This window comes from Polypterus senegalus, chromosome 4, assembly GCF_016835505.1.
Source record: "Polypterus senegalus isolate Bchr_013 chromosome 4, ASM1683550v1, whole genome shotgun sequence".
NCBI classification, from domain to species: domain Eukaryota; kingdom Metazoa; phylum Chordata; class Cladistia; order Polypteriformes; family Polypteridae; genus Polypterus; species Polypterus senegalus.
In genome coordinates this window covers 1,477,949-1,616,861 of record NC_053157.1, presented here as the reverse complement: position 1 = coordinate 1,616,861, position 138,913 = coordinate 1,477,949, and the positions used below count along the sequence as shown (strand labels likewise).

At 43.9% G+C, this 138,913-nt stretch overlaps 4 protein-coding genes and 2 long non-coding RNA genes across 17 annotated transcripts in view; 2 read left to right on the top strand and 4 right to left on the bottom strand.

Annotated features, from left to right (window-relative positions):
* LOC120527074 (calcium-binding protein P-like) overlaps nt 1-1,932 on the bottom strand; it is a 13,836-nt gene extending 11,904 nt beyond the window's left edge. Inside the window, exon 1 of the mRNA XM_039750120.1 lies at nt 1,833-1,932. The gene's annotated coding sequence lies outside the window, so the exon portion shown is untranslated. The remainder of the gene's footprint in view (nt 1-1,832) is intronic.
* Nucleotides 1,933-21,326: 19,394 nt separating this feature from the next.
* Nucleotides 21,327-42,227, bottom strand: LOC120527071 (extensin-like). 3 transcript variants are annotated; one of them, XM_039750110.1, is made up of 10 exons: nt 42,083-42,227; nt 41,962-42,003; nt 40,500-40,553; nt 37,892-38,002; nt 35,309-35,395; nt 30,299-30,349; nt 26,898-26,960; nt 24,144-24,173; nt 22,267-22,305; nt 21,327-22,182 (listed from the first exon to the last, which is right to left on the bottom strand). In XM_039750110.1, the coding sequence occupies exons 1-10, from the start codon at nt 42,170-42,172 to the stop codon at nt 21,667-21,669; spliced, it is 1,083 nt and encodes a 360-aa protein (XP_039606044.1). In that variant the 5' UTR covers nt 42,173-42,227; the 3' UTR covers nt 21,327-21,666. The 3 variants fall into 3 exon arrangements, with proteins under 3 accessions (XP_039606044.1, XP_039606043.1, XP_039606045.1); XM_039750109.1 differs by having other exon boundaries at nt 24,144-24,177; nt 26,899-26,960; XM_039750111.1 differs by lacking the exon at nt 37,892-38,002 and having other exon boundaries at nt 24,144-24,177; nt 26,899-26,960.
* On the top strand, nt 36,439-54,341 carry LOC120527073. Its single transcript, XR_005633271.1, has 3 exons — nt 36,439-36,501; nt 48,317-48,392; nt 54,124-54,341. It is a non-coding gene; the product is annotated as an uncharacterized LOC120527073 (long non-coding RNA).
* Nucleotides 54,342-56,188: 1,847 nt separating this feature from the next.
* LOC120527072 (integumentary mucin C.1-like) lies at nt 56,189-84,081 on the bottom strand. 10 transcript variants are annotated; one of them, XM_039750114.1, is made up of 7 exons: nt 83,810-84,006; nt 83,268-83,319; nt 81,349-81,429; nt 81,182-81,252; nt 79,038-79,082; nt 73,459-73,685; nt 56,353-58,435 (listed from the first exon to the last, which is right to left on the bottom strand). In XM_039750114.1, the coding sequence occupies exons 4-7, from the start codon at nt 81,230-81,232 to the stop codon at nt 58,060-58,062; spliced, it is 699 nt and encodes a 232-aa protein (XP_039606048.1). In that variant the 5' UTR covers nt 81,233-81,252; nt 81,349-81,429; nt 83,268-83,319; nt 83,810-84,006; the 3' UTR covers nt 56,353-58,059. The 10 variants fall into 10 exon arrangements, 6 of the variants coding, with proteins under 6 accessions (XP_039606049.1, XP_039606050.1, XP_039606051.1 ...); XM_039750113.1 differs by lacking the exon at nt 83,268-83,319 and having other exon boundaries at nt 83,810-84,005; XM_039750115.1 differs by lacking the exons at nt 73,459-73,685; nt 79,038-79,082; nt 83,268-83,319 and adding an exon at nt 66,491-66,535 and having other exon boundaries at nt 56,189-58,662; nt 83,810-84,054.
* A 10,884-nt stretch (nt 84,082-94,965) lies between these two features.
* Nucleotides 94,966-100,083, top strand: LOC120528538. Its single transcript, XR_005633535.1, has 3 exons — nt 94,966-95,048; nt 98,190-98,256; nt 99,380-100,083. It is a non-coding gene; the product is annotated as an uncharacterized LOC120528538 (long non-coding RNA).
* A 24,466-nt stretch (nt 100,084-124,549) lies between these two features.
* On the bottom strand, nt 124,550-131,687 carry LOC120527070 (salivary glue protein Sgs-3-like). The gene is made up of 4 exons (XM_039750108.1): nt 131,637-131,687; nt 129,951-130,009; nt 128,933-128,977; nt 124,550-124,896 (listed from the first exon to the last, which is right to left on the bottom strand). The coding sequence occupies exons 2-4, from the start codon at nt 130,002-130,004 to the stop codon at nt 124,672-124,674; spliced, it is 324 nt and encodes a 107-aa protein (XP_039606042.1). The 5' UTR covers nt 130,005-130,009; nt 131,637-131,687; the 3' UTR covers nt 124,550-124,671.
* Between the last annotated feature and the right edge of the window lie 7,226 nt (nt 131,688-138,913).

Here is a 138,913-nt window from a genome sequence, read left to right as displayed (position 1 = left end):
TATCTATTATATAACGCCTTTCATGTCTATCTATCTATCTATCTATCTATGTATCTATGTATTATATAGCGCCTTTCATGTCTATCTATCTATCTATCTATCTATCTATCTCACACCGATGAGCACACGTTAGTCAGAAGTTGACTTTTCTCTCTTCAAGTGACACTAATGACCCTCTAAATCTTTCAATCTCCACTCCACCTTCTGTCACTCATGCATCAAGCCCCGCCCAGCTAGCTGTACTTTTGAACACATCTAGCCCCGCCCAGCTATCTGCCACTCAAACCTCTAGCCCCACCCCTCATGTCCCTCGTCCTCCTCCTCCCCCTCCTCTTTATAATTTCTCAGTAATTTTTGTTGTGTGAATTTATGAAAATATTTTCTGACTTTTTTTTTTAGGTAAGGAAAACAGAAGTTCAGAGGTGAGGCATTAATACTCGCTCATCATGGCACCAAAGACTGGCATTGTGTTGCATATTGATTAGCACATGTACATGTAAGTATGTGACAATATGCCCAATAAGACCAATGACTTGACCTTAAAGCTTTGCACTTCAGCTCAGTTGGCCCATTCTTGGAAGGTATGTATGTGACAGATTGGCATGCCAGGCATGGGTTGGTTTCTGTCGTGAAGGCAATGATGCCAGTGTGCCCCCCGCATTAAAGTTAGCAGTTACAGAAAATGAAAGAAGGGTTTGTCGTGGGGTGTGTCACTACCCCGTGTCAAATTACACAAGAGAAAATCGCAGCCCGAGTCACGTTTAACAGCCGAGTGCCATCTTTCTGCACAGTTGTTGTCACCCCTCTTTCTGGAAGCCAATAGGGTGCTGCGTGGCACTCTACGAAGGGTAATCTCTGCCCTTTTCTCGTTTTTCTTTTTCTGTTCTGTTTTCGTGCACTAAAGACGAGACATCAGAGAGACGCCCTTTGCTTCTGAGCACGCGTGTCTCTTACCTCGTCACCACATTCTATGCATTGTACTGCCCGGTGAGTGCTGATTGGTTCTCAATGCCCACATGTAAAGAGGCCACGCCTCCTTCTAATGAGATCATCATACCAGTTTGATTTTACTCGTGCCAGGCACACTCACTGAGAATGTCACATTAGACGATTGTCTTCACGAGAGCATGTCACCAACTGCCACCGACTGGCTAAGATGACATAAATGAACTGCAAGGCCACTGTTGTTAGCTGCTTGTTAGCTCTGACGTACTTTATTTAAAAAGTGCAATGGCGGGCAATGAGAAGAAAGAACAGACCACCTGGTACCAGTGTGGGTCAAGTGGGACAGCTAAACACACAATAAAAATGAAAAGTGACAAAGCATGATAATTAGAAAGCCACCCAGTCCAGTTCAAAGTCACGGGGGACATCTCTGGAAGGACAGCAGCCAAACCCTTAATGGACAAATCGGCCAAAGAAAAAGGAAGGCCGCGGGAGGAGTTCGGATCTTCCGCTAGAATCTGACGTTATTACAAAATAACGAATAAGAACAAACAAATTCCACATTTTACGAGTTCACTGTCACGCTCATCCATCCATTATCAAGCCAGTTGAGGTGTACGGGGTCTTTGAGTTATCCCACCAGCAATGGGCTGAAGATGCCTGTCTGATTGTCCACGTGGATGGAAAACTCAAATACCTGAAGAGAAAGGCAACAGACATCCGAAAGCGAGTCCGAGTCGGGATGGCCAAGCTGTGAAACAGCAGTGCTAACCGCTGAGCCACCCAGCTGCCCCGAGCAACTTTACAATATGCACTGGAAATCCACCAGAGGGCACATCCACAGCCACACCCGATGCCAGTCATGCCAAGCCGAGACGTATGGTTACCTTGGGCGCAAGCTCCGCTGGTGGAGAGATGGAGGGTTGGATTCCGGCGAGCGTCTTCTCTGTCCGTTTGGTCACCTTGAGAGCCCAGGAGACATTTAAAGGCCCCCGTCTGGGCGGAGGAGCCAATCAGGAGCGGGCGAGGCGATGATCTCCTAGACGCTCAGCTTTCACAACACGCAAGAATGAGGAGCCCCAGACAGGCCGTCATTACGTGTAATTGCACCTTGTCGTCTTCCCGTGGCAGGCTGCACGTGCCGCACAACAAACAACAACACGACTTTGCATTCTGAGGCTTTCAGGGGATTTTGTTCCGCCTCGGCGTTGTACAGCTGCTCTCGTTTGCCTTGGGGTTACCAGCAAGATGGGCATGAGGGGGCTGTGGTCCCACACCGAGGAGACTTCATGGCAAATGTTTGGGGTGCCAAAGAAGAAAAGTGAGTGGACGTGACATTCCAGAGGGTGCCCCCTCAAGGCCAATCTGCTGCCCTGCGAAGGAAGGGCAAGCAAAAGGGCGGCCGTTGTGTGTTTCATGAGCTAAGCCATCAAGTCCATGGCTTCCAGATTTGCATCTTCTGTGAAGGAGAGCCTTCTGCTTTTGTCTTAAATGCAATTCTCCTTCGTGTCCACTAGGTGTCCTCACAAACGCTTTCATTGAAGGAATTCTTTCCTTGGAGAATTTTGAAGACCCCCAATTAGGTCCGTCCATCCAGCCTTCCATTTTATGATCCCATTTACATGGCTATAATGAGTCAGTGCCCAGTCTTTGACAGCAAGGCCAGTCCAGCAGAGGGCGCCCTCACTGGCCTGCCAGCCCAGATTCCATCAATCATTATGAGAGCTGCTAAGATGACATCAGGGTTAAGAGGACTGGGTCAGGCACGCGGCAGGGACCAGCAAACCTGGACAGGATGCCAGTCCACTAAAGGACAAGCCCATTGTATCCACTTCACAGCTCTGAGGGTTGCTGCCCTATCACACGGAACTTAAGGGAGGAGCCAACAACCATTAATGAGGCGCCAGTCCACTAGAGGGCACTGTTACAGGACCATTATAACCTCACTCAGCCATCCATTATGAAAGCTGCTTAATCCTGAGGCCTAACCCGTTCACGTATGGCACAAGACAGGAACCGATAAGCCTAGATGGGGACACCAGTCCACTATAGGGTGTGCCCACAACCTCACCCAATATTAACTCACTCATACATGATGAAATCTACGTCATATTTGTGGATTTCTCACCAATCCCATTATTGGACAGGAATCAGAAGTCCTGGATGGAATGCCAGTCCACCAGAGGGCACTGTCACTGAGCCATCAGGTTACGAAGCCAATGTCATGCTGGTCATTGTTATGGGCTGAAAGCAAGATCCAATGATGCTGAATGGGATGCCAGGCCACCAGAGGGCACTGTTACAGCATCCATCCATTATTTAAAAAACTGTGGTACAAGTATTGGGTTGGGGGCGTACAACATATTTTATTGGACAACCCTTTCATGGCCTGCCAGTCCACTAGAGGGCACACTGACAGACCCACCATCTCTTATGAAATCTACTTAATGCACTTCATAGTCTGGGGGGGTGGCTGAGGCCCATCCCATTCAGATAAAGCACAAGCCAGGGACCGATGCACCTGGATGGGGACATCAGTTCACCAGGGGACAAACCCATCCATATTTAGTTACACATCTATGATAAGACCCACAAGACCTGCGTGGTCTTTGTGGGCTTTAGGGCTTGTCCCATGTGTGACGGGATGCCAGTCTATAAGAGGGCACATTCACCTTCATCTATCCCTTATGAAACTGGATGATCCACTTCAGGGTCATGGAGGCTTCAGCCTATCCCATTGCCACTTGTGCCAGGGCTACATTCCACTCAGTTTCCTGTGCTCACATAGAGAGGCTGGCCATGAACCCTCCCAGACCCTGGCATCAGAAAGCACCAGCTTCATCAGTTGAGCTCTAAGTGAACACTCAACGCCCATTTGCTTTCTCTGCCTGTTTATCTCTGTACAGCCTTCCTGCCACTCACTACAACAAGCACCAGGTGGTACCAACAACACTGAATGAGGTGCCAGCCCACCAGAAGAAATGCCCACCGATTGACCCATCCAAACCCCCAACTGTCGACCTGCAGGCATCGGCACAAAGCTGAGGACCCAGTAAAGGAACACCACGTGGGTCTCCTCGATTGTTTGCTGTTTCCTGTGGCACAATAAGACAAGGAGCTTCCGAATGGCACGCTGGACTCCCCCACCCCACTCCCCCTTAGTCTCATCCCGCAGTGCTTATCATTACAGCTTTTTCTGTTTGCTTTTCATTACGTAACACGCTAAGCAAATGTCTAGATTCATGCCAGACAGAGTAAGCCGTAACCCCAAATGAGCACAGACATTAAACAATTAGGACTCAAAAGACGATTAAGTAATTTCCTTCAAATGATAGCGTCAGCCTGCCAGAGGGTAACAATTACACGTCTTGGCCAAAGTGAGTGTCACCTGAAAAAATGTGCATATTGGCAGTTTTGGGCAAAAATTTAAGACGTTAGCACCGAGCCCACAAATGCCAGGCTTCGCCAGCCTCCATTCAACATGTACCTGAAAGGGGCGCCAGCACATCACAGGGTGCTGACCTGAAGGGGGCGCCAGCACATCAGGGGGTGCTGACCTAAAGGAGGCACCAGGACATCATAGGGTGCTGACCTGATGGGGGTGCCACCACATCACAGGGTGCTGACCTGGAGGGGGTGCCAGCACATCAGAGAGTACTGACCTGGAGGGGGCACCAGCACATCACGAGGTGCTTACCTGAAGGGGGCACCAGCATTGGGAGTCCATTTGAAGGAGCTGCCATGAGTGGAGTGCCAATGTTTACTTTTGCATTAAAATAGCTCCATGGGCACATTTAGAGTGACAAGACCTTTCTGGACTTGAAGAAGGCACTCGATTGGCATGGAGTGGCATGCGTTATGCTGGGATGGCATCCCTGAAGCCAACATTCACTGAATCCGTCTTTTTGAGTGTCGTCCGTTCGAAGTTAGAACCTCAGCATCTTTTGCCATCTGGGTAGAAGCACATAAAGGGTTGTCACTTTTGCCACTCTTGATATCTCCTTATGTCTAATGGGATAGGCACTGAAACCCACAAATGTGATGTGGGCTTTATGGGTCTAAATAATTAAATATGGTGGGCTTGGCGTCCCCATCCAGGCTTATTGGTTCCTGTCTGTTCCTGTTCAATCTGTGCCCCCTGGACACTCCTTTACGCTGATGTCATCTTCCATGGGAGCCAACGTTTAAGGGAACTGTAATGACAAACTCGGTAATGGAGGGCATGGCGAGGTGACTAGGAGTTATGACGAGTGTAAGGACCCCAAATGGATGGCAGTGAAGAGCTGAAGGAAGTTGCACAACACAAACATCTCAGCTCACTGATTTGTAGTGACAGTGACGCATTCCCTGATGCTCATGTGCAACTTAATGCCACATGGGTTAAGTGGCACCTTTGTGACCCAATGGGGAAGATTTACAAGTCCATTGCTCATCCGGTTGATTTTTATGGATCAGAAGGTTGGCCAGTGACAACAAAGCACAAGCAAACCCTGCATGTCATGGAGATGTGAATGTTCTGGTGGTCACTGGGTCACAATCTGTGGGTCCTGAACGACAACATCGGGAAATGGGTGGAGGCTGCAGGAGGACATGGAAGGCAAAGGGAAACAACAGGGACAGCACTACATCTTAAACCCCCCAAGGATGAAGACCACTGGGACTGCCAAAGGAATGGTGGCTTGACCGACATAAGGAACATATGTGATACATCAGTGCCAAGTGGAGGGGCATGTGAAGAACAGCAGACCCTGCAAAAAGTGTGGGACAATACCTAGGAAAGATTTAAGAGGATTTAAAGAGACCTGAGCCAACCAGACATGACATACTGTATTTAAAAGTAGCTGACCTGGAAAAGGCAAAACATATTTTGGGTGCATTGAAAGAGCCGACCTGAAGGGGGCGCCACTATTTTGAGTCGATTTTAAGGAGCTGACCTGAGTAGAGTGATATACTGTACCTTCTTTAGTGCATTAAATGGAGCTGACCTGAAGGGGGCGCCACCATTGTGGGCACATTTCAAAGCAGCTGACTGGCAAAAGGCAAAAACATCCTGAGTGCAGGAAAAGGAGCAGAAATGAAGGGGGCGCTGTTGATATCTTGGACTGCAAGTGCACAATTATAGGGGGTCTGACATGAGGGGAGTGTCACTATCGTGGGCGCATTAGATGGGAAGATGCTAACGTTGGGCACATTTAAAGGGACCTGACCTGAACCGACTTGGCTCCAGCATCTTCTGTACTGCACATTGAAAAGCAGCTGAACGGAAAACAAAATCATGTTCTGGATACATTCAAAGAAACTGACCTGCAGGGGGCGCTGATACCTTTAGATGCATTGAAGTGGCACTGACCTGAAGGGAATGCCAAAACTAAAAGGATGCTGACTTGAAGGGGGCACCGATATGTTGTGTACAGTTAAAAGGGGATCCAGCCTGAAGGGGGCGCCAGTGTCCAGGGTGCATTGAATAGAGTTCATCTGAGGATGACACTGATACGTTGGGCACATTTAAAGAGACCTCAACTGACTGGAGTTGGCTTCAATATCTTGAGTACATTGAAAAACACAACAATATTGGGGTGCATTCCAAGGAAGTGAACTGCAGGGGGCGCTGACATTTTAAGATACATTTAAGGAGCACTGAACTGAACAGCATGCTGGCTCTATTAGGAGGATGCTAATCTGAAGGGGGCATTTTGGTTGAATTGACCTGATGAGGGTTCCACTATCATATCTGTTGGTGTTATACCTGAGATGGGTGCCAATATCTTAAATACAGTTAAAGGAGTTGACCAGAGTGGGGCATCACACTATTTCTGAGGAAAACTGACCTGCGTGCCAATATCTTTAAAAAATTAAGTGGACTGGGGGCTGGGGTTGTTTGGGCAGTATTTTGGGTGCATTTAATGGACACTGACCTGAAGGGGGCGCTAATATTTTGTGTTGATTTAAAGGGGTTGACCTGAATGGAGTGCAAATATGCTTGGCACATTAAATGGAGCTGACCTGAAGGGGGCGCCAACATTGTGGGCACATGTAAAAGCAGCTGACTGGCAAAAGGCAACAATATCCTAAGTTCCATGAGAAGGAGCTGGAATGAAGGGGGCGCTGATATCTCAGGTGTATTTTAAAGACTGGACCTCAAGTGTACATTTAAAGGGGATCTGACGTGAGGGGAGTGTCACTGTTGTGGGTGCATTAAATGGGGAGATGTTAATGTTGGGCACATTTAAAAGGACCTGACCTGACCTGACTTGGCCCCCCAGCATCTTCTGTACTGCACATTGAAAAGCAGCTGAACGGAAAACAAAATCATGTTCTGGATACATTTAAGAAACTGACCTGCAGAGGGCGCTGATGTGTTTAATGCATTTAAGTGGCACTGACCTGAAGATAATGGCAAAATCCTGGGTACACTAAAAGGATGCTGACTTGAAGGGGGCACCAAATTAATAAAGTATCTATCTATCTATCTATCTATCCATCTATTATTTAACCCCTTTCTATCTATCTATCTATCTATCTATCTATCTATCTATCTATCTATTATTTAACCCCTTTCTATCTATCTATCTATCTATCTATCTATCTATCTATCTATCTATCTATCTATCTATCATATAGTGCCTTTATCTATCTATCTATTATTTAACCCCTTTCTATCTATCTATCTATCTATCTATCTATCTATCTATCTATCTATCTATCTATCTATCTATTATTTAACCCCTTTCTATCTATCTATCTATCTATCTATCTATCTTGTCTTGCTGTTTCTCTGTGTGTCGATTGCTTTGGTCTGGAGTGGAAGTGGCCTTTGTGCTAGCAGGAGAGTGAGTTGAGTTTAGCTTTTTCTTTTTTTCATTTTTTTCTTTTATTTCTTTTTTCTAGTCATTTCTCTTAATTCTTAGCTGTGTTATTTATATATAGTCATTATTTCAAGTTTATTTAGTGTTTTTTTTTAAAAGAAGTGGCTAGGATGGCTGTGTCCCGAGGGATACAGCCAGGCCTTTTGCCACATGGCTTTGAAAAACTTAGCAGAAGAAATGGCATCAAATTGATTGTTGATCCAGTAGTTTCAGTAGAGAAGTGTGTTACTGAAATTGGAAAAATAATTGGATGTAAAAACATTATCTCTGCTTCAAGAATGAATAAGGCTGTCGTGATATTTTTAAATGAAGAGGCCTTAGTTCACCAACTGGTTCAGGAAGGCCTAGTCATTAATGGAACCCTCATTTCTGTTTTGCCGCTTTCAACTCCTGCAAAGAGGATTATAATCTCTAATATTCCTCCTTTCTTGAAGAATGAACTGCTACGTAATGAATTGCGCAGGTATGGCGAGATTATTTCTGACATTACTATGATTCCTTTGGGGTGTAAACAGCCAGAATTAAAACATGTGGTCTCATTTAGGAGACAGGTTTTTATGCTCCTCAACAGAGGTTACAGTGAGTTAGATGTTGCTCTGAAGTTCAAAGTAGATGGATGTGACTATATTGTGTTTATATCTTCTGATTCAATGAAATGTTTTAAATGTGGCCGTGCAGGGCACAAAGCAGTTGACTGTAAAAGAGCTGATGGTAGTCATGCTATGGGAGGGAACATAAATGCAGTGAGCGAGTCAGATTTAGAGGATGAGTCTGAGGACTCCGATGCTGAAGATCAGCAGATTGTTGTCTGTGAGGTATCCACTGGTACTCTTAGCTCAACTGTAGGAAGTTCTGATAATCAGATACCCAGTTGTAGCTCCACAGTTGAAAGGAGTGAAATAAAGAAAGCTGAGATAAAAATGCCTGAAGTGGATGGATCGGCCGAGGCCGAGTTGAAGTCCTCTACTGTGAATATAAATCAGGATGAAGAAAAGGGCCAAGCTAAGGCCGAGGTTATGCAGCCTGTCATTGAAACGACACCAACTGAGGTGGATGACATTGAAAGTCTGAATGCTGCCGCTGCTACCTGTGAGCCATCTAAGGTGGATGAGCAGGCCGAGGCCAGTCCTGAGTCCACAGTCCACAGTGAAACTGCTTGCCCTCTCTTAAATGTCAAAGCTGTGGCAGAAACTGAACCAGGCACTAATTCAGGCAGTGCAGTTAGGGAAGAAAAAGCTGGAATTGTTGAGGAAATGAATGTTGAAGAAGAATGGACGACACTCCCCAGAAAGAGGAAAGAAACCTCAGATGGTGGAGTAGGAGCCAAGAGAAGTAACAAAATGAACCTGACAGAGGGGGCTGACGTGTCTTTGAAGAATCGTCTTCTAAGTACCAGAGAGGTGACAATTAGCCCAGAGTGTGAGGGGAGTCAGCAGGGTGGTGAGGACAGTGACTCTTGTATGTCAAGTGACAATTTAACTGGCACTCTTGGAAAAACGGAGTACAGCACTGAAAGCATTCTGAGCTTTCTGGATTTTCTTGAAGGCAAAAGGAAGGTGAATGTCGTAGAACATTTTCCTGACCTGGAACTTTTTTTGGTTTCAGCCAAGCGAGTTATGCGCAATGCTGTTCCTTTGGGAATGGAAAGAAAAGATTTAATCGTTAAAGAATGTTATCAGCAAAGTTAGAAAGTCTCTCACCTCCAGCACATAATGGCTCCACACCAGCTCCTCTCTTTTTCATTAGTTAAAGTTCTTCTTGTCATTGCTGCTCCGTTTCTTTTCTTTCTAATGCCTGTTTTCTCTTTGGGCTCTTTGAACGTTAACGGCTGCAGAGACTCCTTAAAGAGAGCCGTACTTTTTCAATATTTGGAACAGAAAAAACTAGATGTTACTTTTCTTCAAGAAACTCATACTGACCCAATGAATGAGTCGGAGTGGCAGAGGGACTGGAGTGGGACATCGATTCTGAGCCACGGCTCCAGTGCCAGCGCAGGGGTGGCAGTGCTCTTCAGTAAGGCGTTTCTCCCGGAGTCCATTGACTGTTTTGAGCAAATTAAAGGTCGTCTCATGAAGGTCGTTGCACGTATTCAGGGTATAAACATTATTTTCTTAAATGTCTACGCTCCAAATGAAGGCAAAGAGAGAATTTCTTTTTTTCTTTTGTTAAAAGACGTGCTAGCTGAGTGCAGTTCAGAGGACGTTGTGTTCTTAGCTGGCGATTTTAATTGCACTGAAAATGCAGAGATGGACAGGAATGGCGCTGAGCCTCACCCGGGGTCAGTCAAGGTGTTGCAGTCGGTCCTTCATCAGCAAGAACTTGTGGATGTGTGGAGAGAGTCGAACCCGACAGCGAGACAGTACACATGGCTCAAGGCCTCCAGTGGCATGTTATCCATGGCAAGGCTGGACAGGATTTATACGTTACGGCACAATCTGAACCTCATTTTGGGCTCTTGTCTTCTGCCCACAGGGTTTTCAGACCATAGTTTAGCTCTCACTCGTTTCTCTTTGGGGTCTGAGCGTAATTTTAAATCTTTCTGGCACTTTAATACTAAACTTCTTAAAGACTCTCTATTTCTTCAACACTTTTGTCTCTTTTGGGACAAATGGAGACTCAGCAAAAATGAATTCTCATCTCTGAAGCAATGGTGGGACGTCTCCAAGGTCCAAATTAAACTCTTTTGCCAGTTTTATTCTGAACATTCTTCTAGAAAGGTCACCATGGCCATTAAAGAACTGGAAGAGGACATTGGGATAATTCAAACCAAACTGGAAACCGGTTTTAATGCCAATTTGCTTGAGTCTCTAAAAGACAAAAAAGATTCTCTGAGGTCCCTGCTGGATGAACAGGTGAAGGGCGCCATTGTCAGGGGGAGATTCCAGAATATTTCCCAAATAGACGCCCCTACGCAGTTTTTCTTTTCATTGGAGAAGAAGGTTGCTCAGGCAAAAATCATTCACTGTCTGAAAACTGCAGATGGGACTGAAATGACGGAGACCGAGGAGATCCGGAATTTGCCTTCAAATTTTACAAAGACTTATTCTCTGCAGAAACAGTGGACTTGTCTTCAAACACAGAAATTTTCTTTAATGACCTACCACAGTTGACTCCATCCACCAAGGAAGAACTCGACCTGCCACTATCGCTGGAGGAGCTCACTAGTGCTCTTGGGAGTATAAATCAGAACAAAGCCCCTGGGATCGATGGACTTCCGTCGAATTCTACAAGTCCTTTTGGGATATCATGGGTAAGGACTTCCTGACTGTGTTTGTGGAGAGCATCAGGGATAAAGAACTTCCGTGAGTTGTCGGAGAGCAGTTTGACTCTTTTACCAAAAAGGGGATCTCTGCAACATTAAAACTGGCGACCGGTCAGCCTGCTGTGCTCAGACTATAAAATCTTTTCTAAAGCGCTGGCTCTTCGTCTGAGGACTGTCATGAACTGCTTGGTGGCCTTGATCAGTCATACTGTGTCCCTGAACGATGCATTTTTGATAACATTTTCTTTGTGCGGGATTTGGTATCTGCTTCTGACATTTTTGGGTTTAAGGCAGGTCTCGTCTCACTAGATCAAGAGAAGGCCTTTGACCGGGTAGACCACCAGTATTTATTTACAGTTCTAGAAAGGTTTGGTTTTGGTGAGACCTTTCTAGGATATATTAAATTAATGTACACGAATGTGTTTAGTGTTTTAAAAATTAATGGAGGGTTGGGAGCCCCATTTTCTGTTACAAGGGGCATTCATCAGGGGTGTGCACTCTCCGGTATGCTATACTCGCTGTCCATAGAGCCCCTGCTCCACAGACTTCGCCAATGTCTTCACGGCCTGTCATTGCCTGTGTGTCCCACTGCATCTTTTAAGGTGGTGGCATATGCTGACGATGTCACAGTTGTCATCACTGAACCTGACGATGTTGTCCTGCTGCAGGACTGTTTACAGGTGTTTCAAACGGTGTCATCTGCCAGGGTCAACTGGTCCAAATGTAATGCCTTTCTGATGGGCAACTGGGACTGTCCTCCCCCAAACCTCCCAAGTGGTCTAACATGGAACTCTAAGGTATTTAAACATCTGGGAATTTACATTGGGAAGTCTGGAGCCACAGCTGATAACTGGGAGGCTTAATTGATCAAATTCAGGGGAGACTGAACAAATGGAAATGGGTGGTCGCCAAGCTCTCTTTTCGGGGTAGGGTGCTTATTATTAATAATTTAATTGCTTCAATGCTTTGGCATAAATTTAGGTGTGCAGATCCTCCAGTTTGGCTGTTAAAAGAAATTCAGGGGATATTACTGGATTTTTTTTGGGACAAACTTCATTGGGTGAAACGCAGTGTGATACATCTGCCTGTGGATGAAGGTGGTCAGGGCTTGGTGGACATTCTGAGTAGAATTGAAGCTTTTAGGCTGACAGATTTACAGCGTCTCTTGTATGCCCCTCAGCCTTTACTGTGGAGGAGTTTAGCATTCGCTTTTTTTCACAGGGTCGGAAATCTCAATTTTGATTTGCAACTCCTTTTCATTGATATCAAGCGATTGGCGCTATCTGTGCTGCCCACCTTTTACCGCAACATGTTATTGATTTGGCACACCAAAACAAACAGAGTGGGAATTAATGTGGAGTCAGTCTTCTGGTTACTTGAAGAACCGGTAATATGGAATCCAGTCTTGGAGTTTGACTCTGTTAGTTTAAACTCACTGCTAATGAACAAAGGCTTTACCAAAGTAGCCAACTTTATTGATCCAGTCAGCAACCAGTGGAAGTCTGGGGCAGCTGTGGCACGTGAGCTCGGGATTAGGTCTGTCCGTCTTGGGGGGTCGATAATCAACAAACTTAAAGGCTCTTTAGTGCAATTGGGTGCAGGTCCTCTGTGTGAGGATTATATCTCAGGAGATCTCATAAAAGAGGCAGAACCTCCTGAATGTGAAATTACAATTAAACCAAATGTAAAAGATTTTATCAGTTCTAATAACTCAATTTTAACAATTAATCACATAAATGGAATTTCTTTCCAAAATTTGTCAAAAAAAGAATTGTATGACTGGTGTCTTAAAGTGTCCCATTTTATTAATTTGAAAGACATGACTGATACCCTGTGGAGGAACACTCTGTGTCTGCATGACACGACATCTCCAGCATGGAGGACTTTATATAAACCGCCAATTGAGAAAAGAGTTGGTGACCTGCAGTGGAGGATTCTACATGTGGCAGTAGCCACCAATTCATTTTTAAAAACCATTGGTGCCAGCACAACAGATCAGTGTCCATTCTGCCTTCAAAAAGAAACAGTTTATCATTTATTTCTGTATTGTACCAGATTACAACCACTGCTGCATTTTCTTGATTTATTGTTGATGGATTTGGGAATTATATTTAATAACCTCATTTATATTTTTGGAATGCCGGTGTCAAGAGTTTGTAAAAGACAATGTTTACTTGGCAATTTTTTGTTAGGCCAGGCCAAGATGGCAACGTTAAAAACGAGAAGAAACCGAGATAAAGATTTGAAAACCACTGATGCTCTGTTAATGTTTAAGGTCTTCCTTCAAAGGAGATTGAGAATTGAATTTGAATATTTTAAATTAATTAATCAATTAGATGTATTTAGAGAGATCTGGGCTGTAAATGATGTTTTATGCTCCTTGGAAGATGAATGTCTAGTCTTAAAGTATGAGTAGGAAAACTGTGTTATTAAATGTTGATTAATTTTGACTGTTAATTTGACTGCAATTATGTTATAATTGTTAATAAAGGTCTGTTTAAAATTAATTAAATATCTATCTATCTATCTATCTATCTATCTATCTATCTATCATATAGTGCCTTTATCTATCTATCTATCTATCTATCTATCTATCTATCTATCTATCTATCTATCTATCTATTATTTAACCCCTTTCTATCTATCTATCTATCTATCTATCTATCTATCTATTATTCAACCCCTTTCTATCTATCTATCTATCTATTATTCAACCCCTTTCTATCTATCTATCTATCTATCTATCTATCTATCTATCTATCTATCTATCTATCTATTATTTAACCCCTTTCTATCTATCTATCTATTTATCTATCTATCTATCTATCTATCTATTATTTAACCCCTTTCTATCTATCTATCTATCTATCTATCTATCTATCTATCTATCTATCTATCTATCTATCTATCTATCTATTATTTAACCCCTTTCTATCTATCTATCTATCTATCTATCTATCTATCTATCTATCTATCTATCTATCTATCTATCTATCTATCTATGTTGTGTACAGTTAAAAGAGATCCAGCCTGAAGGGGGCGCCAGTGTCCAGGGTGCATTGAATGGAGTTCATCTGAGGATGACACTGATATGTTGGGCACATTTAAAGAGACCTCAACTGACTGGAGTTGGTTTCAATATCTTGAGTACGTGCCCTGCGGTGGGCTGGCTCCCTGCCCGGGGTTTGTTTCCTGCCTTGCACCCTGTGTTGGCTGGGATTGGCTCCAGCAGACTCCCATGACCCTGTAGTTAGGATATAGCGGGATGGACAATGGATGGATGGATGGATGGATGGATTTTTGGTACATTTAAAAACACAATATTGGTGTGCATTGAAAAGAAGTGAACTGCAGTGGGCGCTGATATTTTAAGATACATTTAAGGAGCCCTGAACTGAACAGCATGCTGGTATCCTGGCTCTATTAGGAGGATGCTAATCTGAAGGGGGGCATTTAGTTGAATTGACCTGATGAGGGTTCCATTAACTTAGCTGTATGTGTGTGTGTGTGTGTTTGGGGGTGACCTGAGATGGGTACCAATATCTTACATACATTTAAAGGAGTTGACCAGAGTGGGGCATCACACCAGTTCTGGGGAGCACTCAGTTGGGTGCCAATATCTTTAAAAAATAAAGTGGGCCTGAGTGCTAATAAAGTGGGGTAATATTTCGATTCGATTAAAGAAGCTGAAATGAAGGGGGTGCCAATATCCCGGTGCATTTAAAGGGTGCTGACCTGAAGTGGGTGAAAATATACTGAATATATTTAAGGGGAGCTGACCTGGGCAGAGGTGTCAATACCTTGGGTACATTTCAAGGGCATTAAACTGAATGGGAAATTTAAATTCTGTATAGGGCTGGGTGAATTTAAAGGGGGTTAACCTGAAGGGGGCGCCAATATTTTCGGCTGATTTAAAAGAGCTGTCATGAATGGAGTCCTAACATCTTTCATGTATTAAATGAAGAGGACCTGAAGGGGGCGCCAATAGTTTGGACGCGTTTAAAAGGAGCCAACCTGAAGGGGTGGCGCCGATACCTTGAATTAATTAAAAGGAGGGCGCTTAAATGACGGGGGCAGACCTTAAGGGGGTGGAGGGTGCCAATATCTGGTATACATTTAAAAGGATCTGACCTCAAGGAGAGCCAATATCTTGGGCTCTGAGGTGATAAACTAAAGGAGATGCCGCCATATTTGGGGTCTTACTGTAAAAGAAGCTGACCTAGAGGGCATGCAGACATCCTGGGTAAATTTAAAAGCGGCCAAGCAGAAGGAGAGCTCTTTACTCTGGGGCCATTTAAATCGTATTTAATCTTATTGTTTATATAGTGCCTTTCACATCTATCTACAGACCTTCGCTTCTACGTGAAAATCACAATCTGATTATCTGATTATTAACTAACAAGTGATGCTTGCGGTTGGTCGGCTAACATCCGCCACGTCCTCTCAGTTGCGAAAAAACAGATCACAGATATGCGAGAGAGAACCTGCCAAATAATACAAGAAGTACACGTCACGTGTTTCGCCCTATTGGGGGCTCATCAGGTGCACGCACTTTTGCTTCCGATTGCGGTGATCGAAAAGCCGCTTGCGTTGCGCCGCGGCGCCAACCGCCAACTTAAGAGGCTTCTCTTCGGACGCTGACGTCAGAGGTGCGCTCTCCGCAATCGGAAGCAAAAGTGCGTACACCTGATGAGCCCCAAATAGGGCGAAACACGTGACGTGTACTCTTCGCATTATTTATCAGGTATTCAATCTCATTCATATATCGTAGCGTCCCGGCCAGGTTGAAGTCCGCACGGGAAAGTGACTGTTGGATCAATGGAGGGATGGATGGATGGAGGGAGGAGAACGGCGTGGATAAGTAACAGCGGGGGTATGATTGACAGCAAAAGGGGAGGAGTAGGGGGCGGAACCCTGGACGGAGGCGTTTTTCTTCTTCATTTTTTTCCTTTTTCGAGAGGGTTCGAGAAGGAAGGCGAGGAGAGGATTGTGAAGGTGTTGATGAGTGCGAAATCAGCGATTTTTTGTGCTGTTGTTCTGTTGGGTTAATTAACGGCGTCTGTTGCGGCCACAACAATGAGAGATTCATAGGCAATTGTAAATAGTTCCAAATTCAAAGTAGTTCGTTTTTTTTGTTTTTGCTGTTACAATCCTCCATTATTTTTTTTTTTTTTGTGTTCCAGAAAACTGCTCCGTCTTCCTTCGTCTTTCTCAGTTTCTTTCTTTTCGAGTCTGACGTTGAGGTCGCCGCAACGTATACAGTATATATGCATTTTATTACTGGTGGAATGACAAGTTCAATGCGTTTTACATACATTCCATAATAAATGGCGATCGATAGATATCAAGAGTGAAAGGCACTATATAATAGAGAGAAAGGTACTAAATAATAGAGAGAGTGAGTGAAAGGCACTATATAATATATATCTAGAGTGAAAGGCACTATAATAGATCCTTAATATAATAGAACCTTAAGTTGACACGTGCCTATGTCTCTGTTACATGCCCCTGCTAATGTTTGTGATGTGCCATCTGTTAGAATGACAAATGTAATGCTTTTTATACTTTAAATGTTTGGTTTGCACCATCTGTTGGAATAACAGAGACACAACAACTAGGCAGACAGAAAGATACACAGACACTTGGCCTTTAATTAGATACTTTATTAATCCCAAGGGGAAATTCATATACTCCGGCAGCAGCATACTGATAAAAAACAATATTAAATATCAGAGTGATAACAATGCAGGTATAACAGACAATAACTTTGTATAATGTTAACGTTTACCCCCCGAGTCGCATAGTGTGGGGTCTCCTCAGTCTGTCAGTGGAGCAGGATGGTGACAGCAGTCTGTCGTGAAGCTGCTCCTCTGTCTGGAGATGATCCTGTTCAGTGGATTCTCCATGATTGACAGGAGTCTGTCTGCTCAGCGCCCGTCGCTCTGCCACGGATGTCAAACTGCCCAGCTCTGTGCCTACAATAGAGCCTGCCTTCCTCACCAGTGTGTCCAGACGTGAGGCGTCCCTCTTCTTTATGCTGCCTCCCCAGCACACCACTGCGTAGAAGAGGGCGCTCGCCACAACCGTCTGATAGAACATCTGCAGCATCTTATTACAGATGTTTGTACCGCTCTCAGATCCGGCACGATTATAATACGCGCTGCCCTATTTGACAGGCAGCAAAAAGAAAAAGAAAACAAATAATCCAGGGTGCGAGTGACCAACACTACTTTTCTACTTCACCACCTTCAATTATAGAGACACACCAGTGAAAGCAGGGTCAAGCAAAAATGATTATTGGAAGATAATACTGTAGAAGGCGCTATATAGCGCCCGACCCGGCACAGACCACGCAGAGGCACGTGTACAAAAACACACAGGCTTTATTTTTTCTTCAGCTGTGTGACACGTCTTCCCCGTGCCTCACAGTCCCAAAGCACAAACTCACAGCAAACCACAATTCTCCACCACTCCTCCCAGACAAGCTTCGTCTCCTTCTTCCTCCCAACTCTGGCTCACCGAGTGGTGGTGGCTGGGCCCTTTTATAGCCCACCCAGAAGCATTCCAGGTGATTAACCACCTGGTCCTAATTGCACTTCCGGGTGGGGCTGAAAGGTCGTCCAGCCGGGCTGTGGGAAGCAGGCAGCTACCCCTAGTGGCCACGCCGGGCCCCAACCAAGCTGTGGAGGACTCCATCTCCCATGGAGCCCTGCGGGTGGTTGGGGAGTCACCGTCGGCCAAAGAGGCTGCCACCAAGCGTCCTTTGGGAGGTATTGGACTGCCCATGGCGGCTCCCCCGGAACATAAGTAGCAGGGGTGTCCCTGCCGGGCATGGGACCCGGCTGTCCTTCACAATACATAGGGTCACTGTAACAACAACAACAACAGAAAACCTTATATACATAATATCGCACTGCAGCGCTTCCCCTCCCCACACAAATCATGACACAAACACTTGAAAACATACATTACTAATAAAGACGAACAAATGGAAACACAACAAAAAAACAATGGATTTATAGTCTTTTAAATCTTATCTGTACAGAGCATTGAGCTCAGTCTGTAGTGGGGAATGAGACGCCGACCATATCTCTTGTTCCGGGAAACGTACTGATTAACTGTTCCTTGTGTTGGCCCGTCAAGTCCTCTCCCGTATTCCTTCCTCCCGAAAGAAAAAATAATTTGATTGGAAATGAACCCGGGTTCACCTGACGATATCCAAGAGGTGTTAATCCTTTCCCTCGTGCCTCTTTCTGTTCTGGCCTCCTTCTCTCTCCTAGCTCCTCCTCTTCCCTTTTTTTCCTGCCACCTATTTACATTCAGATAGCTCCTCCCCTTACAGTCTGTTGGCCCTCCAAGCCAGGTGCTCCCCTCCCTCTGTATAAAGGGCCGCCCCTAAACATAAAGGCATACCACAAAAACAAGTATGGGAAAAGGTACAAACTTACAGGTACCGTTACATGTTGAAGGACGCCAGCCTTCTAATGAAGTATAGTCGGCTCTGTCCTCTCTAACACAGAGCGCCAGTATTGGCAGTCCGGTCCAGTTTATCATCCAGCTGCACTCCCAGGTATTTGGAGGTCTGTACCCTCTGCACAGTCCAATTAAGGTGGATTGTTAGTACTATTTGTATTTTTTTCCCTTCTCTTTATTTTTATTATTCTCACTACTTTTCTAACTCTACCATAATCCTCACTTGATGCCTGCCAGCCTTACAGTCTGGTGGTCTCCATCATGACCCTCTGCTTGTCCAGGGCCCTCTCATTGATTTCTTGTGTCTCTCCTTGCAGCTCAACAAGTCATAAAAGCAGCCATCCTGCTCATCTGTGCCCTTGGCACCACGTGGGCCATGCTAATAAGTGCCCTACTGCCTCTGTCCTCGTCCTGTTTCTCCATACCGTTGCTGACCAAATGTCCTTCTTTCCAGCTGCAGGTCTACCAGCAGCAGCCGCAGCATCCGGGCGTTCCTGCCCTGGCGACCATCAGCCAGGAGGTAAGATTTGGGTTTGGGTTTGGAGGGGCGCAGGTCCATCATTCACTAATGATTTCATTTGACAGACTTAAAGCAGAGCTTGACTTGGGAGCACTGGCACCTTTTATTATTATGCCAGTGTATTGTGGGGCTCAAGGGGACCCCCTCCCAATGCTCTTCTATCAAATCCTGCTGCTTCAAGCACTGGTTTGGGGGGTCATTTGTGTGTTGATTTGATTTTCTTCTACTGGTCTACTAGACAAGCAAAATATTTTTTGAAACTGGTGGATGAGACTGTGACAGTGAGGGTGACTTTGACTGTCCCACCGCAGGGTGAGCCCCTCTGTTCATAGTGGCTGATGAGAGTCATTAAGTTGTGTTGCCAGCCTTTGGATTTGGGTTTTGACACTCAGACTCTCGGCTGATGAATGGCAGCTCAATGACAGGAGTGACAATACGGATAAGATGATCAGCAAGGACTGATAATACATAGCAAGTAAGGAAGAGCAGTGACTGCAGTACGTCAGATGTCCACATGAGGTGAGTGAAAGGCACTATATAATAGATAGATAGAACTTTATCTTTCACTCTATCTATCTATTATATAGTGCCTTTCATTTCTATCTATCTATCTATTATATAGTGCCTTTCATTTCTATCTATCTATCTATCTATTATATAGTGCCTTTCATTTCTATCTATCTATCTATCTATAATATAGTGCCTTTCATTTCTATATATCTATCTATCTATCTATTATATAGTGCCTTTCATTTCTATCTATCTATCTATCTATAATATAGTGCCTTTCATTTCTATATATCTATCTATCTATCTATCTATCTATCTATCTATCTATCTATCTATCTATCTCTGTGTCCCAGGGTTCTATGCCATGGTAAGGTAAACACACACCTTGCCCACCTGCCTGTCTTTGGGCTGTGCTAATAAGCTGGCACAGTCAGAATAAACCCACATGAGAACGCAGGGAGAAGACGCCAGCTCTACAGAAGGAGCCCCCATTTCTGATCCTCCAGGTCTCCTTGTTGTCTCCACTGCCCCCCCAACTGTTACTAATATGTCTTGTATTCCGTTCTCCATATCCGTGTTGACTGTATGTATGTTTTTGTCTCTCTTGCTGGTTTTTGATTTTTGTCACAGTCCTCCAGAGACAGACACGCCAGTAAGAATTTCATTATTGTTGAGTCTGACTGACAGTAAACTTGACCTCAAACACTCCAAAGATGTGCAGTCCATTGATGACTCTGCCTTGGCTCAGGACGAGTTAAGTTGGCGAGTCTCTGCCACCCCGTCCGGTGGTGGTCAGTTGTGTTGTGCCCAGTACCTCCAGCATAGGCACTAATTCATTGGGACCTTGGAATCATTAAATGGGTTAGAAAATGAGAAGCGCAGTGCAGTGGTAGCACTGATGACGGGCAACAAGGAGACCAGGGTGGCACAGTGGTTAAGGCTGTGGCCCTCCAGCCCTGAGATTGTGGGTTCAAGTCCTGCCACTGATAGTCACCTCACCTGCCTGAGCTCCAATGAAATGTCAAAGGTGTCAGCCAAATAAGTGGACACCAGGCTCCCTGGAGCAGGTCCTTCACGTGTGGGATTTGCGTCTTCTCTCCATGGTTTACTTGCCAGTCCAAAGACCTGCAGGTCATGTGGGCTGGCAGTGCTAAACTGGTCCCTGATATGCTGTGTGTGTGTTTGTCCAGCCATGGCCTGACGTCCTGCCTTGTGTGCTCTGTTTGCTAGGACAGGCTGCAGCTCCCCTGTATCCCCAATCAGGATCAAGCAGGTTTGGGAGATGACCGGATTACCAATTGGATGGATGATGAAGTGACTGTTCCAGAGGGCCAGCTGTAGTCACTTCACTTTCCTGGCCACTAGAGGGCCACACCTCCACGTCCCTTAGCAGAGCCTTACTTATTCTCAGCTGCGTAATCCCGTTCAGGGTCACAGGAGGTGGCAGCCTATCCTGACAACACTGGGTACAAAGCAGGGACCAGTCCTAGACGGGCCGCCAGTTCATCACGGACCCTCACACTAATCATTGTGTCTTTAAATTGAGTGCTTGAAGAAAACCACACACGGAGATGGGGAGAACATGCAGAGTGCCCCCAGATGGAGACCAGGCATGGCATTTGAACCCAGGACCCTGCATCTGCGCTAAGCACAGTGTCATCCCATTCCCATGGAGTCAAACAAAATGGAAGGAAGGAAAGAAAGGGGCAGAGAAACTTTTTGTTGTGTTGTTGATCGACTGTTTATTAAAAATGAACATGGAGGAGAAACAGAAACTGTCAGATTTGAGTTCAACTCCAGGATATAAACACAAGACTGGCATGGGCACACACGGAGGGGTACATTTCTGCTAGTCCTGATTGTGGGTGGAATTCGTCTCCTGTTACCAATGTGATTAAATATTGAAATAAATCGACATAAGTGAGATAAGTTATACAGTAAGTGTGGCTGCCCGCGTCCTGATTCTGATGCCCATTCCTCCCTCCAGAGAAACCCTCTGCTGCCACCTACTGGTCCCAGTGCTTCATCTCCACCTTCTCCTCCTTCTCCAGGCCCTCACGTGGACTCCTTTAAGTTGGCTTGATGTCCCGTTAACTGAGGTCACCTCGGTGGACTGCACTCTTGTTTCGGGTGCCCGCTGGCACACCTGTTCTGATTGCCCTGCCATCTTGCCATAGGCTTTTCAGCTCTGTAAATGCTGCATTTGTTGGCTCAACAAAAGTCACTTCAGTTGGAGGGGGTGTGGACGCTTTCTTGACCCCCGATGGCTTTGCCCCTTTACCACAAGATGGCACAGCACCCCTGTCATGGGACGCCTTTGCTGCAGGAGTTGCTGCATTTCCCTGCATGCCAGCCAGCCCCGTGCCAGCCTGTGGCATTTCATTTCCTACAGGGATGGGAACGGTGCCAGTGTGTTCAGGCGGGGTGCTTCCTTGATGGGCAGGCATTACCTCTGTGGCCGTGGTGCCATCTGGAGATGTGGGGTTGGCTGGCTGTGGTAGAATTCCTTCAGGGAGTGGCACTTCAAGCTCAGGCTGGACCGGGCTCATGCCCATCCCTGCACTTCCTGGGCTCAGTGGCAGGTAGAAGCCGGTGATGATAGGAGGCTGTGAGGGACAAAAACGAGGAGCAGATTAATAGAAGGAAAGAAAATCAGAGAAGCACAAGGCGGAGCGGGCACAGACACTTACACGCTGCTGCTGTGCCTCCTCTGAACTTGCTGAGCCCACCTAAAAAACAAAAGCAGCTGCTCAGTTTAACAAGAAGAATCAGGAGTCACAATCCCAGACTGGACATGCCACCCATGACACCTTGAGGACTCGTATGGCTAGGAGTTTTTCTCTCTCACTTAGCCTGGGGGCTTTGGCAAGTTGTGGGGGCACCAGTGATACAGAGAGAGCCACACCAGCACCAGGAGCCACCAGTCAACTTCTCGATGGAACTGATGGTAAGGCCAAATCTGAATTTGGTGGGCACCAATATGGTGGTCATGTCAGGGTTTCAATTTATGCAGAATGAGAGAATCGACCATAGACCCACCTGGCCTGAAAGCCAAGGTCATGGACGGGCGGGCATCTCGCCATTCACTTTCTGTCAGCCCTTCACTATATAATTCAGTTGTTCAGATGAAAGCTGGCAGAGGAGGGCAGCCATGGAGAAAGAGAAGAAAGACGGGAAGAGACGACAAGGTAAAAGTGAGCAACTGTTACCTCTTAACAGACCTCTGTGGTCACGCCAAGCCCCCCCAACCTGCATGTCACACGTCACCTGGTGGCTCAGGGGTTAGTGCTGCTCTCTCACTTCTACTGGGACTTGGGCTCAAATTCTGGGTGACTAGTGACTCTAAAACGAGCCGGCATGCGGTGAGCGAGGGGCCTCTGTGACGGAGCACCAAGCTCAGGGGTCCTTAAATTAAATGAAGTGGGGTCACTCTGTACAGTCTGCACCCAAATGTCTCTTTTTATTATTTCTACTTTATTTTCCATGGTGATGGTTTTTCTCTTCTTTCCTGTATCAGCAGCACTTGCATCAGATTTGTGTTTTAGAGACATTGTTGAAGGGTGAAGACAGAAGGTTCAGATGAGCTCTTCTGCACAGCACTGTCCACACTATCACAGCAGGAAGGCACCCGTCATCAACACGTCTGACGTACCGACAAGAGACAACTTCCCGCTATGTGTGTAACAGTACAAACAGGCTTACGATGGAGAATGAATGGGGTCGGCGAGGGGCGCTTCACCACCTGCCCACCTCACAGTCACCTCCACTACAGTATAATGCCTGCAGCGTCGAACACGGTGTGACCAAAGGCGGGTAGTGAATTACCACCCCCATTCAACAGGCAGCCACCTGAGGCACACTATACAATGCTGCCCGCCGCCGCCCCATTCACCCTCAACGGCCTTCATTCAGCCACAACCGGGTCACCGATGGCAGCATCACCAAACACCTATTGAGATCGAAGGGACACTGCAAGGCTGTGTGGTGGGTGGGCAGTGAAACGCCCCAACCAGCCTCCGTCCAGTCAGGACCAGTAGCTGTGGCAGCTTGGTTGGCGACCAGTGAACTGCCCCACCAAGCCTCCATCCTACACACCCCCCACTGCCCCATTTATCAACCGGAGCCGCCCAAGGGGCACTACACTGTGCGGGCAGCAAAACCACTCCCCTCCAACCTATGTCCAACCACCGCTCGCAGCGTCCCCAGGCCGAAGAGTTACTGAGGAGCCTGCATCGCGTCCGTAACTCGGGGACCACCTGTATATGAAATATTGTAATGGTTACTTGTTCTGTTGTCGTAAAGCACTTTGTGCATATCGTTTGAAAAGTGCTTTTTAAATAAAGTAAGAATAATAGAGAAGCAGTCTTGAATGGGGGGCCACTTCATCCCAAGCCCACTCACACCCACACTCTCACAAGAAGATCCAGTTAGTGTGGCTTTAGGGATGTGGGAGGAATAAAATGAAGTGCCTGAAGAAACCACGGAGAGACCCAGGGAAAACACACAGAGCACACACAGGCGGCTACACATCCGTTAAAAATGAGAAATGAAAAAGAGGAGTTCTTACAATTTGTGGCTGGATGAAAATGGCGTACACCTGTAAAAGAGAGCACATTGTTACTTGTCATGTTAACCTGCCTGCCTTACACACACAGGGCCGGAGTGTTAAATAAAGCGGACTGAGGCCAGGCACATTTCCTTACTAGACACGACTTGATATGCGTAATCCGCGAATAATACTTATCGAGACACAGGCTTGACAATACAAAACTCCCACAATGCAGCACATGCTTGGGATGACGGGCAAAATAATAAAAAAATATTATCTGGCGGAATAATGTGGAAAAAAAAATCAAAAGGGTTAAAACAAAATCGGTACGGAAAAACAACATCAATGTATAAGTTCTTCACCACGTCTGTCTGACATCCGTGAGTTTTGCGACACTTAAATGAAATGCTCCCCTCTTCCGGCTCACTTCGCTATATAAATTTGCAGTTTTCAAAGCATCCTGATTCCCCTTTCTAACTAAATCTGCAAGTTTTAAACTCCAGAGACATGTAATAGACGTCGTAGCCGTGACGGACCCCTTAATAACATTCATGAAATTAAAAACACTTCACAACATGAACATCATCAGCATATACACAGATAAGGTACGTGAAGCGAAATCCCAGTATCAGCTTCTGCCCTCTCTTCTTGATATGGACATGTGCTCTTTTGATGTTCAGAGTGACCTCTAGTTTAATATTTTAAAATTATAAAACAAAAGTATTTCCCACAGTACTACAGGCGGCATATAAAACGGGTAACTCTTAGGCAGTTCATGCTTAACGTTCATTTTCAGTTTTTTTTTTCAGTTTTTGACCAAAGTGCCTCCTGAGTCGTCACCTCAAACCACTCGCCGGCCTCAACCGCACAGGACAAACAATCAAAAGACAGACGGGAGTCCTGACAACGCACATGTCAAATGATCAGGTGTGACAGCGTCTACTGGACTTTGACTCGGGTGACACGACTCACTGCCTGCCTTTTCCAAAACCTTCAATCATCTCAGGGTGTCAAATGGTGGGATTGGCCGACTGTATTACTCCCTCAGAACACACAAGGGTGCTAAGCAATAACGATTTCTCTTCTCCTCTCCTCTCTACAGAAAGGAAGATTGACGGGCCTCCAACCTTGACATCGCTTCAGGCATCACTCCACCTGGACCCGCCTCTTCCTCCTACGAACCATCAAAACTAGAAGCGCAGACATCTTGAACAAATTCTATGAACTTGCAACAAAGTGATTTTGTGCCTTTTGTGCCATTTCAATACACGGGGTTTGCCTTCAAGGTGCCCCAGGCCCTTTATAATTGTCTGTTCTCTTGTTACATACGGTTATTGAGAAAGTGAATCCGTATTGGTGATGATCGTCACACTGACCTATGGAGAGTTAAATATGAAGGAGGGCCTTTTCAGCTTCACTATTTTCATGGGCAGGTGGATTAATATTTAGGTGGGTGACCACAGAGTCAGTTTGTGAAATATAGTGTAGAAACAATCCATCTGCAGTGGGCATGGCAACCTTACCAACTCACGTAAACTGGTTTCATGACATTCCCGTTTAAAGAGGTGCCAGAGAGGGTTGAAGGGTTCTTGTCCGTTGCACATGCAAGTGGCAATTTGACGGTGCGCTGTACACGTGACAGGACGGCGATTACCACAACTTCTGTTACTTGTAGATTCGGGATGCAGAAGATAAGAAGAGCATTGAGGATTTTTTTTCCAATTCTGGAGTTGGAGACACCAGAATGTGTGAGTATTGTCCACTAGATGGCAATGCTGATCTTCTGTTAAGCAACATCCAATTTGATGATTTACCTTTAGGCATTAGGACTGCGGGCGGCGCAGTGGGTAGCGCTGGTGCCTCGCAGTTTGGAGACCTGGGTTCGCTTCCCGGGTCCACCCTGCGTGGAGTTTGCATGTTCTCCCCGTGTCTGCATGGGTTTCTTCCCACAGTCCAAAGACATGCAGGTTAGGTGCATTGGTGATCCTAAATTGTGCTGGGTGTGTGTGTGCGCCCTGTCCAGGGTTTGTTTCCTGCCTTGTGCCCTGTGTTGGCTGGGATTGGCTGCAGCAGACCCCCGTGATTGTAGTTAGGATATAGTGGGTTGGATATTGGATGGATGGATGGCATTAGGGCTGCACTGGATCTCTCTGCACCTCATTTTGTTCGAATTTTAAATGATATTAACTTTTATTTGTGTTCATAAGGATTACTTACTACTACTATGAAATCATTTGGTTTTTTTTTTTGCTCCATGCCCCGTCATATGACATAATATTCCACTCCTATTCATTTTTAGTTATGCTAGATGTCAGTCTTTTGGGGGGCTTCTCTCCATGTTTGGTCCTATAGACCCAAAACACACATTTTTAGGTCATTTTAGTGTATGAAAGCGCACCCTTATGATAAAGAGGGAAGTAATACGGTAGGTGTATTCAATCAAAATAATCCGAAGGACTTGACGGTGTGCAACCCACATCACCCAACCCTTGTGGGATACGAGGGGTCCAAGTTACTCCTTTTCACAAATCTTTGACCAAATGGGTATTGATGTAGTTTTATGATATTTCGAGGATGTCGATTACAAATACAATAATATTTTTGCTTTACTGGTGGTCCTAGCCTCCCTCTCTAACACCCACTCTCAGAAGGTTCAAAAGAGCACATTTCTAACATAAGCAGGTGGGGTATCGTTTTCGATTATTTCAAAGTCAGTGATGTTATTTTTGATTTTTGTAATTAAAGGCACCCATTTGTTAATCTGTCACTTACTTGTGGCACATCCGTGTCAGCCATCGGGGTGAGGAGTTGTAGTGCTGGGTGATATGAAGTTTGCTAAAAGAGAAGAATGGAGGCAGAATGAGACAATGGAAAATCAGAAGGACAATCTTGACTTTCTATAGTAAAGCCCACCCCTCCAGGAGCTGTCCAGGGGTATCATCTCAGCGTGTCGCTTTGTACAGCCGCAGCCTAAGGAGGTGTAGCACCCCGCTTATGGCCGCACGCAGGGACTGAAATAATAAACCTGCAGCCCACCACAGCAGACCACTAGAAACTGGACAGTTTAAAGGCACAGCACAGGTGAATTCTAATCAACGAGCCTGAAAACCCTTTCAACCAACCGTGTGCTCAATCGAGCTTTACCTTTTATTAGGTGGGGTCACCAGTCCGTGATGGTGTAGGGCAGAGATGGGCAAAGTTGTTCCTGGAGGGCCGCAGTGGCTGCAGGTTGTTGCTTAATTAGAAGCCAGTCCTTGCCAAACTCTCCTTATTTAATGTTATGGCTTGTGTGACACTGTCGCTCCTCTAACCCGACCAACAGACGTCCAGGACCTCAGGTAAAATTACTAACAGGTATTTGAGGTCCTTTTTCTTTCTTATAAATAGTGCCACTAAGCACCCCAGCCACCACACACAGGCAAGTAATAATAAGAAATCTAATAATTAAATGCCAGTGGGTAGCGCTGCTGCCTTGCAGTAAGGAGGCCTGTGTTCGCTCCCCAGGTCCTCCCTGCATGGAGTTTGCATGTTTTCCCACAGTCCAAGGACATGCAGGTCAGGTGCATTGGTGATCCTAAATTGCCCTTAGTGTGTTCTTGGTATGTGGGTGTGTGTGTGCCCTGCGGTGGACTGACGCCCTGCCTGGGATTTGTTTCTGCCTTGTGCCCTGTGCTGGCTGGGATTTATTCCAGCAGACCTCCGTGACCCTGTAGTTAGGATATAGCGGGTTGGATAATAGCAGACAGACTGACTGACTGATTAAACACAATTCTCTCCTCCACACCTCCCAGCAAGCTCTGTCTTCTGCCTCCCAACTCCGGCTCGCTTGATGGGTTTACAGCAGTCCATGATATAGTCCTTGAGTCGCGAAGTGCTTCTGTCCTTCCATTCCTGTGTCTTGCCAGCACTTCCGGGTCAGATGGAGAACTTGCACCCCCACGGGAATGCGTCCTCAGCCCCGTCCTGTACACCCTGTTCACCCACGACTGTGTCACCTCCCATAAAAATAACATCATCCTAAAGTTCAAAGATGACACCGCAGTGATAGGACACATCACTGGTGGGTCGAGGAAGCCTACAGGAGGGAGGTGGCCAGTCTGGTGTCATGGTGTGAGGACAACAACCTCACCCTCAACACAGACAAGATGAAGGAGATGATAATGGACATGAGGAAAGAGAGGAGACCTCACCGGACACTGTTCATCCGAGAGCTTGAAGTGGAGAGGGTGAGCGGCATTAAATATCTGGGCGCCTACATCAGTGAGGACCTCACTTGGACACTTAACATCACAGAGCTGATCAAGAGGGCCCAGCAGCGGCTATACTTTCTGAGGAGGCTGAGGAAGTTTGGTATGTCAACTAAGATCCTTCTGCAGCTGCACTGTTGAGAGCATCTTGACCAGCTGCATCACTGTGTGGTACGGCTACACTACACTACTGCTATTGACCGCAAACACCTGCTGAGAAGATCACCAGGACTCCACTGCCCTCTCTGCAGAGCATCTACAACTGCAGAGTCCACAGAAGAACTGCCTCGACTCTCCCCCCAATACGAACTGTTCACACTTCTACCCTCAGGTAGGAGGTATAGAAGTATGAAATGCCCGGCCAGGACACCCAAAGTGTGGAAGGACTGGGGGAGAGAGGGTTGTGGGGATAGTTTCTTCCCCGGGCTGATCGAGGGCAGCCCCCTCGGTTTCCAGTTGGGCCACGGGTTATAAGCATGGGGGCTCAACCCTGTTGGAACCACCACGGGGTGCATAGACCTTTTCCAGAGCCTTATTTGGTCACAGAAGAAGCTTGTTAGGCACCTGGAGTCCATTTAGGTGCCCTTTTAAAATCGAGCCACCTCACTCGATAAGTTGGCCAGAGTCAAAGCCTGAGGAGGAGTGGGGGGAGAAGGACTGGCGGCAAGAAGGGACTGAATGGTGATGGTGCATTGCGTTGTGTTTACTGGTATTGTAAACTGTCAATAAACGTGTGGATTGTGGCAAAACTTGTCTCATGCCTGTCTGTGTCTGGGTTAGGGTGGCAGTAGGCCCCCTTGTGGCTCAAACAGGCTAAAGAACTCTTTCTTCCCCAAGGCCATTAGACTCCTAAATAACTGACTGGAGTTTATAACCGTGGTCTTCCTCACACAACTGTATTTGACTTGTCTGTCACACACCTACCTGCACGTTACACTTTATACTTCTATTCTGTTTTTATACTTTATGCCGCCCTTGTTAATTATTATTTATTGCTACTTATTATTTATGTTTATATTTATATGTTGGTTTGTTAACCATTGGTATTTGGTGTGGACAACAAAGAAAGAATTTCATTGTACAGGGAAACATGTTTCCTTACTGTGCAGATGACAATAAACTTGATTGATTGATTGCATTTTCTTTGGGATTTCCATCCCTGTAACTTTGGAGTATTTTCGGGTGATGTAGAAAGTAGAGACTCCCAGGTCTCCCTGCAGCACCTCCTGGTGGCACCCACGGTTCCCAGCAGGGCTGTGAAGCCAAACTCCAGATCCCATGGTGCCCTGTGGGAAATCTGGGGCACCGCTATGCTGCAGGGAAGCCACCATCTAGTGTCCCAAAGTAGGTGCCTCCCCCCATCCTTCCATTCTGTGGGCGTCCCGGCCGTCCATCACCGTTGTTAGTGCTTTAACTCTGCCACGTCAGGTCATCCTCATATCTTTGATTTTTTTTCTTTCCCTTTCTAAGGATATCATAAAAATAATTTGAAGTCGAAAACGAAGGACTAATTATCAGTCCTTCACTTTCCTTCCAAGTATTTAATTAAACCCAATAGTGCCTGATAAAAATACACACAGGTTGTAAGTGGAAACAAGCTAAATGGAGAAATGCTGATTTCTTTGGTCATTTGCATGTTATTGCTAACAAAGGAGCAATTAAAACAATAAATCCAGCTGTTTAAGATGAAAATAAGCAATAAGGGTTCAAAATCTTAACGAACGAGACAACTACAATGTGTCACTTGAGCAATAAGTGCTTCTTGTTAATTAACCAATTGGTTTGGAACAAAAACCTGCAGCCATGGCGGCCCTCCAGGAATTACTGTGCCCACCCCTGGTTTAGGTGATGTAATTGTAAAGATGGTAAAAGCATGAAGTGAAAAGACAAATTAAAAATAAAAATAAAGATGAAGGAAAGGCTTACCTGCTGTTGGGGGGGCAGAGGTGCGGGGATGTAATTGAGAGGCGCTGAAGGCTGTCAAAAGAAGCAGAGAGTGGTGTTAACTCATGAGGAGACGGGTGACACAACCAGAAACTCATCAGCTTATTCCGGGCTGGCACAAGGAGGTCCGCTGCCAAGGAGGCTCACTGATTCCTTTGGGGTATCTGACATTTTTTACATTAACTCACCGGGGACCTTTTGATGTGCCTACCATGTGTTTGGGGGCATTCACAGGCACCTCTGACCCAGAAAACGAGTACACCAGTGGGTCTTTTTGGCTGGAGAGGTTGGCATCTTTTTGGCACAACACCTTAAGATGTGCATTTTCCTTGAATGATAAGCAGATTTAACAAATTTTACTGCAAGCTTTTTAAGCATTCCTTATGACCCTTGACTGTGGTGAAATGTGTATAGGTGTGCGAGGGGTCTTGTGTAAAACAATAAATGTTGTCAAAATGCCCATTCAGTGCCCATTCAACTGGAGTTGGTGGAACAAGTCACAAGGCCATCAAATGGCATTTCAATGTAAATACTGTCACACACGTGCGATTAGGAGGAAACTGAGTGGACCAAGTGACGGTAACTACCTGCCAGGCCAGGGGTTGGCAGGGTGCGCTAAACCTACTTCTGTTGTCTCTGCAGGCCAAATAGGGGAAAACCTATCTGATTCAACACTGATGATGTCACTTCCGGTTCCGGTGCCAAGACTAACGTCACCTCCAGTACTGGTGCCAAAACTGATGTCAGTTCCGGCCATAGATGACATCACTTCCTGTTTTGGCTTTTGAAGCCGCCATCTTTTTGCATATCAGATCAGTTCAATCTGGAACTAAACGGGTACACTTCATATTCAATACCCTTTATGTAGCCAGCCAGGGATAATATATGGGTGGATGCTCCAAACTTTTTTGTGTGTTGTGACTGATTCTTTTGACATCACGTATTTTAACTTGTCACAGCATAAACTCCTGTCATTTAGTGACTTGACTAGAATTGTGTTAACTGCATTACATTTGTGTTTATAAGCAAACCATATGTAAGTGTCTTAAAGGACAGGCATTTCCAAGGATCAATAACTTCTGACCGTCGGTAGGACCACCATGATGGAATACGTGTGTGTGAATGAGAGGGAGGTCAGTGGAGTGATGAGGATGAGGGGAGTAGAGTTGGTGAAGGTGGAGGAGTTTAAATACATGGGACTAATGAGGAGTGTGGAAGAGAGGTGAAAAAAGAGAGTGCAGGCAGGGTGGAGTGTGTGGAGAAGAGTGTCAGGAGTGATTGGTGACAGACGGGTATCAGCAAGAGTGACAAGGAAGGTCTACAGGATGGTAGTGAGACCAGCTGTGTTATATGGGCTGGAGACGGTGGCACAGGAGACAGAGCTGGAGGTGGCAGAGTTAAAGAGGTGAAGATTTGCATTGGGTGTGATGAGGATGGACAGGACTAGAAATGAGGACATGAGAGTGTCAGCTCAGGTGGGACGGTTGGGAGACAGAGAGTCAGAGAGGCGAGATGTGCAGAGGAGAGATGTGTGGTATATTGAGAGAAGGGTCCTAAGGATAGAGCTGCCAGGTAAGAGGAGAAGTGGAAGGCCTAAGCGAAGGTTTATGGACGTGGTGAAGGTGATGGGTGTAACAGACCAAGATGACGAGGACAGGAAAATATGGAAAAAGATGATCTGCTATGGTGACCCCTAACAGAAAGAAGAAGAAGAAGAAGAAGAAGAACTTCTGACTGTACTCTATGCATATTTTCACCTGTTCATATATATCTATTCTGGACATAAAAATATTTCAGATATCTATATTTATTCATATCATGCATCTGTACTACTGATCGGTATTCCCATCTATTTCCTCCTCTTTCTATGTACTACTACCTGGAAATTCAAATACCAGGACAGAGTGGAGGCCCTGAGGCTAAGGATCTGCACTGGTATCCAGAAGGTTGCCGGTTCGAATCCCCCGTTACTGCCAAAGGAGACCCTACTCTGCTGGGTCCTTGAGTGAAGCCCTTAACATGCAGTTGCTCCAGGGGTGCCATGGAATGGCTGACCCTGCACTCTGACTCCTAGGGATATGGAAAAAGTAACAAATTCCTAATACAAGAAATTGTATAAGGCAAAATAAAGAACAAAAAAAACCAGAAAGATATATATTCTCATTTGTGTGCTATCTTTTCATTTTTATTACTATTTAATTTAATATTGTTTCTTTGTATCAGTATACTGCTGCTGGATTATGTGAATTTCCCCTTGGGATTAATAAAGTATCTATCTATCTATCTTATTGCACCTCACTCTACTATTTGCACGGTCTGGTTAGATGCTAAACTGCATTTCGCTGTTCCTGTACAATGACAACAAAATCTAACCTAATCCCGTCCAGTAGGTTACGGATGTTCTATACTAATTGAAATTGGAAAAAATCTAATTCTCACTTAGAGGATCTGTGCAGATATTTTAAAAGGATCTAATTAATATCATTTTAGAATAAGCATTTAAACTGAGGAAGCAGATTGTCTTCCCAGTTTTTACTCTGTTTATTTCCTACTATTAAAGTTTTACTCTATTGGCCTAGCTCCCTTTCTTATGTGTGGGGGTTGATTTGATTTGAACCTAATTTTGTAAATTTGACTTGCTTGTATGGAATGTTATTTGATTTTAATAACTCCAATAAAATGTTTAATAATAATAATAACAATAATAATAATAATAACAATAATAATAAACTAATTCCATCCTACATAAATTTGAGGCGGTGAGCGGAGTACCCTGGCCCGACTTGCATTACTTTCACACAGGTGTAGAGCACATTGTATATTACAGAGCTGGCATATCTGTACTTTAGAGAGTCAATTTTGTCCGTCTTAAGAAATCAAGAATTTGGGTTTTATTTTGAAAGATAACAACTTTTCAATTTTACGACACCTTGAAAAATATGATAAATAGAAATAATTTACTTCTAGTTCACGGGGGTCGAGTGAAGTGAATTCCGGGAGCTTTTATCATTAAATGGCAGGCGTGTTAATACTTTTGTCCATTGCTATGTGCAGCTTCTTGAGCAAAGACTTCAAAAGGAATTGGATTCACAGAAGAAAAAGTTGTTACCATCCAATGGCATAAAAATTATGTTAGCGTCAAATGTCGTGAAATGTTTACTGACATGCATTTAGATTTTATTCCATGACTTCTTTTGGATGTTCCCCAGAAAAGTGGAGGAGTCTGTGCACATTGTCAACTGTGAGAGCTTTTGGGGGCACCTTCAGGGCTCTGGTGAGGTAAGCAGTCACACTCGTATCTGAAGCCAGTTACCAAAAGCAAAGCATGAGACAAATCGTAACGCAAGGCAAAGGCCGAATTCTTCAACAAAAACATTTTCTCTAAGTAGTTTTTTTTTTTGCAATTTCTGTTTTATTTGCACAAGCGAAAGTTTCTTGCAAGTCCTCTCTCAAGTCTTTTGCCGTTTGCTTAATGTTGCTTTATCTTGTACGAGCTATCCCCGGTGGCTCCACCCACAAAGTAGTGTAACAGGACATCAAGGAGAGCCACACCCAGGCTCCCTACTCCTCTCAGCCTGTAGTCTCTCTGATTCTTAGCGCGATGAGAAAAGTCACAAAATCAACCGGAATGTTCAAACAAATTCTAGAAAAAAACCCTATCTAAATCCGTTAAGTAGTTTTTTTTGTGAAAAGCAGACAGACGTTGGATTTTATACATATAGAGATATTATGACATATATTAGGGGTCTCACAGAATGCAAAACCAAGCAACCACACCGCATCATGCCAACCAGACACAAACAATGGCAGTGATTATAATAAGCTGTGAATGCTGCTATAAGAATACAGAAAATGAAAAACAAAAAAATTACAAAATCAAAAAAAAAAAAAATAATTCTAATAAGCTCTTAATCACACTTACAGTAGGTGGAGCAGTTAATCAGGTGGTAACATTCAAGTTTTTTAACATTTCAACCACTTAAAGACCCACAAATTCATTGATACTAAAAAAATATGAAAGACATTACCACTCAAATTCTGTTGCTCACTACTCTTAGGTACCGTTGCACTGACATGAATAGCACCCATGATCCTTTGCAAATGCTGTGTTCCATTTGAGGTGCGAAGTCAGAATTTCTGAGCTCTTAGTTGGAATTTTCAACTGTAAAGCCCCCTTAAGTAGAATTCCCAATTCGAAAATTTCAGGGCTTGTGTGTCAAGTCCGAGTTTGTTCAACTTCAGATCATGACGTCAGTCCAAAATGGCAACGTACATCACAAACTTTAGTGAGAGCTGCAGCGTTAAACTGTTTATTAGCATTTCTTTCTACTCGTGTCTCATTAAATCAGTGGTACACACGATACTATCTGACTTCTATCTGTGGACAGACATGTTGCTACAGTGGTTGGAATCCGTTGCTATCAACTGATATTTATTCCAACGGCGCAAGTACAACAAAGAATTCCCAAGACGCATTCATTTTGGATTTCTTAATATATTACTAGAAGATGGTCAACTTGTGTGTGACATCACTAACAGCTCCGACATCTCACTTCCGAGGTAAACAGAATGCAGCATTAACCAACAGAGATTTAAACAGGAATGCTCTGGACCTTGGCAGCCATGTTTGATGAGGGAAGATGTGCATCTCTTGTCTGCTCCTATGACTTAAAATCCACCATATGGGGTCTCTTGAATTCCATTCCTTGCCTTCCCCCTAACATAACCTTCAAATCTATACTTTCATAAAGTGAATATGAACCGACTAATGGATCATTTTAATTTGTCAGGGAATACTGATCAAATCAAAACTCTCAACAGATTAAACAGCTCTGTGCTCACATAGTTAAGAAGTGGCTCCAATTCCTGATCACACTTCAAGTCATGTCTATAGATTATTGGGATTATGGTCATTTTTTTTTTTATTCTATCATTCAACATATGTCATAAACTCAATGGGATGTCAGTGACTCAATGGATTCTTTGTGTTACCTGAGGCTGCTGATCTGGAGTCATCGGCTGCAGAGGGGACTGGGGTGTCAAAGGCACATTTCCATAAATGGGATCAACGTTGATGAACTGAAAGGAAAAAAAATAGAGAAGATCAAGGTGTCATTGAGGATCAGTTTATCAAAATCTCATCTCCTTCACATTTGTTCTCAAAGCACTTTGCAAAACCTTGCAGAATGCATTCCTTTTATTTCACAGATCATTCCATTTTATAAACAGCCTCCAGTTTTGCAGATGGTGAAGTGCTTTGAGAAAGGTGCTATACTGGATAAAAATGGACCCATAAGCATTTCCACCCTTGCATTATCAGACTCGCTTAAGGAGGGAGGCTGAAGCCTTGCTCTGCAGCACTGAGCATAAAGTTTTAACAGACAATGGACAGGAGGCAAGTCCACTGCAGGTATATAACTCTTTGAGACCACTGACCAAGTCTCCATGGGTGAAGGGACAGTGGGTTATTCTTCCTATCCATCTCATGGCTTGTCCCCGAGTAGCTGCTGAGTGCCAGTTACTTTCTAAATAAAATATTAATATACTGTACTATTGTTGAGTTCACCTGGCCTTCTCAGACTCCATACCCTTTTTGGGTACGTTTGTACGCATGAAACATCTTGGTTCCAAATGTGAAAAATGGACCACTTACTCATGAAGGAAATTTCTTGAATGCTGGACGCTACACAAACTTCTAAAATTTGGAAACCTCTCAGTATTCCCATCTATATGTGAAAACCTCTCATTGAATTTTTTAAACTCATTTGTTTTAAAACCGAAGAACATTTTTGGCGACTTCCATTACAGATTAGTTTACTGTTTGAAATTTACCTTGACATAGGTCGCTCCAGCTTGTTTTCTTTGTAAATCCCCGACTTTTGTGCGACAGCCGCTACGGAGGACAAAACTGAATCAGCCACGGAGAAGAGCGCTGCTTCAGAATTGCTCTGCAGAAGTAGCTAATGCGCCTGCGTAAATGTCACCCGCGCTTAGCGGGTTTGTAGAGGCGACTGTTGCGCGCGCGTAACTTCTAGTCAATAATTATCCACTTGATGGATGCGGCTACGGCGCCTGCGTACATATTGCGCTCGCGCCTTGAAGCAGACTACTGCGCCTGCGTGGCGGCATTCGCGCTCATCAGCCACAACAACGCACTTCTCTGGCACTTTATTCGTAGCTGTAAGGTAAGTGGCGTAATGTTTGTGACCCAGAAAGTATAGAATTGAATGAAAGAGAAAAATAGCTCCCTAACCGCGGCTCGGTGACAGTTTGTGCTTACCGTGAATAGACTTGTGCTCAGGAGTAACGTTATGCTGCAAACAACCTTTCGGCTGCGTTACCTGCACTTTGTAACGATTTAGTTTTTCTCTGACACTTTAATTGATCTGCAATGGGACACAATTATCTGCTTTAAATTAAGGTCGGAGAGATCCGACGATCTTCCGAATTGGGTACTTTGAAAAATGTTATATTTAAGAAATCTGAACTGCGGTTTAGTTACCGACCCACCCTAACCAACAACTAGGAATGAGACATCAAGTGAAGCCATTCTGACATCCCTTGAGTTGGACTCCGCTGTTTATAAAAATTACCACAAGCCTGTTTGGTCTCACTTTTCAACTACATGCCATTGTAAAAAGGTATTTAAAAACGTTTTATGTAACAAAATAACCTATGTCCTTACCTTTTATACTGTTATGTTTTAATATGACTCACAATTACAAAAATATTTTCAAAAAAAAAAAAAATGTGGTAACTCATTTTTTGATGAAGTGACTAAAAAATTTCAAATCTCTAAAATAATTCTCCAGACGCACCTGAATCTTACACCATCTGGACATTTTCTTACTTGTTGAGTTCAGTTGTCAATGTAATGCTTAGATGGTTCAGAGGCACAACGAGTGCTGTAGTCGCCTCAAGCCATTTGGACCCCAATCTGATTCCTGCCTGAAGGTCATACAGTGGTCTGTCAGCTAGATCAGGTTGAACCACAGCTTTGAAGTGGTCTGCTGGGCTGTGTGTGTGTGTGTGTGTGTGTGTGTGTGTGTGTGTGTTTAATTGACCAATAATGGACTGGCCCCACTTCTAGTGCTGTCCTGCCTTGTTTTGCTCAACATTTAACTGGCAAAAAGTGACAAGTGGCAAGTTTAACACATTGAGAAGATTCACTATAATGAAATATAAATAAAGATTAAGCTGTAGTCGGGGGCCCTAGCTTTACAGCACACATACAACTGCAAGAGGAGCGAAGGATGTGTAATCCTGCGATTTTATCTTTATCAGATCTATTTGAGGTTTGCATGAAAGTACATGAATGTGTGCCCCTCTTAGCTAAAGTCAAATTACTGGACACAAGAAAACATGGAACTGGGCAAAAAGGAGGACTGGTTGGGGGGTGGGGGCTTTGGTTGTTGGTGATCATGTCATGTGCCACCATGTCCTGCTTGCTGTTGTTTGCCACCTAACCTTGCAGAAACTGGACAGTCAGCCAAAAATCTCACTGTCAACCTGTCTGGGGAGCTGGGACCATTTTCAGGAAAGCCAATAATCATAGACAACCAGAAATGAAGTTACCTGAGGGTGTCTGTATAGTAGAGGGACTGAGGACTGAGGGAATGGCTCCTGGAAGTAGGCTGGGGGTGCAAACATCTGCATAGGTGACTCCAGTGGGCTGAATGGTGGCATCTGAGGAAAAGAAAAATAGAGGAAGACATGCAGTTTGTCTAACTTGTGTAGCAATTTTTACACAAATCTACTGCACAGTGTCATTTCTGTTTTTTATTATATAGTGCCACATCTACCTATCCGTCCATTATACAGTAGCAGCCATCCCATGTGGCTCCGGAGGAGAAACTTTAAAAATCAGTAAACAAACTGGTATCGCTAGCTCAGTGTGAGGGAGGAGGGCCCTGCTCAGCCCGCAGCATCTGTCTCGGATTTGCGTGAATAAATTACTCCTGCAAGCGAACTCTGACCCTTGGCATGATGAGAGAAGTCGCAAAATCAACCGGAATGTTCAAGCAAATTATAGGAAAAAAAAAAAAACAGATCTAAGTCCATTAAGTAGTTGTCTCATTTGCTAGCTGGGCGGAGATAAGGAACGCCTCCCGAGACTGGTGCGTGAGTGAGGAGGGTCCCGCCTTCCCCTCCCCCCGACCCGCTGCATCTCTCTCGGATTAGCACAAATAAATCGTCACCGCAAGCGAACTCTGATTCTTGGCAAAATGAGAGAAGTCGCAAAATCAACCGGAATGTTCAAGCAAATTCTAGAAAAATAAAACAACCTAAATCCATTGAGTAGTTCTCTTGTGAAAAGCAGACAGACAGATGATGGATTTTATATATATATACTGTATATGGATGTTGAGAAAGAAATATTATTAACTGTAATGATTATAAGTAGCTAAATACCAAGGACTCATTATGTATTAATCATTCTAAAAAAAGCTTTATGATTTGTTCTTCATTTATGCAGAAAAAGAATTAAGCTTGTGCACAGAATAAGGGACGAACTCACATTATTTTATGAGAAACTGCTGACCTCTTGATACTAACAGAACACCCTGTGATATTATAAATCAGTTGTGACCATTTCTGAATTCTTGCTTAAAACTATTTGAGCATATTTCTTAAAACTGTGAGTGCCCTGATAACCTCTTTATCTGAAAGAAGCAATGTGCACATTCCAATTCAGGGAGTCGCAAGCTAATGTATGTACAGTATAACCTCAAAATGATCTGCCATATATATATATATATATATATATATAATTTTTTTTTTTTTTGTTTAATGCACAAACTAGGTATAAAGAGGGAAGCCCCACGTTAGGCTGCGGGCTGTCTGATCTGACCAGTCAGTGCCACTGAGCTGAGAGGGGCTGCAGCCTCTTTGGCTCACCAAGAATAAAGAAATTGCTTTTTACTTTTTATTGGTGTCCGCCTCCTGTTGTTTCAGACTTTCAGTGACCACAATGTATAGCGCCTTTAACATCTAGTTGTCTTTCCTATGAATTTATCTCTATAATGTCTTTAACATTTTACTTTATGTATATCATTCCAACTGTCTACTGTGTCTATTATATAGTGCCTTTCATATCCATTTACCTTTCAATCTATAGTAGAGTTTTTACCTACCAATCTACAGCATCTGTTGTGTCCACCTATTACAGTATATAGTGCCTTTTTCATCTAGTTGTCTACATATCTATCTATTACTTTATGCCTTTCAAATCTCTCTGTCCATTTATGTTCTATATCTATCTATTAAATTGTGCCATTCATAGATGTCTGTCTATTGTATACTGCCTTTCCTATTTCTATCAATTTTCCTTTTATTTGGTGCCTTTCAAATCTAACTATCCATCTATTTACTGTATCTGTTTATTAAATAGAGTCATACATGACTGTCTACTAGATAGATAGATAGATAGATACTTTATTAATCCCAAGGGGGAATTCCCCTACTCCAGCAGCAGCATACTGATAAAGAACAATATTAAATTAAAGAGTGATAACAATGAAGGTATAACAGACAAACAATATTTGTATAATATTAACATTTACCACCCCGGGTGGAATTGAAGAGTCGCATAGTGTGGGGTCTCCTCAGTCTGTCAGTGGAGCAGGACGGTGACAGCAGTCTGTCTCTGAAGCTGCTCCTCTGTCTGGAGATGATCCTGTTCAGTGGATTCTCCATGATTGACAGGAGTCTGCTCAGCGCCCCTCGCTCTGCCACGGATATCAAACTGTCCAGCTCTGTGCCTACAATAGAGCCTGCCTTCCTCACCAGTGTGTCCAGTCGTGAGGTGTCCCTCTTCTTTATGCTGCCTCCCCAGCACACCACTGTGTAGAAGAGGGCGCTCGCCACAACCGTCTGGTAGAACATCTGTAGCATCTTATTGCAGATGTTGAAGGACGCCAGCCTTCTAAGTAAGTATAGTCGGCTCTGTCCTCTCTTGCACAGAGCATCAGTATTGGCAGTCCAGTCCAATTTATCATCCAGCTGCACTCCCAGGTATTTATAGGTCTGTACCCTAACCCTAACACTACGTCCTGCCTTTCACATTAATATCTGTCTTACATACCGTAATGCCTTTCACATTTGCTATATCACTGTTATATTATCTGTCTTTTCATTTCTTTTTTTCTGTCTAATGCTGAGTTGTATTTCTGGGCACACTTACCTGAGGAGTCTGAGGTGTGTTCATTAGTCCATGATAGCCATAAGGTTGTATCATCTAAAAAGAAGCAAACAGAGTAAATGTCATCAGACATGCTGTGCAGTCTTTGATCAGCACATGGAGATTCTCCCAAAGCAAATCGTCATCACCATCAGTGAGATTCTGTTGGCTTAAGGCTCAGGTTCTGTTCTCGTGAGCTCCTGCCCTCTCTCTTCTCCTGCCTTGTTCTTGGTTTCTTTTGTGTTCCAAAGTGCCAGTTCAGTATGTCACTTACTCTCTTCATACACCTGCTTGTGTCGTTTTACAGGAACAATAGCAGGATGAGTTGATAAGAGGAAGCCGTGAGGCTCTGCGCTTTCTTTAATACCCAAAATGCACTAAGCCCCAGCTTGCTAATAAGCAACGTACTTTCGACGAGTCAAGTGTGCAGGATCGTTATTTCAGGTAACTGACTGACTTTTAATAACGTATCCTCTTGACCTTTTGATTCCTGTATCAATCACTTTTAACCACATTGTGTTGAAGAAAGACACTCTAGTCAGTCAAATTAAATCTTCGTTATACATATATGACATTCTCTTCTGCTTTGTATTCACTCACTTTGTGGAATCCCCGTTCCCAGTCATCTGTTAAGTGAATTACTGACATAAGAGCGCCACCCGTTGGTTTGTAAAGTATCCCAATTCCCAATTTGGCTTTTGCTGTCATTTCTCGATATGTGGTGGTCTTGTAACCTTGTGATTAATGTCCCTAGATAGGTTTATCTTTTGGTTTTGTTAAACCTTGGCTAGTCTCAGCAAAGCCTATCTACTTGAATCAGGTGCACTGGGGCACAGCGTGCAGGGTGTGATGTCTGCAGAGATCTTGAAATTGTTTATGAGACACACGCCAGGTACTCCGGGTCAGGTGTGAAACCATTTCCAATTTTTCCCATTTCACTGAGCACCAGCTCCATACATCCACAGAAATGGGTGGGTGACGTCACTGAAAAAATGAAATCTAAGCAAGTGAAAGTGTTTATCTTATGAGATTAAATCTTGTTTTCCCCATCTTGTTTTCCCCATTATAAGAATTATTGTATGAAAAAATTTGTATTTACGACTTTTTTTAGCTTATTTAAGAAATCTTGTCAAGCCAATTTTGCTCACCCCATTGGCAGATATTAAATTAAAGCAAAACGACTCCCATTTTAAAGTTTTGTTTTTGTATTTACATTTTTTGCACTGTGTGCCTTTTATGAAATGATGCCCTCTACAGGCCTGTACTCTACATTGCACCTAATAATACTAAGACAAGCACTGCCTCACAGTGGGCTTTTTTCCAGTAAGGAGAATAAAAAAGAGAACAGAGCAAAGATAGCCTGCTGTCACCATGTGAAGCGAAACCATTTAGAATGAAACTGGAAGAGAGACAGAGAGCTCATTGTGCCACTGGTGCCCACAGCCACTTCATTGTATGTGTTTACCTCTGCACTGGCGCTGCCAATCACTCTTCCATTTTGCAGGATCTGTTGTGAGAAGACAAAAGACAAAATGCCTATCAGACTTCAGTCAAAGTGCCCTGTCACCAGCCGACTCGCTACTAACCGGTAGTGCCGAGGAGACTTCAAGAAGGCAGAGCAGCCCGATGAGTGTCCTCATTCTGATCTGGACAAGACACCTGAGCGTTGGTTTCATTTGTGGAGCTTCTCCCGCTTAACTTGGCAACTTGACCGATGGGTGGAAGCTTTATTGTCTCAATGGAGAGCTCCTCTTAAGGTGGCACAATATAAAGGGCAGAGGCAGCCAATGAGGGGGGCTGTGATGCAACTGTTCATTACCGTGGTGGGCTGCATTCCAGCTGAGGAGACGTGCCTACATGTCATTAGGCTCCAGAAGTGCTCATTACACAAAGCTCGGCAAATGACAGCATACAGAACTCCAGCAGACACAACGCTGACATAAAGGGCATCCCCGAGTGGAGCGCTGAATGGAGAGTTTGTGCAAAATAACTCAGATCTGCAACTTTTAGTGTTAGGATACCAAAATGATCAGCCATACTTGTAAGCTCGTCTAGCCATCTCTTTTCAAACCCATTTATGCTGAGCAGGGTCACGGGGAAGCTGGACCCCCTCTCAGCAAGTGTTGGGCACATCCTCTGTGCAGGGTGCCAGTTCATCACAGGGTGCGTGCACACACACACACACACACACACACACACACACACACACACACTAGGGCCCATGTATTTAACCTGCATGTCTTTGGACTGGGTGAGGGAACCCATGCAGACATGGGAAGAACAGCAAACTCCACAGAGGGAGCACCCAGGACGTGAGCCCTGGTATCCTTGTCTCAAGGCAGCCGCACTATAACTGTACCATCCTGTCTCCCCTCTATACTTGTAAGTTCATTTTATAATTGGCCTTTCTGCTCTGATGTGTTAATCTTTTATGTACCATCAGCTCACTTTCACTTGCATACTGTAAGAAACATGCAGCCCGGCCGGGAAATCCCGGGAATGGAAGACTGGGGAAGACAGCTACTTTTGGAAATGCCTCCTCCAAATACACTAGATGGCAGCTCCCCTGGAGTGTATCGGTGCCCCGGATTCCCACAGGGCATCCTGGGACTTGGAGTTCAGTATCACAGCCTTGCAGGGTGGCGTGGGTGCCGACAGGGGTTGCTGTGGAAGGACCTGGGGAGTCATGCTTCCCTTATAGCTCGGAAGTACTAGGAAGTCACGAGGATGGAAGCCCCAAAGTACTTCCAGGCTGATTAAAAATTCTCCTTCTGACCCGGAAGTGCTGGCACGTCACATGGATGGAAGAACAGAAGTACTTCCTGATCAAGGACTATATAAAGGTCTGCAAAACACCCAGCAGGGCACCAGAGTTGGGTGGTTGGTGGACAAAGCTTGCTGGGTTGTGTGGAGGAGAAGAGAATAGCGATTATTGTATTATTTGCCTGTTATTTGTGGCTGTGCTGCTTAGGGAGCACTGTTTTGAGAAGAGAAAAGAATTAAAATACTTCTCAGTGCTTGTACCTTGTGTCCCGCGTGTCTGTCTGTTAGGTTTAAAAGGGCAACAGTGCCACCTAGTGTCCACAATACATTTTTAAAGTTTTTGCTTTGTTACAACCAACCAACCCCAGCTATAACCTGTTTTCTGTGGGGGAGGAGAGAAAGCTTTCAATTCATAAAAAATTTTGATCTTCGTTTTTCGACAGATCTCGAATTTTAGGGGCCTCATGAAAGAGGCGCTCGAGAGGAACCCTCAAATACCGTAATTGTACAATTCATTATGAATTCTTCTCGTCAGACCAGCTATGTCATATGGGTTGGAGACGGTGGCACTAACCAGAAAGCAGGAGACAGAGCTGGAGGTAGCAGAGTTAAAGGTGCTAAGATATGCATTGGGTGTGAAGAGGATGAACAGGATTAGAAATGAGGACATTAGAAGGTCAGCTCAGGTGGGACAGTTGGGAGACAAAGTCAAAGAGGTGAGATTGTGTTGGTGTGGACATGTGCAGAAGAGAGATGCTGAGTATAATGGGAGAAGGGTGCTAAGGGTAGAGCTGCCAGGGAAGAGGAAAAGTGGAAGGCCTAAGAGAAGGTTTATGGATGTGGTGAGAGAGGACATGAAGGTGATGGGTGTGACAGAGCAAGATGACGAGGACAGGAAGATATGGAAGAAGATGATCCGCTGTGGCAACCCCTAGCAGGAGCAACCGAAAGAAGAAGAAGAAGAAGAATTGCTATCGTAATGAGCTATTTTATGATCAGAAAGATAATTCCTGAAATGTTCCAGAATAGTTCGGGTAATTTGGTTCCGAGGGTGCGAAGTCTACTTTGGCTCACTTCTAAATTTTTTTTCCTTCTGCATTGTAATGTGTATTGTCGTTTTGAACTCTTATTACTTTTTTTAACATTACAATTTGTGAAAGGTGCTATATACATAAAATAAAGACTGACTGCCTGATTTCAGTTTCTTCAGGGTATTATTTAGTTCATCCAATTCCAGCACTTCATTTTTATGTTATTGGGTCTACGCCGGCAACATATTTTCAAATCTGTAATTGTGTGTGTTAGGGGAGTCTCAGTAATCTGTCTTAGCACCCCCTTGGGGCATCTCACTTTATCATTAGCCAAATCTGTGTTTCATTTTTTAATTGACCCCTTCTGTCCTGATCTTTTAATCTTCCCTTATATGCCATCGGTTCACCTTTACCTCCAAAACATTTCACTGTTTTTTTTTTTTTCTTATTTATTTTAATGTTTTATTGTTATTTGATTGACTCTGTGAAGCTTTGTGAAAGGTATGTGATGCCCAAGGCACGTACAGCCGCCCTAACCCTGACACAGACAGGCAGGCCACAGACTTAGCACACCACACACGGTTTCCAGCACACCCAGTAAAGCACCACACAGTCCTTTCTTTAGCCACCAGTCCTTCCGCCTCCACTCCTCATCCTCCTCCTCCAGAGCTTAGTCTTCCTCCTCTTGACTCAGGACCTCGACTTCTGGCAACCGGCTCCTTTTTATGGTGCACCTGGAAGGACTCCAGGTGCCCAACAAGCTTCTTCTTGCCGTACTTCTGGGCGTGGCTGAGGTGCAGTCAAATAGGGCCCTGAAAATGTCCATGCGGCCCCTGGTGGTGACCACGGGCTTCAGCAGGGTTGAGGTCCCATGCTCATGACCCGTGGACCCACTGGAAACCAAAGGAACTGCCCTCTGTCGGTCCTGGGGAGAAACTGTCCTGGAAATAATCTCTCCCTCCCAGTTCCTCCACAATTAGGGTATCCTGGCCATCCACCACAGGTGCTATATAAATGAAAGCTTCACTGGGTGATTTAAATTCCAGAAGTTTCTTAGTAAGTCCATCCATCTAGTAAGCTTTATTATTTTATTATTGGTTAGCCGAGCATTCCAAGTCTGTGCAAAGCAGCAACTGACACAGGATGAGTTAGGTGGACCCTGAATCGGTGCAGGGAAGGTGTATGTGTGTCTGAGTGGGCCCTGTGATGGATTGTTTAAGGTTGGATCCTGCCTAGCAGTTGATGCTGACTCCCCAAAGTGCAATAGGTGGCTTTGTGAACATTATAATAATAATAATAATAATAACTTATTTTAATTATAGGCGCCTTTCAAGACACACAAGGACACCTTACAGAGCATACATAAAATTAATAAAATATTACAGTACAATAAAAGCAGGATAAATACAATAATACAATTGAATATAAATTTATCAGACCGAATAAGCCATCTTAAAACAATGTGTTTGAAAGGTAGGAAGAGTCGATATATCTTGTGGGAGAGGTGAGGGGCCACTTGACTGAAAGCTCTAAACCCCCGCCATGTTTAGGTAGTCAAGCAAGCAGGAGGTCTAATAAGATTGACAGAGGAAGAAGATCTAAGGCTATGAAAAGGAATGGAGATGTGAAGAAGATCAGAAAGACAAGGAGGTGCCCAATTATGAAGGGTCTTGTAAGTAATAAGCAGAATCTTCAAATCAGTGTGATATTTAATAGGGAGCCATTGAAGCTGTTGAAGGACAGGAGTGATGTGTTCAATGGAAGGGGTTCTGCTAATGATACGAGCATCAGCAGCATTCTGAACCAACTGGAGTTTGTGAGGAAGACCAGGAAGGATAGAATTGCAATAATCAATGTGAGCTGTGACCAGAGCATGAACAAGAATAGCAGTGCTGGGAGCTGAAAGAGATGGGCTGATATTACGTACACTGAAATATACAGACCGAGTAACATCATTAATATGTGCCTCAAATTGTAAGGTACTATCGAGAATGACACCTCAGCTCTTAACCTGGGAGGAAGAAGAGATTAGAGAATTATCAACAGTCAATGAAATATTATCACATTTATTTAAAACAGATTTAGTTCCTAGCAGAAGAACCTCTGTTTTATCACAATTTAATTTAAGAAAATTAGCAGACGGCCATGATTTAACTTCCTGCAGACAGTCGGAGAGGGAAGAAAGTGGAAGAGTGGAATCAGGCTTAGTAGACGGACAGAGCTGGGAGTCATAATGAATATTACATTTCCTAAAGATATGAGGGATAGAAGATAAATAATAAATAGAAGGGGACCCAAGGCAGAGCCCTGTGGAAAACCACTAACAACTGGGCAAACTTGGGATCTGAAAGTTTTTAATTTATGTTAATTTAAGACCCATGGAAATCTCACTTTTATCTTCTCCCCGAATTCCACAAATCGTTCAATCCCAGGCAGCCTATTGCTTCTGTGTGCAAATGTCCTCTTACTCCTTTTTCAGCTTTCCTTGACAGTCGTATGAGACCTCTGGTTGAAGGTCTCCCTTCATACTTAAAAGACACTAACCAGGCTCTCCAGTTGTTGACTGATTAATCCTTACCAAGGATATCACCCCTCTGAACACTGCCATTCCTCATGATGAAGGTCTCTTGTCCCTCAGGCAGACACCCAGTCCAGGATCCCCGCAGCAGAGTGGCAGAACTGCTCCCTACCATCAGTGCCTCCTCTTTTGATACCAGTGTTTTTCATCAGGTCAGTGGTGTTGCAGTGTCTACTACAATGGGACCCAGCTTTGTCGGCTGGATAGACGAGAGTTTCTTTTGTAACTGCTGAGGCTTTGTACCAGACCTGCACAAAAGATTTATCAGAAGTTGTGCTGGACCCCCCTCTTACTCTAGAAATGAGTGTAAAGGAAGGGCAACAAACAGGATAAAGATTTGGGGATTCCACCCCATATGCTGTAAGGCAAAGCAACAAAACAAGTGATCATTCAAGACCGAGTCCAAATAAAGACTAAACAAGAGGAGCAACGACTTCTGTGTATATAGAAAGAAGACAGGAAGGGGTGGGATCACGGTAGGAAGTGAGTTCTTGTAGGTAGGCGTGGCGAAGTAGGCGGGGTCATAGGCGGGCTTTCCTTCTGTTGGTCTAGGGAAGAGGAAAGAAAGGCATTAGCACCATTTAGCAACCCCCGTCTCTGTGTGTTCACTCCCAATTAAGTCCCAGGCGCGCGCGTGTGTGACACGAGCTACATGAATACATTAACAATTTTACAGTTGAAGTAACTCTCCCATTTTTAGATATCAGTCTTTCTATCAGCTTTCCTGGACTTCAAACCTCTGTCAGTTACAAGCCAACAGACTCACACAGTGACCTTCCATCCCTAGCATTCTCAAAACTCTCTACCGCTTTCACATTTCCTTAGAGTCTGCCGCCTATACATTGATGAGAAGGACTTTCTTCATTGACAGAGGATACTCTTCTCATATTTTGAACAGGGCCCTGAAAACAAGACAGGAGTAGACCTCGTAACATCTGCTCTAAGAGGAACCCCAATAATGAAACCTACATCCTGCTGGTCCTACCTGACTATCTATATCTCCAACAGGTCATTAAAGAAAATGTCCCCATTCTTCAGACTGATCCTTCTACAGGGGCCTCTTTTTCTTGACTCTCCCTTAATCTCCATCTTTTAACCACCAACCCTACACAAACCTCTCATTCGCAGCTCATTTCTTAGAGGAGAGCCACATTCTGCACACCACTTGTAAAAATTTCACCAGTTATCCCCTTGTATCTGGTCCTTCTGGTAAATTCAATAAATAATGAGTCTCTTGCCAGTCTAAAATTCATATTTACTGCATCTATCTATCTATCTATCTATCTATCTATCTATCTATCTATCTATCTATCTATCTATCTATCTATCTAAGTGAAATGAGAAGACAGCTAGCAGAGCTGAGCCATTAAAATGAATCAAAGACCTTCCAAAGCTCATTGTAGAACACCTCACGTCTCACTGATCTCTCTGTTTGTGTTCTTCCACAGGACTTCAAAGACACTTTTCAAAGAGAAATTGGAGAAGCTAAGCTCATTCTCATCTTGGGATCAGACAATTCTGCAGGTTGTATTGACTGACTAGTTTTTAAATCTCTCCGTCTCCTCTAACGGCAGCTTTTCCTCACCTGCTCTTCCCTTTTCTCCTTTATCTACGATGACTTTGGTCCTTCCTTCCTCATATAAGTTACCTGCTCTTTCCTTTTCATTTTGGATATATATGCTAATCTTTTTTTAATTTTTTTTATTTATGTATAATATTGCTTGTTTGATATAATTCATTCTGTGAAAGGCACTATATATGCAAAATATTGAACAATTTTTGGTATGGACCACAGGATAGGTCAGGGTTCAACTGATATAACTTTTAGCATGCCAGGCTCATCTGGTACTGTGGTTTTATTTTCTTTTCATCTCGGTCAATGAATTTATGCAAATTAAACACATTTGCATATGGTAATTTTGCAAAAGTAGTGAAAGACAAAATTGTACATAGCATCACAGCAGACCATGTTGAGTTTTTCATTTTCGTAATTCTTAATTTGGTGGGAGTCTGCTTGCTGACTTACATTTCAAGAATGCCATTTTCCAGAGTTGCCCATTGGGTGCCCCAGCGGGTGATGACTCTGGATTCTTAGTGTTTGTTTGCAGGTTGCAGTACACAAGCCAGTTGGAAAGCCTGCATTGTGCAGTTTCACTTCAACCCCAAAGTAGAGAGGCAGGGCAAAATCACCCCAAGTAGGCCATTAATGTTCAGTGGTATTTACTAGTGGAGCCCAACTAAGAAATCCTCATAAAAAACATAAAGAAAGGAGCTCATTAGTTTTTAGCCCATGGTGCCACTTCTGAACCTACTGCCCATCTTTTGGCTCAGCTTTATGCAGCGCCATACAATCAGGGGTCTGTGAGTCTGTGCCACGTTCTTGGAGTGTGCTTTCAGTTGATAAACGTTCTAATAGTGCCACCAAGTGCCTACTATCCACTGGCACTGCTTACTTATCTGGCATGTTGCCAGTGCTTACTTTTGGGGACTGATTTGAAGGGTACATGGAGAAAGGAGTATATTCTTCACAACCTCTTGCACGTCTTCCTTTTCTGCCCTGAGATCAGAAGAGAATGACTGAAATGAGCATTCATCCAGTGGAGCAGGTGAGCCATGACAGGTACAAACATCTCAGATGGGAGAACCCCGAAAGCGAGGACAGTAAGCACTTTATGAACTTGAAATGCAAGAGTAAAAAAAAAAAAAGCCCCCAGACTTAAGATGGCTCATGTGGGGCTTGCTGACACAGTGAATGTTTTTTTGCTTTTAAGTCAAAAACAGCAAATCCTTAGCTGTGTCAGGTCTAGCGTGCTGGACGGCTTACCAAACCAGACAGACGGTGCTTTATGTATTGCATCAGTGCACAAAGCGCTGCCTGAGTGACACGTTTAGGAAGTGAAAACACATCAGCGTAATAACAGTCTGTGCTGGACCGTGACTCACGACGCTTTTGTGTTCTATAGCTGTTGGCTTTAGTCAGCCAGGAGAATGAATGCTGTTTGGTCTCGGCTTCGCTTTCTCCTCACCTGTCTGAGAGCCCAGCACTTCACATCTGTTGGAGGATTTCTACATTAAGGGTTTTACCTTACTGTCTGATGGGTAGTACACGGTGCCTTCTCTATCTATCAGTGTTATAGCGCCTTTCACATCCATCTATCTATCAATCACAGAAATGTAATAGACGGATAGACGAATGTATAAAGTAATATCACCAGAGGGCGATGTTGAGCAAACCAGTTACACTCATTGTAAGCTGAAAAAGTTGTCTCTGTCTGTCTTATATAGCACCTTTCATCTAATATGGGAACACTATCTATCTATCTATCTATCTATCTATCTATCTATCTATCTATCTATCTATCTATCATATCTATCTATCTATCTATCATATAGCGCCTTTCATATCTATCTATCTACTATATAGTATATAGTGCCTTTCACATCTATCTATCTATCTATCTATATACTGTATTATATAGTGCCTTTCACTCTATCTATCTATCTATTATTTAGCGCCTTTCACATATATCTGGCTGTCTGCCTGTCACAGTGGATTCAGAAGGTATTGAGACCCCCTCACTTTCTGTACATTTTATTGTGTTGTAGATTGAATTTTAAATGGACAGTTTGCCATTTTCTCCCATCTGTCCACACTCAATATCCTCTATTGACAAAGTGTAAACATGCCTTCAGAAAAGTTTAAAAATGTATTAAAAATCCAAAAGTGAAATCTCTCATTCCTAGACATATTCCGACCTTCTACTCTGGCCCTCAAAATTGTGGTCACTTGAGCCCAGAACTTGATTGGAGTCCACCTGTGGCCAACCGCCATGATTAGATTGGGCAGGGTGCTGACCAAGAACCCAAGTGGTCACTGTAACAGGTCCTCAGAAGTGCTCTGATGAGAGGAAGAACCTATGGGAAGGATGACCATCTCAGCACCTCGCCATCAATCAGGCATTTATGGTAGAGTGGCCAGACTCTTTGAGTATAAAGCATGACATTTTAAAGGACACTGAGGACGTGAGGAAAGGGATTCTCTGGTTTAAGCAACACACAAATTGAACTTGCTAGGCAGAGATCCTGGCACTATTTCCAGTGAATACCAGTCACTCACTGCTCATCACCTGCCTAATGCCATCCCTATGGTGAAGTATGGTGGTGTTAACAACATATTATGGGGGTGCAGGGACAGGGAGTCTAGCGAGAATTAAGGGAAGGACTAATGCAGCCAAATACAGAGAGGTCCTTGAAGAAAACCTGCTCCGGACTGGTGAGATGATTCAGCTAAAATTACAACAATAATGCAAAGCGTACAGCCAAGACAACACTGGCGTGACTTTGGGCTAGACACTCAGCTTAAACCTCATACAACATGTGTGGAGGAACCTGAAGATGGCATTTTACTGACATCCTGTCTAAGGCAGCTTGAGGGGATTTGCCAGGAAGAATGGGATCAACTGTCCCAATGCAGGTTTGCCAAGCTTATAGAGAATGACTGAAGCAGGAATTTCTGGCAAAGGGGCTTCTATTAAGTAATGAATTTAGGGTCTGACTACATCTATGAATGGGAGATTTCAGTTTGTGATTTTTAATAAATTTGCTAATCTTTCTGGAAACACGGCTTGACTTGGCCATTATGGGTTATTAGGTATAGAATAGAGGTGTCCTGGTGGGCCACAGTGGCTGCAGGTTTTCATTCTAACCATCATCTTAATTAGTGAGCCGTTTTTGCTGCTGATTTACTTGTCTTGCCTTTGTTTTAATTGACGTGACTCAGACCCCTGAGTTGTTTCTTTTACTTAATGAGCAGCCAAACAATAATGAGACACAAAACAAGATGCCACATGAAAATAAAGAAAGGTGAAGGTCTCGGCCATGCGGGGATCTGCTCAGGCCACCAAAACATTTTGACGGTGGTCTTAGAAAAAACAGAATGAGAGCAGCAACAAGTCCAGATATTCAGTAATGGCTTTAATGAACAGCATAAAATCAGCTTCTCATTAAGAAACTAGTTGGAGTGAAACTGGCTGGAATTTGACGTTCATCTGTCGGCTCGTTTCACATCCCATTTCTGGTTGGCTGCCATTGAAACGAATCAATTCAGAGGACTGGATCTTTATAAACAGGGCTATTAGAATGAAGGGAAAAAATAGTTAATTAGCAGTGAGGAAAAGGGTTTGAATGAAAACCAACAGCCACTGCTGTCCACTGCTAGGAGTTGGACACCCCTAGTACAGACAAATGGGCAAAAATGGCAAATTTATCCATTTCAAATTTTATCTACAATTCAATTCAAGAGTTGTTGGACGAATGGTTGTGACCCCAGTGTCAGATAAGTGAGGAACAGTGTTAAGGGGATCTTTAATACAGTTTTAGAGTAACAGGATAAATAAGTAAATGACCAAGTATAATATTTTTGTCTCATTTGTTTAACTGGTTTCTGTTTATCTGCTTTTAGGACTTGAGTGAAAATCTGATGATGTTTTAGGTCATATTTACGCAGAAATGTAGAAAATTCTAAAGGGTTCACAAACCTTCAAGCACAACTGTATAATTGAAAGATTAGCTGAGTGCTGCCTTCAGCCTCGTTTAATCCTGGCTGTCAGTTAACAGCACCTACTGCACACTAAGATGGCCATCTCCTTAGTACAAAAGGGTTATTGCAGACTTATGGAGTCTCTGCTTTTACATCTGAACCCCCACACTGGCCATTCCTATTGGGGTGATGGCGCCGGTTCACCCACAATACTAAACAGAGTGTTCAGAAGTAAGCGATAGTAGACCCAAGTGGGGTCAGAGGGTGAAGTCTGAGACAAAGATGGGAGGAGCCAGAGGCAGACAGCAGAACAAAGGAAATGTAGGGGTAGACTCTCAGACATCCACAGACAGGGGGCAGCAACAAAGAGCAGTGGAAAGGAAGGTTATGGGGGGAATTATAGACACGGACAGGTGAGGCAAATACGAGAGAAAAGGATGGCTAAGGGCAGAGTCTCAGACAAGGATAGGAAGTGCCAGGGGTGAACTGCAGAGGAAAAGAGAGCTGGAAGTAGAGTCTCAGACTCAGAAAGGTAAAGGAAGGCCAAGTGTTGGGGGTCTCGAGTCAAAGATGGGGAGGAGCCAGAGAGAAATAGCAGAGGTACAGTGTCAAACCCACAAAATGTGGCTATTCCATTGGCAGCATGGACACTGGAAAGTAATGTGCATTCCTTCACTGCTGATGAACTGTCATTATAGTGCGTCTGTAAAGTATGACTTTTAAATGAGGGCAGAATTTCAGAAGAATCGCATTTTAAAATCAAATCAAATTAAATTTCCCAGAATGCATTTTTGAATGTACACTAATGTGTGGTCATATTTGTGTGCATTTGGTTTTGTCTCTTCCTATTCCAAAGTCATTTTTCAGAGAAGTGAAGTTATAAGTGGAATGGAGTTGTCATTAAGATTAATGCCAAGTTTCAAAAAGGTAACTTGCTATACCACTCTGTACCAGTAGATGGTAGCATGTCGCCATAAGTGAGCTCAATTGCCTATCATGGGTTGCATTTTTTTTTTTGGTTCTTGTTGATGTGAAGAATTCATAACAGAGAGTCGCTCTTTGTTTGACTCTTCAGACCTCACTGCATATAATTTTGGGGTTGCTTTTCATAAATTGTCAATTATCGTGCCTATTATCTGTGATTATTGTAATTAATGCTGGAAAGGTATAGAGCCGTTTACTGTGGACACACACTGGAGTTCAGTCTCCGAAGTCCACAGTCTGAATATTTCTGTTTTTCTAGTATTGTCTGTTTAAAATTAGGCTTTGAATTAAATGAAACACGTGCTAGGCGGAGGTGCATAGTCTTTTGGATTTTATCCTGGAGTGACGCTTTGCCTCTAAGGTTGCACATTAGAACACGGTGCACATGCCATGTTATTTATGTAGCCCACGTAGCCCTTGTGGTTTCATTATTAAGAAAAACACACTTGTTAAGCAGCGTTCTATTTCTGAGGTTACAGACAAAGAGTGACTGTTAACAAAAGTCCTGTTGTTTTCTCAGGGTATGTAAACAAAAGCTTTGCAAACAATGGCAAGTCAAATTAACTCAAATGTGGCATTAACTTATAACTAATTTATATGTTGAAGATTAAATTGGTCTTTTATACCAAAAACAATAAATTGGAGTCAGTCTACATTCCTCTTCCATTGTTGGTTAAAAGACACGAGGCTGTGGTGAATTGAATCTTAACATCTGCCTAAACTCACAACCAGGTTAAAAGACCTACAACAGCAGTGACGTGTGAGGACCTCGCAGGCGAGAATCAGCAGGATGACAAAGCCACAGGAGCTGGAGCTGCGCTGAGCAGAGCAGCAGGTTGGACTGGAAATGAGCGAGAAGATGGATGGCTGGACGAGGAGGGCTCATCCAGAGGAGGGTCAAGTGCTTCATCTGGCATTGCAGTGAGAGTTTCTCCAGCTCCCATCACAAAAGGGCTGATACAGGTACTTCCAGTTGTGTGTGTGTTTGTGTGAGACCTTCATCAGCCATACCTTGCAGTATTAAAATATGTTAAATCTGTTGGAGGTTATACGTTAAACCTTGTTGGGTTCCATGGGTGCTGCGGTGATATGTGATCCCTACTTTGTATTCCCCAACACCAGAAGTACTGTCAGAGACAACTTATTACCTTTTGTTTGATCAGTGGTAATAAAAAGCATATCTGTCTATTAAAAAAAAAAAAAATCCTGAGAAAGAAAGACGGGACATGAGACATGATCTTCACGTTAAGATCACGGTAGACACTTAAAAGACGCGTGAGACGAAAGAGGTTGACCCGGGACCGTCTCGTGATGACGTAGAATATAAGATTCTTGCAAGACACGCCATACTTACAACCAATATCAAATAAGACCACGGGCAGCAACACACTCGGTCGTGTAAAGGAGGCTTTGAGCACACACAGTTCCAGGGCTCTCAGCACATATAAAGCGTATGAGGACAATACGTTAGAAATGAAAAGTCGACGACTAAGTGAAGAAGAAAGCAGTGCGACGAAAAGGGACTCTAAATCGTTGGAGAGAAAAAAAAGAAAAAAGAAAAAGAATAATCTAGGTGCAAATTCAGAAAATATTGACAATAATTATCAGCCTGGAACAAGTGGAACAGAAAAAAAAAAGCAGGTCCAATCAGGCTCAGAATTAAAAGACAGAGAGTAACAGACAAAGTAGAACTTTATACAGACGTTCACAAATGTTGGCGCTATACACATGCAGAGCAGGTCAGAGATTATGAAAGCAGTGGAATTCGAAAGGATAAAAAAAAAGTTGGCGCAATACACATGTGGAGAAAGTTAAAGAATATAAAAGTAGGAAAATTAGAAAGTATAAAAAAGAAAGTAAAGATTGCAGTAGCGCAAACAAACGGAAATTATTACTCGAAAAAGGGAAAATAATCGCCACAGACCAGGTGTCACTAAAAAAAAAGCAGGACAAAGTGAGGTCATAAATAAAAGACAAGTAGAAAACAAAGTAAAACGTCATGAAGAGGTTAAAAAACAAGGGGGCCAAGCACATGCAGAACAGGTTAGAGATAATGAAGACTGGAATTCAAAACACTTAGGTTTTAATAGTTCTGCACAGATCCTCGAAGTGAGAATTTGATTTTTTCCAATTTCAAATCGTATATAACATCAATTACCAGCTGACTTAACAGAAGTGAGTTAGGATTCTTCCAGTTGATCAAAACAAGTCTACGTGCCAATAGTGAAGTAAAGGCCATTCCAGTTTGTTAGTTCTTCTCCACTAAGCGCCCCTCTGGTAGCCCACCACATGCAGCTGTTAATGGATTAGGAGGGGTTGAGGCACCAAGGCTGTCTGATAGACATTTAAAGATTTTTGTCCAAAATGATGTTCATTTGATACACACTGCCCAAAACATGTGGCCCAGTGAAGCTGAGGCTCGATTGCAACATTCACAGGTTGTCTCTCTCCCTGGAAACATCTTGGACAATTTCAAAGGAGACAGATGTGCTCGATAAAAGATTTGAAGTTGAATAATTGAATGCTTTACACATATGGAGCTCGAGTGAATTCTGAGCGTGGCTACCTTCCACTCCTTTCCTGAGATGTTGAGTGAGAGATCCTTTTCCCATTGTACTCTAGGATCTTTAAAAGGAAGGAATGGACTTTAAAATGGTTTACCACTACACTCTGGGGGAGCCACCATCTAGCCTCTTGGGGGGAGGCAGTGTCCTAAAAAAGCTGCCTCCCCCCATCCTTCCATATCAGGGGCGTCCCGGCCAGGTTGAGCTGTCGGGCATCTCTTACAACACATTTTCAAACCAGCTTCCAAACCTGTGCCAAAGCCTCTGCAGACAGTAATGGGCAGGACAGAAACCAGCAGTGGGCTGCCCACCAGTTCACCACTGGGCCAGTTTGGTGTAATCCATTAACGTAACCTGCATGTCTTTGGTGATGTCAGAGAATGACCCATGGAGACATGAGGAGATCATGCAAGCTCTGCACAGAGAGTAACTGGGTCTGGATTTGAGCCCAAGACAATGAAGCCATGAGCTCTAACCACTGGACCACATGATTTTAATATTTTAACATTCTTAAACACATTTAATACAATTTAGGGTTACTTGGGATGCAGCAGCGCTGGGCACTACGCAGTTACCAGGCTTGAACAAGGAGCCACTCCATTGCTGGGCACATTCATGCACATACATTTCTTGAGGGATGTCAGTAGGAAAGCCCATAGAGACACAGGGAGAAATACGGAGTCGAGGAGGTGGAGAAGGATGGAGACCATAAATTACAGATAGAATTACATTACAAATACAATACACAAATATGATATGCAACCCCTAAATGGGATAGTTGATTTTTTAGGTCAAAACCTTAAGGTTGTCTCCTCTTGGTGATGTTGGAGCTGAATAGTAGATGGTGTCATCCCTGGAGTTGTAGTTGATAAGGTGGCTGTTGTGGTTGTTGTAGTCGGTGTTGTGGTTGTTGTCGTTGTTCTCAATGTGGTAGTTTTTATTGTAGTTACCAGGCTTGAACAAGGAGCCACTCCATTGCCGAGCCCATTCATGCACACAGTCATGGCCTATTTGGAATCCCCAGTTTTCATAACCTGCACTTCCACATAGAGGGATGTCAGTAGGAAAGCCCATAGAGACACAGGGAGGACATGGAAATTTCACAGAATCAATTTACCAGATGTGTGATTTGAACCCAAAATAAGCAAAAAAAATGTGACATTAATTCAAAGAGAGAGGACAGGCAAATGCCTTGGACCATCCAATTTCAGAACTTTTAATAATATCATGCATACATATGGCAGCATTCCTTATGCAAGGTGTTTGTCCCAACAGAAGATGTCAAAGAGATCTTTAAAATTGTGCAGTTATATCTCTAAATGGCCATTTCACATATCAAGCATTTGTCACAGTGGACCAGTTTAGCGTCTACATGCAGAAACTGTGCAATTGTAGAATATCAGATTGATTGTGTGACAGGAGATGGTGAGTAGATGCTGTCATGGAGCAGTACTTGAAGGTGAGGTTGTACCCACAGTTGTAGAAGAAGTTGACGTGAAGGAAGCTGTTGATGATGAGACAAAGGATGAAGAAGATGGAGCAGTTGGAGCTGAAGCAGCTTAAAATGGAGACGCAGCAGACTTTAATACAGAGGATGCAGATGAATTTGGTACGTCATGTCTGGATGGAGTTTATGTTGCTGTCTGTGAAGGGGTTTGTGCAGCAATTGAGATGAAGATGGTGCAGCAGGTGAAGAGAGATTATTATAATGGAGGAGCTGATGATCAATTTGATGTAGCGGATGGCACAGCAAGCGATGGTGGAGAGTGCAGCAGGTGAACGGCAGTGGTTAACTATGGTGTAGTGGATCGATTTGGAGCTAATGCAGCAGTCGAGGAGGGACTTAGTGCAGTGTGTGCAGGTGGTGCTGGTCTAGCAAACAAAATAGTGAGGTTTTGTTAAAAATGAACTTTTAGGTGACTTGATCAACACTTGGTCATTGAATTTGGTGCCAACCATTGTAGGAGTAAGAGTTACAGCAGCTGAACGTGGAGTTACTGCAGCAGACATGGAGGAAGTTGATACCACGGTCAGAACTGCAAGATTTTGTTAAACTGCAGCTTGTAAGTTATCTCCTCTCGGGGATTCTTCTGTTGTAGGTACATCAGTCTGTGAAACAGAAGATGGAGTCGGTGTAGTGGTGGTTGTTGTTATAGTGGTTGTAGTTGTAGTTGGTGTTGTAGTTGATGTTGTGGTTGTGGTTGGTGGTTGTAGTTGTAATTGGTCTTGTGGTTGTTGTAGTTGGGGTTGTGGGTTTTGTGATTGTTTTGGTAGTCTGTGCAGTTGATGTAGCCGTTGTTGGTGTTGTGGTTCTCGTTGTGGTTGTAGTTAAAGTTGTGGTCTTCACTGGTGTTGTAGTTTTAATTGTTGTCGACGTTGTTACAGCTGATGAAGACGAATATTTTGAGCTACGCACTGGCGATGAGGCACGACTTAGAGTTGATGTTGACACCACTTTTGAAGTAGATGTTGGCATAGATGTGGACGTCAGAGGGGGTTTGATCTTTGTTGTTGTTGTTTTAGGCGGCATAGATGTCAACACCGGTGGCTTCGAAGGCATTGCAGGTTGTGGCTTTGGAGCTGGTTTGGGAAACAGAGGCAGTTTGGGCAGGAGTATGTTGACTCCGAGTGTTTCATGGTCAAATCTGGGTTGTGGGTAAGGCATCATTGGTATGAAATATTCTGGCTGTCCCACGAAGTAAATTGACTATAAAAGAGAAAAGGAGTCAATGACAAGCAGGACAATCAAACTCTTTAGAAATATTCTTTCCTAATATTTTAGAAAAAATGCCTACCCAAGATATCTGAGCATTTAATCTGTTAATCTGCCACATGGACATTGTTTCCTCGTGGTGGTGGAGTGGCAGAAGGAGATGGTGAAAAGAGGAAGAATTGGCGAAGGTGCTGAAACCAGTGCTTGGGTCAGAATCGTGGAGAAATGCGGAGTCGAGGAGGTGGAGATGGATGGAGACCACCAGGTTAATGTGCAGTAGGAGTGGAGCTTGTGTATAAATGACAGATAAAATTCATGCAAATATGATGTGCAACCTCTAAACAGGAAAGGTGATTTTTTAGGTCAAAACTTTAAGGTTGTCTCCTCTTGGCGACGTTGGGGCTGAATGTGTAGAAGGTGTTATCCCTGCAGTTGTAGATGACAAGGTGGTTGTTGTGGTTGGCGTAGTCGTTGTAGTCGGTGTGGTTGTGGTTGTTGTAGTTGGTGTGGTTGTTGTAGTCGGTGTGGTTGTTGTAGTCGGTGTGGTTGTTGTAGTCGGTGTGGTTGTTGTAGTCGGTGTGGTTGTGGTTGTTGTAGTCGGTGTGGTTCTGGTTGTTGGTGTTGTGGTTGTTGTCGTTGGTATTTGTGGTGGGGGCACTGGATGTGGTCTTGGAAGTAATCGGGCAAGTAATCGGGGAAGTAATGGCAATCTGATGACAGGTCTTTGCACTCCAAAATAGACAGGAGCAAATCCTGGAGGTGGTCTTGGGTACGACATACACGGCACTGGCTGCCTTATGAAATAATTGAACTGAAAAAGAAGGAAAATCACTCATGAAGTATTCAGAAGAGAGAGGAAAATAAAAAAAAAACATAAACAAAACTAGGAACAGGTTAGAATTAGAAAAACCGTCCTTCTCTGGAAAGGGTCACAGTGTGGACCACCTCATCGGTCACACAACTGAGCACAGCATTTTGATACGCACTGGAAGTTTAAAGTAGCCTGAATGTCTCTGTGGGTGCCACCCCAGACCATGCTGGCTAGGGCATCTATCACTTGCCATCTTTATTTCGTTATTTAAATAAGTTGTGGGATTTACTCAATGGGTCCTGATCAGTTTGGCATATTATGTCAGGATTTGTTTTACTGATCCGATGGAGACATCACCTTGTTGTTCGATTTGGTCATTGATTTGGCGTGAGATTCGCCAGTTCATGTGAGAGTTTCTCACTGCGGCCATTTTATGTGTGACATCCGTTGCTACCTTTTTATGATATGATATGAGGCTGGTATCAAAATGTTACACAGGACAGCGGGAAAGCACACATTAACATCTTATTTATAAATGTCTACGCATGGAAGTGTGTGTGTGTGTGTCTGTGTGTGTGTCTGTCTGTCCGGCCTGGAAGTGCGAGGCTACAGCATGAAGCTGAAAGAAAGTGACTCTGTCACCAACGTGAAACTCCTGGGAAAAGAGAAAGTCGCTTAGCTGCTAATACACAAGCGACTATGTAACGGTTGCTACATATTTTATGCACTTTTATTCTGTTTCTACCGCTTGCTCCTTCTGAATAGATGTCCGAGGGAATGATTGTCTTGGAGGATATCTGTTTTAGGGTGAGCAGGGGGCCAAACCATGCCTTTGGGTCCTTGCCTAAACGTACTGGTGTATGTGATAAGAGGAAGAACCAACTTAAAAAGGGAAGGAGGCACACATTTTAAAATAGAAGGATTGTTTAAGAAAGAGCTGGGAATTTGGATTAGCAAGGAAGCTCTCAGTAAAGCAAATAAGGCTCCGTAACAAGAATGGTTCTGGTGCACGGAAAAAAGAGAGTGCTGGCTAACCAGGAATGGTCTTCGGAGCACACGGCTTTGCCTTGTATTTTTGATGCTGGTGTCTGCCATGGATGGACGCTAACACCAATACACCCTGGTGAGGCGGACTTCAACATTCAATAAAAGAGTCGTAGCCAAGCTGGTGAGATCGCTTCTTTTATATATAACGAGTCAGTGGGATACTTTGGCTAGTACGCTGGATTTATTGGCGGACTTCCAAGGACGGTTGGAACAAAGCTAAGACAAAGTCGATATAAAAGGGACTGGGGAACGAGTGGGGAGCGTGTATGTCTAATTTATATTTGTACCATCGACTGGGAGCTGATCAAATCGGCTACAAATTCTGTTTGTGAAGTCCATACTTTGCCTGCAAAGAATTGTTTGTTTTTTTAAGTCCTTGAAATGATTTTGTTATCATGGCACTGATTTGTGCTCTAAATTGACCTTTTCGGCCGATGTAATGAAGAGCTTTCTATTTAAACGGGGCTGCGAGACGTGAACTCAGCTCTTCGCCGCACCTCATTTGATTTTTTCCGGCAAACTAATTTTTAAATCAAACCATATTTAGAGTCGGAGTGATAATTATGTTGGTGTGGTCATTTTAGATCTGAGATTGGCTAAAATTTAAACAATGACCGTTGTTAATATCCAGCCGTCATCACTCAGTTTGCCAATAGATGTCAGAAGGACGGATGCCATAACCGAACTGTCCAAAGATAGATTTCATCGTACCAAGCAAATGGCGATACGTTCTAAATTACGGTTCCGGAGCTATTGAAGGGTTTAAGTCAGTTGACGATGTTAGTCCTGGAAAGTACGCCCCACCAAAAACCAACCGAACTGTTATCTGCTCGAAGCAACACCAACTTACTATACTCGGCCATCCAGCGTCACTGAAGCATTCGAACATTCTTAGCCAATCATGCAATACTGCGTCCGCGTGTGCCACGTGATGTTCTGACTACAGAGGCAGAGTCCCATTGCATGGTTCTAACTTGTATTGAGTCGAGGTATTGACGCGAACACCATACATACGGATAGCATCAAATTATATACTGTATAAGGATATGTATGTATGTATTGTAAATATTTTTGTGCTGTCTGTAAATGGTCAAATTTCTTTTTTTGTTTTTTTTTTCCATTTGCTGTTTCACCGTTTTCTGCAGAGTGCATTATAGAGGGGTTCATGGGGGTGGTCATATTAACTAGTATTTGTTTATTTGTTCCGGATTCGGGTAGGATTGGTTTAAGGTTGTTTATAGTTTTGTTTGGTTCCTTATCATGTATATTCTTGTTTGGTGAATTAACTTAATTGTTGGGGTTGTTATTTCCTTTTTTAAACACATAAAGGACATCTCTATCTAAGGGGATCAAATTGGAGCTAAGGTCCTGTCTGATTCCATTCCCGATAGAATTAGTTTTTCCCTAAGATTAGGAGATTTGCATGTGTGCTGGGCTCCTCATCTTACTTTAAGACGAACTCGCTACAACGCGAGCACGTCGGTAAAATGAAACTTTCAAAGAGAGAGAAACTCGCTTAGCCGCTAGTAGACAACGGTGGTGAGCACGTCGGCAAAATGAAACCGCCAAGGAAAGAAAAACTCGCTTAGCCGCTGATAGACAACTGATGTGATTGATTGAAGTGCCAGAATCCATGGTTTCTAGGAGCCCGGGCTCACACAGCTAGTATAGTATAACATTAAAAAGTACATACAGTATGTCTGTACCATATCTGTTTAACACTAAGTCCGTTTCTGTATTATAAATTAGATACATGTACTGTACCCTTGTACAGCTAGCAGCTCAGTCAGTTGGCGTGTCAGATACATGTGGTGTGGGAAAATACGCCTGCTAGAGCCGTTGAACGAATGTTTGATTGGTCGTCGGGTTAGATATAAGATAGAGATCCGCTACGGCCCTCAGACATAAGAATGATCGGACGGTGTAGGACATACGTCGACAGATACCGGTGTTCTATTCTAGTTGGACCGCAGCAGTGTCAACCATAAGCTCCTGACTGGCGAGGGGTGGGGTGAGGCAATGAGGGGCTCTTCTTTAGTAAGGACACCATTTTCATGTAACATTAAGAAATAACAATACAAAAAGGTTTGTTAGAAACCCAAAGAATTACACACACATCTACTGCCTTATTTATATGGTGAGAAATATTTTCTTTTTAAAAGTTTTCAAATTTGACATGAGGCAATTCACAGCAGTCTGCAGCACACTGTGAGCATCCAAATTAAAATGGCGCATGTGCATCTTGAAGCCACATGACAGTCCATCGTATTGCCGTTCGTTTCACCGATGCCTATCCTGGATCTGAAAAATGAATACAAATTAATGAAGTTCTGCATTTGAGGTGTAACATTTTGGAAAACGCATTAGACGTAAGACATTTCTGTCCATTTCACGTTTCTGTAAAAATGTCACAAATGAAGAGTGGCATCACGTCTGAGGAATAACAAGATCAATAATGGAATAAGATATTTATCAGTACAGTGGAACCTCGGGTCACGACCGTAATTCGTTCCAAGACTCGATTTGGTCTTGACCTGAACTGATTTCCCCCATATGATTGTATGTAAATACAATTAATCTGTTCCAGACCGTGCGAACTGTATGTAAATATATATTTTTTAAAGATTTTAAAGAACAAAAATAGTTATTTATACCAGAGAATGCACAGTGTAATAATAAACTAAATGTAAAAACATTGAATAACACTAAGAAAACCTCGAACAGAGAAAACTAACATCGCAAGAGTTCACGCTACAGCCTTACGAATCGCTCGCTGTAAACACTTTTTTTTTTTAAAATGAGTTTTAAGCACAGGGAAAAAAATGAAAATTTGAAAACTCCTTAATTTATACAAAAACTAACCATAAACAAGAAAACTAACCTTGCATGCGCACACGTCTGACCAAGTACAATGTACAGGGAGAGACTGAACACGTGCAGAAATCACCGGCGCGTACGAACCGGAAGGGAAACTGGCTTGTTCGTCCCCCGAGTGTGTGGTCTGAACAGATGCAAAAGCTTGGCGAACGTTTTGGTTGTAACCTGATTTGTACGTGTTCAGAGACGTTCGTGACCCGAGGTTCCACTGTATTTATGCCATCAGCCATTAATCTGCATCCAGTCCTGCATGTGGGCTCTCCAACCTGAAGGGAAAAACCAGGGGGCTGGTGGCAGAATTGGCACTCCAGCCACCATAAAAAAAAAAAACCTTCATGCTGTCCCATCCCATCAGAACTAGTGGGGTGCTGTGGCTGCACTGGGGTCCTAATCTGGGATCCTGAAGTGGTTTGTCATGTGGTGGGTGCGGCAATGTGCTCTCTACGCTCTAAACCATCAGCAGAAATGGAAGCTTACCGGGATGGTGACAGCACTATTAAATTCTTTGCAGCTCCACAAGCCGTAATGATTTATTGAATCAGCTTGTGCAGTTCAGGGGCGGCAGAAATGCTCTTTGCCTCAGGTGCCATTATGCCACAAGCTGGTCCTGCATGAGCCGTACAGCCATCAATGAGCTGGCTGATGTTAAGCTGTGTACATCAGAGCTAAATCAGGCCCAAAGGTTTCTCTTTTACTGTCTAGGATGTCATTCTGAGGGTACGTGTGACCTCGGCACTAACAAAGGGCCTTCGCTTGGTGTTCCCTTCACCATTTTAAATACGTGTTTTCTGAGGAGTAACAAGATCAATAATGGAATAAGATGTTTATCAGTATTTAAACCATCAGCCATTAATCTGCATCCAGCCCTGTATGTGGGCCCTCCAACCTGAAGGGAAAAATCAGGGGACTGGTGGCAGAATTGGCACTCTAGCCACCATAACAAAAAAAAACCCTCATGCTGTCCCATCCCATCTGAACTAGCGGGGTGCTGTGGCTGCACTGGGATCCTAATCTGGGATCCTGAAGTGGTTTGTCATGTGGTGGGTGCGGCAATGTGCTCTCTACTGTCTAAACCATCGGCAGAAATGGAAGCTTACAGTGATGGTGACAGCACTATTAAATTCTTTACAGCTCCATAAATTGTAATAATTTAAGCCATTGAACTAAACTTACTAGACAAATACCATCAAAATTCAATGAAATTGAACTATAATGATTATCTCTAACATTTACCCATGATTCCTCTTTACCAGACATTTGCTAATGTATGTACATAATGCAATATTATTATCCAATGCATAGCTTCAGTTTTTCCAGCTATGGAGAACCTTTTTAGCGTGGCAGAGGAAGGAGCAAATGTGAAGAGCAGAATCATCAAGGTCAGTCATTGAGGGTGCTGAACATCTGCAGACAGGATTTATGGAGTTAAAATAACCTTAACCTTAAAATAAGTCCATATGGGAGGTCGGGTCAGGTCAGGTTGGGGAGCGGGCACTGGTACAGCGCATTGCTACACCCACCACACAACAAAACAGCTTGGGATCCTGCTTGGCATAGGCAGACATACGCAGTCCAGTCTCACCCTCTGCAAATGACCCTCTATCTGCCATGACCAGGTGTTACAATAATGAGGGTCCTGCAAACTGGACCACCCTCGGGGAATCGTGCCACATGGCCGTAGTGCTGTAACTGGCGCTCCCTCACCATGCAGGTCATGTGCCTCTTTTGGGGATCAATAACTGCAGGTGGTCACTGCCATCTTCTCTAGGAGGTCTGATGCTCTTACTTTTGAATAGCACACAAACAAGAGATCTGCTTTTGACTTGTCTGTCATTATTGTGGCTGCCCACAGAGCCTCCTAGAGGTGCGGGTAGGCCTTGATATGGGAGCGGGTCTTACCATTTCCCCCTCACAAACGAGGAGTTCATAGTAAGTCTTGTACTGGTCCGGTCCCACCCTCTGGAAATGACCACCAGGTGTTGGGTGGGCATCCCCTTGGCCTGGTCCAGCTGCTCGGGTTCTCAACAGTGAGCCTGATGACCACTGGGGAATAACACGACATGGCCATAGTGCCGCAACTGACCCTCCTTCACAATGCGGGTAACCCTTACACTTTAAATTAACGCCATCTTTACCAGCGCCTTTAAAGCCTGCAGTCACCATCCTGTTTCATTTTACTTTTCCACATCTCTGTCTCCTATGCCAGTTTGAGGATCATTAACTTTTATTATTATTGCTGGATGAGAATCTACATGTTGTAGCCTCTCCACTGCCGCCGTTTATGACAGTTTGACACACATGTACAGTACTGTATATCTCATTGTCTACATGCTGATGGTGCCATTTTGTAAAATTCTGCTCATTTATGGGATCTGTTTAAGGTGATGTCTGTAAAGAGTAAGTCTGCACCGAGCCTTTTAGTTTGTAGGACGGTGTTTGAAACGAAAAAAGAAAGTCAGGCGGGGCGAGTTTCACATCAAAAATTAGAATTTTAATGATTTTAATGCCTACTTTTGTGTTTTATTGTTTTATATTTTTTCAAATATTGATTTATTGTTTGTTGCTGCACTGTGAAGCCTGCATAGCAATACAAATATCTGTGTGGTGTTATTGTATCAGCTCGTACGGTTCAGGGGCGGCGGAAATGCTCTTCGCCTCATGTGACACTGTGCCACGCGCCGGTCCTGCATGAGCCCTACAGCCGTCAGTGAGCTCTGTACATCAGAGCTAAATCAGGCCCAAAGGTTTCTCTGTCACCATCTGGGATGTCATTCTGAGGGTACGTGTGGCCTCGACACTAACAAAGGGGTTCGCTGCACCACTTCAAATACTCACGCTTTCTCTACATTTGTCATTCTTAGATTACATTGACTGTGATCTCTTATCAAAAGGGTAAGACACACCGGTGTCTAATAACGGCAGTAACGTACATAATACAATGAAATAAGAAGTGCATCTGATCTGATCATTGACATCAAGGGGGGCCGAAGCAACAGCCTAAATTAGTTAAAAGGCAACACATGTAGAAATACAACAATAAATAAACAAACACTAATAAGAGAAAGAAGTTCTTAAGAAAAAGCTTACTTCATGGCTACTAGAGCGAATGACTCGTTGTTGAGGCCTGCAAATCTAAAAACATTTTAAACAAGCTGTTAGTCATCCATTATGAGAGTTTAACAAGAATAATAACAACAACAAATGATAAAATTATAATAATAACAGACATAGTAACAATAAAAGTAATCATAACAGACATAATAATAGCAATCACAAAGTCTACTGTTCAAATTCTGCTCTCAGTTGTCGTCTGTGTGGAGTCTGCATGTCCTCCCCATGTCTGAGTGGCTGCTCCGCTCTCCCCTCACACCCCTCGATGTGTGCTTGTCAGACTGACTGGGGAGTGTCGGTGGGTCAGGTGAGTGTCGGTGGGTCAGTGCCAGGTGGGCTTCAGTGTGTTTGTGTGTCAAGTGCACCTCCGGTGTTGCCAGGATAGGCTCCATCCAGGCCAATATACCCACCCCAGATTGTACCCTATGTACAGAATCATGAAAATGTCTTAGAAACACATGGAGAGGTGAGGCCACGGGCAGCCAGGATGTACCCCATCAGGTGTGGTGTAGACCTGGAGATGGCACTTTTAGGGTTCAAGGCTGTAACACCTAAGACGATGACAGCTTCTTTCAATTTGACTGTTTCTTCTTCCTCTCTGGCCTTCTAACTGTAGCATCAGACTTATCATTAGGGACTTGAAAACAAATCCATGGATAACAACTCCACTTGTTCTATTACTCTGTTATTTAAGGGCACTTCCATTTATTCTTATTTACTGTTTTTGGTTTGTCATTTATTCATTCTTATACTTATCTGTTTCTATTTGTTTTGGTTTTTCTTGCAACTTACTTTTATTATTAGTAGTAGGAGGAGGAGGAGGAGGAGGAGGAATTGTATTAATAAAATCAATTTTCTTGGGTTCAAATTTTTCATATGCTTATTGTCTGTGGGATCATCGACTTTCCTCACTCACTAAGCTTACTCAATAAGTCTAAACGTAAAGACAATAATGAAACTTTCTAAACACTCTTTTACAGGCACTAATGTGGGGAGACAGGATTTACCCCAGCTGGTAGAGAGTAGACCTGGACGAGGCACCATTATATTAGAAGGCTGTAACTGTAGGCGCCATCGGTGAGCGATACACAGGCGAGCCAAGTCAGAGGGGTTCTTCTTTTTTGTAATTCTGGTATGCACTTGGTGTTGGCAGATGCTCTTGTTATTTGTTATAATATTTGGGACGCAAAGTTCTATCTATCTATCCATTATATAGCGCCTTTCATATCTATCTATCTATCTATCTATCTATCTATCTATCTATCTATCTATCTATCTGTTATATAGCACCTTTAATCCCTCTATCATATAGTGCCTTTCATCTATCTATCAATCATATAGTGCATTTTATATCTATCTATTATATATAGTGCCTTTGATCTGTCTGTCTGTCTGTCTGTCTATCTATTATATACCTCCTTTCATCCCTCTATTTATCTCTCTATTAAATAGTGCCTTTTATTTCTATCTGTCTGTCTGTCAGGTGTGTAAGTCAGACTGTAAAACGTGTACCCTGCGTGCCCAACAACACACCGTCATGCCGCCAGTGTTCTTACCGTGTCTGGAAGGCAATTGACAAATACCAAGAAAGCTATCAAAGGCCTCATCCTGCACACTTGAAAGGTAACTGGAAGACAAGAATAAGGGATGCGCTGTTAGTCGTCTGCACTATAAAAACCAAAGGCGGTTTCAAGAACTTAAAAACGTTGAAGCGTGCATTTACCTGGGCTTTGGAAGAATTGAGAAACTGCATTCAGATTGATCCACTAATGTGTCGCGTCTCCGCTTCTGTTCTTGTGTCTACCTGTGCAGGTTGAGCCGAGTGAAATTTAAGGTTAGCAGAGCCAATAGAAAGAGGCGTGAATAATCTCGAAGGAATCTTTAAAGCCCACTCATGTGAAGACAGTTACAACATACAGCGGGCGCTAATATTAATTAATTACATGTTGCACACACCAAAACTGCACACTTCTGAGCCTGAGCTGAGTGGGGATTATTAAAGAGCTCAGCATCTGTGTGTCTGGACTGATGAAAGTCATTGCGAGATGAAGCTAATCACCTCAAAGACGACACAAAGCTAAGCCACATTTCCGGCCGTGTGTTTTTTTTTTCCCACATGTCACATCTGGGTTGATCACTCCTTAAATAACAAGTCTTGCTGTATTTCCATAGAAATCAATTTTATTGAGTGGAAAAAGTGGGCGGCACAGTGGGTAGCGCCGCTGCCTCGCAGTTAGGAGTCCTGGGTTCTCTTCCCGGGTCCACCCTGCATGGAAATTGCATGTTCTCCCTGTGTCTGCGTGGGTTTCCTCCCACAGTCCAAAGACATGCAGGTTAGGTGCACTGGCGATCCTAAATTGTCCATAGTGTGGGTGTGTGTATGTGTGTGCACCCTGCGGTGGGCTGGCACCCTGCCCGGGGTTTGTTTCCTGCCTTGCGCCCTGTGTTGGCTGAGATTAGCTCCGGCAGACCACCGTGACCCTGTAGTTTGGGATATAGTGGGTTGGATAATGGATGAATGGATGGAATTAGTGGCCAAAGATAGGAGCACCACAGACACCCCAAAAGTGGACTTGCTGGGCTCTTATGAACTTGGAACAACAGTTGAAGTGTCAGTTTGGGAAGGGAAACCGCTAAGAGACAGTGGGCACACAAGGAGGTCCGTCCGGCCACAAATAAAGACCCCTACTGTGCCACCTAACAGCACTCAACATCCCTGCTGCTCCCTGCACTCAACACCAGCTACACACCCGCAACAGAAATGCACACCACTCCTTTGAAGAGCATATGCATTGTCACAAGAACTTGGAAGTGGTCACTGGGAAAGCAGACCACTCAAAGGGAGGGCTATGTGAGGAACAGTGCTGACTCACATCAGCCAGGGATGGCATCCGTACAAAACTAGCAGCAGTATGAGCTGGCAGGTCATATTCAGCAGCTTCAGTGCCAGCTGCAGGGGAGCCTACAAAAATGGCAAGCCAATACAGTACCTTGAATTCCAAATCCAGGAGTGTAAAGCGTGCAGACAGTCACCAAGAACTGGCACTCCATCCTGGGACTGTCCCTGCCTTGCACCACACAATCATTGCTGGGATTGTTTCCAGCTTCCCCATGACCCTATTCTACATAACCAGGAATAGAAATGAATGGATTGTTGGAGACATATATCTGAATATATATAATTCACTGTATATATACAGTACGTATATTGTGGACCACCGGGGCACGTACAGCTCCTGCTGTAACCCTGACACAGACAGGCAGGACACAAGTTGTCACACGGCACACCTTGCTTTTCTCTGCTCTGCACATAACAGTCCTCTTTTCCTTCTCTCTGCCTCCACTGTTCTCCTAGCAACCTTCATTGATTTGTTTTGAACCTAGTTTTGTAAAACTTGACTTATTCATATGGAATGTTATTTGATTTTAATAAAATAATAAAATCCAATTTAAAAAAAAAGAAAAATGCAATGTATACATCGTGATGGACGGCATGATCTCTTAACTAGCTGGGAGGCCAGTGGGTTGCAAAGAACAGGGCAGGTCTATATGCCAACCCAACACGTTAAGTGGCAGCCACCCTGGGTGCAAACACCTGCAAGGTATGCTGGGAAGTGGAGTTCCTTAGGGCAGCCTTGTTGGGTTCCATGGGTGCTGCTGTGATACGTGATCCCTCCTTTGTAGTCCCCGACACCAGAAGTACTCCCGGGTCTAAGATAAATGAAAGCTGCTTGACCCCATGCAGGAGAGTTGGAGTCGGGTGTGGAGGACAGACAGAGCTCTTCTAGGATAAGTGGAGGAGAAGAAAGAGAATGAAAAAGAATTGTGTTGATAATTGCAAGTAACCTTTTGTAAGATTTCTGTATAAATTAAGCATTTATTTGAATCTAAATTCAAAACATATAACATTCCATACAATGAAGTCAAACTTAACAAAACTAAAATCAAATCAACATAATCCCTGGAGAAAGAGAGGAAGGCCAACAACCAGAGCAAAACTGTTAAGAGCAGTATAGAGAGGAAGAGTCTCCCCCCACCCCAATATAAATACTTATTCTAAAATGTTATTGATTAGGACCTGCCAGGTTTTAATAGTTCTGCACAGATCCTCTTAGTGAGAATTTGATTTTTTCCAGTTTCAAATAGAATATAACACCAGTTACCCGCTGACTTAACAGAAGTGAGTTAGGATTCTTCCAGTTGATCAAAACAAGTCTACGTGCCAATAGTGAAGTAAAGGCCATTCCAGTTTGTTAGTTCTTCTCCACTAAGCGCCCCTTTGGTAGCCCAACACACGCAGCTGCTAATGGATTAGGAGGGGTTGAGGCATCAAGACTGTCTGATAGACATTTAAAGATTTTTGTCCAACATGTTGTTCATTTGATACACACTGTCCAAGACATGTGGCCCAGTGAAGCTGAGGCTCGATTGCAACGTTCACAGGTGGATTCTCTCCCTGGAAACATCTTGGACAATTTCAAACGAGACAGATGTGCTCGATAAAAGATTTGAAGTTGAATAATTGAATGCTTTACACATATGGAGCTCGAGTGAATTCTGAGCTTGGATACCTTCCACTCCTTTCCTGAGATGTTGAGTGAGAGATCCTTTTCCCATTGTACTCTAGGATCTTTAAAAGGAAGGAATGGACTTTAAAATGGTTTACCACTACACTCTGGGGGAGCCACCATCTAGCCTCTTGGGGGGAGGCAGTGTCCTAAAAAAGCTGCCTCCCCCCATCCTTCCATATCAGGGGCGTTCTGACCAGGTTGAGCTGTCGGGCATCTCTTACAACACATTTTCAAACCAGCTTCCAAACTTGTGCCAAAGCCTCTGCAGACAGTAATGGGCAGGACAGAAACCAGCAGTGGGCTGCCCACCAGTTCACCACTGGGCCAGTTTGGTGTAATCCATTAACGTAACCTGCATTGCTTTGGTGATGTCAGAGAACGACCCATGGAGACATGAGGAGATCATGCAAGCTTTGCACAGAGAGTAACTGGGTCTGGATTTGAGCCCAAGACAATGAAGCCATGAGCTCTAACCACTGGACCACATGATTTTAATATTTTAACATTCTTAAACACATTTAATACAATTTAGGGTTACTTGGGATGCAGCAGCACTGGGCACTACGCAGTTACTAGGCTTGAACAAGGAGCCATTCCATTGCTGGGCACATTCATGCACATACATTTCTTGAGGGATGTCAGTAGTAAAGCCCATAGAGACACAGGGAGAAATGTGGAGTCGAGGAGGTGGCGAAGGATGGAGACCATAAATTACAGATAGAATTACATTACAAATACAATACACAAATATGATATGCAACCCCTAAATGGGATAGTTGATTTTTTACGTCAGATCTTTAAGGTTGTCTCCTCTTGGTGACGTCGGGGCTGAATCAGTAGATGGTGTCATCCATGGAGTTGTAGTTGATAAGGTGGCTGTTGTGGTTGTCGTAGTCAGTGTAGTCGGTGTTGTGGTTGTTGTCGTTGTTCTCAATGTGGTAGTTTTTATTGTACTTACCAGGCTTGAACAAGGAGCCACTCCATTGCCGGGCCCATTCATGCACACAGTCATGGCCTATTTGCAATCCCCAGTTTTCCTAACCTGAACTTCTAGAGGGATGTCAGTAGGAAAGCCCATAGAGACACAGGGAGGACATGGAAATTTCACAGAATCAATTTACCAGATGTGTGATTTGAACCCAAAATAAGCAAAAAAAAATGTGACATTAATTCAAAGAGAGAGGACAGGCAAATGCCTTGGACCATCCAAGTTCAGGACTTTTAATAATATCTTGCATACATATGGCAGCATTCCTTATCCAAGATGTTTGTCACAACAGAAGATGTCAAAGAGATCTTTAAAATTGTGCAGTCATATCTCTAAATGGCCATTTGACATATCAAGCATTTGTCACAGTGGACCAGTTAAGCGTCTACATGCAGAAACTGTGCAATTGTAGAATTTCAGATTGATTGTGCGACAGGAGATGGTGAGTAGATGCTGTCATGGAGCAGTACTTGAAGGTGAGGTTGTACCCACAGTTGTAGAACAAGTTGACGTGAAGGAAGCTGCTGATGATGAGACAAAGGATGAAGAAGATGGAGCAGTTGGAGCTGAAGCAGCTTAAAATGGAGACGCAGCAGATGAAGCTGGTACGTCATGTCTGGATGGAGTTTATGCTGCTGTCTGTGAAGGGGTTTATGCAGCAATTGAGATGAAGATGGTGCAGCAGATGAAGAGAGATTATTATAATGGAGGAGCTGATGATCAATTTGATGTAGCAGTTGGCGCAGCAAGCGATGGTGGAGAGTGCAGCAGGTGAACAGCAGTGGTTAACTATGGTGTAGTGGATTGATTTGGAGCTAATGCAGCAGTCGAGGAGGGACTTAGTGCAGTGTGTGCAGGTGGTGCTGGTCTAGCAAACAAAATAGTGAGGTTTTGTTAAAACTGAACTTTTAGGTGACTTGATCAACACTTGGTCATTGAATTTGGTGCCAACCATTGTAAGAGTAAGAGTTGCAGCAGCTGAACGTGGAGTTACTGCAGCAGACATGGAGGAAGTTGATACCACGGTCAGAACTGCAAGATTTTGTTAAACTGCAGCTTGTAAGTTATCTCCTCTCTGGGATTCTTCTGTTGTAGGTACATCAGTCTGTGAAACAGAAGATGGAGTCGGTATAGTGGTGGTTGTTGTTATAGTGGTTGTAGTTGTAGTTGGTATTGTGGTTGTAGTTGGTGTTGTAGTTGGTGTTGTTGTGGTGTTTGGTGTTGTAGTTGGTGTTGTGGTTCTCGTTGTGGTTGTAGTTAAAGTTGTGGTCTTCACTGGTGTTGTTGTTTTAATTGTTGTCGACGTTGTTACAGCTGATGAAGACGAATATGTTGAGCTACGCACTGGCAATGAGGCACGACTTAGAGTTGATGTTGGCAAAGATGTGGACGTCAGAGGGGGTTTGATCTTTGTTGTTGTTGTTTTAGGCGGCATAGATGTCAATGCCGGTGGCTTCGAAGGCATTGCAGGTTGTGGCATCGGAGCTGGTTTGGGAAACAGAGGCAATTTGGGCAGGAGTATGTTGACTCCGAGTGTTTCATGGTCAAATCTGGGCTGTGGGTAAGGCATCATTGGTATGAAATATTCTGGCTGTCCCACGAAGTAAATTGACTATAAAAGAGAAAAGGAGTCAATGACAAGCAGGACAATCAAACTCTTTAGAAATATTCTTTCCTAATATTTTAGAAAAAATGCCTACCCAAGATAATCTGAGCATTTAATCTGTTAATCTGCCACATGGACATTGTTTCCTCGTGGTGGTGGAGTGGCAGAAGGAGATGGTGAAAAGAGGAGGAATTGGCGAAGGTGCTGAAACCAGTGCTTGGGTCAGAACCATGGAGAAATGCGGAGTCGAGGAGGTGGAGAGGGATGGAGACCGCCAGGTTAATGTGCAGTAGGAGTGGAGCTTGTGTATAAATGACAGATAGAATTCATGCAAATATGATGTGCAACCTCTCAATGGGATAGGTGATTTTTTAGGTCAAAACTTTAAGGTTGTCTCCTCTTGGTGACGTTGTGGCTGAATGTGTAGAAGGTGTTATCCCTGCAGTTGTAGATGACAAGGTGGTTGTTGTGGTTGGTGTAGTCGTTGTAGTCGGTGTGGTTGTTGTAGTTGGTGTGGTTGTGGTTGTTGTAGTCGGTGTGGTTGTAGTCGTTGTAGTCGTTGTGGTTGTTGTAGTTGGTGTTGTGGTTGTTGTCGTTGGTATTTGTGGTGGGGGCACTGGACGTGGTCTTGGAAGTAATCGGGGAAGTAATCGGGGAAGTAATGGCAATCTGAAGACAGGTCTTTGCACTCCAAAATAGACAGGAGCAAATCCTGGAGGTGGTCTTGGGTACGACATACATGGCACTGGCTGCCTTATGAAATAATTGAACTGAAAAAGAAGGAAAATCACTCATGAAGTATTCAGAAGAGAGAGAAAAATAAAAAAAAACATAAAGCAAAACTGGGAACAGGTTAGAATTAGAAAAAACATCCTACTCTGGAAAGGGTCCCAGTGCGGACCACCTCATCGGTCACACAACTGAGCACAGCATTTTGATACGCACTGGAAGTTTAAAGTAGCCTGAATGTCTCTGTGGGTGCCAACCCAGACCATGCTGGCTAGGGCATCCGTCACTTACCATCTTTATTTCGTTATCTAAATAAGTTGTTGGATTTACTCAATGGGTCCTAATCAGTTTGGCATATTATGTCAGGATTTGTTTTACTGATCCGATGGAGACATCACCTTGTTGTTCGATTTGGTCACTGATTTGGTGTGAGATTCGCCAGTTCATGTGAGAGTTTCTCACTGCGGCTATTTTATGTGTGACATCCGTTGCTACCTTTTTATGATATGATATGAGGCTGGTATCAAAATGTTACACAGGGCACTGGGAAAGCACACATTAAGATCTTATTTATAAATGTCTACACATGGAAGTGTGTGTGTGTGTCTGTCTGTCCAGCCGGCCCGGAAGTGCGAGGCTACAGCATGAAGCTGAAAGTGAAACTCCTGGCAAAAGGGAATTAGCTGGTAATTCACAAGAAATGCGAGCACATCGGTAAAACGAAACCTTCGAAGAGAGAGAAACTCGCTTAGCCGATAACAGGCAACGGAGGCGAACATGTCGGCAAAATGAAACCGCCAAGGAAAGAAAAACTCGCTTAGCCGCTAATACATAAGCGACACAAGCACATCAGCAAAACGAAACCTCTGAGGAGAGAGAAAGTCGCTTAGCCGCTGATAGACAACCGATGTGATTGATTGAAGTGCCAGAATCTATAGTATAATATAACAGTAAAAAGTACATACATACAGTATATCTGTACCATATCTGTTTAACATGAAGTCCGTTTCTGTATTATAAATTAGATACTGTATGTACTGTACCCTTGTACAGCTAGCAGCTCAGTCAGTTGGCGTGTCAGATACATGTGGTGTGGGAAAATACGCCTGCTAGAGCCGTTGAATGAATGTTCGATTGGTTGTCGGTTGAGATATAAGATAGATATCCGCTCAGACATAAGAATGATCGGACGGTGTAGGACATATGTCGATAGATACCGGTGTTCTGCAGCAGTGTCAACCATAAGCTTCTGACTGGCACGTGGCATGAGGCAATGAAGGGCTCTTCTTTAGTAAGGACAGCATTTTCATATAAGATTAAGAAATAGTAATACAAAAAGGTTTGTTAGAAACCCAAAGAATTACACATACATCTACTGCCTTATTTATATGGTGAGAAATATTTTCTTTGTAAAAGTTTTCAAATTTGACATGAGGCAATTCACAGCAGTCTGCAGCACACTGTGAGCATCCGAATTAAAATGGCGCATGTGCATCTCGAAGCCGCGTGACAGTCCTTCGTATTGGCGTTCGTTTCACCGATGCCTATCCTGGATCTGAAAAATGATTAAAAATGTATTTATCGGACAGATGTGACTTTATAAACAAGAATAACTTCTGTGAATTGGTCAGGCCATTCTGGCAAGTGCTCAAACATGCTTGAAGTGGAATCGTCGTTCTTAAAAAGTTCCGCATTTGAGGTGTGACATTTTTGAAAACGCATAAGACGTAAGACATTTTTGTCCATTTCACGTTTCTGTAAAAATGCCACAAGTGAAGAGTGACATCATGTCTGAGGAATAACAAGATCAATAATGGAATAAGATATTTATCAGTATTTAAGCTTATTAGCCGTTAATCTGCATCCAGTCCTGCATGTGGGCCCTCCAACCTGAAGGGAAAAACCAGGGGGCTGGTAGCAGAATTGGCACTCCAGCCATTATAAAAAAAACCCTCCTGCTGTCCCATTCCATCTGAATTAGTGGGGTGCTGCGGCTGCACTGGGGAGGTGGTTTGTCATGTGGTGGGTGCAGCAATGGGCTCTCTCCTGTCTAAACCATCAGCAGAAATGGAAGCTTACAGTGACGGTGACAGCACTATTACATTTTTGCAGCTCCACAAACCATAATGATTTATTGTATCAGCTCGTGCGGTTCAGGGGCGGCAGAAATGCTGTTTGCCTCAAGTGACGTTATGCCACATGCTGGTCCTGCATGAGCTGGCTAACGTTAAGCTGTGTCCATCAGAGCTAAATCAGGCCCAGAAGTTTCTCTTTCACTGTCTAGGATGTCATTCTGAGGGTACGTGTGACCTTGGCACTAACAAAGGGCCTTCGCTTGGTGTTCCCTTCACCATTTTAAATACGTGTTTTCTGAGGAGTAACAAGATCAATAATGGAATAAGATGTTTATCAGTATTTAAACCATCAGCCGTTAATCTGCATCCAGCCCTGTATGTGGGCCCTCCAACCTGAAGGGAAAAATCAGGGGACTGGTGGCAGAATTGGCACTCTAGCCACCATAACAAAAAAAAAAAAAAACTCATGCTGTCCTATTCCATCTAAACTAGTGGGGTGCTGTGGCTGCACTAATCTGGGATCCTGAAGTGGTTTGTCATGTGGTGGGTGCGGCAATGTGCTCTCTCCGCTCTAAACCATCAGCAGAAATGGAAGCTTACAGTGATGGTGACAGTACTATTAAATTCTTTACAGCTCCATAAACTGTAATAATTTAAGCCATTGAACTAAACTTACTAGACAAATACCATCAAAATTCAATGAAATTGAACTATAATGATTATCTCTAACATTTACCCATGATTCCTCTTTACCAGACCTTTGCTAATGTATGTACATAATGCAATATTATTATCCAATGCATAGCTTCAGTTTTTCCAGCTATGGAGAACCTTTTTAGCGTGGCTGGGGAAGGAGCAAATGTGAAGAGCAGAATCATCAAGGTCAGTCATTGAGGGTGCTGAACATCTGCTGACAGGATTTATGGAGTTTGAACGCAAACCCTAAACTAAGCCCATATGGGAGATCGGGTCAGGTCAGGTTGGGGAGCAGGCACAGGTACAGCACATTGCTATACCCATCACATGACAAAACAGCTTGGGATCCTGCTTGGCATAGGCAGACACACGCAGTACAGCCTCACCCTCTGCAAATGACCCTCTATCTGCCATAGCCAGGTGTTACAATTATGAGGGTCCTGCAAGCCGGACCACCCTTGGGGAATCGTGCCACATGGCCGTAGTGCTGTAACTGGCGCTCCCTCACCATGCAGGTCATGTGCCTCTTTTGGGGATCCTTCAATAACTTCAGGTGGTCACTGCCATCTTCTCTAAGAGGTCTGATGCACACAAAACAAAAGAGTTCTGCTTTTGACTTGTCTGTCATTATTGTGTCTGCCACCAGAGCCGCCCAGAGGCGCGGGTAGGCCTTGATATGGGAGCGGGTCTTACCATTGCCCCCGCACAAACGAGGAGTTCATAGTAAGTCTTGTACTGATCCAGTCCCACCCTCTGGGAATGTCCACCAGGTGTTGGGTGGGCATCCCCTTGGCTGGTCCAGCCGCTCGGGTCCTCAACAGTGAGCCTGATGGCCTCTGGGGTATAACACAACATGGCCATAGTGCCGCAACTGACACTCCCTCACAATGCAGGTAACGCTTATACTTTAAATTAGCGCCATCTTTACCAGCGCCTTTAAAGTCTGCAGTCGCCATCCTGTTTCGTTTTACTTTTCCACATCTCTGTCTCCTATGCCAGTTTGAGGATCATTAACTTTTATTATTATTGCTGGATGAGAATCTACATGTTGTAGCCTCTCCACTGCCCACCATTTATAAGAGGTTGGCACACATGTACAGTACTGTATATCTCATTGTGTACATGCTGATGATTTATGGAATCTGTTTAAGGTGATGTCTGTAAAGAGTAAGTCTGCACCGAGCCTTTTAGTTTGTAGGATGGTGTTTGAAACGAAGAAAGACAGTCAGGCGGGGCGAGTTTCACATCAGACATTGGAATTTTAATGATTTTAATGCCTACTTTTGTGTTTTATTGTTTTATATTTTATTCAGATATTTATTGATTTATTGTTTGTTGCTGCATTGTGAAGCCTGCATAGCAATGCGAATATCTGTGTGGTTTTATTGTATCAACTCGTACGGTTCAGGGAAGGCAGAAATGCTCTTCGCCTCATGTGACACTGTGCCACGCGCTGGTCCTGCATGAGCCCTACAGCCGTCAGTGAGCTCTGTACATTAGAGCTAAATCAGGCCCAAAGGTTTCTCTGTCACCATCTGGGATGTCATTCTGAGGGTACGTGTGGCCTCGACACTAACAAAGGGGTTCGCTGCACCATTTTAAATACTCACGCTTTCTCTACATTTGTCATTCTTGGATTACATTGACTGTGATCTCTTATCAAAAGGGTAAGACACACCGGTGTCTACTAACGGCAGTAACGTACATAATACAATGAAATAAGAAGTGCATCTGATCTGATCATTGACATCAAGGGGAGCCGAAGCAACAGCCTAAATTAGTTAAAAGGTAACACATGTAGAAATACAACAATTAATAAACACTAATAAGAGAAAGAAGTTCTTAAGAAAAAGCTTACTTCATGGCTACCAGAGCGAATGACTCGTTGGTGAGGCCTGCAAATCTTAAAAACATTTTAAACAAGCTGTTAGTCATCCATTATGAGAATTTAACAAGAACAATAACAACAAAAATGATAAAATTATAATAATAACAGACATAGTAACAATAAAAATAATCATAACAGACGTAATAATAGCAATCACAAAGTCAACTGTTCAAATTCTGCTCTCAGGTCTGCACGACCTGTGTGAAGTGTGCATGTCCTCCCCATGTCTGAGTGGCTGCTCCGCTCTCCCCTCACACCCCTCGACGTGTGCTTGTCAGACTGACTGGGGAGTCTCAATCGGTCCAGTGAGTGTCGGTGGGTCAGTGCCAGGTGGGCTTCAGTGTGTGTGTGTGTGTCAAGTGCACCTCCGGTGTTGCCAGGATAGGCTCCATCCAGGCCAATATACCCACCCCAGATTGTACCCTGTCCTAAATATGTACAGAATCATGAAAATGTCTTAGAAACACATGGAGAGGTGAGGCCACGGGCAGCCAGGATGTACCCCATCAGGTGTGGTGTAGACCTGGAGATGGCACTTTTAGGGTTCAAGGCTGTAACACCTGAGACGATGACAGCTTCTTTCAATTTGACTGTTTCTTATTTCTTCTTCTTCTTCTTCTTCTTCCTCTCTGGCCATTTAACTGTAGCATCAGACTTATCATTAGGGACTTGAAAACAAATCCATGAATAACAACTCCACTTGTTCTATTACTCTGTTATTTAAGGGCATTTCCGTTTATTCTTATTTACTGTTTTTGGTTTGTCATTTATTCATTCTTATACTTATCTATTTCTATTTGTTTTGGTTTTTTTTCTTGCAACTTACCATTATTAGTAGTAGTAGAAGGAGGAGGAGGAGTAATTGTATTAAAAAAAATCCATTTTCTTGGGTTCAGATTTTTCATGTGCTTATTGTCTGTTGGATCATTGACTTTCCTCACTCATTCCTCACTCACTAAGCTTACTCAATGAGTCTAAACATAAGGACAGTAATGGACATTTCTAAAAAGAGGCACTAATGTGGGGAGACAGGATTTACCCCAGCTGGTAGAGAGTAGACCTGGTGGAGGCACCATTATATTAGAAGGGTGTAACCGTAGGCGCCATCTGTGAGCAATACACAGGCGATTGCCCCCCTCTACCACACTAAAGTAGCTGTAGTTTATGTCAAAAAGAGCCAATGTCCTGGACTTTCATGGCTCAGTGTCCGGATCTCCAGTGTTCCTATCATATCAGTCGGTCAGCAAGGCCATAACCCTAAATATGGTGGCTTATGTCATAATAACAATAATAGTAATGTATCAAAATAAGTGTTCTTAACAGATCCAGATAGGATTGTCAGAAGCTAGAATCTAACCCTTTAGACTGGAAGTAGTCCTGAAGAGGGCGCTATTGTCCTTCACATATCCTAAAACTTTAATCGCCAGTGTGATTATTTGTACTCAAGTGTGTTGGGCTGGGAACATCACTTCAAGTGAGGCCCACCGATTTGACAAGCTAACTAAAAAAGGGCAGGCTCAGTTATGGGACACCACCTGGTCCAACTGGAGATAGCGATGGATCGTAGAATAAATGACGCAACCAAGTTTCATTAGGAATAATGCTGCCCATCGTCTGTAATAAACCAGCATTGAGGACTTTTAGAGAAACGTTTAAAAAAATACTACGGGGGCTCCTGCATGCCTATGGGGATATGCCTGTGTAGCACCTATGGGGGGGATCGCGCTTACCTTCAGCCAAGTCAGAGGGTGTCTTCTTTTTTGTAATTCTGGTGTGCACTTGGTGTTGGCAGATGGTGTTGGTATTTGTTATAATATTTGGGACACAAATATCTATCTATCTATCTATCTATCTATCTATCTATCATGTAGTGCCTTTCATATCTATCTATCTATCTATCTATCTATCTATCTATCTATCTATCTATCTATCTATCTATCTATCTATCTATCTATCTATCTATCTATCTATCTATCATGTAGTGCCTTTCATCCCTCTATCTGTCTGTCTGTCTGTTAGGTTGCAGTTTGTGGTGCCTGGGAGCTGTAAGTCAAACTGTGAAACGTGTACCCTGTGTGCCCAACAACACACCGTCATGCCGCCAGTGTTCTTACCGTGTCTGGAAGACAATTGACAAATACCAAGAAAGCTATCAAAGGCCTCATCCTGCACACTTGAAAGGTAACTGGAAGACAAGAAGAAGGGATGCTCTGTTAGTCATCTGCACTGTAAAAACCAAAGGCGGTTTCAAGAACTTAAAAACGTTGAAGCGTGCATTTACCTGGGCTTTGGAAGAATTGAGAAACTGCATTCAGATTGATCCACTAATGTGTCGCGTCTCCGCTTCTGTTCTTGTGTCTACCTGTGCAGGTTGAGCCAAGTGAAATTTAAGGTTAGCAGAGCCAATAGAAAGAGGCGTGAATAATCTTGAAGGAATCTTTAAAGCCCACTCATGTGAAGACAGTTACAACATACAGCGGGTGCTAATATTAATTAATTACATGTTGCACACACCGAAACTGCACACTTCTGAGCCTGAGCTGAGTGGGGATTATTAAAGAGCTCAGCATCTGCATTTATTTCTAGTAGGATTGATGACTGCAATGCGGTGTTCACTGGCTGTTCAAACTATTCTTTATTCAGCCTCCAGTTAATACAAAATGCTGCTGCAAGAATTATTATAAGAACAAGAAAATACGAACACATAACTCCAGTCCTTAAATCCTTACATTGGCTCCCGGTTAAATTTAGGGCAGACGTCAAAATCCTCCTTTTAACATATAAAGCATTAAATGGCCGAGGTCCGGCTTACTTGTCTGAACTTATCATGACTTACAAACCTGAGCGCATATTTAGATCTCAAGATGCCGGTCTGCTTATGATTCCAAGGATTAATAAAATAACAGTGGGGGGGTCGAGCTTTTAGTCACAGGGCCCCTAAACTGTGGAGTGGTCTGCCTGCTACTATAAGAGATGCCCCTTCCGTCTCAGCTTTCAAATCCTGGCTGAAGATTCACGACTTCAGTTTAGCACACCCTGACTAGAGCTGCTGATTAACAGTACAAACTGTCATTGGCATTAAAAAATAAGTAATATGAGAGTTAGAATTTGTTACTAACCCTCACCTATTCTGTTCCTCTTCTCAGTACTCAAATGTGGCCCTTTGTGCCACTGCCCACCTGCCAAGTTGTTGTGCCTGCCTAAGGTAAAGTCATCCCTGATGGAGTTTTGCAGGAATCATTGGGTAGATGGGTCCTTTCGTTGGATTGGCTGGCTCAGAGCTGACTCAGCTGTGGAATGGCCAATTGGGGGAGGCAGCTTGGTGGCCAGGTCTCCAAATCATATTATGTGACATCATTTACAGTTGAATTTTGTATATATATATATATATATATATATGTATATGTATTCTGTATACACACACACACATATATAAAGTACAGTGAAAACAGCAAACATCACTTTCATTGATTATACAGTGGAGGCAAAGGACACCAGCTTAGGGCGCCACCTGGTGGTAACTGCTGTCCTTGTCATTCTAAAGGTGAATAATTGTAACAAATAGCAAGACACCAAACCTAATATGAGGGGTGCCCTGCTGCGCATGACTAGGCTGAGCCTCATTTTATATATATATATATATATATATATATATATATATATATATATATATATATAGCCTACTAGTTGTACCCCGTGGCTGCGCCCACATAGTAATGGAACAGGACAATGTTTAAAAGTCAATAGACATTGGCACTGCAGCTGATGGTGTCCAGCTCTGACAGGAAAGCTTAACAATGTCTAGATGATAATGTCTGCTGAACAAACAGGTACCGCTAGCTAGGCAGAGGTGAGGTGCACTCCAACACGTGGCGCCAGGTAAAGCGACTCGTACAGAGGCTGGTGAGTGAGTGAGGAAGGCCCCGCTCCCCCGCTCTTGGCCCACAGCCACTCTTTTGGATTTGCATAAATACATTGGTACCGCAAGCGAACTCTGGTACTTAGAGTAATGAGAGAAGTCACAAAATCAGCCAGAATGTTCAAGTAAATTATACTGTAGATCTAAATCCGTTAAGTAATTCTCTCATGAAAAGCAGACAGACATACAGACAGAACGTGCTTGGACCACGAAATTTTCAAAACCTTTTCTTAGCAAGCACCTATGGGCCAAGGGTAACCTACATGCCAAATTTCACTTACCAAGTCCTCATGGTTCAGGAGATCTCATGATGAGTGAGTCAGTGGTATTTGGCTTTTATATATATATATAGATAGAGAGAGAGAGAGAGAGAGATAGATATACAGTATATACATTTATTCACATACAAATAGATACATAGATACACAGCATATAAAATTATTAAATTACAGTACATTCTCAGAGCTTGCATAATACATGATAATGATTATAGACAGATTGGAAATGAATTATATAAGAGATAGAGAGATAGATAGAAAGATAAAAGTGAAAGGCACTATAAAATAGATATATAGAAAGGCAATCTATAAAGACAGATAGATAAAAATGAAAGGCACTATATTATAGATATATGTTATGGATATGAAATTCCTTATACCTTAGATAAGACATTAACTGAGAAAAAATACAAGATAAGCAGACCACTTCGCTAGGACCCATTTCATCAAAAGTACAAGACACGTCCATATTGATGTAACGTTGACTTTGAGGAGACGCCGATCACAGGACTCGCATCAAATGGAAAGACAGGAGAGCCACTCACCCCAAGGCAGGGAGTCCTCCTTCTTCTCCTCGGGCTCCGCGTCTGCAATGTCGAGGGAGCTGACAGAAGATCCTTCAGCTCCAGCCCTGCTGTCTCGGTGTATATAAATTGTTTTATTTATTTACTTTTCTGAGGATTTGGCTTTTTGCCTGATGGAGGTTTACATGTGCCTTAGTTAATGAACGGGGCTGCAGAGCGGAGGTGTTTCTTACAGGACTGAACATGTTCACACGTAAAAACACTTGAAGGGACTATTGTGTGCTCCATCCATGAAGGAGGGCCCAGTCAAACTGTATGTGGTCTGCGATCAACTAAAAGACTCGCCTGTTTGATTTTCTGTTTTGTTTTTCATTTTCTTCCATTCCAACACATGCATTCATACTGGCTTAGTCACAAGTACGGAAAGAACAAGAAAAATGTGGACATGCCTGGGATTTAATGGTCTGCTTGCATTCTGATCCAGACAGGGACAGGACTGACAAACACAAGGAACACAAAGGGATGAGCAGCAAAGCCTGCCATCCATACATTTGTTATTGGGATTTTATATTTGACTGACAGCCTCATCCAGAATCACTGACAAGTGCGGAAAACATTAAAATTTATAACAGACACAGAAAACATCCTCACGTTCTTCTTGTTTAATTTTAATATTTGTAAGTCTGAAACGGGTGAGTTATGTGAATCACCTAGAAAGACACCTTGAGTCAGAGGGTGGAAATGAACAATTAGCTATTAGGGATTTAAAAACCCATCTGTTATATAGTGTCTTTCACATCTATCTATCTATCTATCTATCTATCTATCTATCTATCTATCTATCTATCTATCTATCTATCTATCTATCTATCTATCTATCTATTATATAGCACCTTTCACTCTGTCTGTCTATCTATCTATCTGATCCTGCCAACTATGCTATCTATCTATTGTTAATATAGTGTCTTTCATCTATTATATCGTACCTTTCATCTATCTATCTATCTGTCTATTATATAGTGCCTTTCATTTTTATCTACCTCTCTATCTTTATATGTTCTAGTGTGCATTTAGTCCAGAGTAAAGTCAATAACACTTTAAAGATTGTTTCCTTTATTACTAAAAGTGTTAAGAACAGAACACACGAGTCTGAAATATACACGGTGTTCTCAGGAAGTCTTCAGACCCTTTACTTTCTGCACACTTCACTGTCTTGTTGATTTAATTTTAAATGGGCAGATTTGCCAATTTTGCCCGTTAATGTTCATTCGGTGACCCGTACAGGACGTTGAGGTCTTTGTCTGAATCCACTGTAGGAGACAGAGCCCCAGAGCTCTCTGCTGTTTGAACTTCTGTATTAACAGAGGACAAACGGAGGCCTACAAATCAACAGAGACCTCCAGAGTCCTAATTGTGCCCAGGGATTGGCGTGGCCCTTTAAGAGAGATTGCAGTGGTACCTGCGGCCATTAGGGGAGCTGTTGGCGGTTGGTCTATTTCTGCGTGTTACTTAGAAGCTCCTCCAGGTGCTGGAGTTGGACAAGGGTTCAACTGGCAGAAAGAAGGGAGACTAGAAAAGGAGAGGAGGCAGAAGGAGCTTACAGGAGGAGGATAACGAGGCACAAAAAGATGGGAAATAGAAATGGCTTCATACTGTAGGGTTGAGCCCCTTTAAGCTGCTGGCTTGCTGTATTGTCCCCTATTTAGTCCCCAGTGGTCCTCGATTTCCTTCACCTTCCTGTGATTTGCAGTGTTTTTCCTTTATAAAAATCTTCCTTTGGCCTCCTTGATTTTATTTTAGGTTTGGGGTCAGTGCCCCCTGCAGACTACCAACTGCTGTGTCACTTTACCCAGTTTACACTCTCTTTAACGATGCCACCGTGGTACCCGGGTCTCTGGCACATCTTCGTCTGGCCCTTTATGACCCTGAATGATTGCCACATGAGCTCTCGGAGTTGTCGAAATCGCCGGCAGGCCTACGGAGGATCAGTCCATTAATCTGACTTGAGAACAAGAATGAGGGGCTTAGCAGGTATTGACACACAGGGCGGGTCACCTCGATGTTTAGGGAGCAACTTTAACACCCAGACCACAAAACATAAAGGAAAAAAATGAAAAGATAAAACAGCTGCGAAGAAGAAGAGGAACAGGGCTGGGAAAAAGTATTTGCCCCCTTCCTAATATCCTTTATTTTTGCAAATCTCACACAAGGGAAGGCCACAAAACCCACAGACAAAGTGCATCATTAGAGAAGGGGAAGCGAGTGAATACACAATACAAATTTTAAGTCAGAGTTCTCGTCGTTTACACACCATGTGAATAACAGTAATCGCTTCAAAACTTGGTGGCAGCACCTTTAGCAGCACAAATCTCCAGTAAAGTTTTCCGATCACTATGGTGGATTCTGATATATTAATATGTTGGTCAGATGCTGATTTCATGATATCTGGTGTGGGCAAAGCGACCTTCCAAGCAGGGCTTGGCCATGTGGGAGAGAACGTCAGCTTTGGTGTGTGAAGCTCCGGGACAGTGGTGAATATCAAAAGCAAAAGCCTGCAAGCTAATAGACCACCATGTGAGCCGGGTGTTCGTATCCTGTCTGTACAGCCATTGCAGCGGGGCATGGTCAGTCACCAGGGTAAACCGTCACCCCCAGAGATAGTAATGGAGGTTCACCTCCGCCCACTTAATCACCAGTGGTTGAATAATTACGCTCATTATTCGCTGAAAGGTCAATGGTGTACCATGGAGATTGAGTGCCATAAATTCAATCAGCCCATCAGGAGTGGTGAACACAGTTTATTCACAGCTGGACTCCTCCAATGGCACTTGCCAATAGCCCGTCATGATGCCTAGGGTATAAATATATGAGATCTGCCCAAGCTTCTCCAACAGCTCATCCACACATGGAATTGGATATGCATCAAATTTGGAAATCAAACACCTCAAAATGATATAGAATCAACCTGAACCATCGGGCTTTGAGACAAGTGCGATTGGGCTCTGCCACTTGATTTTGCTCAGATGAATCACACCTAACTGGAACATCTGCTCCCCTCTTCGTGTATCACCTTCCTTGTTGCCTCTGGTAGGCGATACGGGGACACCTGTGCAGTAACACTGGGTGGAGTTACAATCTTGTGTTCCGCAATTGTTGTCAGGCCAGGCACGGCCAAAAATTTGTCGGAGTTCCTCTCGATCACTGATAGAAATTACGCTTTCTGAGTGTCAATTAAATCCTCACCTATAGCAACTTCCGTCTTAGGGACCACTGCGGACATGACCATGACCTCGCACGGTTAATATGCAAAACCTGCACAGGCTTCCACCACTCTGGAATCCTAACTTTATAATTCACGGGGGATATATGCTCTTCAATGGCTGAAATTTATGTGGATCTGATGGAATCAACACCAGCACCCGATTTCCCTTCTTAAACTCGTGAAGTTTACTTGACTTGCCGTAATCACGTAATTCTGCCCCCCTGCGTTTCTGCTCACGCCAAAGATGTTCCACCGCAATAGCGGACAGTCTAGAAATCTGTTCCTGATGAGTGTCTTTGTGAAGAAATGCTACGGAACGACGTCCACTCGCTGCTGGATCGGATCCGCAGACTAAATGGTGCACAAACCACCTGGAAACTACGGGGCTACCCAGGCTTAACCCCGATTTCAATCCAGCAAGTGCAGACCTCCAGGGTCACACCATGAGTGGAAGACACCATCATGGGAACACCAGAATGTGGACTGAACACAGCAGCTGCTTTCACTATGATGAACTGGGACATCTGGCTAGGGGGTGCCATCTCCCACCTGCGTAAACCATAACCATCGGTCTGGCCCAGGTATGCGGCTCACAAGTGTCCCCCAAGGTGTTAAAGGAGGACAATTTTAAGGTCTCTATTACGTTGGCCAGATGGGAATTCTCGGCACTGTTGGACTCTGGTAGCGACCTCTACGTAGTCCGTAGTGACTTGCTCCGGCAGACCCCTTATGAGACCACAGATAAAGTGAACACCCGCTGAGTCCATGGGGACATTAAAGGGTATGAGACTATATTACTCTATTACTCCCTCGGAAATTTAAAGGGAAGAACTTTAAGGTTTGGACTGCCATATCTGACACCCCACTCCTGGTACCATGTGACACGGGAGTTCACGGTCTTGCTCCCCAAAACACGAGGCTCAGTCTCAGTACTTTAGCAAAACCAGCTTTATTCAACTTGAAATAAGAACAGCAGGGTTATATATTGCAGCGGGAGCTCCGACTCTCCAACCGAAAGGAGTTTACTTCAAATGCCAGGCTTGGGGCTTCAGACGCGGCCCAAGAACAAACTCAATCTGGCCGACATAAGTTGCCCTGCATAGCCTGAATCACACCAAACTAAAATAAATAAATAAACAGATATATACAGAGTATATATTATATAGTGATGCCAACCCAGACACAGACTATATATATATATAGTGATGCCAACCCAGACACAGACAGGCAGGACAGCAATTTGCCACACACAGCATATGGTTTTTACAATTTTAAGTGCACATATCACCAGCACCACCACAGTCCCTTCTTGCCACCTGTCCTTCTCCCTCCACTCCGCTACGTCCATTGGGACATTAAAACATATGAGATTACATTACTCCCTCTGAAATTTAAAGGGAAGAACTTTAAGGTTTGGACTGCCATATCAGACACCCCACTCCTGGTACCATGTGATGCTGGAGTCCCTGTCTTGCACCCCAAAACACGAGGCTGAGTCTCAATACTGTATCAAAAGCAGTTTTATTCAACTTGAAATAAGAACAGCAGGGTCAATTTATATACACCGACACAGCAAACAGTTCGAGTCGCGTTCCCTGCATCACCCATTGGCGACAGGCGCTTATAGCGCCATCTTGATAATTTCCCATGGCACTCTGCTGCTGCGCTGCAAACCTGCGGTTGCCTTGGCGACAGAGAAGCAGTCCTCCACAGACGCGGCAGTCTCACTTTGGCATGTCGTCCCGTGTGGACTCTAAAAGAGTTCAGAAACTTCACAGTAAATATAGATATTGATAGATCTTGTGACCAACACCAGACAACTCAACCAAACTCAATTTCTTGTGAAATAAAAGGTTGTTTGATTTGTAATCCTATCTTAATAAGGTTCAGTCAGTCCAGCACAATAAATAACATACAATTAGAGGGGCTGGAGTTCTTTGTTTTGTGAGGTTTTGCTTTTTCTCTGTTTTCCTTTCTTATTATTTTCCTGTTTTTTATATTTTGAAATAATTTACTGTATACATTTTTTAAATTGTATCTGCTTGATTTTTCTTTCTTAAAATAAAAATTGTAAGAAAAGAAAAAGACTTTTGACACCCATACCCTGGGTCAGGAATCTAAGCTCTGTAAGTGGGCACCTTTAGCAGTTAATTTGGTCAACTTTCTGTTGGCCTAACAGGCTGCCCAAATATGATGATGATGATGGTGATGTTGACATCTCTCCATACAAACAAAACATTTCCTAGACAACACTTAATAACATTTAATCTTTTCCTGCTTGTCATTTATTCCGTGGATTAAAATCAGCACAGCTCCACCGCTAAGATCTTTATTTTAATTTCCTTGATTGCTGTATGGTAAGCAACCCATTTGGAAATCTAAGGATTTGGCTGTTTTTGCCTTTCTGGATTTCACTCCTGCTAGGTTTTTGTTTGAGTCTTCATCGTCTCTTCTTTTGGGCCTGCAGGCTTCTTTGCTTTTCAGCTGTTTGTGGAGGATTTTCTCCCTTTGGTCTCATCAGACTGAGAACTTGGATGTGCACTACGATAGTTCAAGTTTGGGAGCACGGTGTGGAGATGCAGCACCTTGTGCCGTCACTGCAAGATCACTCGACGTAAACGAGTTTACTTTAAACACCAGGCTGTGGGCTTCAGACGTGGCCCAAGAACAAAATTTGTCTGGCCTGCATAGCCTGAATCGGACCAAAGTAAATTAAAGAAATAAATAAACAGATATACCGAGTGTATATATATATATATATATATATGGTGCCAACCCAGACACAGACAGGCAGGACACCAATTTGCCACACACAACACTGTTTATTTACAGTTTAAAGTGCATATATCACCAGCACCACAACAGTCTCTTCAGGCCGCCAGTCCTTCTCCCTCCACTCCTCCTCGGGGTTTGCCCTCATCCTCCCGACTCTCACACCCAAATGGTGGGGAATGGCTCCCTTTATAGGGCACCCAAAAGGACTCCAGGTGCCCAACGAGTTTCCTCCAGCCACACTTCCGGGTGTGGCAGAAGTGTGGCCAAATAAGGCCCTGGAAATGTCCATGTGCCGCCTAGTGGTGGAAACTGGAAACCAAGGTGGCTCCCCTCAGTTGGCCCAGGGGAGAAACTATCCTGAAAATACTCTCTCCCCCATTCCTTCCCACATCCTGGCCAGGTAAGGGGTTCCTATATATATATATATATATGCATTCTGTGTATTTATAAACATATCGTACAGCTCTCCAAACATGAACATAGACGGGCACGGAGACACACAAGTGACAGTGGACTCTCGATTTTCAGACCTCCCATTGTGTCACACTTTACATTTGCTGACATTAAATTTTCTTCTGTTTAAACTGTAAAGACTCAGCTCTTTTACCCTTTCCTCATAATTCATCCCCTGTACCCCTGTAATCAGCCCAGTTGCTCTTCTCTGGACCTTCTCTTGTGCTGCCATGTCCTTTTTGTAGCTTGGAGACCCAAACTGCACCCAGTACTCCAGATGAGGCCTCACCAGTGTGTTATAAAGCTTGAGCAGAACCTCAAATGACTTGTACTGCACATGTCAAGGCGCTATATAACCTGACATTCTGTTAGCCTTCTTAATGGCTTCTCTGTCATTTGATATTGTCAAGTCCACTACGACTCCAAAATCCTTCTCATAGGGTGGACGTCCCATTTTGTATTCAAACCTCACATTTTAATTTCCTCCGTGTTCCACTTTAGCAGCAGCCAACCCTCCTGCACTTCAGAGGAGGTCACCCACCTGAAGCTCAGCCTGTTCGGGCTCAGCCGAGACTTGGATGGGAGACTCACTAGGAAAAGCTTGGGTTGCTGCTGGAAGAGGTGATGGTGAGGCCAGCAGGGGGCGCTTACCCTGTGGTCTGAATGTGGATCTCAACACCCCTGTGAAGTGACGGGGACACTGGGCTGTAAAAATGGTGCCATCCTTTGGATGAGACGTAAAACTGAGGTCCTGACTCTCTGTGGTCATAAAAGATCTTCATAAAGAGTAGGATGTATCCCGATGTCCTGGCTAAATTGCCCACCATGGCCTAGTCATTCTACCCCCTCTAGTCATCCCCAGTCTGTGATTGGCTCTCACCACTTAATAGCTAACGTGTGGTGAGCATATTGGAGTAAAAATGGCTGCAGTCACATCATGCAGGTGGACATTACACATTAGTGGTGGCTGAAGTGGCTCTCCACTGAATGAAGTGCAGTACTTTCATTAGTGAGAAAAGCATGAAATAAATGGAATTATTATTATTATTATTATTATTATTATATTTGCTGACATTCATTTCACCACCCACAAATGTGTCCAAGTCCCTGTGTGATGATTCTGCACACAGCTTGCTGAATGTTCTGCCGGTCTAGTTAGCTTCTCTTCCAAGTAGCCCCTGTGCTTTTTGACTGCTGATTAACATTTCTCCCTTTTTGCTTGAGGTTCCTCAAGTCCATTTTGGAATTTCCTGGTTTTTGACTTTGGTCCTGCCTGTCTTTGTTCAGTGCCTTTTGGTTAACCTGAGATATCTCGCAGTAATCCTCGGACACTCAACATATCGCAGCTCAGTGAAGTTACTGGAACTCACCATGCTGGTTATGGGTTGGTCTGCTTTAACACCCTAAGGTTGACAGACACACGGAGAAGGACATCCATATTTAAGCACTGATTATAAGTGACACCCACACCGCCTGTCACCCCTCAGGACTCCACATAGGTGCTCACTAGCTTTAGCGTGTCCCCTTGGACTCCCTGAGATGGACCTATAATGGACTTGTACAGGCTGAGACACCTTCATAACTGAGACCTCGGGCTACCTGGACACCTGGAGATTGAGCAACACCTGGCAAGGACAGGAGTTATTCTGAACAGTCAGCATGGGGGGTATTTTACTAACAGGCTGGAATTTTATGAGGAGACAATAAAAGGATATGACCAGAGTGGAGCAGATGAGATGATTGATCTTGTATTTCAGAAAGAATTTGATAAGGTGCCACCTGAGAGGGTGGGCATCAAACTAAAAGAAGTGGCAGTTCAGGGTGTGGTTTTTAGATGGGCGCAGAATTGGCTCAGACACAGGAAGCAGAGGGTGGTGGTGTGAGGAACCTCATCAGAATTGGCCGATGTTAAGAGTGGTGACCAGCTGCTGCTATGTTTAATATCTATAAATGATTTAGATAGGAATATAAGGAACAAGCTGGTGAAGTTTGCAGATGATACCAAGATAGGTGGATTAGCAGATCACTTGGAATCTGTTATATCATCACAAAAGGACTTGGACAGCAGACAGGCTTGGGCAGATTTGTGGACTGTGAAATTTAATGTCAGTAAATGTAAAGAATTACACATAGGAAGTCAAAATGTGAGGTTTAAATACACAATGGGAGGTCAGAACATCGAGAATCCACCTTTTGAGAAGGATTTAGGAGTCATAGTGGACTCTTGGCTATTTACTGGCAGACAAGCCATTAAGAAGGCTAACAGACTGTCAGTTTATATAGCGCCTTGACATGTGGAGTACAAGTCACAGGAGGTTCTACTTCAGCTTTATAACACACTGGTGAGGCCTCATCTGGAGTCCTGTGTGCAGTTTGGGTCTCCAGACTACAAAAAGGACAAAACAGCATAAGAGAAGGTCCAGAGAAGAGTGACTAGGCTGATTCAGGGCTACTGGGGATGAGTTATGAGGAAAGATAAAAAGAGCTGACCCTTTACAGTTTAAAGAAAAGAAGATGAAGAGGAGACCTGACTGAAGTGTTTAAGATTATGAAGGGAATGATTGCAGTGGATCGAGACGGTGACTTTAAAATGAGTTCATCAAGAACACGGGGACACAGCTGGACACTTGTGAAGGGGAAGTTTCACACAAACATTAGGAAGTTTTTCTTTACGCAAAGAACGATAGACAAAGCAGTGTGGTGGACAGTAAGGGCCTTTAGGGACTTTCAAAACTCGACCTGATGTTTATTTTGGAAGAAATAAGTGGATGGGACTGGTGAGCTTTGTTGAGCTGAATGGCCTGTTCTCGTCTCGAGTGTTCTAATGGAGGCCAAGCAGTGATGTGGGACCCCCACTGTGGTGTCCTCCATCCTCTCCTCAGCCCGCCATCCATGTGGGAAAGAAAGTGTCACCTCTTCATATCAGGTGCCCTGTATCAACTTTATTACTTCAGTCACTAAAGAGGTACCGATAGAGTATAAAAGAAAAAGAGCATTTATTGAGAAATAAGAACTGCTGGAAAAATAAGAGTAGAAAATCTACATGACAGAAAGAATCAAAGAATTGCGGATTCAGTTGAGTCTGGATGTGAAGCTCTGATGAAAGTTCTAACCCTAACATGGCACCTCCTTGGAACATTAAAGGGTGAAATCCAAATATGTGAGTGGGCACAAAGGGGCACATCCAAGGACAGAGTTCTGAAGGAGAGCCATTGTCCAAAGGTTCAATCACCCTAACCCCTACCCCTTAGTCTAATTTTAAAAGAATAGAAACTGAGGTCCTAAGGTTAAAAATTCTTTTAGGGCCCCTACAATTAAACAGACTCCCTTCCCCTACCCCTACCTCTAAGGTTAAAAAATCTAATGGGACCCGTAATCTTAAAAATTTAGAAATGGTGTCCTAAGGTTGCACCTTTGGCCCTTATTAGTAAACCCCTTTTTATTTTTAAATCCCACATAATGACACCTTAAAATTAATTGATAGGATTCAATGTTTTTAGTTAGTTGTTTTAGTGCTCTAAATAAATCTTGTTTTGAAATAAAATATTTAGATATCCTACCTCAAAGTCAGAATTTTAAAGATAACGGACAGTGGATATTCGTATGGAACACTTGGTACCTATAAATCTTATTTTATTCGATTTTGGGAATGGTTGATTTCAATTAAATGATCTTAAGGTTACTGTTAGCACTGTATATTATTAAAACTAGCAGATCTGTTTTATCAGAAAATATAGCTGTATTGGATTACAACTGGATTATTAAAATTGTTAAATGTAATATCTGAATCCTTGTGCCAGTACATAACCCTTGTGACAGATTGGGTCCACTATCGCTCCCTTGAACCCTTGTCCAAGACGTCAGACACAATATAAAAGTCCGATAGATGACTTTATTTAAACTGCACAGTGCACAAAGCACCCTACTGTCCACAATACTCAATACAATAACAGTCCTCCACCCCCAGACGCGTTGCCACCCTTCCACCCAGCTCAGCTCGACACTCTGGTGTTTTGTAGTCTCTTTTATAGCCCTCAACCTGGAAGTTTCACTCTCTCTGTCCATGTGACTAGGAACACTTCCGGGTCAGATACAAAGTCCTTTTTCTTCACCCCGGGAGCACGTCATTCCTCTTGTCCATGTAATTCGGACGTACTTCCGGGGCGTAGGGCAAATAATCACTGTTCATCCCTGCAGCGTCTCCTAGCGGCCCCCATGGTATCCAGCAGGGCTGTGAATAAAGACTCCAATGTCCATGATGCCCTGCTGGTCCTCGGGGCACCTCCATACTGCAGGGAGGGCTCCACCCAGAAGCGTGCGGGTATTGGCCAGGATGAACGGCCGGCCATACATCACACCCTTCAGGGTTCAATCTCCACTAAGCCTAACCTTTGCTTTAAAGGGAGCTTTCCATGGCTGGGGTCCATTCTAAACATTTGGGGGAGAATTTAAGTGATGGAGGGAAGTTCGGGACTTATTTTGCACCTACTGTATGAATCTCATGGGCTGTGCCCGCTGGCCCTTAATGCCCAAATATCACTGGTACTGTTGCCTTTGACAGCAGTGAGTCATCGTTTCTCATTTTGTTTCCTTCCTGGTCTCTCGGCTCTCTTTCATAATACGTCTTGTGTGGAAATACTGTGTTTCACCACAGAGGGGGTGTGACTCACCTGCTGATTGGCTGGCTGTAACTTTAAATAAAGGTTAAACATGCACTTCTCAGAATCCAAGATCTTCTTCCCTCACCTCAGCTGCAACCACTTCAGGCAGGTATGTTACTCAACATGAAACCTTTTCTCTTTTCAGCTCGTGATATCTTGAATTGGGGCCTTGTGCCCGAGTAGACGGACTGTATAGTGTGATGGCACGAGTTCAAATGCCACCGAGCACGTCCTTTACATGAGCCGTGACTCCATTCTACCAACACATGGTACCCACTTGTGTGCCCTGAGTGGTGCTCCAGTAAGAGGACAACATAAGAAAGACAGAAATGATCTGCAGTGACTTCAAGTGCAGGACCAAACAATCTAATCTCTCTATTATATCAAAGAATCTTGGGATGAGACAAGACTTTTTTAGAGAGGTAATTTCACGTCCCGCAAGATGAGATTTTGTGCCAAGAGATGAACTGAAACCCTAACAGGTCCAAGCAGGGCCTGGAAATAAAAGACAAAGAGTAGAAGACAAAGTAGAACGTTGTAAAGAATTCACAAAACATTGGTGCGATACACAGGCAGAGCAGGTTAGAGATTATGAAAGTACGATAATTCTCAAAAAACTGATAGTAAAGATCACGTTAGCGCTAACAAACGGAAATTATTACTCGGTGAAATAACGGAATACCAAAAAGAGATTGAATATATGGACATAAGTGATATGACAGGAGTATGTAGAGATTGTTTGGCTTTAAAGTTTAAGTCAGAGACCCTTTAGATCATCTAATTTGTGTTGCCAAGTAGTGTTTCATACCAATGAAGGGGCGTATCTGTGAGAATAAAAGTTTTGTTATTTGGTGAAAGTGAAATCTACAAACACTATCAGGCAAAATATCCGAATCTACAATAATCTGTTCGCATTCACATCATTCAATGCTCAAAACGTAGATTTACACGATTCAGGACCATACGCTAATTACAAAGACACCACAATTTGGTCAGGCTTATATTTATGATCACGGAGAAGCAATGCAACAAAGAATCGAAAGAGTTAAACAATCAGAGGTATTAGTAATTCTACAGCCAATAATGGATACAAATTCATACATCCAAAAGTATCGCACTTTACACGAAATTTATCTGAAAAACACGGGCAAAGGAGTTTTCTTGGATTTCTATATGAATCCGAAAGATCACGCTCGCATATATAATAAACCAACACGTGACGAATTGTTAGCGATAACAGTTTCGAAACGGAGATATCAAACACAGAGTTGACATTCGTGTTTATCCAAAAGCGCAGCAGGATTCGTCACAAGCGGCTGATCCGAGAAATGACGAGCGCGTAGGGCCTGCATGGGGGTTGGCGCTTTGCTGAGCCTCCTAGTCTTAAATAACGAAAGAAAACAAAATGTAACCCCAGCCTTAGTGGCATCACACTACTTGCCTGTATTATTTTAAATTTGTGTGTATTTGTATAATGGCTGGACGACTTGGTCATTTACTAAAGCACTGATATAGATAGAATGAAAGGCACTATATGATAGATAGATAGATAGAGTGAAAGGCACTATATAATAGCTAGATAGAGTGAAAGGCACGATAGATAGATATGAAAGACACTATATGATAGATAGATAGATAAATAGTGTGTAAGGTGCTATATAATAGATAGATAGATAGATAGATAGATAGAGTGAAAGGCACGATAGATAGATAGATAGATAGATATGAAAGGCACTATATGATAGATAGATAGATAGATAGTGTGAAAGGTGCTATATAATAGATAGATAGATAGAGGGAAAGGCACTATATAATAGATAGATAGATAGATAGAGTGAAAGGCACTATATAATAGATAGATAGTGTGTAAGGTGCTATATAATAGATAGATAGATAGTGTGAAAGGTGCTATATAATAAATAGATATGTGTAAGGTGCTATATAATAGATAGAGTGAAAGGCACTATATAATAGATAAATAGATAGATAGAGTGAAAGGCACTATATAATAGATAGAGTGAAAGGCACTATATGATAGATAGAAAGATAGAGTGAAAGGCACTATATAATAGATAGAGTGAAAGGCACTATATGATAGATAGAAAGATAGATAGATAGATAGATAGATAGATAGATAGATAGAGTGAAAGGCACGATATGATAGATAGATAGATAGATAGATAGAGTGAAAGGCACTATATAATAGATAGATAGATAGATAGATAGAGTGAAAGGCCCTATATAATAGATAGATAGATAGACAGAGTGAAAGGCACTATATAATAGATAGAGTGAAAGGCACTATATGATAGATAGATAGATAGATAGATAGAGTGAATAGGTAGATAGATAGAGTGAAAGGCACTATATGATAGATAGATAGATAGAGTGAAAGGCACTATATAATAGATAGAGTGAAAGGCACTATATGATAGATAGATAGATAGAGTGAAAGGCACTATATAATAGATAGATAGATAGAGTGAAAGGCACGATAGATAGATATGAAAGGCACTATATGATAGATAGATAGAGTGAAAGGCACTATATGATAGATAGATAGAGTGAAAGGCACGATAGATAGATAGATAGATAGATAGATATGAAAGGCACTATATGATAGATAGATAGAGTGAAAGGCACTATATGATAGATAGATAGATAGAGTGAAAGGCACTATATAATAGATAGATAGATAGAGTGAAAGGCACTATATGATAGATAGATAGATAGTGTGTAAGGTGCTATATAATAGATAGATAGATAGATAGATAGATAGATAGATAGAGTGAAAGGCACAATAGATAGATAGATAGATACTTTATTAATCCCAAGGGGAAATTCACATACTCCAGCAGCATCATACCGATAAAAAACAATATTAAATTAAAGAGTGATTAAAATGCAGTGCAAGTTAAAAAATGCAGGGTGGATTGTACGAGGCAGGTATAACAGACAATAACTTTGTATAATGTTAACGTTTACCCCCCGGGTGGCATTGAAGAGTCGCATAGTGTGGGGTCTCCTCAGTCTGTCACTGAAGCTGCTCCTCTGTCTGGAGATGATCCTGTTCAGTGGATTCTCCATGATTGACAGCAGTCTGTCTGCTCAGCGCCCGTCGCTCTGCCACGGATGTCAAACTGTCCAACTCCGTGCCTACAATAGAGTTTGAATTGACCAAGTGAATTGGCCTTATTTATCTATCGCTTCAGTGGTACACTGAATATTGAATATTTTTTATTTCTCCTAGGAAAATGAAGTGCAAACTAACCTCTGTCATTTTACTGTGCCTTGTCGCTCAAAGCCTTTCCTTTCCGGTAAGTTTGTGATGAGGATAACAATTTAATTTTTCATTCATGTTAAGTCTATGAATCCTGCAATATTGTTAAGTCTACTGTTACATGTACTGTATTGTTCAAAAATGTTATTGCTGTTACTCATTGAATGGTAATTTCCTTTTAATTACTATTAGCCAAAGTACCCGCCGTTGCCCAGGTATGTTTATATAAAGGGTTAAGGTGACAACGAACAGATCTCCACATGTTTTAAATGTGTCCCTGTTGTGTGACTGCTGGCCGAAGGGCTTGTGGCCCCCCCGTTATCAGTTAATGTTTGTGGAGTCAGAGGAGCAGCACACCAGTGTAGGCCCGAAGGGTCACCATTGGAGTTCTGAGGGTCTCGATTAGTGGGAGGGTGGACTGCCCAGGAGTTTCATACAGTGTGCAGGTTTGTGGGAAGGGGGGAGTATTGAGTGGTCTGCTAGGGAATTGGAGGTGGAGGGTCTGTGTGATGAGATCGTTTGACCAGACATTTCACTACGTGTGTCTTCCAGGTGTAATAACAAAGGTGGTGAGCGGACGTTTCTTAGACAGAGAGTTTCATGGACTGGTAATCCATGTCATGTCTCTCTATTATATAAAAAATCATTTGATGCAACAAGACTTTTTGGAAGAGAGAAGTTCAGCGAGACGAGAGTTTTGCCTTGAGACGGTGACTTTAAAATGAGTTCATCAAGAACACGGGGACTCAGTTTGAAACATAGGAAGGGTAAATTTCACACAAACTTTAGGAAGTTTTTCTTTACCCAGAGAACGACAGACACTTGGAATAAGCGACCAGGTAGTGTGGTGGACAGGAGGACTTGAGGGACTTTCAGAACTCGACTTGATGTAAATAAGTGGACAGGACTGGCGAGCTTTGTTGGTCTGGATGCCCTGTCCTCGTCCAAATTGTTCTGATGTTCTAATTCCTAACCTTTGTTCATTAGAAAGAATCCAATCAGCAGCTAAAGCGCTGGCCCGTCACACACAAGCCGTTCCCAGTTCTGTTCCCAACTCTGCTTGCCTTTTGCTAATCACAGAAACACTTGTGATGGCGTCCCGGATGAAATTGTGCCATGATGAAATGATTTGTTATTCCTTCTTTTCCCTTTTTTCTCAGGGTCTTTATGGTCGACCGGGGATGCCAGGAGGAAGGTTTCTCTCACTCTACGTTCGCCTACTTAATCGGCTAAGACCTAAACCACCTCCAAGCCCGACAACAACCACAACAACCACAACAACGACACCATCAACAACTACAACGAGCAAACCAACAACAACTACAATCGCTGCTCCAGCCAAACCCGCCGCCACTCCAGCCAAACCCGCCGCCACCCCTGCACCCGCCGCCACTCCAGCCAAACCCGCCGCCACCCCGCCCCTGCCGCCACTCCAGCCAAACCCGCCGCCACCCCGCCCCTGCCGCCACTCCAGCCAAACCCGCCGCCCTGCTGCCAACCCGGCCCCCGCTGCTCCAGCCACCCCCGCCCCCGCTGCCCCCGCTGCCACACCAGCTCCAGCCAACCCAGCTGCTCCTGCCAACCCAGCTCCGCCAACCAGTACATAATGGCATCAAATACCAGCATCTTTTAAATGGGCAGGAAGAGACGTCTCTGTGCATCGGGTGCCAATGCTGGGGCCAGCTGGCTCATTTGTTCAGTCATTTGTGTATTCACGCTATGAAATGTTTCAGATCTATGCTTTCTATTGAAGTGCACCGCATTCATATAAAAAAAAAACTGCACCAGACGTGCAGACTGCTGTATGTGAGTGGGAATTGTAAAAGATGAATTCTATAAATAAATAAAGTGCTGAGCAAATGGACTCCTTTAGAGTCGAGGTCTTTCTTTGTGTGGTGCGACTGTGTGAACCTCAAAAGGAAAAGAAACTCTCAGCCATTCTGAGACAGAAGAGAAATGACGGGACCCGGTAAAACATAAAGCTCCGGTGGCCTCCTAAAGAACCCCACACCGACAAACTCCAGGCGCTCCACGGGCTGTCCTTCTGGTTAGCTGATGGCTCGACAGTGGTCCCGATGTCTCATCCAGACCCTTTGCATGACCCCCAGTTCCAGAAAGGATGGGACACAATGGGAAATGCTAATAAAAGGAGGGATTTGTACCCTCTGCTCCCCCCCCGTTGTCATGATGAGAACACCCCAGCCACACGTTATTTGATGGTTTACCTTGTAATTTACGAAATGTGCACTGATGTCAACTCTGAGGACTGCAACGCACTGGTGCCAGTCGAGTGTTTACCGCCGTGTCTCATCCCTGGTGTTTCTAATGTCACTTATTAAGGATCTGGGCACTGAAGGCACAAGTTTGTTAAGATGGGATCTCCCCCCATTCATCCATTACAACAACAACAACAACAAGAACAACAACATTTATTTCTATAGCACATTTTCATACAAACAGTAGCTCAAAGTGCTTTACATATTAAAGAATAGAAAAATAAAAGACACAATAAGAAAACAAAATAAATCAACATTAATTAACATCGAATAAGAGTAAGGTTCAATAGCCAGGGGGGACAGAAAAAACAAAAAAATTCAGACCACGAGACCACCTGACCAGTCCCCTCTGGGCATTCTACCTAACATCAATGAAACAGTCCTCTTTGGATTTAGGGTTCACATGGAAGGACTTGATGAAGATGATGGTCACGTAGACTTCTGCCTTTTAATCCGTCCATCAATGTTGGAGCATCATGAAGCTTTGAGTAGGTGGAGGTGGCGCAGGCCACCACCACAAAGAAACCAGAAAAAGAAACAGAAGAGAGAGTTGGGGTCAGTACGGATTTTAGAGCCACTATGAATAGTTATTATGAAGAATTGAACATGCAGAGTATCAGGATTAAGTTACAGTGAAGTTATAAAAAGGCCACGTTAAAGTCATGTGTTTTCAGCAGTGTTTTAAAGTGCTCTACTGTATCAGCCTGGTGAATTCCTATTGGCAGGCTATTCCAGATTTTAGGTGCATAGCAGCAGAAGGCCGCCAGCCTCACCACTTCTTTTAAGTTTTGTTCTTGGAATTCTAAGGAGACACTCATTTGAGGATCTGAGGTTACGATTTGGAATATAAGGTGTCAGACATTCCGATATATAAGATGGAGCAGATTATTTAAGGCTTTATAAACCATAAGCAGAATTTTAAAGTCAATCCTGAATGACACAGGTGACCAGTGTAGTGACATCAAAACTGGAGAAATGTCCTTGGATTTTCTTTTCCTAGTTAGGATTCTAGCAGCTCCATTCTGCACTCGTTTTGGGTGGTCCTGAGAGGAGTGCGTTACAGTAATCTAGTCGACTGAAAACAAAAGCATGAATTAATTTCTCAGCATCTTTCAGTGATATAAGGGGTCTAACTTTAATGTTTCTTAAGTGAAAAAATGCTGTCCTAGTGATCTGATGAATATGCGATTTAAAATTCAGATTACAGTCAACAATCACCCCTAAGCTTTTTACCTCCGTCTTGACTTTTAATCCTAATGTATCCAGTTTATTTCTAATAGCCTCATTGTATCCATTATTGCCAATCACTAAGATTTCAGTTTCTCTTTATTTAACTTGAGAAAGTTACTATTCATCCATTCAGAGATACAAGTCAGACATTGTGTTAGTGAATCGAGAGAGTCGGGGTCATCAGGTGCTATTGATAAGTACAGCTGTGTGTCATCAGCATAGCTGTGGTAGCTCACGTTGTGCCCTGAGATAATCTGACCTAACGGAAGCATGTAGATTGAGAAGAGCAGCGGACCAGGATAGAGCCTTGTGGACCACCATATTGGATATCATGTGACTTTGAGATGTGATTACCACAACTCACAAAGAATTTTCTCCCTGTCAGGTAGGATTCAAACCAATTTAAGACCCTGCCAGAGAGGCCCACCCATTGACTAAGGCGATTTCTAAGAATGTTGTGATCAATGGTGTCAAATGCAGCACTCAGATCTAAGAGGATGAGAACAGATAAATGGCCTCTGTCTGCATTCACTCGCAAGTCATTCACTACTTTAACGAGTTCAGTTTCTGTGCTGTGATTTGTTCTAAAACCCGACTGAAATTTATCAAGAATAGCAGGTTTATTGAGGTGGTCATTTAACTGCATAATGACTGCCTTCTCCAGAACTTTACTTAAGAAAGGCAGGTTAGAGATGGGTCTAAAATTATCAAGAGCTGAGGGGTCAATCTTTGATTATGCAGATCTTTGATAATGTACCACACAGGTCAGGACCACCACTCTCTGCTTGCACAGCCATGCCTTTGTATTATCTGTTGTGGACACTAGGGGTCGCTGATGCCCCTTTAAACCCAACAGACAGATGCACTGGACACAGGTTAAAAGCACCAAGAAGATATTTATTCAACTTTTCTTTTTATATAGTGCCCTTCAAGCACCACAGCCACAATACACAGACAAGTAATAATTAAAATAATAACTAGCAAAATAGCCACGCTTTTCAGCGGAGAAATTGTGTGTTAAAGAAGTAATGAAAAAGAAAAGGAAACATTTAGAAAATAACGTCACATGATTGTCAATGTAATCAATGTAATTGTTTTGTCACTGTTATAAGTGTTGCTGTCATATATATATATATATATATATATATATACATATACACTCACCTTAAGGATTATTAGGACCACCATACTAATCCGGTGTTTGACCCCCTTTCGCCTTCAGAACTGCCTTCATTCTACGTGGCATTGATTCAACAAGGTGCTGAAAGCATTCTTTAGAAATGTTGGCCCATATTGATAGGATGGCATCTTGCAGTTGATGGAGTTTTGTGGGATGCACATCCAGGGCATGAAGCTCCCGTTCCACCACATCCCAAAGATGCTCTACTGGGTTGAGATCTGGTGACTGTGGGGGCCATTTTAGTACAGTGAACTCATTGTCATGTTCAAGAAACCAATTTGAAATGATTTGAGCTTTGTGACATGGTACATTAGCCAGCTGGAAGTAGCCATCAGAGGATGGGTACATGGTGGTCATGAAGGGATGGACATGGTCAGAAACAATGCTCAGGTAGCCCGTGGCATTTAAACGATGCCCAATTGGCACTAAGGGGCCTAAAGTGTGCCAAGAAAACATCCCCCACACCATTACACCACCACCACCGCCAGCCTGCACAGTGGTAACAAGGCATGATGGATCCATGTTCTCATTCTGTTTACGCCAAATTCTGACTCTACCATTTGAATGTCTCAACAGAAATCGAGACTCATCAGACCAGGCAACATTTTTCCAGTCTTCAACTGTCCAATTTTGGTGAGCTTGTGCAAATTGCAGCCTCTTTTTCCTATTTGTAGTGGAGATGAGTGGTACCCGGTGGGGTCTTCTGCTGTTGGAGCCCATCCGCCTCAAGGTTGTGCGTGTTGTGGCTTCACAAATGCTTTGCTGCATACCTCGGTTGTAACGAGTGGTTATTTCAGTCAAAGTTGCTCTTCTATCAGCTTGAATCAGTCGGCCCATTCATTCTCCTCTGACCTCTAGCATCAACAAGGCATTTTCGCCCACAGGACTGCTGCATACTGGATGTTTTTCCCTTTTCACACCAGTTTTTGTAAACCCTAGAAATGGTTGTGCGTGAAAATCCCAGTAACTGAGCAGATTGTGAAATACTCAGACCGGCCCGTCTGGCACCAACAACCATGCCACGCTCCAAATTGCTTAAATCTCCTTTCTTTGCCATTCTGACATTCAGTTTGGAGTTCAGGAGATTGTCTTGACCAGGACCACACCCCTAAATGAAGCAACTGCCATGTGATTGGTTGATTAGATAATTACATTCATGAGAGATTGAACAGGTGTTCATAATAATCCTTTAGGTGAGTGTATATAACACATATATATATATATACACATACACACATACACATATCTCTATCTATCTATATCTCTATATCTATATATATCTATCTATCTCCTTTGGGGTGCGAGCAGCTGTTGCTGGGGGTGCCAGAATCCATGAAGGAAGAAAAATGAAAAACATTATTTGTACAAATTCTTAATTTATTTATCCATTCCTAAATAATTAAATGGGCAGGCTATTTTGTATCAGTGCAATACGCTGCTTGTTAAAACGGATGAGTCGTAATCTTACGTGCACTTAGTGCTGCGTGGGTATTATGAACTATCGTATCTGTTCAAGTTCTATTTAAATTTGAAATATAAGTAATTTTTATTTAGTCGACAGAAATATGTTTATTAGGAATGTAAGTTAGATTTAGTCATCATTGCATACATTTTTCTTTACCATAGAAATTTAAAGATTAAATTCAACTTCCATTCCTACTAAAGATATTTCTGGCGACTAAACAGAAGCTACTTATATCCAAATTCGAGCTATTGAGCTGTCGCCTGCCTGCCTGCCTGAATAAGTCGCCATCGCTTCGCTCTTACTTTTTTACCGTTCATTTAATCATGGCTAGTGGCGGAAAAATTATAAAATGAAAGGAGGATTACACGGAGTATGGCTTTACCAAAACAATTATTGATGGCGAATAAAGTATCGATTATTCATAAAGCTTGAATTGGTGATTTGTTTTTCTGTGTTAACCTCATTTTTTTTCAGACTTCTTCTCAAACTAAGGGGGTTCGAGGGTAAAATGAATCGTGAAGCGCTGATTTATATATATTGAATATATTGAAATAGTTTTACTGTCAAATAATGCAAACAATACGCGGCACGTGTTTCGCCCTAATTCTGGGCTCATCAGGCGTACACACTCACTGCACCCCGTCTTGGGAATCGAACCTCGGATGTCTGCGCTAAAGACGAACCCTCTTGTGTTGCACCAGGGTGTGTGTTTCGTTTATTTGACAGTATGTAGATCAGGGTGTGTATCTATCTATACTAATAAACGGCAAAGCCGTCACTCACTCACTGACTGACTCACTGACTGACTCATCACTAATTCTTCAACTTCCCGTGTAGGTAGAAGGCTGAAATTTGTCAGGCTCATCCGTTACTGCTTCCTTACAAAAGTTAAGCAGGTTTCATTTCGAAATTCTACACATAACGGTCATAACTGAATCCTACTTACGTACATATATACGTCCATAGCCTGCAGCTCGGTCACCGTGTGAGGCGGCGTTGGGTCCCCCATCTTAACGCCTCCCACGTTGTTGGCTGCCTGCGTATATAAGGCCGTCCGTCGCTCCAGTCTCTACATTCCCTTCGTTGCTTCGCCACGGGATTCACGTCTCCCTGCTGATAACTGCAGCCTTTTAATTTAATCCTCCGCTGTTTTATTGTTCATTTATTACGATTATAGTTATTGTGTAGGTATTTTAGACTTACTTTACATTGTTCAGATACCCATTTCCTTTATCATTCCAACCGTACCCCCATTAACATGTCTATCGAGGTGATCACCATCGATCAGAGAACTGTCACTTACCGAGTGGTTTCCATGCCCGGAGATGGCGCCTGCCTTTTCCATTCTCTGTGTTACATATTGCACGGCCATATCAGGCTCACTCTTGATATCCATTGAGTCTTCTGTATTGAATGACTGGACAGGTTCAAGGTGTGGACTGATGACGTACAGGAGATAATCAGACTACACAGGAGCACTAGAAGAGTCAAATGCTTAAGCCCTTCACCTATGGATCTGCATGTGAGTTGATGGCTGCCTCTGAATTGTTTGGTCGTCACTTTCAAGTGTACTGAAATGGCCAAATATTTTACACCTTTGGACAACCGCCAATGCCTCTTAAACATCTTAGATTGACAGGTGACGATTTCAGTAGTGGACACTTTGATGTTTATGAATGTTTAAACTCTCAAAAGCTGGATGTGAAGTTATCGATGAAACTGGTTGTGTGCTTACAACGCTTGACAGATGCCGAATGTCACTTCAACACAACAAGTCCTACAAATACTGTCGTCATTGAAACAAACCAAGAAACTCAAACCGATTACGACAGCAGCAATCCAAGCTGTGAGATTTGAGACAAGATTACTGTTCACATGGCCGACTGTACGTTACATGCTCAGAGTAAGATCAGCGCACAGCTTGGTCAGATTACAACCGGAGGGCCGAACTGACAATGTGGTGTACAAAGAGATCCTTCACAAATAATTATTGGGATATGTTCCCTCAGTTTAAAGAGGTTTAATTTTCTTCTTAATAAAACTTTTAAGGCAGTACTTCACCGCTACAAAGCGCGGGTATTTTGCTAGTTTATATATAAATATAAAAGATAACTCCTGTAGCCACAATAAATGCCTTTATTGAATAGACATACCAGGGGTCAACAAGTTCCTTTCTACTGCAGCCACAGCCGCGACACACTTAAAAAACATCAATAATAACTCAAACTTGTAATATTATTTAGGAAAATCGCAACATTTTACTCACCAAAAATTCAGAGTATTTGTAAACAAAATCCATCGTCCTCTCTTTCCTCAAAAACAGTTCAATTACTCTGTTGTTCAGATTATCCGTGCGCTTCAGTTCCATCAAAACCTCCCTTTCTATCGCCATCGAAGCTAATGCTGGAAGTCGAACCCGCCCTGTGGTATTTCTGACATAAGTTTCAATTGGCTTTAGGGCTGAAAATGTCCGCTCGACAGAAGCAGTGGACACAGTAATGCTCACCCGCCAAATATACCGATGTGAACAGCTCATTCACGCTCTCATTCAGATTTTTCCGATGAAGGAAGTCAAGGAGATCAGTGGGAGATTTTCCTGCAAAACCATCCATGGCATACGTTACAGTCAGTTCTGTTTTTAGCCGAGACAGATCAAAAAGCGCTCCGTGGCTCTTGTGGAGAAGGCTGCATGCAGGAAATTTTTCTTGTATTCCCAAAACTTCTGGGGCTCGAGGAGTGTGACAAACATCAGGTTTTCATGGTCTTGAAATCTGGTCTGTGTCTGGCAAATAATATTGTCCAGAATCCTGCCATGGAGTTGGCCGTAGTGCGCGCGAGGATCTTCCGCTTGGAGCGTTTGCGGTGCGTTCAGTGGCCTCGGAGAGTTCCTCATATCGGCTTCTATCCAATCAATGGGTCTGAATACGGTGACGTCGCCGTACGCCTGCTAGAGGGCCCTACTGACACCAACTCAAAATCTGATTGGTTGAAGGAACAGTTTAATCGACATTTATTTTGTGTTTGAGGGCCTGCAGAAAGGATTGTGAAGGCCTCTCTGCCTGGCAACAAATGATGGCTGAAATGTGATTGGTTAAATATTTTAATACGAAACTCCGCCTCCCATGGCCATCGAGCTACATTCTATTACAGTTAATGGACAAAAATAGGTTCCAGTTATGACCGTTATGCGTAGAATTTCAAAATGAAACCTGCCCAACTTTTGTAAGTAAGCTGTAAGGAATGAGCTGCCAAATTTCAGCCTTCTACCTACACGGGAAGTTGGAGAATTAGAGACGAGTCAGTCAGTCAGTTAGTCAGTCAGTGAGTGAGTGAGGGCTTTGGCTTTTATTAGTGTAGATAATACATACGATTCTTCTCTCTTTTCTCCTCCACACCTCCTCCTGACTCAGGCTCGCTTGCTGGGTCTTCAGCAGTCCCTTAAATAAATGTTGACCCGGAGAATCCCAGCTCTTTAATCAGCCCGGAAGTACTTTGGGGCTTCCGTCCTCATGACTTTGTACTTCCAGGCTATGGGGAAAATCTAACTGCCCAGGTCCTCTTGCAGTGGCAGCCATGATACCCAATCAGGGCTGTGGTATAAAACTACATGTCCCATGGTGCTCTGCGGGAATCCGGGGCACCACTACACTGTACGGAAGCTACCATCTAACATCTTGGGGTAAGTATTGTCCCAAAGTGGATGCCTTCTTCCATCCTTCCCTTCTATGGGTGTCCCGGCTGTCTATTACACTGACTGTGTATGCATGCATAGCATAATTTACAAACACACGGAGATTTGACAGAAAACGTTAGTCGTGACAACATCACTTAATAACTGAGGGTCGTATACCAGCTAGAATAATAAATCTTTCACTAAAGTGCAAGGCAAAAATTTAGCTTGATAGAAACTCAATGACCAATGAGTCTCTCAGAAGCCACCACCACACCCTACGAGTCACTCTGAGAGTTAAAATCCGCAGTCTCGGACAACCTGCTACCCACGGCACGGACCTTTATATGTGTTTGTGCTGAGGACGTCATGTGATGCCACTTTCAGGGCCACACCCCCTAAGCGATTGCTCAGCAGTCACGAGACCCTCCCGCAGTACTGGAGATGTGGCCGTGCTCTGTGTGTGTGTGTTGACGCTCCAAACCACCAGAGTGTGCTGTGCCGTTGTCCTTCTGGAAATTTCAGGGACATCCCTGGAAAAGTTGGCATCAGGATGGCAGCGTATGTTGCGACAGGTCTTTCTGTATTAATGGTGCCCTCACAGATGCCACGGACGCTGACACGCCGCCATACCGTGACAGACGCTGACTTTTGGCCTGTAGAACACGATGGCTGTCGGCTTCCCAAAACCTCTTTGAAATGTTGACTTGTCACACCACAGAACACGACTTCACTGCCCTGCTCTCCACCTCCGATGAGCCCGAGCCCAGGACAGGGATGGTGTGTGGCTTTGACGTGCAGGAGACCTTTTCAGAGTCTTGAGATAGGCAGTCAGAACAGAGTTTAGTGTACAGCATAGGACACCATTGCAGGTGACGTGATGCCCGTCTCAGTCCAATGAAGTGAGCCCCGTGCTCTGGGGGAGCCTCGTATTTATGACAATTCTTATCTGGAAATCTCCTCCAATCAGCTGCTCTCCTCATGACGATGACCTCACTCAGTAACAATACTCTTGCCCCGTAGACTTCCCCATAATAATCTTCTTCACTGTAGATCTTCCCATAACAGTTTCCTCCCCAATCTACACTTTCCCATGACAGATACTGGGGGGCCTGAAGGACGTATTTGCCCCCTGGAGGTCAGCATCACCCAATCACCCCTCCCCCCCTCCATTCTTAGATTCCCAATTCTGGGCTGTCAAAGACTACTGGCCTGTTGGTTGATCAATTCTCACCATTAAGTTGGAATTGGGAGGCCCCACATGTGCAAACTGGCAGCTCAATTCACGATTCAGTTAACGATTACCCGCTGCTCTGGCATCTCCTAAGGCAAAAATCAACAACAAAATACACAAAAGCAAAGTCCAAGGGTTGGGGAACGTCCCCATTTAGCAGTGAAGACACACAGACTTGAGTCCAGCATAGAAGGGACTAACATATAGAAAAGGAAACCACAGGAAGTGATGTAACAAGAAAGTGGCCTTCTGGGAACGGAGTGACATCATCTGGAGGTGGGACCTTGAGGGGTGGGAACCAGAAGTGATGTCATAAGGTGCTCTTTAGCCCCGACGCGGTGTTTCAGTTGTCTGCGGTGGGCTGGCACCCTGCCCGGGGTTTGTTTCCTGCCTTGTGCCCTGTGTTGTCTGGGATTGGCTCCAGCAGACCCCCGTGACCCTGTGGTTAGGATATGGCGGGTTGGATAATGGATGGATGGATGGATGTTTCAGTTTTTCTGCATACGTCGCCAAGCCCTGGTTTGGCAGGAACATACAATTATTTGAGCCCGTCTCCCAACCGCAGCGGCCATGCTGGTAAGCTGGCAGCGCACAGCTTCACTGATAAGGGCAAAGCTGCAGATGGCCTACAGTGGACGAGCCTGGTGCTACCTGACTGCTTGGAAGAAGGAGAAAATACAAACCTTTAACGTTGAATTCTTACATAGCTTAAAGCTACTTTGACACTGTAACTTGATTTGTGGTTGTAACGATTCATGAAGAAGCATTGACATATAAACTGAACAACGCTGTCTAAAACACCTGTGTGTGCCAGTGTGAAAGCCTGCAAACCCCGGGCAGTGGCACACAGCCGCACACGGAGCTCAGCTCCTGGGAATTACAAACAGGCGGCCTTAGGCTCACAGGCATCTGCCCCTGGGCTTCAATAATCAGCTCTGAAACTCTGTGGACACTAGGGGGCACCGTCGCTCCTCAAACCCAGCAGACGGACACTGAGGGCACAAGTGAGGGCACAGCACCAAGAACTCCTTCACTCTTTGTAAAGTCTTCACAAAGCACAGCCACAAGTAAATGAGCGACATGTTGGGCTGAATGGCCTGTTCTCGTCTAGGGTGTTCTAATGTTCTCATGACACAGCCCATACAGGGGGCATAGAAAAGAATCCCCCCTTCGAAATATTCCCATTATTTTACTTTACAGCGGGGCGGCACGGTGGCGCAGTGGGTAGCGCTGCTGCTTCGCAGTTAGGAGACCCGTCTGGGTTCACTTCCCTGGTCCTCCCTGCCAGTGTGGAGTTTGCATGTCCTCCCCGTGTCTGCCTGGGTTTCCTCCCACAGTCCAAAGACATGCCAGTGAGGTGCATTGGCAATCCTAAATTATCCCTTAGTGTGTGCTTGGTGTGTGTGTGTGTGTGTGTGTGTGCCCTGCCCGGGGTTTGTTTCCTGCCTTGCTCCAGCAGACCCCTGTGACCCTGTAGTTAGGATATAGCGGGTTGGATGGTGGATGGATGGATGGATGACTTTACAGCCTTAAATGAAACCCAAACTCATATTTCTTCCCAGCTTTACTCACTCAATGCCACCTCTAACATCAAGTGAAAGACATCACAGCTACAGGTCAGAAGAATTATAAAAAATCAAAAACAAGAAATCCTGAGATTAATAAAGGACCCCCCCACTAAACTCCATCAGGTGTCAGTGCCCACCATTTCCATTACAGTTACTGGTTTCCTTCCCCCTGTGCTCAGTTGTAATGAGTGGGATTAGTGAAGATGTTCCTGGTCCATTCATTCTCTTGCTTGGTAGAGCAAACAACTGACTGTGGGTGGCAGGACACTTTCAGAAGATCTCAGGGAGAGAGCTGTGGACGAACATAAGGCAGGAGATGGAGACCAAAACATCTCAAAGGCTTTATCAATCCCAAGGAGCCCAGTAAAGGCCATCATAAAGAAGTGTTTGGTAGTACTGGGACCCTCCAAACTGGATGGAAGAGCAAGGAGGAAACTGGTAAGAGAGGAACTGAGAGGCCAATGGGCACTTTGAAGGAGTTACAGGATTTGATAGCACAGAGTGGTCATTAATGGTGTGCAGGTGACAACAATTTCACAAGCGCTGCTCCGCCATTGTGGCTTGTTCAGGTGGGTCGCACTTCTCAAGAAAGGCCACAAAATATGGCTCGTTTGAGTTTGAAGATTCTGATGCCAAGTGGAAAAAGGTCTTCTGGTCAGATGAGCCCAAAATTAAACTCTTTGGCCTCAACACCAAACGGTCCACCAATGCAGCTCACCATCCACAACACACCATACCGACAGTGAAGCATGGAGGGGGCATCATCCTGTCATGGGGGGCCTGGGGCTCTCGTTAGAGTAGAAGGAAAAATGGAGGGGGCAAAATACCATCAAATTCTGGAGGAAAACCTGCTACCCTCTGTCAGAAAGTTGAAGATGGGCAGAAAGTTCACCTTTCAACACAAACGATGACCCGAAGTACACAGCAAAACTGACCACATGGTGGCTGAAGGAGAAAAAAGTGAATGTGGTGGTGTGGCCAGTCAGAGCCCAGACGTAAATCACACTGAAAATCTGTGGAAAGATCTGAAGATAGCAGCCCACCAACACTCACCAGCCAATGTGGCCGAACAGTTCAACTGGGAAGAAGAGTGGGGGGCAAATATTGAGTGGGCTCAGTCGAGGTGGGCAAAGCTGATAGAGAAGAATCAACAGACTCAAGGCTGGCATTAAAGCAAAAGGGGGGTCAACAAAATGACATTGACATGGGGGGTCCTTTAGTAATCTTGGATGTTAGAGGTGGCACTGAGTTAGTAAAGCTGAGAAGAAATATGAGTTTGGGTTTACATTTAAGGCTGTAAAATAAAATAATGGGAATATTTCAAAGGGGGGATTCTTTTCTATACCCACGGTATTTATCCTTTCTTTCTTTCTTTCTTTCTTTTCTCCTCCACACCTCCCAGCAAGCTTTGTCTTCTAAACTCAAACTCTGGCTCCTCGTCTGGGTTTAAGGTGGTCCTTTTTTATACTGCCCATGTGGTCTGCCTGCACTTCCGGGTCAGGTGAAAACCTCGTTCCATATGCGTCCTCCATAGCACCCCCTGGCAGTACCCATGGCACCCAACAGGGCTGAGATGACAAACTCTAAGTCCCATATTGCCCTGCAGGAGCCTGGGGCACTGCCACCTATTGTCTCGGGGAGGCAGTGCCTTAAAGAAGCTGCCATCCCACTTCCTTCCATTTCCTGGGCATCCCGGGCATCTCTTACAACTCCTACGGAGCTCCAGCCAGCTTTACTTTAACTTGATCACTGAAGGCAGCGCTTCCCAAACTCGGTCCTGTGGACCCCCCGTGGCTGCAGGTTTTTGTTCCTAATCACCTGATCGCACATTTAATTAGCTGGGATGTTTTCTTTCTTCTCTTATTCTACATTAAGAGAGCACAGCAGCAGGATTTTACATTTACTGTATAACACATTTGGAAAAATTGCTGCTTTTGCTATTTGGTTGAAATGCTTAACTCTCGTGTTGATTTCATTCTCTGTGAAGTTTGTCCCCTTTGTTGTATCTTATTAATGACAATTAAAACCGAGCAGACACGCTGGCAAACAACACGGAATCATGAAAGGCTGCAAGCACTTTAGAGTCAAACCCACTAATGAGTAAATAATGGAACACCTAGAAAAGTACAATGACAATTAAGAAGAAAATACATCCATCGTCCAACCCGCATTATCCTAACTACAGGGTCAAGGGGGTCTGCTGGAGCCAATCCCAGCCAACACAGGGCACAAGGCAGGAAACAAACCCCGGGCAGGGCGCCAGCCCACTACAGGGCACACACACCCACACTATGGACAATTTAGAATCACCAATGCACCTCACCTGCATGTCTTTGGACGGTGGGAGGAAACCCACCGTGACACAGGGAGGACCTGGGAAGTGAACCCTGGTCTCCTAACTGTGAGCCAGCAGCACTACCCACTGTGCCACCCTAAGAAGAAAATATTGTTAAAAAAACAAAAACAAATCACATATAACTTCTTGGTATATTATATATATATATATATATATATATATATATATATATACACACTGTATATATATATCTATACTAATAAAAGGCAAAGCCCTCACTCACTCACTGACCGGTCACTAATTCTCCAACTTCCCGTGTAGGTAGAAGGCTGAAATTTGGCAGGCTCATTCCTTACAGCTTACTTACAAAATTTGGGCAGGTTTCATTTCGAAATTCTACACGTAAGGGTCATAACTGGAAGGTATTTTTTTTTGTCCATATACTATAATAGACTTCTGCTCGATGCCCGTGGGAGGCGGAGTTACACCTCCCACGTAATTTAGTGCCTGCCCATATAAGGCCGTCCGTCAGCAGCAATCCAATAGAAACACTGCCGCTAAATATTCACGGGTGAAGGACTGTCCTTATGCAGACGAAGATGAGATGGTCAGGGTGGTGTTTGGCACAAACTCAGCGAAACTGCAAGAGAAACTTTTAAGTGCCGGGTCTTAGCTAACATTAAATACAGCCGTGGACATCGCACGACATGGCACCAGCACAGCTGGGAACCTTCGATGCATGTACACCGAGCGGCTCACGTGAACTGACGCAGTGCACAGACAAAAAGCAACAGTTCCAAAGAGCGCTGAACAAAAACCGAATTACACAATTGAAAAGGCAGCAAAAAATATGAAGCGTCTGATACTTACAAGCGTATTCATAAGTGCAGCTACTGCGGAAACAAAGCACACGGTGGAAAAAGTCAATGGACCGCTAAAGGAAGACAGTGTAAAAAAAAAACAAAAAAAAACCCGTGCATGCAGTTTGTCACATCACAGATAAAAAGGAAGACGAGCTGTTTATTGATGCAGTAAGAAACGAATCGATGAATGAAAATCTTTACAACGATTGACAAACATGGACTGTAACTTGAACACAACACATCCTACAAATACGAACCTGATTGAAAGAAATAATGATAATCAAATCCTTGATGACAGCAACACTCAGTAAAACTCACAAAACAATTACTGTATATTGACAATCAGGTTACGTTATTTTTAAAATCTTTTCTTAGCACAAGCACAGCTGAGAAGCTTCGATGCATGTACTCCATAACAAAAAATAACGCATGTAATCACACTTTCAATTCCAAGCAAAGGGTCACTTCTGTCAGTTCATGATTTCCTGGTACATCGATGACATTGATACACACATCAGAGCTACAAAAATGTTAGAGTCGGAATGCAGCGCGTTGCTACAACTGATCGGAGGCAATTTCATTTCAAAAGACTACCCGACGTAAGCCTTGATAAAAGCAGGTTTTATGACACTGAAAAACAAGCAAATTAGATGCGTTACAGAAAGCGGACTTTGTGGCTCTTACTGGGGATCATTGGACTTCAGTGACCGTTAGTAATTCTAAATACATCTAATTACAAAATGTTCAATGATCACACTGTTTTAGCCTAATGTACTAAATAATTTTGGCTGAGGTTACTCAGAGTTTAAAGATTAAGTTGGTCAAATTACCTTTTATGTTTCTGACTTATTTTTTTAAGAAGAAAAACTGCACTTTATGTTGAAATTTTGGTTATTATTATTTAAAGACAATGCTATTCTGAAAATGTACTTAAAGTACTTAAACTACCACTTTATTTTTAAGTCTGCCCAATTTTAACCAGGGATGATATTTTTGTTTCTGTTTTGAATTCAAATGCAGTTTAAAAGTATTTTTTTTCAGAAATTAAAACAGCTCAAGTTTACAATATTCATGTCCAAGTCTATTATTTGATTGTGTCGCCCACTAAAACCCTTTTACATTAAAAAAAACATTTGCGATTTGGGGCAAATTTACATGTGTGATTACATATGATTATCCATCCATCCATCCATTTTCCAACCCGCTGAATCCGAACACAGGGTCACAGGGGTCTGCTGGAGCCAATCCCAGCCAACACAGGGCACAAGGCAGGAACCAATCCCGGGCAGGGTGCCAACCCACCGCAGGGCACACACAAACACACCCTACACCAAGCACACACCAGGGCCAATTTAGGATCGCCAATCCACCTAACCTGCATGTCTTTGGACTGTGGGATGAAACCCACGCAGACATGAGGAGAACATGCAAACTCCATGCATGGAGGACCTGGGAAGCAAACCCAGGACTCCTAACTGTGAGGTAGCAGCGCTACCCACTGCACCACCGTGCCGCCTACATACGATTAATCAAGATTAATTATTACACAGCCTCTAATTAATTATATATATATATATGTAGATATACAATACATTATATATGTAGATATGTATATGTATGTATGTATGTATGTGTGTGTATATATATTGTCACAAAAACGAGACATAGACCGATAAAGGTTTGGGGCAGCCACCCGTGTAATCTGGTATCCTGGCTGCAAAAGTCGTTTTTCTCAAAATAACCAGCACTGAAGTGCATACAACGGAGTCCAAAACAAGACTGAGGAAAAAGGGAAAAGGGGCAGGTTTTTAAAGGGGAAGGCAGGAAGTGAGGTCATAAGGATCAAGCACGTGCTCTTCAGCCATTGGATCACAGCCAAATGTGACATCAGAGGGGCTGGAGCTGGTGTGGTCGACTTCCATTGGCTTGGTCCTGGAAGTGATGTCAAGAAAGCCAGGTGGAATCTCCCAGGAATGGTCTACAGGCAAAGGAGATAAAGAGTCAGTGAACTCTGCCACATCCCGGCATGCCTCCGAACTGCCTTCACTCAAGCCCTTGAGCTGCCTCCCATGCGCTCGTGTGTGACAATATATTTGTATTTATGTATATATATATATATATATATATATATATATGTTTATATTTGTATATGTGTATATATATGTATATATGATGTGTATATATATCTTTATATGTATGTGTGTGTGTGTACAGTATATATATATATATATATATATATGCCAGCGACACTCATGACAATGACAAAACAATTACATTGTCAATCAGGTTACGTTATTATTAAAATGTTTCCTTTTCTTTTTCATTACTACTTTAACACACATTAATTCTCCACTGCGAGGCGCGGGTGTTTTGCTAGTATATATAAACATACATACTAGGGGGCTCTGCCACCTGCTCACTTCACTCACCAGCCCCCCCTGCCCACGCTACATGCCAGCCACTTCACATCTCTGCCACTCGTGTATTTGGATTTCACGGATCAGCCTCTTCATTCAGAAGAAACACGACTTAAAGTTTAAAGCCGAACCAAATCTCTACACTTCTGTCATATCACCTGTCCATATATTCACTCTCTTTTTACTGTTCTGTGATTTCACCGAGTGATAATTTTTGTAAACAGTTGAGTCTCATCAGCGCAGCTCCTGATTGGTTCTTGTTAATTATCTGTGTTTTGCCCCACCCCCACTCCCACATTTCCTCACTCGTTTTCTTTTCTCTCCTTTCAGACTTCTGTTGTCACACTTGGCACACCTGATTAGTGTTAAAGATCAGACTACGTTTTATATCTAGATAGATGACAGATAGATAGATAGATGTGAAAGGCGCTATATGATAGATAGATAGATAGATGTGAAAGGCGCTATATGATAGATAGATAGATAGATAGATGTGAAAGGCGCTATATGATAGATAGATAGATAGATAGATAGATAGATAGATAGATAGATAGATAGATAGATGAAAGGCACTATATAATAGATAGATAGATAGATAGATAGATAGATAGATAGATAGATAGATAGATAGATGTGAAGGCACTATATAATAGATAGATAGATAGATAGATAGATAGATAGATAGATGTGAAAGGCGCTATATGATAGATAGATAGATAGATAGATAGATAGATAGATAGATAGATAGATAGATAGATAGATAAATGAAAGGCACTATATAATAGATAGATAGATAGATAGATAGATAGATAGATAGATAGATAGATAGATAGATAGATAGATACTTTATAAATTCCCATACTCCAGCAGCATACTGATAAAGAACAATATTAAATATCAGAGTGATAACAATGCAGGTATAACAGACTATAACTTTATATAATGTTAACGTTTACCCCTCAGGTGGAACTGAAGAGTCGCATAGTGTGGGGTCTCCTCAGTGTGTCAGTGGAGCAGGATGGTGACAGCAGTCTGTCTCTGAAGCTGCTCCTCTGTCTGGAGATGATCCTGTTCAGTGGATTCTCCATGATTGACAGGAGTCTGTCTGCTCAGTGCCCGTCGCTCTGCCACGGATGTCAAACTGTCCAGCTCCGTGCCTACAATACAGCCTGCCTTCCTCACCAGTTTGTCCTTCTTCTTTATGCTGCCTCCCCAGCACACCACCACGTAGAAGAGGGCGCTCGCCACAACCGTCTGGTAGAACATCTGCAGCATCTTATTGCAGATGTTGAAGGACGCCAGCCTTCTAATGAAGTATAGTCGGCTCTGTCCTCTCTTGTACAGATCATCAGTATTGGCAGTCCAGTCCAATTTATCATCCAGCTGCACTCCCAGGTATTTATAGGTCTGCACTCTCTACACAGTCACCTCTGATGATCATGGGGTCCATGAGGGGCCTGGTCCTCCTAAAATCCACCACCAGCTCCTTGGTCTTCCTGGTGTTCAGGTGTAGGTGGTTTGAGTCGCACCATTTAACAAAGTCCTTGATTAGGTTCCTATACTCCTCCTTCTGCCCACTCCTGATGCAGCCCACCATAGCAGTGTCGTCAGTGAACTTTTGCACGTGGCAGGACTCTGAGTTGTATTGGAAGTCTGATGTATGCTGCGCTCCTGTGCTGCTGACCACAATGTCAGACCTGCAGTTCCCGAGACGCATATACTGAGGTCTGTCTGTAAGATAGTCCACCATCCATGGCACCAGGTGTGAGTCTACTCCCATCTCTGTCAGCTTGTCCCTAAGGAGCAGAGGTTGGATGGTGTTGAAGGCGCTAGAGAAGTCCAGAAACAGAATTCTTACAGCACCACTGCCTCTGTCCAGGTGGGAGAGGGATCGGTGTATCATATAGATGATGGCATCCTCCGCTATCACCTTCTCCTGGTATGCCAACTGCAGAGGGTCGAGGGCGTGGCGGAGCTGTAGCCTCAGGTGGTGAAGCAGCAGCCGCTCCATGGTCTTCATCACATGTGACGTCAGAGCGACAGGCCTGAAGTCATTCAGCTCACCAGGACGTGATAACTTTGGGACTGGGGTGATACAAGATGTTTTCCAAAGCCTTGGGACTCTCCCCTGTTCCAGGCTCAGGTTGAAGATGCGCTGTAGAGGACTCGCCAGCTCCAGCGCACAGGCCTTCAGCAGTCATGATGATACTCCCATCTGGACCTGCTGCTTTGCTAACATGAAGTCTCCTCAGCTCTCTACTCACCTGCGCTGCTGTAATTGTGGGTGGGGATGTCTCACCTGTGCTGGTATCAGCAGAAGGATGGATGGAGGGTGCAGTACTCCGAGGTGAGAGTGGGTTAGGCTGGTCAAACCTGTTAAAGAAGTTGTTCATCTGGTTTGCTCTCTCCACGTCTCTCTCGATGGTGGCACCCCACTTCGAGCTGCAGCCAGTGATAATCTTCATCCCATCCCACACTTCCTTCATGCTGTTGTTCCTCAACTTCTGCTCCAGTTTTCTCCTGTACTGCTCCTTCGCCGCCCTGAGCTGGACTCGGAGTTCCTTCTGCACGCGCTTGAGCTCCTGCTGATCATCGCCTTTAAAAGCCCTTTTCTTCCTTGATGTCACTTGTAATCCATGGCTTGTTGTTAGCATAGCAGCGTACTGGTCTTACTGGGACTACAATGCTAATGTTACTTATGCTAATACATGAATACGTGACTTTTAATTTATCATATGCCCCATGCCAGTCGAGCTGTAGCTTATAACTGGTATCTGTGGCTCCCCGTGTTGTGCCAATGCCGTGGGTGAAGCTGGAGCGCCCTCTCCAGATTGCAGGTGTAAGTGAATTGCTGGACTATTGTAGTTGCCCATATGCCCCCCCATTCTGCCCCCATGTCACTCATGGATCCAAGGCATCGCAGGAGTCACCAGAACGAGGATTTAGAACTGCCTTAGGGACGCCGATTCCAGATTTTTCCTCGAGGTTTACACCCAAAGTCTTGTCTATGACTAGTTAGGGCCACAAGGCAGCTGAGGTTTTTGAATCAGAGGTTTCCTTCTCCTACTTGGGCTGCCTTCCTGCTCGTGACTCGTCTCGGGTGGGGTCGTCTACCCGCCCCCCAGTACAAGTGCATTTGGACTTTCCACTGCCTGGTGGGAAATCTCAAAGGAACTGGAAAATGACGATATTATATAAAAAGGGTGACTGGGCAGATCCAAGCAACTGCAACCCAGTAAGCTTAACGGGCATCACAGGAAAATTAATGGAAGGAATTCTTAAGGAGAAGATTGAGCAACACTTGGCAAGGACAGGACAACAATAACAGCAACATTTATTTCTGTCGCACATTTTCATACAAACAGTAGCTCAAAGTGCTTTACATAATGAAGAATAGAAAAATAAAAGACACAGTAAGAAAATAAAACAAGTCAACATTAATTAACATCGAATAAGAGTAAGGTGGTCCGATGGCCAGGGGGGACAGAAAAAACAGAAAATAAAAAACTCCAGACAACTGGAGAAAAAAAAAATAAAATCTGCAGGGAGTCCAGGCCACGAGACCACCCAGTCCCCTCTGGGCAAAAGGACAGTCAGCGTGGGGTCAGAAGAGGGAGGTCGTGTTTTACTAACAGGCTGGAATTCTATGAGGAGGACCAAAAGGATACGAGGAGAGAGGAGGAGATGAGATCATTGATGTGGACTTTCAGAAAGCATTTGATGAGGTGCCACATGAGAGGGTGGGCATCAAACTAAAAGAAGTGGCACTTCAGGGTGTGGGTGCAGAATTGACACAGGAAGCAGAGGGTGATGGTGGGAGGAACCTCATCAGAATTGGCCGATGTTCAGAGTGGTGACCAGCAGCAGGGCTGGATTTCGACTTGATAAGCCCCTAAGCTATTTGAGACTTTATAAGTCCAGATATTCTATGTAAGTAAGTAAGTAAGTAAGTAAGTGCCAAATATGATTTGTTTTGGGGGCGCCCAAGAAGGCGGGGGCCCTAAGCTATAGCTTGTGTAGCTTATACGTAAATCCTGCACTGACCGGCAGGGGGCCGTGTGGTGGGGTCCTGCTATTTTTAATAAATATACTAGTGGGCTCTGCCACCTGCTCTCTTCACTCGCCAATCGCTGAGTTTGGTTAATCAGATATACAATTTGAAAAGCTTTTTTTTTCCTTTGGACTCGTTGCTTTAACTGTTGCGGGACCACAGATTCTCATAGCGTAGGGTCCATTATCGTGTAAATCCACGTTTTGTGCGTTGAATGATGCGAAGGCGAAAAGACTTTGTTTTCCACTCCTTTCCTTTTATTTCTGACCTCGATTTGTCCGGCTCTTTTTTCAATTACACCGGGTTCTGATGACCTTTTGTTTTCCGGTAATGCCATCTTTACTATCTCTGTGTCACAAAAGCTCTACTTTAACAATCGCCGCCCGCGTGACCCCAAGCACAACTTTCTAGCACCTTCTCTGACCCCTCCTCCCCCGGCTCTCGCCCCGCCCTCACCACATCAATCAATACCCCGCGATCAGCCTGCACTCCGCCCTCCCTCGATCGGACCGAACGGTCACTTCAAACCAAAAAGGCCTCCACCTGGCTGGGACGCTACAATACTTTCTACTTTTCCTGCTTTCCTATTCTGTACCTTTCTCTGCGTGTGTCTCGCGCCATCGTTTGTCTGAGCCTTTCGAATTCCACTGCTTTCGTAATCTCTTATCTGCCTTCTTCTTCTCTCGCCAACGCTTTTCTCCGCGCTGCTCTTTCTTCTGTGTGTGCCACGTGACTTTACATGACTCAGTGTTTCGCTGGCCGTGATAAGAAAGGCGTGACTTGCAAGAATCTCATGTTCCACGTCCCCGCGAGATGGCCCTGGGACAATCTCGTGGCACCAAGTCTCATGTTTACGGGCCCCGCGAGACGCTCGGTGGCCAGTCTTTTTGTCTCGCGGGTCTTTTAAATGTCTTCCGAGAAGATCACGTATTGTCACCCGGCTATTCTTTTCCAGAATTTTTTTTTTTTTTATATAAAAGAGAGAAATTATTTAGATAGGAATATAAGTAACAAAATGGTGAAGTTTGCAGATGATACCAAGTGTTGTATTGTGAGATTTTGCATACAAGTCGATAAATATTTTGTATGTCTTTATTTGTAATTTAGGCAAAGCAAATGTGATATTAGAGCATTAGAACACTCGAGACGAGATCAGGCCATCCAGACCAACAAAGCTCGCCAGTCCTGTCCACTTATTTACATCAAGTCCATCCATCCATCCATTTTCTAACCTGCTGAATCCGAATAGGGTCACGGGGGTCTGCCGGAGCCAATCCCAGCTAACACAGGGCACAAGGCAGGAACCAATCCTGGGCAGGGTGCCAACCCACCGCAGGACACACACAAACACACCCACACACCAAGCACACACCAGGGCCAATTTAGAATTGCCAGTCCACCTCACCTGCATGTCTTTGGATTGTGGGAGGAAACCCACGCAGACACGGGGAGAACATGCAGACTCCACGCAGGGAGGACCTGGGCAGTGAACCCGGGTCTCCTAACTGCGAAGCAGCAGCGCTACCACTGCGCCACCGTGCCGCCCTTACATCAAGTCGAGTTTTGAAAGTCCCTAAAGTCTTGCTGTCCACCACACTACCTGGTCACTCATTCCACGTGTCTGTGCTCCTCTGTGTAAAGAAATTCTTCCTAATGTTTGGGTGAAATTTCCCCTTCACAAGTTTCCAGCTGTGTCCCCGTGTTCTTGATGGCCTCATTTTAAAGTCACCGTCTCGATCCACTGGACTGATGCCCTTCATCATATTAAACTCTTCAGTCAGGTCTCCTCTTCATCTCCTGTGAAGGCTCAGCTCTTTTAATCTTCCCCTGTAGTCCCTGAATCAGCCCAGTCGCTCTTCTCTGGACCTTCTCTTGTGCTGCTATGTCTTTATGGAGACCCAAACTGCCCACAGGACTCCAGATGAGGCCTCACCAGTGTGTTGTGAAGCTTGAGCAGAACCTCCTGTGACTTGTACTCCACATGTCAAGGCGCTATATAACCTGACAGTCTGTGAGCCTTCTTAATGGCTTCTAAACACTGTCGGGAAGTCGATAGCTTAGAGTCCACTGTGACATGGGTGATGTTGGTGTTACATTAGTGAGAAGCATTCATGTTTACAAGCCCCCCACCTCTGCCAGTCTGAGTCTCTTTGAAATTTACGACAGAGTTGGATGAAGTTTGGCTAGCGTGTCTCTGAAGTCTCTCAGTCGACCCCCATAGGAAAGCCTGGCTGCCTAACTGCCAAGCTTCACCTTAACATGTGGGCTGCCAGGTCTGAAGATGTTCTGCCCCCCCATTGGTCTGAAGTATGGCTGTTTGGGATTGGCTGGGATCAGTACCACGACACCCTATTGGCTGTAGGGGTTGGACAGAACTTCTATAAATCGGCTCACTCCCTCTCTCACTCTCTCTCTCACCAAACTGCTGAACTGAAAAGGACAACACAATGAAGAGCGCAGCTCGGCAGCCATATTGAGACGGGCATGCGGCCTGCTCTGAACCGATCAAACCCCTCATTGTCACATGGCTCATTTTAGTGTGACCCTGAAATTCTCCTTGTGCATTGAATTCTCATTTTCTTTCCGTATTAACTCCTACTTTCTCTGTTATTCTGTGGTGTCGTTCTGTGCCCCCACCAGCTGATCAGGGCACCATGCCATCCCTACATTGATGGATTGAAGGTCCACATGACCATCATCATCATCAAATTCTTCCACATGAATCCTGAAAGCCATGAGGACTGATTGAGATCATTGATGTCAGGTAGAGGGCCCAGTGGGGGCTCGGTGGTCTCGTGGCCTTGAAACCCCTGCAGATTTTGTTTTTTTTTTTATTTTTTCTGTCCTCCCTGGCCATCGGACCACCTAACTTTTATTATGTGTTAATTAGTATTCCCTAATTCTATTTCCTTATTTATTTTGTCTTTTTACTCTCTTTCTTCGTCCTTGTAAAGCACTTTCAGCTCCATGATTTGCATGAAAACGTGCTCTAGAAATAAATATTGTTGTTGTTTAAAATGGATTAACACCAATGGAACCCGGCAAGTCTGACCAGTAACATTATGATTAAGTCGACAGAGGAGAGGAAAACAAAAACCTCTGGGAGGGTCCGCGGTCGGTTACAGCAGACAAAGTCAGACACGGCCAGCGTCCTGGAGACCTCGGCCAACTGGCCAGCCTCCCATTCCTGGGTGAAATGTAAGGGAAGTAAGGCTCACGGCCACCTCGTGTGACTGGCATGGCGGCGCATGAAGCAAAACCAGCCGTCCCTTCATTTCAGATTGAATGTGAAATGTGGACGTCACCCCGTCACTTACTGAGAGTTTTCATCGGCGAGCGGGCCAGGGCTGCTGCTACGTGAGAAACCAATTTTGTGACATTGTCTTCCTCATGAAATAAGGAGCACTCAGGAAACACCAGGTAGACCTCAAGGGCCTCGGACATTTGGGACAGAGTTTGTTTTTTTTTTTCTGTCCTCCCGGCCATCGGTCCTTACTTTATTCTTCATCACTTAGCAGTGCCTGATCTTATCTTTATATTTTTCTTTTTTTTCTTTCTTCATCTTGTAAAGCACTTTGAACTGCGCCATTTGTGTGAAAACGTTCAATAGGAGTAAAGTTTGCTGATTCAGGGCTACAGGGGGTGAGTGATGAGGGGAGATTAAAAGAGCTGAGGAAGAGGAGGCCTGACTGAAGTGTTTAAAATGATGAAGGGTATTAGTGACTGTGACTGTAAAATGAGTTCATCAAGAACATGGGGGGGTCGCACAGTTGGAAACTTGTGAAGGGCAAATGTCTGTCGCACAAACATGAGGAAGATCTTCTTCACACAGAGAACCACAGATACTTGGAGTGATAAGTGACCAAGTAGTGTGGTGGGCAGCAGGACCCTCAAAACTCAACTTGATGATAATTTGGAGGAGTTGAGTGGACAGGACTGGTGAGGCTGAATGGCCTGAAAAATCCATGAAAATCCTGCCATGTCTCAAATTTACACTTGATGAGTTTACCAAAGGCCAGTTGGCACACTGTGCTCCATTTCGTAGGCTCTGATTAAAAAGGCGATTTACAACAAGAGACGTGCGTGAGCAAGAGTTTTATTTTATTAAGCTGCTGAAGAGACAGACAAGAAAAAGAGCCAACATGAAGATGGCGTTTAAATGTGCGGACACAAGATGGCGCTGAGTCGGACTGAGGGGCATCTTAACGAACGGCGGGCTTGGCTGTTGTTGTGGTTGTTGTGGTTGTTGTGGTTGGCGTGGTGGTGGTCGTGGTGGTGGGAGTCGTGGTGGTCAAGAAGCGGCGCAGCAGAAGTGGCAGAATGCTCATTGGATTCACTCCGGTGCTGGGAGGTGGCATGGGGTAATATGGCTGGTACGGCTGGTAAGGCTGGTATGGCTGGTAAGGAACATATCTTCGGCCATATTTCTGTGGAGGAGGAACAAAAAAAGTGGAAAGGACAAGGGGATATTAAAAAAACAATAATCAAAAGTCACAATTTACAATTAATACTGAAATATCTTAGGACACGCGATGGGCACCAACTTACCAGGAATATTGTAGGAGGGCATTAAAGGGTACAACAGTGGCAATAATAATAGTGATAATAATAACATTATTAATAAAAATAATAAAATTAATAATAATAACATCAATGATAATAATAACATTAACAATAATAATAATAATGTTCTTCATTCGGCTGCTCCTGTTAGTGGTTGCCACAGAGGATCATCTTCTTCCATCTCTTCCTGTCTTTGTCATCTTGTTCTGTCACCCCCTTCACCTGCATGTCCTCTCCCACCACATCCATAAACCTCCTCTTAGACCTTCCTCTTCTCCTCTTCCCTGTCAGCTCTATCCTTAGCATCCTTCTCCCAGTATACCCCTCATCTCTCCTCTGCACATGTCCACACCAAAGCCATCTCGCCTCTCTGACTTTGTCTCCCAACCGTCCCACCTGAGCTGACCCTCTAATGTCCTCATTTCTAATCCTGTCCATCCTCGTCACCCCCAGTGCAAATCTTACCATCTTTAACTCTGTCACCTCCAGCTCTGTCTCCTGTGCCACCGTCTCCAGCCCATATAACACAGCTGGTCTCACTACCGTCCTGTAGACCTTCCCTGTCACTCTCACTGATACCCGTCTGTCACAAATCACTCCTGACACTCTTCTCCACTCACTCCACCCTGCCTGCACTCTCTTCTTCACTCCTCTTCCACAATCCCCATTACTGTTGATCCTAAGTATTTAAACTCCTCCACCTTCGCCAACTCTCCTCCCCTCATCCTCACCATTACGCTGACCTTCCTCTCATTCACACACATGTATTCTGTCTTGGTGGTCCTACTGACCTTCATTCCTCTCCTCTCCTCTCATATCTCCACCTCTCCAGGGTCTCCTCACCCTGCTCCCTACTCTCACTACAGATCACAATGTCATCAGCAGACATCACAGTCCACGTGGACTCCTGTCTAATCTCGTCTGTCAGCCTGTCCATCAGCATTGCAAATTAGAAAGGACTCAGAGCCGATCCCTGATGTAATCCCACCTCCATCACTCCTACTGCAGACCTCACCACAGTCACACTGCCCTCGTTCATATCCTGTGCCACTCTTATGTACTTCTCTGCCACTCCCGACTTCCTCATCCAATACCACAGCTCCTCTCAGTCACCCTGTCATGTGCTTTCTTCAGGCCCACAAAGACACAATGCGACTCCTTCTGTTCTTCTTTCTACTTCTCCATCAACACCCTCAGAGCAGACATCTCATCTGTGGTGCTCTTTCATGGCATGACACCATCCTGCTGCTCACTCCCACTCCACCCTGCCTGTACCCTCTTCTTCACCTCTCTTCCACAATCCCCATTACTCTGTACTGTTGATCCCAAGTATGTCTTGACATGAAACCATCCTACTGCTCACTGATCATCACCTCACTTCTTAACTGACCTTCCACTACTCTTTCTCATAACTTCATGCTGTGGCTCATCAGTTTTACCCCCTGTAGTTATTACAGTCCTGCACATCCCCCTTATTCTTAAATATCGGCCCACCAGTCCACTTCATCTCCACTCCTCATCATCCTCTCACTTTCCAAGATTCCATTAAACGATCCTGTTAGAAACTCCACTGCCATCTCTCCTCAACACCTCCAACAATAATAATAATGATATTAATAATAGTAATAATAACAATATTCATAATAATAATAATAACAATAGGGATAATAATAATAATAATAATATATGCATTGGCGATCCTAAATTGTCTCTAGTGTGTGCTTGGTGTGCGTGTGTGCCCTGCGATGGGCTGGCACCCTACCCGACGTTTGTTTCCTGCCTTGTGCCCTGTGCTGGCTGGGATTGGCTCCAGCAGACCCCCGTGACCATGTGTTAGGATACAGCGTGTTGGAAAATGGATGGATTGATATTAATAATAATAACAATAATGATAATAATGATAATAATAATAATAATATCCTCACACTGATATAGTGCCGGAGACACAGACACAGAGCTGTGAGCACTGATGGCCGATTTCAATCCAAGAGTAAGCGGAGCAGAGCCTCTCAGATGTGCTGAAGTTAAAAGCTTGTGTCAAAGCCTCCATTATTCATCGCCACTTTGACTGGTTACACTCGTCACATTGGCTCCTGGCACAATTTTTAATCAAAGTTCTCCATAGTGAGTCTCGTGCTGCAGACATTCCCCAATGTTGATTGGATGATGATGCCGCCTTCTTTGCATATGTTGGCGAGGACACAATAAAGGGTGCCATGCATGTGCCTCTTGTGCTCGCCCTCTGGGCTCATCTGAAACTGGTAATACCACCCTAGGCACCGAGTGGTCGCTCACACTAACCTTGCCCTCCTCTTCTCCCTCGGTAGCAGTGATTAGACCCCCGACAACAGCAATTGACTCCGCCCCTTCCAGGTCTTCCAACGCTGCCAGACAGAAGCGGTCAGTTCTGACTCGACTGAGCCGGAGGACGGAGTTCTGAGTGCCTTAACAAACTTTTCCCAGGATGCATTGGCTTATTTTACTTGCAACTATTTGTAACCGAAGTGCGCATGGCGGCCATATTTGTTTCATTTTGGAAGTGTGATTAAACGGCTTGATGCTCCAATACTTCTTTTGGGGCCTGCAGCTCCTTATTTTGGCCACAGCACTAATCTTGGACAAGCGTTTAAAGAGCCGGTGGTGGACTCCCAGCATGCCAATGTAGGAGTTGGATTTGAACCCTGGGCCGATGTGCCCCTAGCCCAGCTTCAGATTTGCAGGGTCTACGCCGAGTCTCCTATTCTTCTGAGCTTGTGCTGAGGTATAAATTTGGTATTCTCTAAGATTTTTTAAGAAAAAGCATTTTAAATAACTTTATGGGCAATAAAAGAAAAAGAAAGCCTGGGTATAAAAAAAGGTCATCTTTTAAAGTGTGCTTGGGCTGCGTTTCCTGTTGCTGGATTAGAAAAGGGAAATACGTTGTCATGCAAAGGGTTAAGAACGAAACGGACACGCGTCCAAATGCGCATAGCGAACTCCGTAACACCTCAGAAGTCACGCACTGCTAAGTTAACAGGACGGTCAGTCGGGTCAGCGCCCCATTGGGTTCAACCAATCAATGTGAAGGTGTCCTGATTATGATAGCTGACCCTCAATGGAGCCACTAGAGGGCGTCCTGACACGAGTTTCTCACCCTTTGTAGACCCCGGATATGCTTGATAGTGGGGCTTAAAATGTCATCCTGGCTGAATTGTGACAAGGGGACAACTGATAGGAGTGGAGAGGTCAGCGAGTAAGGAGAAGGAGTGGAGGGACAAGCAGGGGGACATACGGCATATTAAAGTGAGGCAGACGGGACAGAGCTGGCGGAGTGAGGCGCTGAGTCTCTTTACGCTTGTCATTTATTATTTGTGTGTCATTTACAAAACCCATAACTGATTTTTGTATTAACATTCCCTTTCTTTTTATTTACTTTAACCCCTTTGGCTTTACTTGGGTTCAAGGCCTGCACATAGGTGCCAACTCAGGCCTCACATGGCAAACATCAAGTCAGCCATTTGTGAGGTTCACCCAACAGACTGCAGCCCGCAATACCCAAGAGGTCTGTCACCCCAAAATCTCATCATGCCCACAACATCAGTCACGAAATGGGCATCGAGTGCTAGGCTACACTGTGATTCGGATTGTGGAAGAGCATTACGTGTCTGGCATTGTGGGCATTCCATGAAGTTGTGGGCATCACGTGACCAGCATCATAGGTATTGTGGGCCGCAGTTACACCCTAATCCGTTTAGTAGCAGTGATATGTGCTGGACGCCATGACAGTAAGTAGGCCCCCAACTTAATCCAAAGTGGGAATGAACTCTGGACAGGATGCCAGTGAATTGCAGGACAGTAGAAACATAAAATTAAGGCTGCCTGGTGGAGCAAAATCAGCGAATCGTTAGGTGGCCAACTTACCTCCCCACTGGAAGAGCGCGCCAGGCGAGGACGTTCATTCAGAGCCTAGAAGAACAAAGACGGTGAAGACGTGTAGGCTTCAAGAAAAAGTCACACTTCACAAAGGAGGAATCAGGCGTTTATCAGTGCCAACTAAGATGGCACACACTTGGAACTAATCTGGGCTTAATGACGAGCATTCTGTCTTAAAGATGATTCCATTAACAACAACATTTATTTATATAGTTTTAAATTTATAATAATAATAATAATAGATACATTTTAATTAATAAATATTACATATATTTATATCACACCTCACATGCAATAATCTGAGTTATCGATTATACCAATAGAGCAACGTGAGCTTAAAAACTTTAAAGAATAAAAAGAATTCATCAGCAGATCAACTTTAAAATCAAATTTATCAATGCGCTTAACTGCCATATTGATTTATGTTGATCCATCCATCGATTACCAAAATCATTGGCACCCTTCAAGATGGGATGTCATTTCATAACACATGTGACAAAGAAATGACGAGGTGGGACAGACAGGACTGAGCTGGCTATCTATCACTTATATAGCGCCTTTCATCTATCTGTTATATAGGACCATCTGTCTATCTATCTATCTATTATATAGTGCCTTACAGAATATCTATGTATCTATTATATAATGCCTTATCTATCTATCTATATATCACTTATATAGCACCTTTATATAGTACCTTTCATCTATCTATCTATCTATCTATCTATCTATTATATAGCGCCTTTCACATCTATCTATCTAACTATTATATAGTGCCTTACAGAATATCTATGTATCTATTATATAATGCCTTATCTATCTATCTATATATCACTTATATAGCACCTTTATATAGTACCTTTCATCTATCTATCTATCTATCTATCTATTATATAGCGCCTTTCACAGCCTCTATAAATGACATGAACCTGAGCAGCTCCTCCCATTCTCATTAATGGCAGGTGACAACAGGGGACAGACGTGACGATGGCCGCGTGTTACTTACTGGTAAGCAGAGGCTTAAGCCGAGGAGGCACATGAGCACAACGAGGACCTTCATGGTGTCTGAAAGAAGAAGCACAAGCACACAGTGAGCAGTCGACGTGGGGTCTCTGGTATGGCAGACGCTAACGTGGACCCCTAGTGGTTGCACAATGACGCGCCTGTGCTTTGTATTCTTGTTTTATCCTCCACTGTTGACAGTTTGGTTGTCCTGCTCCCTCCCGCCACCACAGCCCACTGGGTTTTGACCCACCATTGACTTGAATGGCTTCCCACTGCATTCTGTGTTATTTTTTGTCCACCACTCAGATGAACGTCCTAAATGTTATCTTTTCGGGTCATTAATGCAAAGCGTTTTAGTAAAAGTGCCCAAACTTTAGAGAAAGTAGAAAGCTTTCCAGACGTCACGTTTCTGTGTCACCGCTGCGTGTCCTCGGCTCCGCCCACTCCAGCTGATGTTCCTCTCTATTTAGGATTCTTGGTTCATAATCCTTACTAACAGCCTAAATGTTGTGACACGTGTGCGCTGAGGGTCACCTTCCTGGCTCATCCAAGGCATGCAGTACCACCTCAGGACGAGGGAGGGCGCTGTCACTGACAGTCTTTTCCCACAGAGGGTCTCGGAGCCTGAGAAGCTCCACCCCTTCTGGTCCCAGATGATCTAAAAGCTGACGTCCCCAGAAGGTGGCTTCGTGTTTTGGACCTGAGGGCCCGACAGCCTGATGACTTTTTGTTGAGCGCCACTAGAGGGCGATTGTGAGGCGAGCTCTGATTAAATGGGGTTGGCCAGGTTGGGATGCCAACTTTGTTTTGGGTGTTAGCCACTCACTTCCTCCACAATGCCACCTGTTCTAAAGTTTAGAATGAATGGCAGTAGAGGTTGGGTGTCACGGCCGCACCCTGGTAGCACTGCTGCCTCACAGCAAGCAGACTGGGGTTCTTGTCCTGGGGGCTTCCTTCATGGAGCTGGCTTGTTGTGCCCAGGTCCCCAGGCATTCTTCCGATTTCATCCCGCAGTCCAATGACAGGCAGGGTGAGATGGACTGGCAGGGCTATTCTGGCCCAGAGCGGTGTGTGTGTGTGTGTTCACCCTGTGGTGGGCTGGCACCATCGTCAAGTATTTTCCTACTTAGCACCTGATGCTGACTGTGAGGGACTCCAGCTTCCCCATCACCCTGCTCTAGATAAGTGGGTTCAGTAAATGGATGGTACGACATGCTAAGATGGACAATCAGTACAAAATGGATTTGGAGTGAAAGCATCTGAAGTCCTTGAGAGGGCCAAAATCGGGTCAAAGAGTCCATCAGCACTTGGTGGTCACCTGAAGACAGCGCCTGGTTAACAGAGCAGTAGTGGAGTATCTTCCTCTATAATGTGCTGATCGAGTGTGGGCACTGACTGGCATGCCCCCCTCTGTAACAGGAGCCACCGTGCAGAGGAACATCAGCAGAAGTCCACAGAGAGGCCCCCCATGGTGGGACTCTGCCTCTGTTCCTGCTCTCCTTCCTAACGCTGAGCAGCTCATCACAGTTCCTGGCCCCCACAATCCCCCCAGACTTTGACGGCTTCCCACTAAGGACACAAATGGAGACCCAGACAGACAAGGCGACCATCAGCAACGCACAGGAGGCCTGAATGTGTGTCTGCCACCCAGTTAACTCCAAACTTAATAAAACATCAAATGGCTCACCTGAATCCTGGACTCACGAGGCTCCCAGTTCTGGTGGCTCAGCCTCAGGTGACTTCCTTTTAAGGGTCTTCCAGGACCAGGACTATCCAATCAGGTAGATGGACATGGGTGGGGCGTCCCAGTGGATCTCTGGGTCTTATTCTGCAATTCTCCAATTAATGGCCTGTTGAAATGTCCACATATCCTGGGGATTATCCTGACGTTGAGTTCAGCCGCTGCAGTTTCATCAGCCTGTCTGAGTCTCACGGGCGCGGTGTCTCTGGTGACACTCCACGTCTTCAGTGATCACCTTGTTTTCCAGTTTCTGAGTCCTTGCTGTGTGTTGCCAAATCAAATGTGTGGGACGAGAATCCACGTGACAGGCGGCCCCGTAAATCCGACTCGGAGATTTTAAGGATTTCAGTCTGTGCTTTGGTATTTCATAATCTACGATTCCTCCTCCTCCTCTTCCTCCTCTTTACCTGTCCTGCTGTTCTGGCCACTGTGACCCAAAGGGGGCGCCGCTGTCTAAACATCATCACACTGAGGAGGCAAAATCACTCAAACGTAAAGTTTAATTTTACAAAATGAATTTAACAGAAGGACAGAAAAACAAAACTGAACAGAAGACAACAAAACCCAAAGTGACGGCGCGGCCACAAGCCTCGTGTGTCAGGGGGGACTTCGTAGGTGCAATCCGCTTCTCACCTTCCACCTTTCTCCATCTTCATCTTCGGCCTTTCTACCTCTCACTGGTCAAACGCTAGACCCTCTGAGCCACAGGGGACTTTAAATGTCTTCCTAGGGGTGACACTTTAATAACTCTGGGGACACCAGGCTAGCACTCCCCCTACTGGCTCCTGGTGGCCCTGCAGCCTGACTTCAATTAACTAAAAAATCACAAAAGTGTGGCAGACACTCAGATCACAAAAGAAAAGTCACGTTCTCAGGGTGACAACACTGAATGGTAGAAGGTCACCAGGATGAAGTCACAATGTGCTCCTCAATGTCACAGGGACACTCAGGAGGTCTGCTCATTGACCAGCAGCTCAGTAGATAGATAGAAAATGTGAAAGGCACTATATAATAGATAGATAGATAGATAGATAGATAGATAGATAGATAGATAGATAGATAGATAGATAGATAGATAGATAGATAGATAGATAATGTGAAAGTCACTATATAATAGATAGATAGATAGATAGATAGATAGATAGATAGATAGATAGATAGATAGATAGATAGATAATGTGAAAGTCACTATATAATAGATAGATAATGTGAAAGTCACTATATAATAGATAGATAGATAGATAGATAGATAGATAGATAGATAGATAGATAGATAGATAGATAGTGTGAAAGGCACTATATAATAAGATAGATAGATAGATAGATAGATAGATAGATAGATAGATAGATAGATAGATAGATAGATAATGTGAAAGGCACTATATAATAAGATAGATAGATAGATAGATAGATAGATAGATAGATAGATAGATAGATAGATAGATAGAATGATCAATCAATCTGAAAGGCACTATATGATAGATAGATAGATAGATAGATAGATAGATAGATAGATAGATAGATAGATAGATAGATAGATGAAAGGCACTATATAATAGATAGATAGATAGATAGATAGATAGATAGATAGATAGATAGATAGATAGATAATGTGAAAGTCACTATATAATAAGATAGATAGATAGATAGATAGATAGATAGATAGATAGATAGATAGATAGATAATGTGAAAGGCACTATATAATAGATAGATAGATAGATAGATAGATAGTGTGAAAGGCACTATATAATAAGATAGATAGATAGATAGATAGATAGATAGATAGATAGATAGATAGTGTGAAAGGCACTATATAATAGATAGATAGATAGATAGATAGATAGATAGATAGATAGATAGATAGATAGATAGATAGATAGAATGATCAATCAATCTGAAAGGCACTATATGATAGATAGATAGATAGATAGATAGATAGATAGATAGATAGATAGATAGATAGATAGAGAGAATGATCAATCAATCTGAAAGGCACTATATGATAGATAGATAGATAGATAGATAGATAGATAGATAGATAGATAGATAATGTGAAAGTCACTAAATAATAGATAGATAGATAGATAGATAGATAGATAGATAGATAGATAGATAATGTGAAAGTCACTATATAATAGATAGATAGATAGATAGATAGATAGATAGATAGATAGATAGATAGATAGATAGATAGATAGATAGATGGATGAAAAGCACTATATTGATAGATAGATAGATAGACAGATAGATAGATAGATAGCAGGGGATGCCTGCTATGGGCACAGTGCCCCCCTAGCAACCTCTATACACCAGGTGGCAGCATTTTGTCTGCCAGGCCTCAGTATGGATGCTGACAAGGCATCATGGGAGTTGTGGTCCTGTGGAGTTGCCCTGTCAGGTTCTGTGTGTCTCCTATTGACTGTACAAGGACCAATGTGGTCCTACCTGACCTTGAAGTTCTTCCCGAAGCAGTAGGGTGGGCAACAGAAGAATTCCCAGGTCAGATGTTCAAAGAGAGCCCAAAGAGTCTGAGTTGGGAGAGGAGATGGGGATCACACTTGCCTGAATGGGGTCTTTGAGTAGAAGCCTATTAAAAGGTCCATTTTAGTTATTAAATTAAACATTGGATTTTGAACCCAGAACTGCGTGTCTGGTGGGTTTTGTCTGGGATTTGGGGTCTCGTACGCCCCCTGCAGGCCACAATAGACTGATAGACCTTATTAGCTCTTGCAGTCTATCAAAGAGCCGAATCAGCCACTCACCCACATGGGGCACAACATGAAATGAGGCCTTCATAAAAGAGAAGAGACAAGACAAGACATGCTGATGAAAGATGTTTATTGTGTCAGGTAGAAAAGTCTAGAATGACATTTTACATCCAGCGATAAAAGAAATCAGCAAACATCCAAATGGCATTTTCATTGGAGTCTCCACTTTCCATCTGGGATGCCCCCTTAGCTGTTGGCGACTGTAGTTGTGGTCTTTGGTGTACTTTTGGTGGTCAGTAAATTGCGGATTAAATATGGAAGAATTGCCAAATCTTTGGGATAGGTTGGTGGAGTGAGAGGTAAGAGCCTTAGGCCATAACTCTGTGGAGAGATAGAAAAGAAAAGTGATGTTCCTAAAATCACATCATGTGAGGATAAGCCCTAAAACAGTCGATCCATTGGGGGAGTTTTGAGACCCTCTGGCGCAGATCTGAACGTCACCACAGGCTGACTACGAGCTTTCAGGGCATCTCCTCTGCCCGGAACTCCTTAAAGTTAAATGGATGTCTTGTCAGCGTATTTATGAAAAAATGAAAGTCCGATTGTTCATGTGCAGTAAAATAAAAGTTCAGAATATCCTGAAAATCTCTAAGCATTGAATCCCACCATCTTCACCGTCAACTTACCTCCTGACTGGACGACCGTGCAAACCGAGGATGTTCATCCAGAATCTAGAAAAGGAAAACTCAACAGTTACAGGCAGAACTTTGAAGGTTTCATCTTCCAGTGTTATTTTGGGCAGGAGTAACCAAAAACATGTTCTCCCCGTGTCTGTGTGGGGTTCCTCTCACAGTCCAAGGACATGCAGGTGAGATGCATTGGCGATCCTAAATTGTCCCGTGTGTGTTCTTGGTGTGTGTGTGCCCTGCGGTGGGCTGGCGCCCTGCCTGGGGTCTGTTCCTGCCTTGCGTCCTGTGCTGGCTGGGATTGGCTCCAGCAGACCCCCGTGACCCTGTGTTAGCATATAGCGGGTTGGACGGTGACTGACTGACAGAGCTGATAAGAGAGCCAGGAGAAGAAATCCTAACTTCAAGGGTCTGTTTATTAGTAACTCGCAAAGACGAGAGAAATGGAGCTAAACGTGTCATTGACAAGACTCCTTGAGACGGGCAGCCAGCACTTGAAAGTCAGCTGTCTTCTTCCATGTGTGCGTCACTGAAGGGTTTCTTCCCATCCTGAACTGGCATTGTGATGTAACTTTTGACAGTTGGCGCTGTGAGGACATCTCGCCTCTCACAAACACCCATGACGCCTGATCAGACGAGATGGCCCTTTCTGTCAGTTTTATGTGGCGACTGGTGAGGCCGGAATCTGGGGGCCCTTTGTAGTGGCGCTACTGGGGACTCAGTGATGAACACTTCAACTCCCAGCAGTCCCTGCAATGGCTCTGATTGGTTGTCTGCTGAGGGTGCAGGAGCTGCTTCGGGACAAGAAGGCCGGGCGACATTTAATATTGTGTTGTTTCGTGTCTGGAGTTATCGGTCTGTTTGCCTTCCCATTCAATGCCAGTGGATTCTTGTTTTGTCTCGGATCGTCTCCAGTTTTGGTGTACGGACTGTCTGGTGTCTTCCTGCTGCATGAGGACTGCATGAGGGTTTGATGTCGACCTGCAAAGAAAGGAAGGTGCGCTCCTGATCCCCTCACACGCTTCATCAGGAAGGACTGACCTTTGGGACGGGTTTTTTAGGCTGGGTTTATACTTGACGTGACGCCTGCTCCAGTGGATGCTCAGGCTACGCCGGCGCTGTGCTGTTTATACTCCAGCAGGTGGCCGTGTGAGATGTCATCACGGTGAGAACAGGTTCGGCTTCGCTGTGTTGTGAATTGCCTGCAACGTCCATTAAATTCCGATGACACCTTAACGCAATATCTCTGAAAAGGATGTCTAATGATTAAATCCACCAATCCAGGGATGTGCCCATTCCAGCAAGCACTGGGCACGAGGCTGAAACAATCCTTAGACGAGGCCTCAGCTCATCGCAAGGTGAATACAATCACTAACACACACACACACACACACACACACCAGCGTCATTTTAGTGTCACCAAATCCCCAAAACTGCATGTCTTTGGATGGAAACCGGAGTTCACTGTGGAAACCCAGCAAGAAAACATGGAAACTACGGGCAGGGAATACCAGCAACGTGACTCCCTGCCAGACAGCAGTGCCACCGTGTCACCCCCATGTGTGTAATCATTATTTAAACGAAATTAACGATTTATCTGAAAAATATAACGTTATGTATTGTATTAAAGTACGTGTTGCACAATGCCATTAGTAACCAGTAGGTGGCACCAAGCAATTGCTATGTGGTGCACATTGGAGAGTTTCGGGTAATGCAATACAGAAGTGAGCGGTCGGATACTCCGCACCTTTACGGAAAAAGTGTGTTTTGTGTGTATTTGTGAAATTAAGCAGCACGCAACGTAACATGTAACGTACATACTGTAATGCATTTCATCATAAAAGTGATATCAAGTATAAAGCTAAGGATTCGAAATGTGCGGAGAGTTGGAATATCAGACATTTAATGTGTTCAGTGTGGCGATTGCTGCTGGCAGGTCAGGAGGAGGTGAGACTTTTAAAACGTTGTCGCGTCATTACGATTAGGATTATGCGACGCTTGAATATTAAAGCAGCACGAATGCATTTGCACGTCGGCATTTTGCTTCATCGCATCAAACATCGAAGCGCGCACACCGATCTTGAAGCGACTTTCTGTCACGTGTGGATAGTAAACAGAGGCTCTGACGTCACATCCCGACTTCTAGCACACTGCAAATCCAACCCCACCCCCACTCCCCCCAACCCCGGCCTTTTGCTGGGACTGCAACTCAATTTCTGAGGACCTGCTCAGAGGACGCGTCAAATGAATGCTGGGCATGCGTGGCAGACATGATGTGTGCGTCCGCGTTCTGAGCGTGAAGTATAAACGAGCCCTTACTGTCCACCACACTACCTGGTCACTCATTCCATGTGTCAGTGCTCCTCATTCGTCCTGATGTTTGTGTGACATTTCCCCTTCACAAGTTTCCAGCTGTGTCCCCCCCAGTGTTCTTGATGACCTCATTTTAAAGTCACCGTCTCGATCCGCTGCACTAATGCCCTTCATCATTTTAAACACTTCAGTCAGGTCTCCTCTTCATCAGCTGTAAAGGCTCAGCTCTTTTGATCTTTCCTCATAACTCATCTCCTGTAGCCCCCCATAATCAGCCCAGTCGCTCTTCTCTGGACCTTTTCTTGTGCTGTTATGTCCTTTTTATAGCCTGGAGACCCAAACTGCACCCAGGACTCCAGATGTGGCCTCACCAGTGTGTTATAAAGCTTGACTGTCACCTCCTGTGACTTGTACTCCACACGTCAAGGCGCTATATAACCTGACATTCTGTTAGCTTTCTTAATCGCTTGTTTGACAGTTTATAGCTTCATCCACTACGACTCCTAAATCCTTCTTGAAAGGTGGACTCTCGATTTTCAGACCACCCATTGTGTATTCAAACCTCACATTTTTACTTCCTATATGTAATTCTTTACATTTAGTGACATTCAGTGTCATCGTCCACAAATCTGCCCAAACCCTGTCTGCTGTCCAAGTCCTTCTGTGGTGATATAATGGATTCCAAATGATCTGCTAATCCACCACGCTTGGTATTCTCTGCAAACCTGAGACAAAAGACAAGCAGCAGTTCATAGGTCCAGGGCCATCTTAACACATGGGCACACTGGGCAGTTGCCCGGGGGTCCCATGCTAATCTACGTATGTTTTTACTTGCTGAGTGGCTGTGTAGGCAGGGTCCCAGTGCGCTGCTTTGCCTGGGGGGCCTGTAATGATGTTAAGATGGCCCTGCACAGGTCTTGTGTTTCCTACGTTGCTGTCGTCAGTGTGGTGTCCTTTTACAGGCTTTCGACTTCAAGCCTGGAGTTTGTGGGTTCAAATTCTGCTACTGCCTGGGCTCCAATTGGAAAACCACCAAGAAATGGGACCAACTGTATCCTAAATGTCGTAAGTCGCATTGGATAAAAGTGTCAGCCCAATGAGTTAGCGCTGCTCCCTGCTTCATTTCCATTAGAAGTTAAGAAGCATTCTGGTGGTGCGTCTACAGCAAGCAGACCTTCTCCATTCAGTCAGATTCATGGAGCCAGGTCAGGATGGTATGAAGACCTTTATTGGCGCACCATGGAACACATTTTCTTGTCTGGAGGGTCCTCGACTCCTCTTCTTCACCCCCTCCAGGGTGTAGCCCCCATTTTCACAGCACCAGCTCGTTTCTTCCATTTTCTTCACTTTGTCCACTCACTTTTCACTGGGAGGTGACAGTGGTAGCCTCTTGTCCTCTAAACCCATGAGATATCCAGACAGTCCTTCCCTTTTCTTTTCTACCCAAAATGAAATCTTCTGCTTCTTTATCTTTCATTTTGCACAATGATGTGCCGTTTTTGCTAACTTGCATTT

Excerpts from the sequence above, each read along its gene's own strand:
- LOC120527071 (XM_039750109.1), bottom strand. The coding sequence starts at position 42,172 with ATGAAACCAACGCTCAGGTGTCTTGTCCAGATCAGAATGAGGACACTC. Across the intron at positions 35,396-37,891 it reads TACTATACAGACACCCTCAG|TTCATCAACGTTGATCCCAT; the intron begins GTAACTTCATTT and ends TTTTCCTTTCAG. Across the intron at positions 22,306-24,143 it reads TTTTCATCCAGCCACAAATT|GTGGGCTCAGCAAGTTCAGA; the intron begins GTAAGAACTCCT and ends TTTGTTTTTTAG.
- LOC120527072 (XM_039750115.1), bottom strand. The coding sequence starts at position 81,232 with ATGAGGCCTTTGATAGCTTTCTTGGTATTTGTCAATTGTCTTCCAGAC. Across the intron at positions 66,536-81,181 it reads TCAATTGTCTTCCAGACACG|ATTTGCAGGCCTCAACAACG; the intron begins GTAAGAACACTG and ends AAATGTTTTTAG. Across the intron at positions 58,663-66,490 it reads TTCGCTCTAGTAGCCATGAA|TCAATTTACTTCGTGGGACA; the intron begins GTAAGCTTTTTC and ends TCTCTTTTATAG.
- LOC120527070 (XM_039750108.1), bottom strand. The coding sequence starts at position 130,004 with ATGAAGGTCCTCGTTGTGCTCATGTGCCTCCTCGGCTTAAGCCTCTGC. Across the intron at positions 128,978-129,950 it reads GCTTAAGCCTCTGCTTACCA|GCTCTGAATGAACGTCCTCG; the intron begins GTAAGTAACACG and ends TTGTTCTTCTAG. Across the intron at positions 124,897-128,932 it reads CGCGCTCTTCCAGTGGGGAG|AAATATGGCCGAAGATATGT; the intron begins GTAAGTTGGCCA and ends CCTCCTCCACAG.